The sequence below is a fragment of the Cyclopterus lumpus genome, chromosome 1 (assembly GCF_009769545.1).
Source record: "Cyclopterus lumpus isolate fCycLum1 chromosome 1, fCycLum1.pri, whole genome shotgun sequence".
Classification (NCBI taxonomy): domain Eukaryota; kingdom Metazoa; phylum Chordata; class Actinopteri; order Perciformes; family Cyclopteridae; genus Cyclopterus; species Cyclopterus lumpus.
This window is the reverse complement of record NC_046966.1, coordinates 22,645,004-22,785,003: the sequence shown is the minus strand read 5'-3', so window position 1 is coordinate 22,785,003 and position 140,000 is coordinate 22,645,004. Positions and strand designations below refer to the sequence as shown.

The 140,000-nt window shown below is 42.8% G+C and overlaps 6 protein-coding genes and 1 long non-coding RNA gene across 8 annotated transcripts in view; 5 read left to right on the top strand and 2 right to left on the bottom strand.

Moving 5' to 3' along the window:
* rrp36 (ribosomal RNA processing 36) overlaps window positions 1-1,377 on the top strand; it is a 4,867-nt gene extending 3,490 nt beyond the window's left edge. Inside the window, exons 7-8 of the mRNA XM_034525709.1 lie at window positions 1-88; window positions 774-1,377. The exon at window positions 1-88 is cut by the window's left edge and continues 30 nt beyond it. Coding sequence (XP_034381600.1) covers window positions 1-88; window positions 774-925 — 240 coding nt within the window. The 3' untranslated portion in view covers window positions 926-1,377. The remainder of the gene's footprint in view (window positions 89-773) is intronic.
* A 23,877-nt stretch (window positions 1,378-25,254) lies between these two features.
* On the top strand, window positions 25,255-49,674 carry LOC117748410 (protein jagged-1a-like). Its single transcript, XM_034558164.1, has 26 exons — window positions 25,255-25,582; window positions 27,353-27,637; window positions 33,302-33,359; window positions 36,768-37,025; window positions 37,620-37,680; window positions 38,258-38,388; window positions 38,472-38,591; window positions 38,870-38,983; window positions 39,073-39,186; window positions 39,885-39,998; window positions 40,375-40,421; window positions 41,965-42,138; window positions 42,533-42,683; window positions 42,868-43,032; window positions 43,205-43,318; window positions 44,001-44,114; window positions 44,217-44,330; window positions 44,445-44,561; window positions 45,648-45,675; window positions 46,528-46,613; window positions 46,704-46,817; window positions 47,040-47,149; window positions 47,581-47,688; window positions 47,786-47,935; window positions 48,249-48,399; window positions 48,765-49,674. Exons 1-26 carry the CDS (start codon window positions 25,508-25,510, stop codon window positions 49,307-49,309), a joined length of 3,618 nt encoding a protein of 1,205 aa, XP_034414055.1. The 5' UTR covers window positions 25,255-25,507; the 3' UTR covers window positions 49,310-49,674.
* A 9,572-nt stretch (window positions 49,675-59,246) lies between these two features.
* On the bottom strand, window positions 59,247-64,148 carry LOC117726042. The gene is made up of 3 exons (XR_004608961.1): window positions 63,973-64,148; window positions 61,307-61,605; window positions 59,247-59,772 (listed from the first exon to the last, which is right to left on the bottom strand). It is a non-coding gene; the product is annotated as an uncharacterized LOC117726042 (long non-coding RNA).
* A 700-nt stretch (window positions 64,149-64,848) lies between these two features.
* Window positions 64,849-83,745, bottom strand: LOC117732962. Its single transcript, XM_034536224.1, has 22 exons — window positions 83,609-83,745; window positions 82,355-82,452; window positions 82,112-82,225; window positions 81,875-81,964; window positions 81,300-81,366; window positions 80,973-81,210; window positions 79,095-80,895; window positions 78,531-78,704; window positions 78,036-78,209; window positions 77,485-77,531; window positions 76,697-77,269; window positions 72,997-73,007; window positions 72,148-72,430; window positions 71,796-71,864; window positions 69,000-70,866; window positions 68,586-68,759; window positions 67,460-67,633; window positions 67,154-67,327; window positions 66,627-66,800; window positions 66,103-66,276; window positions 65,724-65,770; window positions 64,849-65,601 (listed from the first exon to the last, which is right to left on the bottom strand). Exons 2-22 carry the CDS (start codon window positions 82,441-82,443, stop codon window positions 65,018-65,020), a joined length of 7,098 nt encoding a protein of 2,365 aa, XP_034392115.1. The 5' UTR covers window positions 82,444-82,452; window positions 83,609-83,745; the 3' UTR covers window positions 64,849-65,017.
* Window positions 83,746-94,398: 10,653 nt separating this feature from the next.
* LOC117751239 (heterogeneous nuclear ribonucleoprotein L-like) lies at window positions 94,399-109,615 on the top strand. Of its 2 annotated transcripts, none has more exons than XM_034562981.1 (13): window positions 94,399-94,641; window positions 100,830-100,948; window positions 102,092-102,329; window positions 102,967-103,052; window positions 103,628-103,724; window positions 103,861-103,933; window positions 104,986-105,045; window positions 105,122-105,366; window positions 105,487-105,608; window positions 105,985-106,183; window positions 106,526-106,583; window positions 106,718-106,816; window positions 107,895-109,615. In XM_034562981.1, exons 1-13 carry the CDS (start codon window positions 94,465-94,467, stop codon window positions 107,948-107,950), a joined length of 1,629 nt encoding a protein of 542 aa, XP_034418872.1. In that variant the 5' UTR covers window positions 94,399-94,464; the 3' UTR covers window positions 107,951-109,615. The 2 variants fall into 2 exon arrangements, with proteins under 2 accessions (XP_034418872.1, XP_034418958.1); XM_034563067.1 differs by lacking the exon at window positions 94,399-94,641 and adding an exon at window positions 98,047-98,076 and having other exon boundaries at window positions 106,715-106,816.
* A 3,219-nt stretch (window positions 109,616-112,834) lies between these two features.
* Window positions 112,835-126,313, top strand: LOC117750237 (atlastin-2-like). The gene is made up of 13 exons (XM_034561393.1): window positions 112,835-112,939; window positions 116,145-116,419; window positions 118,653-118,784; window positions 118,873-118,977; window positions 119,073-119,123; window positions 119,840-119,896; window positions 120,326-120,418; window positions 120,518-120,656; window positions 120,756-120,883; window positions 121,267-121,323; window positions 121,593-121,664; window positions 121,751-122,182; window positions 123,217-126,313. The coding sequence occupies exons 1-13, from the start codon at window positions 112,879-112,881 to the stop codon at window positions 123,325-123,327; spliced, it is 1,713 nt and encodes a 570-aa protein (XP_034417284.1). The 5' UTR covers window positions 112,835-112,878; the 3' UTR covers window positions 123,328-126,313.
* A 1,913-nt stretch (window positions 126,314-128,226) lies between these two features.
* The window catches only part of mark1 (MAP/microtubule affinity-regulating kinase 1), a 16,579-nt gene continuing 4,805 nt past the window's right edge, over window positions 128,227-140,000 (top strand). Inside the window, exons 1-12 of the mRNA XM_034559321.1 lie at window positions 128,227-128,752; window positions 134,036-134,239; window positions 135,712-135,765; window positions 136,000-136,048; window positions 136,372-136,437; window positions 136,711-136,781; window positions 137,652-137,708; window positions 137,959-138,093; window positions 138,656-138,757; window positions 139,083-139,202; window positions 139,448-139,547; window positions 139,921-140,000. The exon at window positions 139,921-140,000 is cut by the window's right edge and continues 33 nt beyond it. Coding sequence (XP_034415212.1) covers window positions 128,702-128,752; window positions 134,036-134,239; window positions 135,712-135,765; window positions 136,000-136,048; window positions 136,372-136,437; window positions 136,711-136,781; window positions 137,652-137,708; window positions 137,959-138,093; window positions 138,656-138,757; window positions 139,083-139,202; window positions 139,448-139,547; window positions 139,921-140,000 — 1,089 coding nt within the window. The 5' untranslated portion in view covers window positions 128,227-128,701. The remainder of the gene's footprint in view (window positions 128,753-134,035; window positions 134,240-135,711; window positions 135,766-135,999; window positions 136,049-136,371; window positions 136,438-136,710; window positions 136,782-137,651; window positions 137,709-137,958; window positions 138,094-138,655; window positions 138,758-139,082; window positions 139,203-139,447; window positions 139,548-139,920) is intronic.

The window sequence follows — 140,000 nt, the reverse complement described above, 5'->3', positions numbered from 1 at the left end:
GAGGAGCAGCGAGAGAGAGAGCTGCAGTTCAAGAGGGCGCGGAGAGAGCGAGCCAATCAGGGCGCACGGCCGTTCTTCCTCAAGGACTGTAAGTTCACACGAGATGTTTCCACAAGCAGAGATTTATTTTAGGTTTTCAGTCATCAATTGGTTGAAGTTTATTTATTTTTAATCGATGGTTTGAGTCATTTTATAACGGAAAAACACAAAGATAATTGTCCGTGTCGTTATAAACTGAACATATTTGGATTTTTGACTGTTAATATCTCCTTGAGCTCTCATAAATCTACATTTTATACACTAAAAGATTACTAAAATGTTTTTATAAGTTTGAGTAATGAGATTAAACAAAAGTGTCTACATTTTAATGTACAAATAATATTGTAATTAAAGGAATAAGAGGTTAAACATCTGTTTATAACGCCCTTTTAAAGAAATACAATTTAATATTTTTAACATCACGTTTATTTGAATATGAAAAAAAAAAGCAGTCAAACGACACGATGGTTCAAGACGTAAGAATATTGAAAAGAAAATGTGAAATTTCAAAAGGCTAAAAGTAAACGGGATAGAAATAACAATAACAAATTGATAGTTGGCAATAAATCTAAAATATCTTTGCCTCCTGAAAATGTTATTAAACCCCAAAGACTCGGAATATGGTCAAAAGAGAAAACTTCAAAATGATTATTTGAACAAAATAAAATGTCTTTGAGCATAAAAGTGTCAGATTTGGAGTTGAACTCTTTTGTTGTTGTTTGTCTTTTCTCCAGCTGACAAGAAGAAGCTCGAGCTGGCCGAGAAATACCAGGATCTCAAGAAGAGCGGAAAACTGGAGAACTTCCTGAGCAAGAAGAGGAAGAGGAACGCAGGAAAGGACCGCAGGAAGCTGCCCCGAGAGCTGCAGAACAAGCGCTTTCAGTAGAAGAAGAAGAAGAAGCTGGACGGAAATATGAAAGACTGTAATGACGCGTCTCCGCCTGCTGGGGGAGCTGTGGTCTGTGTTTCACGATGTTGGATGAAGGACTGATGGCTATTTCACTGTCAAATGATCTTTTATCGTAAAAAAATATATCTGGTGCGTTCAACGACGCTCGGACATCGGAGCATTCACATGTTCAAAACGTGGAGCCGGGTGTTGTGTGCTCAGTTGTTATTGCGCAACAGTAACGCGCCGCGGTTGTTTTTGCAAAACGAATCCTGGAATCGGTCGTTTGGAGGGTCCATGAACGCACCATCAATGGGAGGTTTTTTTGGGGGGTCTCTGCTGTGAACACGTAGACGTTATGTCGAGTTGTTCAGCTCAGAAACTCTGATTCACGTTTAACTCTCACCTTTATTTTAATTTTTAAATAAAACTATATTTGTTTGTTTCAATTTTTGTGTTTTTATTTATTTTATTTTATTAATTTAAAAAGAAATTGATAATATTGAGTGTCACATTTGACCGAAGTATAACTGAGGTATAAAACTATATTTATATGTTCCAATTTTTGTGTTTTTTAAAAAATTTAATTAATTAGAAAATAAATTGATGCTATTGAGTGTCACATTTGAAAGAATACATTTAAAATAACTAATTGAAACGAGCTCAGCTACGATGCACGTTAAAATAAAAAAAACGGACAAAACTGATACAGCTCAGCATACTGAAGTAAAATATAATTTTGTAATGGTTTTTAATAAAGGTTATTAAAGGACTGTAGAAACACATGGTGCAGTGTGGCTCACGGACCAGCAGGGGGCGATCCAGCGCAGTAGACCGCTCAACACGGACCTCAGCCAGCTGTGTCTTTGTCACGTGACTTCACAGCTGCAGCTAATTGAACTGATTAAGGTGAGCTAATGAGTGAACCGTCTGTTTGTTACCTTGTTATCTAATAATTCACTTTATCTGTGACTCCACGACTTTATAAAGTATTCGGTTTGAAGTTGAAGTACTTATACCAAACTGAAAATACAAGTAAAAGTACTCAGTGCAGTAAAATGTTATATATTATATATGATGTTTGTGGATGAATATCACTGCTGTATTAATGTGTGCTGCATGTTACTGCTGTGGATGTGTGTGTTTTAATCTCCTTTAATGTTTAATCTTCATCAATTCATCTTTTAGATCTTCATGTGTTTGTCTCTAAAAACTAAACTTCCTGTTTTCAGCTTTGTGACTTTAAAAAAAGAGCTAACCGCTCCACACAGATAGGGGGCAGCATTTCACATATTCTACTGGGTCCAAACTCTACATTTATAGTACAGAAAAAAAGGACATTGTGTCATGATGTGATTTTTAAGACTTAACTACTTTAGCTTTAGGAGGAAAATCCTGGTTGGGATCAAAATAAGACCATAAACTTTCCAGTTGTGGAAAACACCTGAAAATGAGAGATAAAGTCCTTTAAAATCGCTTAAAACGTTCTATTTCCAACGAACGTCATTGGTAGCACATGCAGGTTTGATGACGTCACAACTCAAGTAGCCATAATTCTGAATTAGGTTAAATTATCCTACAAATGCAAATATGAGTCACTGCTGACTGATAACCGTTGTAGATTCTATTATTATTATGATCCATTTGTCATAATTTCTAAGAACGTAAGAGATTATTTAAAGTACGGGCAAAAGCTGCGCAAAAAAAAAAAATATAGTAAAAAATAAATCAACAAGACTTTTTGGTTTCGCACACAAGGACCATAACAAAGGTCTGCTGGGTGAAAGTCCCGTATCCGTTTGACCCGCCCACCACCAGCAGTCTCTCTCTCTCTCTTTATACACTATGTCTCTCGCTCTGAGCGTTCCAGAAACGCATGCGCCATTTGGCATCCTGTCAGTACTTTCAACGCGTATCGTGTACAAATGTAATCGGTAGGCCGGCTGTTAGAATCCCCGCGAGCTGGTCGCCTCGGCTCCGCCGTGTGTTTGTCGGTTGCAAATGGAGAGTGTGCGCCATTTGGGTTCCCTTTCTCGCCCCCGGTGTCTTTAAAAGTCAATTAGCGGTGTATAACGAGAGCACGGAGCTGAATCCCCCTTTTCTCTGCTCTCTGACAGGTGGCATTCATCCCATCAGCTCGCCTCACAATCCCCTCTGTCTAACAATACGGGACAAGGTGGAGGCCCCCATGGGGGGTGGAGGACGGGGGGGGGGGGGGGGGTTATAATGCAGGGCCCTATATTCATGAGCTAATACAAACCATTCAACTTCCAAAACACCCCCTAACCCGTCCATCAACCTCCAACTTCTTCTTTTGTGTCGCCGTGGCAATAAAAGTTATAGAAGACTCTTCAGTGTTGCCGATTGTGGAGGTTTGTGTGTGTGTGTGTGTGTGTGTGTGTGTGTGTTCAAGAGAAGCCTCTTATATAATTTGAATGATTTAAGGTGATGATTTTCACACAATGATAATTTTAAAATAAAATCATTAAAGCAAACTATTACATTTTCCATACATACAGTTAAAAATACTATAAAATAACATACGTATTTAACAAATACTCAACAGGTTTTTTCATCCCACATTCTTAAACCTCTATAAAAAATACATTTAATATTTATCATGCCATGCAGACTGCAATTTTTTATTTTAACTGAAAGAAACAGATCTAAAAATTTTTTATATATATATAGAAAATAAATATATAATCACACAAAAGACATTAAGTGTACCCCAAAACACAACATGATCACATCTGCGTTGAATATTGACTATTTTATTTTCAAAAATGGCAAATAACAAAATTGAAAATGAGATTTCAACTGACTGGAAATATAAAACATAATAATTCTGTTATCGTTTCACATTGTTTGCAGAAAACACCCACATTTAAACTTGCTTTGCTTAAGTCTCTCACCAAAAAACTACAATTTACGAGATCGGATTTGAACACATCACGAGAGAGTTATAATTTACCTATTTTTTTACGTCTTTAAAAAAGGTGAAACAGCTTCCGGAGACGAAGGAGTTCAGAACATCTCGCTAACAGCGAAGCGAGGCGGTTCACACACGGAAACCTGAATCCTTACAGGAGGAAGCCGATATCGTAACGATGCTGCAGGAGTGCATTATGGGAAGTGTGGTTCGGTGCTAACCTTTTTTAAAAAAAAAAAAATTTTTATCATGGAAATGTTTTTCCCAGACTCACGACGAGTTCCCCGAAACGTGAAAAAACGCCGTTGAGAACTCACATCGGGGACGAAAGCCGTTGTTCCTGACTTGAAGTGGCCTTTCGACAGACGGTGAGCGTTGACTCCTCCCCCCTCCTCCCCCAGGTGAACACGCCTCCCTTTCTCTTCAGTGTCAAGCGGAACGGATTGCCTTCGCCAGGGAAAACAATGGGCGACTGGAGCGGCCGCAAAATCGGAAGAGAGGGAGCTTAGGGTTTTTTTTTTTGGAGTCCGGACCCCGGCGAGGCAATGAATAGCCAATAAAGGTGGAGGCTTTCGGAGGAGACCGCCATACAGCTCCCCGGCCGTGGAAACCATCTGTTCGCTCGGCCCCCTGAAAGGGATAATTGAGTGTCACAGAGAGCTGATTTGTATTCTTTAGAAAAGAGCCAGGGGTTTCACACCACACATCTGCCCCCTCCGCTCCATTCGGCCTCATTCACCGTCCCATCAATTAGCACACTCAATTAAGCCCTCATAATCCTTTTTAGCGGCACACAGCGAACCGCCACGCCCCGCCGCGGAGAAGAGGCAACAAATGAGAGTTTAGTGACTGTTTTCTTTTGGGGAAGAAGGGTGGGGAAACAATGCGGCCCGATGGGAGTCCTTCAGCACTTCATAAGGAGAGCCGGCGGCATAGAAAAGCCGGCGGCGGCGGCGCGAACGGGCTCCCGGCTCTTATTTGTGTCGGCCATTGTTCGCCAGATTACGAGCTGCCTTTTCACTTGCAGTGGTACAATTAATTCGAGGAGGGTTTTTGAATAGAGAGGCACATGCGAGGCCCGGAGGAGGTCTGCGTGCAGAGGAACTGTGGAGAGAAAAAAAAAGGACTAAATGCCGACGGTGTCCACCCTGTCGCCGACGATGAAAAGCTGCTGTTTTAATCCCCATTAGTGCCGCGTGAGCCGCGATTGATGCGAATCTAACAGGTTTAATCTGAGACTCAGTGCTGATGCCACTGTGAAACATATTCATAGTGTTTTATTTAAATTAATATATACAGTAAGTAGACTTAGAAAGCGGACTATAGCTGGTGGACATAGAGCAGCGTTTAGCCGCTATAGGGACAGATATTTCCCGGGGTGTTGTTGGAGAGTAAAAAAAAGAGTTAAAAGAGAAGAAATACTGGATTTATATATATATATATAACACAAACACGACCCTGTAACGGCTGGATGTGGAAATAAGCAACTGTCCGCTAACACGTGTTCACAACTTTCCGCTGAAAACAGTTCACGCAGGATTAAAGTTTCTAGTTTTAATCTTCCGACGACTTCAGAAGTTATTAAATATGAGCTCCTTTACGACTGTCGTCGGCAAAAATATTCGTGAAACCATCGGCGGAGCGTCTCGTCTCGAAGCCGGTGCTTTAACATTAGTTTTTAAAGTTGAGTTCATCCACCACCACGAGGTCCATTAAGCAGCACAACAACAACTAAATAAAACAAACTGTAAACGCGCAAATAAAAGAAACAAAGTGTTTTGCATAAAACTGAATCCAAAATTTTACTCGGGGGGGGGGGGGGGGGGACTCCCGGGGAGGGGAGGGAGGGGGCGGGGCCTATGGGGATTCTGAGGGGGCCCCCCATAATAACCACTACTGGTTTAATGCCACTCCCTGGAGGTTTTTATCTCTTGTCAGGTTAAATTTATATATAATGATGCACGTGTGGAATATTTTGTATTTGATGAAACGAGGAAGAAGATAAAGAAAGAAAGATTTACTCGATGTGCCGGCGCCACGAGTCACGATGATGAGGCCATCTTCTTGTCCCAAATGACAGTGTCTAAATTAAACCCAAAAGCCCCAACACACACACACACACACACACACACAGACTCACACACACACCCACACAATGAGCCTTGAGAAAACCCTTTAACCAGACGTATTAAAGCACTATAATTGTTTTTATGGATTGCTTCTTGTAACCATAATTGTTCACGACTCCATAAACGAGAGAGCGGCGGTCCAGATGGTTTCATTAGAGAAAACCTTGTTCCAGTTCGCTCGTTTTTTTAAGTTAAAATGCAGCTGAGAGAGAAGGCGTCGATATTGTGACGTCAGAGAGTCACGTCAAATTAAAAATACACCTGATTAATCTAAAAGGACTCATTCGGGATCTGAACCCATGGGATCTCTCACCCCCCCCACGAGCCAGAATCAGACCCTTAAACCAAAAACCACCACTTCTCAAAGAAAGACTCAAAGAGTCGCATGAGAAACCGCTGCAAACGAAAAAGCAATCGCTGCTTTTTCCACCTCTCGCTTCGACGGAACTATGCTAACGGTTTGCACCCACTTCCAGTCTTTGTGCTAAGCTAGGCTAAACAGCTCCTGCACAGGCCCCCGTTCATGAAACAGAATGAAGAGTCTGCAGATGCAGATGCATCCAGACCAGCGGGGACAAAGGAGGACAAATTACTTCCCAGCTCCACACTGGCCCAAACATCGGCCATTTTATATGGAGGCTTTCCTCCAAAGTGTCTTCCAGCACCTGCGGGTGCAGGTTCAGCCTGGAGGGGTCTCAATGGGAATGAACCCCCCCTGGAGGCCTTCGGGGCTCTAACCACCGAGAGAGACCGTAGAAAAAGAACAACCAGTTCATCTCTCTCGCCCTTCATATCGGAGCCAACACTGTTCTTTCCTCCTCCCCCTTTCCAGAAGCGCACACACACACACACACACACACACACACACACACACACGGTTCCTCCGCCGGCTGGGTGTGTCAGTATGTTACGCGCGTAAGCGAATGTTCTGCAGCTTGGCAGCGACGGGGCGTAAAAAAGACGTTACTGGACATTTACAGAGTCACGGGAAACCCCTCGTCTCCATCCAGACGTCGTAAACGTCTGTTCTTTATGTGGGTCTGGAGCCAGAAAAAAAAAACGCAGAGTGAAACTCCGCTGCCGATAAAGTCTCCCAGACGCCGAGGTCTCCCATTTCATCTCCACAACAAAAACACCAAAACAAAGCCCTCCAAATAGAAGTCGCTGTCCAGGAGGGTGCACTGGTGCGACTGTTCAGGACTTCAAAGTCGTGACGTGCTCCTCGACGAGCGAAGCCATCCACCAAATATCTGACTTCCTGTTTTTAGCAGTGCAGCACGTGTACACACATCTTCCTGACTCAAGCTCACAGTTAGCATGTTAGCGGTTAGCATGTTCGATAGACTAAAAAGGAAGTTTTGGAGTCCGGTAACACCTCAAACACCAACTGAACTTTTTGTAAATGAACCGTGGCGCCAAAAACCCAGAGTTCATGTGTCAAAAATCTCCCGTTAGCATGTTAGCGGTGAACATGTTAGCGGTTAACATGTTAGCGGTTAACATGTTAGCGGTTAACATGTTAGCGGTTAGCATGTTCGATGGACAAAAAAATAAGTTTTGGAGTCCGGTTTCGCCTCAAACACCAACTGAACTTTTTGTAAATGAACCGTGGCGCCAAAATCCCAGACTTCACGCGTCAAAAATCTCCCGTTAGCATGTTAGCGGTTAACATGTTAGCGGTTAGCATGTTCGATAGACAAAAAAGGAAGTTTTGGAGTCCGGTTACGCCTCAAACACCAACTGAACTTTTTGTAAATGAACCGTGGCGCCAAAAACCCAGAGTTCACGTGTCAAAAATCTCCCGTTAGCGGTTAACATGTTAGCGGTTAGCATGTTCGATAGACAAAATAGGACGTTTTGGAGTCCGGTTACGCCTCAAACAACAACTGAACTTTTTGTAAATGAACCGTGGCACCAAAATACCCCCGGTGGAAACTAAACTGTGACAAAAAGAGTTTCAGTCTTTTTAAAAAAAACTAAATTCTCTGGATATTCTTTGGAATTTCTCTAATCCCAAAGTATTTTCCTACTCCGTCCCCGGTTGACATTTACAGTGCGAGTCTCAGATGTGAGTGATGAGCTGTGATGCAGCAGCCGGTCTGTCTGGAAAGGTCGCTCACTCCCAGCCTATATCTGCGTATCCCTCCTCACAGAGTCTGAAGTGAGTGAGCAGGCGCTGTGTGTGTTTTTTTTGTGAAGGGATGTAAAAGAAGGTCAAACGGCAGCAAAAGGAGATGTGCGCGCTCCGTACCTGCACACCAACACGTGTGTGTCTTTACACTCCCGTGTCTCCATGGGAACGGCGCGGATACAAACGACGCAGGGCTGCAGGAATGAGTCCTAAACCCCCCCCCCCCCCCCCCCCCCCCCCAAAAAAAGGGGTTAAACCTCCTCGCACCGCCTATTATCTCGTCTCAAAGTCGAAGGCTTTAGAAATGTTTACATTAACCTCTTTTAAACCGGAACAAAACCCAATTCATTCAAGATTCAGGGAAATATAAAAGCACGAATCACTTAAATCCTCCAAAGGAAAAGAAATAAGAAGAGTAGAAACACATTTACAGCATTACATGAACTGAACGGGACAGAATCTGATGTCACACCCATTCCAAATGATGATTCTCCTTCTTCTTCTTCTTCTTCTTCTCCTTCTTTTTCTTCTCCTTCTTCTTCTTCTTCTCCTTCTTCTTCTTCTTCTTTTTCTCCCCCTTCTTCTTCTTCTCCTTCACCTCCTGCTCCTCCTTCTTCTCCTCCTTCTTCTTCTCCTCCTCCTTCTTCTTCTCCTTCTCCTTCTTCTCCTTCTCCTCCTTCTTCTCCTTTTCCTCCTCCTCCTTCTTCTTCTCCTCCTCCTTCTTCTTCTTCTCCTCCTCCTCCTTCATCTCCTTCTTCTTCTTCTCCTCCTCCTCCTTCTCCTTCTCCTCCTCCTCCTTCTTCTTCTTCTTCTTCTCCTCCTCCTCCTCCTCCTTCATCTCCTCCTTCTTCTTCTCCTCCTCCTCCTTCTCCTTCTCCTTCTCCTCCTCCTTCTTCTTCTTCTCCTCCTCCTCCTCCTTCTCCTTCTCCTCCTCCTTCTTCTTCTTCTCCTTCTCCTCCTCCTCCTTCTTCTTCTTCTTCTTCTTCTTCTTCTTCTTCTTCTTCTTCTTCTTCTTCTTCTCCTCCTCCTCCTCCTCCTCCTTCTTCTTCTTCTTCTTCTTCAGTGTGCAGGTTTACTCTCAGGACGCCGCGTCTCTGTTTATAATTTAAGGATATATATCTTACAAGTACAATAACATGTAACCATTTATTTAGCATCTTTACATCTGGTTCTAATCCTCTATTTGTCTGATTGACGTATATTTAAAAGGTTAAATCTGGTTGCCCACTCACACATAAAATGATCGTAACATCTCTGAAGGTTTCTTATATCAATTAAATAATAATGACTTCACCAGGTGCTGATAATCTTTTTCCATCTGTGCATTTTTAAAGTTAATTGATCGTGTTTCCTTTTTAAAATAAATAATAAATTACCTCAATTAAAATGTAGCAAATCTATGAATTGGTGGGAAGCAACACGCAACACTGAGCACCACATGACCACAAATTACTTATTATTATAAGTAACCAATATTTCACTATAACTCTGTATTACCGTACAGTTGTCTCTGTTTTTCCTTCTTTTTTCTTTCTCCCCGCCGCCTTCTGACCTTTGACCCATCACCACAGGCGTCACTGACTGACACCTACAACAACCAATCAAACAAGAGCGCGGAAACTAACTTTTTAAATGACCAAATGCATATTAATCTCTTCTTTCTCAATTTAAAACTCAAATAACTTTCCGTTTTAATTGCCTCACCGTGTCATTTTCATTCAACTTAAATCCTTTACTTTTCCACAGGTCCAGGTCAGATCTCCTGATGTGACGTTTGGGAACCACGGTCGTCAAAAGCACCTGTTGCAGACTCTCGGTGGTCTTAATATCTGGGCTTGTTTTGTCGTGGGGTTGTAATTACCGCTTTGGTGAACGAGAGGTCGAGGGTTCAAATCCCGGAGGAGCCCTTGATTACAGTTTGCGAGTCTCAAAGCGGTTCCTTTTTAAAGTTTGACGAAACAAAGTGGGAGTCTGAGAACCCTCAAGGAACACGAACAAGCCTTTCATTTAACGAGGCCCTCGTTAAAACCACCTACTAATACGGTCTGGCAGAGCTTCACATCCAGGGAAATATCAAAGAAGCTGATTCAGTAGAATGAAGCATGTGACCTTTTTAATACACTTTGCATTAATCTGTTTGGGCTTGTGCACACACACACACACACACACACACACGAGGTTGAATGCACTAAAAGCATCAGTTAAGTAAACGTAATGTAAAGGCAGGATTTAGCCTTCTTTCTCCACACCCTCTATAAATGATATGCCACGCGTAACAATGACACACAATGCAACGGAGACAGAGGAGTCATCGGCTCGCGTTAATAATTGACGGCGTCCCCACGATGGACGTTTATCGCATCACAGCTGTCCTTTTTAACATCGAGAGATCAATAACCAGCTCTGTGGGCGGCGGCGTGGCTCTTCATTAGGATCAAGTGATGCCGAGCTGCCTGCGTAAAATCAATTGACCTTTTACGTCTCCTCCGGTCATCTATTTTAGTTGTATTCCTTCTTTTTTTTCTGTTTTAGTGGGTGAGATAATGATTATTTTTTAATACACATTTTATTTTTTGGACTTTTTGTATTTTTTTATGTCCTGTCTGCTGACAACCCAATGCGAGGATTTAAAAAAAACAATGTTAAACTGGTACCAGCTGACTCGGTAACGGCTTGAGTTAGCATTAACAGCTAAAATGAGCATGCTAACAACCGATGTTTCATTACATATGGAAATTCTTCCTTCAAATCATGAATTACCAATTTGCCCTGAGAGGGCTTTACAGTCTGTACACATACGACATAAAAACATAAATAGGTATTTTAGAGTGAACTGTCCCTTTAAGTCCTAAAGAAAGGGTGTTGCCATATACGACTCTGGTCGTGGCAGGGACCTGTCAATCACAGTAAGCCCGCCCTAAATCATACCCTGCTTTATGGTCTGTTTGACTCTAAATAGACCATAATTTACTAAATGAACATCACGCTGTATTGAAGAAGACTTGAAACTAGAGATTGAGACCAAAAACTAATGTTTACAATGTTTACTGAGGGAATAAATCAAGAGAAGTAGAGTCATTTATATAGACTTCTATACAACCAGAGGAGTCGCCCCCTGGTGGTCAGGAGAGAGAATGCAGCTTTAACACATGAAGCATAGACTTCTATACAACCAGAGGAGTCGCCCCCTGGTGGTCAGGAGAGGGAATGCAGCTTTAACACATGAAGCATAGACTTCTATACAACCAGAGGAGTCGCCCCCTGGTGGTCAGGAGAGAGAATGCAGCTTTAACAGATGAAGCATAGACTTCTATACAACCAGAGGAGTCGCCCCCTGGTGGTCAGTAGAGAGAATGCAGGTTTAAGACATGAAGCATAGACTTCTATACAACCAGAGGAGTCGCCCCCTGGTGGTCAGTAGAGAGAATGCAGCTTTAACACATGAAGCATAGACTTCTATACAACCAGAGGAGTCGCCCCCTGGTGGTCAGGAGAGAGAATGCAGCTTTTTCGCATCGTCTTCCCTCCGTGTTCCTTACATCCCCATGAACACACACACACTGTAGTTTATTTTGAATAAATCACACACATCCTCATCCTTTACGTTACATCCCCTGCCCCCACAAGCTTTTTTTGGGGGGGGGGGCTCAAACCTGTGACTCCGTGGGCACCGAGCAGACTGAGAGTCTCACATCCTGAACAACTTTTTTAAAAATAATCAAAAGCTTCTAATTTCCTCTTTGGCAAAGAAAAAGAAAGAAAAAAAAGGTCTCGCTTCCAGCTCTGACATCATCACCTCTCCAGCTCTTGTTTAAGCGGTTGCCACGGAAACACCAGACACTCCCCGCATATTCTCACTTATTTAACGCGCGTGTACGCAGTGGCATGCGATGCCCTCCAGCCTCGCCCTCATAAACTCCCCCGTCTTCACCGAGTGAACTCTGGTGAACGCCAACGCTCTCGGTCTCAAGGCGAGCTTTTAGGTTCGGGCTCGTAACGGGTCACACATTTGTTGAGGTTCCTCTGGACAAAGAGGGGAAATCTTTTTGCAGGTTCTCCCCCTGCGGCAGCGTTGGTTCCCTCTGGGTTCTCCGGGTTCCTCGCACAGTCCAAAGACACATTGGATAAAGTTAATTGGACTCTACATTCCCCGTAGGTGTGAGAGATAAACTGGCGACCTCTCCGGGGTGAACCCTGCCTTCCTTTCCCACCCCCACCCCCCTAAATAGGATAAACGGTTTGGATAATGTAATTACAATTTTTTTTTATTTCTTTAAATCAAAATAAGCTTTTTAATTTCCAATAAAAGCTACAAAAAAGTAATCACACACTTAGATATGATAGTTTTAAATGGTCCAGACATCGGTCTCCGTAGAGGCCAGAACAAAATGCTAAGTGGACGTTAGCATTTAGCTCAAGTTTCTTGTTGCATCATGGAGGAGGAGGAGCAGGAGGACTTTCCGTGCGAGGTACCTGTGGCCATCAAACAGCTCTTAAAAGCTAGCGCAGCTTTGTAATTACTACGTGTGCTCGCAGCTCTTTGAAGGCCTCGGTCCGTCCCCGCCGCTCATTGTCCTCCCCGGGGCGTCGCGGGGAGGACTGGAAACCTCAGCTGCACAGTTTTACGGCCATTTGCTCAGAAATGACACGAGACGAGTTCGAGGCAGACGGTATGAGTTACAGGTGAGGGGTAAAAAAAAACAACTGTTACATTATTTATTATTAGAAGGTTTGGTCTTTTTTTTTTTTAAGGTCGAGCATTTTTACGATGTTGGCAGATATTTCAGCTTTCGGGTCAGATGAAGAACGGTCGTGTCTCGTTCGTTTTCGGCTTTCAAAAGGCTTTCTCCGGGATGCGAACCCACGACCTCTCACACCTGACGCGAGACTCCAACCTCTTCTAGACTCTGTGAGTCACTGCGAAACAAAGATTTATTGATTTACCAAGAGTCGTTTTCTTGAACCGCACAAACAACACACATCAAGGACTCCAAACCCGACTTAAGCCCGAACCTCAGTAGCAATTTTGCGCCTGAGCCTGTTAAAAAAACTAAAGGTCCCCAACAAATATCAATATATTGTCTGTATTAGAAAATTATATTAAAAGCTAAAGCCAATTTAAGTCTTTCCAAACAGACATTTGTGACACGATCTTATTGCTAAACTAAATTTAAAGAGCCACACAAGAAGAACACACTCGTCCGGGACGTGAACCCCGAAGCTCTCGCTCACAAAGGGAGAATCTCACCGGGGAGCCAACGCGACGGAGGGGTCCGCCCCCTCTGTTGTCGTCTGATTTCATCCCCGTTGAGCCACAATAGAAACGGTTGCAGATAATAAGCGATCAGTAACGCCCTTTTTCCGTCACCCTTGATGTAACAACGCTAACGGTTCCCCCCCGCTTCCAGTCTTTGTGCTAAGCTAGGCTAAACAGCTCCTGGGCATTCGTCTATAGAGCAAGCTTTCCTATGTTTTGAACCAAGAGACTACTGGCTAGTGTAGTGGGTTTCATGGAGGGGGTGTGGGGGGGAGGTTCTGGGTAAACGCTCCGCTAAACGGGTCAAAGTGAGTCATCTTCCTGTCTGTAGACGCGACGTCCCCTGAGGATCTTCGACCTTTTCAGAATGCGACTTCAATGCCGCCGCAAAAGACTCTTAAATGTGAACGTTTGAATGGAAATGCTCCTTATGAATGCTGAGAAGACATAACGAGAACTGCAGAAATGTCAAGTTTTCACACCTTTCACAAGATATGTGGACGTGAGAGTTTAATTAAAAAGTCTGTATTTGTCTTTAGGTAACAACGTTTCGTCGACCGGCACCTGGTTAAAACACGTCATATCTCATTTCTCAATCCATTTTCCCGTTAAACATTCATCCTCTGGGAACCCTGAATACTTCACATGGCCAGTGACGTACATTGAGCCAATGAAATGCGTCCGACCCGGCATCCAAAGCACAACTCCAAAAAAAAAAAAAAAAAGGAACAAACTGCTAGACGTGGAGGAATGGGGGGGCGGCGGCGGTCTTTTTTCGGGCCTCGTACATCAGTCATGATGAATAATCTAAAGTCTCTTCAGACAATAACGTCTCTATCTTCCTCCTCCTCTCCGGGGACCCGGTGTTATGATGCCCGGGCCAAACCCGCTGTCATTACACTGTTTGCTGTTGTCGTGGAAAAAAAAAAAAAAAAAAAGTGCAATCTTGCGGTTTCCCTTTTTTTTTTTTTTTTTTTTCCCCTCCCTCTCTTGGAAACGTGAGTCGCACGGCACTTATCGGGCCCTCAGAACGTCTTGAGATCCCGTCACTGGATGATAAAACAAAAAAAAATGCATGAAAGTCAATGAGAGAATAAGTGTTACGTCCTTCGTTCTTTGCAGTTTTTTTTTTTTTTTTAATAAAGTTATGTGAGGCCATCGACTCTGGGCTCAGTTTGAGGAGATTGAACACGTTTAAAAATGAACAATAATGTTATATTTGGCTCTATTCCCTGGCCTGGTCCCCAGCCCTATACATCTATATACTGCAGCCCACTCCAGCAATCTCCTCCAATTAGAGTTACCGATTGGTGCGAGCCGGGGGGGGGGGCATGAAACACATGGTGTCGTAGTGCTTCTAAACTCCTGGAATGTTTTGAAGGTTTTTGTGGTGGACGCGATATCGATTCGCGGAGATCGTCCCAGAAACCCGAGTCCACTCCATTGTTCCAGTCTTTGCCGGATGGAGAAGAACATTCTCACAAATATCTACTGAATCATGGAAACGTCTACTTTTTCCCCCGGAGTACTTTTATTTATTTTAAATGATACCCACAAAATACTTTGGTCCCTAATGTGGCCGCGATGTGAATCCGAATTTCTACAATTCGTGTGCCGTTGGAGTAATTGAGACCGAAACCGGCCCAGCCAGGAAACAGCTGTGTAGAGTGTTGGGGGTGGGGGGGGGGGCATTAATTGAGGCTCTTCACCTGCATGGGGGGGTGGGGGGCTCTCGTGAAATATTGGATGTTTTCACTTCTTCAGACCAAATCCTGCAAATGAGTCGATCTGAGACGGGAAAATCAATCTGAGCCCCGTGACCTTTTGGGGGGGTCACGAATAGAGCGAATCCCGAATGGTCACAGCGGTGTGTGAACTTTGAACCCAGGCGGCTCCGAGTCATCGACCCAAATAAAAATGGCCGTCGGCCCTCTTGGAAGGCTGACCTTCACAAACCGGATGTATTTGTGTGTGTGTGTGTGTGTGTGTGTGTCTGTGTGTGTGTGTGCGCTAAACATCTGGTGGTAATTAACTGAACTCGCTGCAGATGATCTCCCGTTCAGTCTCGTTTTGGAAAACGGGGAAAATCAGAGTAATTACTTAATAAGATAACTCATGAAAACCTCCACAAATCTAATATGGACTTTGGCACAAAACCTTATTTGATGTTGACATTTAAAAAAGGCTCAATTAATAAATGTGACTTTCAACAGAGACCTGAGAACAATAAACACCGGACGTCCGACGACCAGCAAACAGCAGATATTAAAGCTTAAAATTGATATGTTGGGTAAATAATTATTGTGTAGTTACAAGGTTTTAAATGACAGAAGAGATCTGAGGTTTTAGATTTATAGATAAATATTTCTGACGTTATTTCTTCTTTTCAGTAATAAATATGCCGTTCGTCGTCGGTGATAAAGTGTCGTTCGCTGTGACACATCCCATAATCGAGTGCAGACGATAAAGTTCAGAGAACCAGTTGATGGAGGAAAAAGAAAGACGGCCTTTAATAATAAGCGGAAAGACTCGTTTGATTCATTTTAATCTGTACGTGAAATGTCGACATTTCTCTCCTCGACTGACCTTCTGCCGACAAATTAAATTCCTCCAGTATTTGTTTGAAGTTATATGAGCACAATAATCAAGTTGCCATGGCGACACAGTCAGACACACTGGCGGACGTCTCTCTATGTCGGAGTGATCGTAAAGCATCAAAGTCACATTTATTCATTTTAATGAACCAAATGAGGGCTAAATCAACCCCCCCCCCCCCTCAAAAGTAAACAACCACATCCCAAATAATCGGTTTCTACGTCGACTAAAACTGAGAAAGTGTACAGAAGAAAAGAAAAGAGAGAAGAAAGAAACAATAAAACTGAAAAACAAATAGAAAGCCACCTCAGATCTCCAGATGACCGAAGCATCGTGGGGCATAATTACAGCACATTCCTGCATAAGCTCTCTCTCTCTGCCTCTCTCTCTCTCTCTCTCTCTCTCTGTCTCTCTCTCTCTCTCTCTCTCTGCCTCTCTCTCTCTCTGCCTCTCTCTCTCTCTGCCTCTCTCTCTCTGCCTCTCTCTCTCTCTCTCTCTGCCTCTCTCTCTCTGGCTCTCTCTCTCTCTCTCTCTGCCTCTCTCTCTCTGCCTCTCTCTCTCTCTGCCTCTCTCTCTCTCTCCCTCTCTCTCTCTGCCTCTCTCTCTCTCTCTCTCTCTCCCTCTCTCTCTCTGCCTCTCTCTCTCTCTCTCTCTGCCTCTCTCTCTCTTTGTCTCTCTCTCTCTCTCTCAGGAAACATGTAAACTGGAGCCTCGTGTTTCTAAACTCCCGTATGAGGTCATCGTTGTGTTACAGCATTACATTTTTATTCCCTCTGTAACTTCAGTCCTGCATGTTCCGTCTCTGGTTCTCCAAGTTGTTCCGTCTCTGGTTCTCCAAGTTGTTCCGTCTCTGGTTCTCCAAGTTGTTCCGTCTCTGGTTCCCCAAGTTGTTCCGTCTCTGGTTCCGTCTCTGGTTCTCCAAGTTGTTCCGTCTCTGGTTCCCCAAGTTGTTCCGTCTCTGGTTCCCCAAGTTGTTCCGTCTCTGGTTCCATCTCTGGTTCCCCAAGTTGTTCTGTCTCTGGTTCCCCAAGTTGTTCCGTCTCTGGTTCTGTCTCTGGTTCCCCAAGTTGTTCAGTCTCTGGTTCCCAAAGTTGTTGCGTCTCCGGTTCCCCAAGTTGTTCCGTCTCTGGTTCTCCAAGTTTTTCAGTCTCTGGTTCTCCAAGTTGTTCCGTCTCTGGTTCCCCAAGTTGTTCCGTCTCTGGTTCCCCAAGTTGTTCCGTCTCTGGTTCCATCTCTGGTTCCCCAAGTTGTTCTGTCTCTGGTTCCCCAAGTTGTTCCGTCTCTGGTTCTGTCTCTGGTTCCCCAAGTTGTTCAGTCTCTGGTTCCCAAAGTTGTTGCGTCTCCGGTTCCCCAAGTTGTTCCGTCTCTGGTTCTCCAAGTTTTTCAGTCTCTGGTTCTCCAAGTTGTTCCGTCTCTGGTTCCCCAAGTTGTTCCGTCTCTGGTTCTCCAAGTTGTTCAGTCTCTGGTTCTCCAAGTTGTTCCGTCTCTGGTTCCCCAAGTTCTTCCGTCTCTGGTTCTCCAAGTTGTTCCGTCTCTGGTTCTCCAAGTTGTTCAGTCTCTGGTTCTCCAAGTTGTTCAGTCTCTGGTTCTCCAAGTTGTTCAGTCTCTGGTTCTCCAAGTTGTTCAGTCTCTGGTTCTCCAAGTTGATCCGTCTCTGGTTCTCCAAGTTGTTCAGTCTCTGGTTCTCCAAGTTGTTCCGTCTCTGGTTCTCCAAGTTGTTCTGTCTCTTGTTCTCCAAGTTATTCCGTCTCTGGTTCTCCAAGTTGTTCAGTCTCTGGTTCTCCAAGTTGATCCGTCTCTGGTTCTCCAAGTTGTTCAGTCTCTGGTTCTCCAAGTTGTTCCGTCTCTGGTTCTCCAAGTTGTTCAGTCTCTGGTTCTCCAAGTTGTTCCGTCTCTGGTTCTCCAAGTTGTTCCGTCTCTTGTTCTCCAAGTTATTCCGTCTCTGGTTCTCCAAGTTGATCCGTCTCTGGTTCTCCAAGTTGTTCAGTCTCTGGTTCTCCAAGTTGTTCCGTCTCTGGTTCTCCAAGTTGTTCCGTCTCTTGCTCTTTTACTTGTTTTCTTTGTGGTTTTCTTGTTTGTTCTCACTGGGGCTGGATATTTATATATATAAAAATAAAAAAATAAATATTTATATATATATATATATATGGATTTTTTTAACTACTGTTAAATGAAAATGAAAAAAAGAATGTCCTCAAAGGACATGCAGGGATTTAAGAATGAGTTACGTAACGGAATGAAAACATTTTTTAACTTAAAATAAAGTGCTTAATTATAGAAACAGCGTCTCACTTTCAGGATGAATCGTGTGCTGATGAGCCGGAGAGACTTCACTGAGGTCCACTGCATCATCTCGGGGGTTTAGCACAATGCATTCTGGGAACTGTAGGAAATCGCTAAGTGCGATAGAAGAAGATAAGACAAGTTGGTTTATTTGTCCTCCTAACCTCGTAAAAAAAAGGAAACACGTGAATGTGTTCGTGAATGTGTTTTCTTCCCTCCAGGTCGTCGTAGTGAAGTTAGGTGCCTTGCCGAAGGGCACCTCGGCAGCGGCCGCGGTCTTTAAACACTGGGCCCGTCTGTGCCGTGTCCAGGTTGTTCCCGTGTCAGCGTGTCTGCAGCTCGCAGGTCGCACGGAGTCATGCGTCATGTGATTCCTGACGGTGGGAACGCCGACACAGAGGGAGGGTTTGTGTCTGCGGCCAGAGAGCATTCTGGGAAGGATTCGCATCCTCAGGGAGGACAGAAGGTCGATTCTCCCACTTTATTAAGTCAACATTCTTTATCCCTCAAACGCATCTTGAACACACCAGAGGAGCCGTGAAGGTGTGTGTGTGTGTGTATTTGTGTGTGTGTGTATTTGTGTGTTTGTGTATTTGTGCGTATGTGTGTGTGTATTTGGTGTATGTGTGTGTATTTGTGTCCGTGTATTTGTGTGTGTGTATTTGTATGTATGCGTGTGTATTTGTGTGCGTGTGTATATTTATGTGTGTGTTTGTGTGTATTTGTGTGTATGTGTGTATTTGTATGTGTGTGTATTTGTGTGTATGTGTGTGTGTGTTTGTGTGCGTGTGTATATTTATATGTGTGTTTGTGTGTGTATTTTTGTATGTGTGTGTATTTGTGTGTATGTGTGTGTGTGTGTGTGCGTGTGTGTGTGTATTTGTGTGTATGTGTGTGTATTTGTGTGTGTGTATTTGTGTGTATGTGCGTGTGTGTGTTGCCTCAAAGACAGTTTTGGTTCTCATTCAGTGTGTGTGTGTGTATAACACAGTTATAAGCGTCTCTTCTCCAGCCGGGTTCATCTGACTCCGCCTCTCATTCTGCCGGTCATTGAACTCCAGTCCGTCGTTTGAGAAGACTCCATCTTTCAACATGGCCGCCAGCTGAATGGACAGAAAGAGGCAACGACTCCTCTGAGCAAGTCTTTTTGTTGTTGTTGTTGTTGTTGTTGTTGTTGTTGTTTGTTTTGAGATCAAGTGAACCAGCGAGACAGTCCGCAAAGGGGCGGACGGAAGGAACCCTGAATGCGTCAAACAAACTCAGGACTTTCACCCAGGAGGCCGCCGTGTGGGTCTTGATCCACTGGGACACGAAGCTGAACTGGAGCGCAGGTCTGAAACGTATTCCACGGTTTCCAGAAAAGTATCGGTGTCCAAAAAAAGAATGAAAGACGAGGCGTAAGACCAGCTGGACCTCCTTTAAACCTCTTCAATCCCAAAACCACCGAGGGGCCCAGAAGCAAAGCGGACTAACTCGATATTCAGATCCCCCCCCCCCCCCCCCCCCCCCCCGTTGCAACATTGTGGTTCAATAATGATCGAGGGTCACTTTCGCTTTTCTGGACTGGATTTACACACACTGTATATTTATTTTAAGCCAACGGCGCCAACAAAAAGGTTAGAGGTCCAAAAGAATCACCACATTGACCTTTGATAAAACACTTTAGGGGGATGAAGGTCTAATCTGGCACCAGTGGAAGGAAGCAGAAAAGCATCAATATATATGTATATATATGTATATATATATACATATATATACATATATTTGTTTAGGTTTGCCCATTAAGAACTCAAAGGCATCGGACCGACGGACCCTGAACCGGTTCCAGCGCTCGGCGGTCTGCTCTTCCTCCAGCTGTGACATTCATTCGTCTTTCAGCGAAGTTGCGCAACGACGACGACGATCTTCGTCGTTGCCGAGGCAACCAGAACGATGCGGGGGGGAGGGGGAGGGGGAGGGGGCGACCGGAGAGAGCGTCGCGAGAGACAATTTGATGATGTCGGTTCGAACGGGTTTAAAACGACGGTCGGTTGTCGCGATTAGAAACGAGCGGCTGCATCCCACAATGCGTTGCCACGGAAACCAAGCGGTGGGAGGAAAAAAGGATGCGACCCCCTCAACGGAAACTAAAGATCAAGAGAGAGAGAGAGGGCGATACACTTAACTTGGTGAGTGAAATATAGACACATACATTTATATATATACACATATACATATATATGTGTATATATGTATATATATATATATATATCACAAATGATCAAAAACAATGGCAAAAATGTTCCTGAAAGGAGGAGGAAGAGTTGCTCCCGCTGTGTGCTGACACAGATACGCTCGTGTGTGACTTCAGCCGAGTGTTTTTCTTTTTTGACGCCGCCGATGGCCTCGAAAAGGAGCGCTGCCAAGTTTTTGCACACCGCACGCTGAGAAGAATTCCTGACGCGACTGCATCGAACCGCAAAAGTCAACATCAGCTGGTGTGGAACGGCACGGCGGGCTGTGAGGAGGGAAATGGCTTTTCACACGCACACTGTGTGTGTGTGTCTGTGTGTGTGTGTGTGTGTGTGTGTCTGTGTGTCTGTGTGTGTGTCTGTGTGTCTGTGTGTCTGTGTGTGTGTCTGTGTGTCTGTGTGTGTGCCTGTGTGTCTGTGTGTGTGTGTGTCTGTGTGTGTGTGTGTGTGTGTGTGTGCTGCGAATGTCGTTTCACATGAGGAGGTCTCTGCGCCTCGTTGACATCCAGATTTATATTTTATTGCCTCATAACTTATCACATTATGTACAAACTTTATATAAAAGAGAGAAAAGTGAAAAATTAAAACTGTTCCAGTGTGTGAATAAATAAAAACGAGTTTAAAAAAAAAGGTTTTAAAAAATTAAAAAACACGATTATATGCTGAGTTGTCGAAAACTGAATAGGTCAACTGTTCCCTGCAGGCCACCGTAGGACGATCAATGAAAACTGACCCTCTGTCCTCAGACCTACTTTTCTACTCTAAGTTTGACTTTGACACATTTTTTACACTGTAAGAATTACACGTTTTTTTTAATCATCATCTAAAAACAAGGATTAAAACCCCTTAAAACCTGTAAATCTAGAAAAGGGCCGTCAGTAGAGTGCAGAACGACCACTGTTGTATTTTATTGGTTTAATTAATACAACTTTGTAATATATAAATATAATTTTTTTTTTTACAGTCTTTTATCGTGTTTTCTAATAAAGGTATAAGCCATTAAAAAGTATTGTTTCAAGTGTTATTAACACGATTCTGGTCTCTTTTTGATGCTTAAGAACAATCGAAAGCATTTGATTGTCTTGTTTTCTGTTCAAATGTCTCCAGCGTCGTCATACGTCATACATCGGTGTTTTATGCACCACGCTGGGGCAATAAAGAGCTCCTTATCCAAAACGTGTATTCTCAGGAATCTTCTCTCCTGCTGTAAATCCGGTCTGTCGCTCCGAGGCCGGCAGATTAACTCCTTTTATTTGGAGGCTCAGACAGTTTGTAGGAGCTCTCGTCACACGCCCTGTTGACAGAGCTGCTTCCTTTCACAAAGCAAAGAGCGGCTTCATCTAATTACTTTTCAACCTCAAACAAAACCGAGGACGGCACGGCGTCGGGCCGGTAAACGAAGAAGCGCCCCGAAGGAAGAGGAAGCTTCCGTTTCACCAAAGGGACTCGTGGTGGGCGGAAACACTACCACGTGTGTCCACAGGGGGAAAGCTCATCGTCGTAGCTTTTACTAAGCGGACTTTTCCCTCAAATAAAATGTCTCCCAAAGAGTTTCAGGAGATACTCGACGCACTAAAAGAAAAGGCCTCGATCAGCATCCGTGTTGGTTTCTGCTCCGGAGAAATTAAGTTGTTTTTTCCGGGTTGTTTTCTTGTTTGTTTGTCAGTTTGCCTCATCGTTCAGACCCAAAACCATCAACACTCGTCAGTCCGTCTCTCAATACCGTCTCACTTCCTGACTGCGAATCCCAAAGAAGACAACACAAATATAGTTTTTTTTAAAGGCTCACAAACAGGAAGAAATAGTGTGTATTAATCCACATTTAGTGCTCACGGGGGAGGGATGGTGAAAGTGGGATCGAGTCAAAATAAACTGCAGTGTGTGTGAGTTCATTGTAATTGAGTCACATGCCACCCAGTGCAACAATGGAGCTCTACGAGGGGAAATAAATCAAATAAATCAGGCTTTGATACACTATGATTTTTTTTTTTTTGGGACAATAACTCAAATGCAGCACAGCACCAGACGTGTCCTCTGAGACCAAAAGAAGAACTCTTTCCTCTCGCTGTGGTTAAGAAACCGCCGAGTCATTCAGTGCCGAGCCGCCGATGAACCTCTGTGGTTTTGTTTCGAAACACTCGGTCCCTCCCAACGCCGCCGCCGCCGCCGCCACCGCCACCGCCGCCGGCCTCGAGGTCAGAGACAGTTGGGAGGACGGAGAGTGTGGGAAGCTTTTCTTTCTGCACGGAAAGGAGCCGCTGAACCAGCTGGTTGTTCATTCACGGGGGGGGACGCACGCCGCTCGTCCTTTCGTAATGCGGGTTTTTACTTTCATCCTGCAGCTACTGTCCCGACCGAGGACCAACATCAAGCTAGCACTTAGCTAGCACTTAGCTAGCATGTAGCTAGCACGTAGCTAGCACGTAGCTAGCACGTAGCTAGCACGTAGCTAGCACGTAGCTAGCACGTAGCTAGCACGTAGCTATGTTCCACCGGATCCATGAATGCAGAATTATTTACTCGTGGACTTCTGTACGGTCCAGAACTAGAGCAGTCGCCCCCTCTGGCCATTAGACAGAATGCACTATTTAAAGTGTCGTCTTCGGGTGGCTGGTTGTATTAGCGACCTTCAACTGCTGCTTTTCTTGGGGTGGAAAATCACTCCTCAATCCCTCACTCATTTGCATTTAAGTATTCAACCTTTCATGCAATCCCACAATGCTTGCGGGGTCTTCGGGGTGACGACACGTGAACGTTTCATTCGTGTCATCGACAGTCGTCCCCGCTGTCCGTTTTATTCCGTTGCGGGTTGATTTTTCCCGGTTCAAATGTCCATGCGCGTGTGTGTGTGTGTAGTTTTTGGGCTCCGTTATTGTTTTTGCTGACCTGCTTTGCGTCGCAAGGGGAAAACATTTTTTAACGTTCGCCCCCCTTTTTGAGGTCCGTCGTAAACAGTCAAGTCAGAGAGGAGATGTGGAGATTATTTTATGAAAAAAAAAACATTTCTAATTTTACCAAATGTAAGTATTGCGCAACCATCTGCAGCCGCAAGCTTCAGCCTGAAAATTGATAATTTGACAGATAGGAAAAAATACCAGAAGACCAAAGACCGTGTTTTAGAATGAAGGCCTCAAACCTGGTCCAGATCAGGTCCTTGTTATTTACGTGGATTGTGTGTGTGTGTGTGTGTGTGTGTGGGGGGGGGGGGGGGGGTCAGGAGGCCATCTGATTGTGGCTGCAGCAGAGAGCAGAGGGGGGTTGGAGGCTGGTGGTGATGGGGGGGGGGGGGGGGGGGGGGTTTGTCTCTCTTTCAGTGACGGCGGTCCAATAATCTATTCATGGGGCTCCTCGAGGGAAAAAGAGCCCAGCTGCCCTAATTTGAGAATAAAGAGGAGGCCACCTTTGTTCTGTCGCTCAGGCTCTATTTCATGAAGAAACATCAACCCCCCCCCCCCCCCCCCCCCCCCCCCCCCCCCCCCCCCCCCCCCCCCCTCCTCCCATCGGCCCCTCCCCCTTCCTCCCGTCACCCCCCACAACTGCCTCCTTTCATTCCTACACTCCCCACGTTTGGCACATTTCGATATTTCGCTCGAGGTTTTACACAATCTTTTGTTAGAAGCTCGTGTTTTATTTAGTCCGTGATGAAGATATTTTCTATATTTGTATGCGTTTCATATTTTTTGGTTTCATCATCCAAACATTTAGTGATCGCCCCTTTCTGCTGTCTTTTCGCCTCCTCAATTAAATGTAATTTAAAATAAAATATTTGAAAAATATCAAGGATCTGTGTCTCTCTTTGTCTCTTGCTTTAAATGTTTGCGCACATTTTATTTTTTATTTCGAATTCCTGAATCTTATTCTGCTTAATAAAAATTATTATAATAATAAAGGATGATATGTTAAAATGAACTGCTGTAGAAGTAAAGAAAAAGAAGAAAGAAAAGCCTAAAAAGTGCAAAAGTGTGTTCAAGTGACGTCGACCCTCGATGATGATGGTGGTTGTGATGAAGATGGTATCGGTGACATCATCAGGTGCTCATTTTGACAGTAACTGCAGGAATCTGTGGATGACTTGTTACTGAGGGCTTTTATTTTGAAACCTGTTCACTTTACTGAAACAAGGTGCTGCGTCATTCATTTGTTTCCTTGTGAAAAGTCCCAAAAAATATTCTAGAATGTGTTTATCTTTTGCACACAAGAGATGTTTTTTTTGCACACACATTATTATTATAAACTGTAGGTTAAGTCATTATTAAGAAGTCTGAAATGTGTTTTTACGTAAACTATTTTCAACCCCAAAAAAATACCCAAAATTAATAATCTTGCAGGACTTTAAAGCTTTTTTTTTGGTTGTGATTTTGTGCATATAAATAAAATAAAATGTTTGCGCTTTCAGTGAAATGTTATTGTTTGACACTTCCGGGCCACCGTACCAGTAGCAGCACGATAACACAAGTGACATGTGAGGAATAAGCGCAGTATTTGAATACTACCTTAAAAACCTTACTTTCTTCTTCTGGACCTATTAATTATCATTCAGACGTTAAAACCCCTCTCGAGTCAGTTTTTTTGGGGGGTCTTTTTTCTTTTGGCGTCCGTGTGTGAAGCCACTTCTGCACCTCCATGTGAAACTGACTGTAAACAAACCGCGTCGCCCCTTTTAATATGCACGAGTGGGCGTGGCCTGTCATGGAGCCCCCGCCCCCCCCGCTGGTGGGATATTACCCAGCCTGCTCTGGTTCTCTAGCACAGTGCTGTCCGCGCTTCAAGCTGCTCTCGAGTCGGTCAGTGCGCGAGCTGTGATTAAATTAAACAACACAAAAAAAGAAAAAGAACCAGGACAATAGCAGACAAAAGGTTCCCGTGCAGGAAGGAGCTAGAAAGGGACCTTTTTTTCTTCTGTTCGGACTTTGTGGAGGTTTTTCTGGGAAGAGAAGCTGTGCATGTCCCACCCGGAGCGGAGGGGTCGCACCGACTACCCCTGAGCCCCGACAGCCGCTCCGCAGCAGCTAACCGCCGGCATGACCCTCACACGGAGCTCCGTGCTCCTCCTCCCCGTCAGCCTGCAGCTCCTGCTGCTCTCCGCCCGCATGCAGGTACACCGGACTCCCGCTGATGTGTATCCGTGTTGTTTAATAGTTTTTGGGGCAAAGAGTCCGAAAACATGTAGCAAATATTTGTCTTTATGTTCTGGGGGAAGCATTTAGAAAAAAAAAAAAAAATTTTAAATGATTGTGACGTCTTGATAATCAGCTACTTTACATACAGTTTGACAAAAGTTTTGTGTCACGTAGAAGTTTAAACTTTTTATTTTTGAATGTTTTTAATAGGCCTAGTTTTTATAAGATGACATGTGCCTGGGTAAAAAAACCCATTATTTACTAAATATTTTACATGTTTTGAGTGATTTAATTTTGCGCAAAACAAACATAATCCTTTTTTAAAATTTGATTGTTTTAATTCACCTAAATAATATTTAAAAATATATATTTTTAAATCCCTTAATTGTAATTTGACTCTTGAATAAGTGACTTTTTAGTGATTTGTAAATAAATAAATAAATGTATGTTTTTCAAACCAAATGATGTCTTGCCATCAGGGGTTTTAACTTCAAATTAGACTTTTTTTTGTTGTTGTTGTTCTTTTATGGAATAAAAAGGACCGTTTGTTTCATATTTACAGTCGTGTGCATTAATAAGTGTTTTTAAAAAAAAAAAAAAATGTTAATGTGACTTTTGCTCCATAAGGATATACATTCCATTGGGCTTCGGTCAGCTTTGGATCACATGGACGGTGTTTTCGGTGGAAATCTTTTGGATGTCTTTTGCATTGACAATGTTTGTCTGCGTTTCGTGAGAATCATTCTTTAGCTCATCTGTCGGCCGTCTGCGATGAGATCCTGCAGCACTGAGGTGGTGAAGTAAAAGTACCCAGAGCTCAGTGGCCTGCAGGAGGCTGAACTCCTTCACACTGGTTTTCTAGAGTTAGTTTCAACTTTCACTTTTTAAGAAGCTGGAGTCGGAAAACATTTGAGGCTTTTGCTTCATAACAGATTGTTCCCGTCAGTCACCTTGTTAATTCAATTAATAGTTTCAGCTTCATGCCTTCTTTCTTCAGATTCATGGTTTGTTCAAACGTGCACATTTCGTGAAGTTTCCAACTACCAAATAGTTTTTTTTGGTATCCAAAAAAGAGGTCATATAGCTTAAATGAACAACTGAGAGATGCATATATAGATGGATATGTAGATATATATACTTTTAAAGGGCCAATCCACCGACTCGGCCTGCGTTAACAGTCTTATGTCGCTGGGGGAGTTTTATCGAGTATGAGAATAATATCTCCCCCCCCCCTGATGCCGTCATAGTGATGTCACTTCACTTTGGGGCTTTAAGGCAACAAATGTACGACCGAGAGGCCGCGTCACAAACCGTTTAATAAGCATGGGGGGGGGGGGGGGGGGGGGGGAGTCTAACGATCGATGCTGTTGAGTTGCATTGTGGGAAAATCGAGGATCTAGCATTTTGACCTGAACTTAGGGCTTTAAAAGTGTGTTTATCCTGACGCTTCAATTGTGACGCTGGCTCCATCATCAAATGTTGCTTTTGAACTCTCGTTCATATAATTCTGTGGGAAAGTTTGAAAAGTTTTTATTTCAAGGTACAAAAAAATGTGTCCTGAAGTTGAACACATCTGTCTTCAACCCGACGTGTACATGAACACAAACGGGGCCCAGAGGACAGTCCGACCCGGTTCTGAGGATAATTGGACCTGATTTGGCCCAACTTGTACCCGGTTCAGGCTCCTGGTCTAGGAACCAAGAGGAGTCTTCTTAATGGTGAACGTCTTCTCCTTCCCTTCCGCAGGTTTCTTCCGCCTCGGGACACTTCGAGCTCCAGATCCTGTCGATGCAGAACGTGAACGGGCAGCTGCAGACCGGCGCCTGCTGCGACGCCGGCGGCCCGGCGGACGAATGCGACACCTACTTCCGGGCGTGCCTGAAGGAGTACCAGCTGAAGGTGTCCTCGGCCGGGCCCTGCAGCTTCGGCAGCGCCTCCACGCCCGTGCTCGGCGGGAACACCTTTTCTTTGCGCGGAGCCGCCGAGAGCGACAAGGCCGGGATGGCGCTGCCGTTCAGCTTCGCGTGGCCGGTGAGTTCAAAAGCGGGTTTTTGTCCCGAGAGGTTTTTTGGCCAGATGTTCAGAACTGAATCAACATCAGGATGTGAAAATCACCGGCGGTGGTCCGAGGTTCTCAGACTGGTGTAGTTGTCCCCTTTTTATTAGTAAAACTGAACTGTAGTTTACCTTCAGCTGAAGGGGGGGGGGGGGGGAAATATTTTTTAAAAGTTGACCGTCTTGTTCCATGGATTCAGGATGAATTGGTCTCCAATCTGACCCCAAATATTTTGAGTTGATTTCTCCCCACAAAAGTTATCTAAGACAGACTTTTAACTTCCTTACCAATCAGGCGTTATTGATAAGTGAGTAATGTAGCCACACAATATATATATATATATATATATATATATATATATATATATATATATATATATATATATGTCCCCCCCCGGTCTGGGTTTTGAGTCCAGATCCCTGTGACGCCGGCTGAAGGTTTTTCCCGTCCCCGGGAACTACAAATGAGGACAAACTGGGTGGAAAAAGACACCGGCGTGGCCGGCGAGTGTTTTCTTCTTCTTTCTTTTCTCTCTCTCTCTCTCTCTCTCTCTCTTTTTCTTTCATGCGTTGTTGTGGTAGTTATCTCCCCTGACCTCTCGGGATAAAGGGCCGTTGTTTGGTCGGCTCTGCTCGGCTGGCTGCGGGGACATTCCTGCTGTTGACCCTGGCAACTGGCATGTTAAGTGAAGTGGTTGTCGGGCAGGACGAGGCTTTTTTTTTTTCCTGTTGTTGCCTCCTTGCTTTTTTAAAAAAAAAAAAAAAAAAAAGGTATTTATTGTCTACACAATCTAAAGTGGCAGCACCGACCCCCAAACAGCTTCTCTGTGTGCGTCAGTCGTGTTTATTGGAGCTGGGATGGCGGCTCGGGATGTGTCAAGTCGTGCCAAACCTGCGGCATTTCACCCGAGACCCCACCGTTGGTTCATCCACCCTCCTCCTCTTCCTCCTCCTCCTCCTCTTCTTTCTTTTCTCGGTAGTTTAAATGGTTCACAATGCTGCCGTTTGGTATTTTTCCACCTTTTTTTTTTGTTGTTTGTTTCGGTGTCTCATCCTCTCTGATGCGGTTTCCCCAGCTTTTTCTTTCTCTCTGTGCTTCTTTCTTGGGTTTCTATGAGTACTATGGGAACAATGGGGCTGCAGCCGGGGCTTATGGGACAACAATGCTGAGCGGTGGGGTTGGACGATTGGGGAGGGGGGGGGGGGCGGTAGTAGTGGAGGCGGTTCTGGAGGCGGTTCAGCAACTCACCGGCATCACCTCTGGACCCCAAAATTAAATTCTTAATTTCACTCCACCCGCTTTACAATTCATGCAGGATTCAATCCTAACACTGAAGTTTGTCCTGAGGGTGGCGCTAGAGGGAAGGTCGGGGGGCGGGGCTTAATGCTGTGGGGGCGGGGGGGGGGGGAAATGAATATTCACAGCCCGTCTCAGGATAATCTGACCAGAAGGTGTTGAGATATTTTTGCTCTGACACAGTTCGGTAGTTAATCCTGCTGTGTTGGAACAAATGATGTTGTCTTCACCAGACCACACACACACACACACACACACACACACACACACACACACACACACACGCACACACAACCAGTCATCCATGCAAGCTCGATCTGGATGGATGACTGGTTGCCCAACAGCCCGAATGTTTTCTTCTGGTAGACTGAAAACAGACGTTCTGCTTAGAATAATAAGAATAATACTTATTAGATTGAGTCATGAAACCTAATTAAATAATAGATTTACATTGTTTTACAGATCTCTTTCAGATTTCTTCATTTTGACACTTTGTATCAACATGTAGAGGTTTTCATCTTAAAGGGCCGACCTAAAATACGTGTCTGTCCTGTTGTTGTTGTTGTTGTTGTTGTTGTTGTTGTAACGGACACAAAGAAAGGAAAAGAGTGAAGGAAGCATGGAGAGGGAGAAGGTTAAGCTTTGGCTTAACTGTCCCAGTGAAATATTGAGCCTGGCTCAGAGGAGTCCACCAAACATGGACATGTCCAGTCACTCCTCGATCCCTTCCTTCCTTCCTTCCTTCCTTCCTTCCTTCCTTCCCTCCCTTCCACCCTCACTTCCTTTTCCTCTGTCGTGCCCATATGACCATATAGATCTGTGCTAGTTTGATCTTTGTCAGTTAATATGTGCTTTAAAAAGTAAAGCTGATGACCAACGTACATGAGTATTTAGTCGGGTTTTCTAAGCATTCAGGTCCAGATATTGACATTTTACACATCACCAGCTCTACTGACCACCAGGGGGCGACTCCTCTGGTTGTATAGAAGTCTATGCTTCATGTGTTAAAGCTGCATTCTCTCTCCTGACCAGCAGGGGGCGACTTGTCTGGTTGTATAGAAGTCTATGCTTCATGTGTTAAAGCTGCATTCTGTCTCCTGACCAGCAGGGGGCGACTTGTCTGGTTGTATAGAAGTCTATGCTTCATGTGTTAAAGCTGCATTCTCTCTACTGACCACCAGGGGGCGACTCCTCTGGTTGTATAGAAGTCTATGCTTCATGTGTTAAAGCTGCATTCTCTCTCCTGACCAGCAGGGGGCGACCCCTCTGGTTGTATAGAAGTCTATACAACTCTACTTCTCGATTTATTCCCTCAGTAAACATGAGTTTATGGTCTCAATCTCTAGTTTCAAGTCTTTATTTAATACAGCGTGATGTTCATTTACAAAATGAGGGTCGTATTTTGAGTCAAACAGACCATAAAGAGGAGCATGCTTACTGTGATTGACGTATACGTCTCTACATCACTCCTACATATTCCAAATATCCAATGGGTGGCGTCACGATAGCGATTTAAAAAAACAACAAAAAAAACAAGTTTTTATTGTTGTTTGGTTGGACAGAAACTTGGAAGATGTCACGTTGGGTTCTGGGAAAGCGTTGAATCACGGATAATATGTGTGATCAGGTTTCATGACGATAATCGTTAGTTGCGTCAGCGTCTAAAAACCTGTTGGCAGGTTGAATCATCCTCCAAATCTAATTGGCTGCTTTCGGGTGCCACCCACTGCGTTCGGTGGGCAAACACTTTTTTTTCATTTTTTTTTTTTTTTTCCCCGCAGGGTTCGGGAGGCGTCCTTTTTCTTTCAGGTCACGGCTCCGGCCCGTTAGCTCGGTGCTGCATTAGAGACGGTTATGTGGCGTCGGGGGGGGGTTGACAGCTGTGCGGTTCACTGGAGAACTCCACTCTGTGTGGAACCGCTGACGAGCAATCGGGAATTTTTTTATTTTTTTTATTGCAGTTTTGTGTTTTTCTTTTGTTGAAGCAATTCTTGTTAATTTTCCAGCTGCCACAATTGGCAACTCGTCGGGAAAAAAAATAAAAAACGATGAGGTATTTAGTTGAAAATTACGTATTCTCGACACGCTCAAACTGAACCGCCGAGTTTGACTTAATTGCATATTTTTAATTCCGGTCTTTGCTTGGAGGAATCCAATTTGCATTCTCATACCTGCTGCAGAACATGCCGAGTCATCGTCTTGGGTGAAAAGCTCAGACACATTTTTAGTAGACGGAAGCCTAGCGGGTCCAAACTACAACAACATTTAAATTCATTACATTTTATAGTTGCAAGTCACGAGGTGTGTGTGTGTGTGTGTGTGTGTGTGTGTGTGTGTGTGTGTGTGTGTGTGTGTGTGTGTGTGTGTGTGTGTGTGTGTGTGTGTGTGTGTGTGTGTGTGTGTGTGTGTGTGTGTGTGTGTGTGTGTGTGTGTGTGTGTGTGTGTGTGTGTGTGTGTGTGTGTGTGTGTGTGTGTGTGTGTGTGTGTGTGTGTGTGTGTGTGTGTGTGTGTGTGTGGTGTGTGTGTGTGTGTGTGGTGTGTGTGTGTGTGTGTGTGTGTGTGTGTGTGTGTGAGAATCCGTCTGCAGGAACATCTGGTTGAGTCCAGCTGCACGCGGCTGTAAACAGAGATTGAAGCCAAATGTCATGCTTTTCTTTCTTTCTCTCTTATCCGTCTTGAGGGTAATTTCCATCTTCAGAGGCGCTGGAGAACACGGGGGGGGGGGGGGGGGGGAACAAATCCCCACGTGTCTGGTTTTGTTACGGCTCATTATGGTCCAATAATCCCGTCGGCTGCTCCGAGCGCTCGGTAACCTCCGACATCACAGACCGCTAATCTGTAAACGACGTGGACGCACGGTGGGCGAGAGTTTGTCTAGCTGCTGTGGATCCACGCCAACGTCAGCAGGGTTTGACAAATGTGGACGGGAGGCGACGCGGGACCACCGAGGTTTATTTAAAGCCAGTTTAAAAAAAAACAATATATATATGTACACACACACAGTATATATCAAAGACTTCGATATGACGCAACAGACCGGGGGCCATCGAGTCACCGGGTTTGTGGTGTTTCAAGTGTTTGTGGCTCGTCACGCTAAACCGACGTCGGTCGGTCGGGAGTCACTGGTTTGTAGTGACTGGGAATTTGGTTCCAGCTCCTCTCAGGGGAAAAAAAAAAAGAAGAGAAAATGGCCTGGAAGAAACCGGCATACTGGAGTTTGTGGAATTCGGGTTGTTACGAGAGACGCTGAAATCCGTTGTTATTGCAGCTTTTAACATGAGATTAAATTTTTTTTTTTTTTTTTTTTTTTTTTTTTTTAATATAAACGGTGAAAGCTAAACACTGTTCTGTTCAGTTAAATTCATTTTTATAGCCCAAAATCTAAAATGTTCTACCCTTTTTGGAGAACAGTAGTAGGACCAATAAGGGAAGAATAATAAAGGAAAGATTATGACTGCTAATAATAAAAGCCGCAGTCGATATAATGGAATGAAAATGGTAATAAAAGCAGTAATAGTAATAAAATGTGACTAATAATAATATATACATTTTCCTAAAACTCGAGTCTTGAAATGAGGACCAGACACGAATGTTGTCCAGATATTTAAAACTCCACAAAGTCTCATCAAAGAGCCCACAAACGCACACTCGGCAGTCTTTGTGGTTCCTCCGCTCTTATTTTGGAGTCTTGTTGACGTCGAGCTCCAAATTTGGATGGTGTGAATGTTGGAGAGGCCTCAAAGCGCGCACACACACACACACACGTACACACACACGTACATACACGCACACACACACTCTCTCTCTCTCTGGCAGGCTCTGGTCCGTCTGTCATTCGATAGCAGTGAGAGCGACGGTGTCCTTAAGAGAGACAAAGGGTTTCAAAGTAAATTCCAAATAATGGGACACTCACACACACACACACACACACACACACTCTACTCTATTTAGAGGCTTCAGTGAATTCTTTTTTCCAGTGTTTCTCATCAAAGACCTAATTTGCTTTATAAAGTTGAGTCGCCCAACGTGTTTGTGTGTGTGTGTGCTGCAGTGAGATGTTCACAATTAATAGATGCATATACAAATGAATTGAAGGGCACCATAAAGTGTTCTATATTTGTTTAATATTGGGATTTATGATGTATTCAGTTTTCAAGAATCGTATCAAATTCTCTATTTTTTTTTATTCAAGCCATTTAGAGATAATATCCAGCTTCACTGTTTTCTGCTGGTGTTGGACATATTACATCATTTTATGACATTACACTGTTTTAGTCTTATACAATAAGTACATTTTAGAAGCTGATTTGATTTTTGTTTTTTCTCTCCGTCTTTGTGTGCAGAGGTCGTACACGTTGATCGTGGAAGCCTTGGACTTCAACAACGACTCGACCTCCGGCAGTGAGTATCCTCTTCATCATTATTCTTCATTGTGCATCACTCCTCTCGGTTTCTTCCCTGACATGAACACGACCTTTGACCTTTTTAGAGCTATGCGCTGCTCAGGTCTTCGAATCCAAAATGTGTGAAAACTAACCGACTGCACATCTGCTTCAGTTCGTTTGTTCAAACGCTGAAAGAAACACTTCATTTCTTTAGAAAAGTCAAAATCTGTAAAAAAAAAAAAAAAAGGAATTAAATGTATTTGCATTTCCAAATGTTTCATCATCCACTCTGAATTATGAAAATAAATAATATATTTAATTTTATATATTTAAATATATATTATAAATTCATAAATTATATAATTTATTATTCAATATATTATTATTTATTATATATATATATATATATATATATATATATATATATATATATATTATTATTATTATTATAATAAAAATAATTATAATATAATATACAAATAATGCAGAGCTAACCCCCCCCCCCCCCCCCCCCCCCCCCCCCCCCCCCCCCCCCCCCCCCCCCCCCCCCCCCCCCCCCCCCCCCCCCCCCCCCCACCTCTCTAACTACAGCCTGTGGAGGTGTTTACATGCCCTGGATAAGTCCCATTCAGGAAACTGGTTGTAACGAGTGTGTGAGGAGAGAGCGAAGCTGGCAACGTTGGTTCGAGCGTCTGTTTATCACTCAGCGGTCGGAGCGAGAGTGTTGGCTCGGTGCTGTATTTGGCGTCCCTCAGGGAGCCATTATAGGCCCGGTGTGAAGTCGGCTGACCTCGGCCCAGGTGGGCTTCACTGCAGACAGTTTTTACTCCGAAAGTGGAACCACAAATGAGCAGTCTGTTCGTTGGGTCGAACACAACCGATGGATACTATTCGGGCTGGGAAATGTATTCATATTCATCAACATCTTGACAAGAGACTTTATCGTTTTGGATTTCGTAATATTTTCCTGGTTTACAAAGGCCACTTTACAGTCGACTGATGTAATCCTCTGAACAGACTGTTCTATTAGTTGGTTTTACCCGCTTAGTCTTTATATCCTCATTACTCATTATTTATTAACAATCTCATTGTTCAAAATGTTTTTTTTTGCAGTCAACCCGACAATATTGTCTCAAAGTATTTGCACAAAGAAAATACTGGGTTTTTTTGTTGTGTTTTTCACGAGGATACTCGGATGTTGTTGTGTGTTTTTTTTTTTGTGTTTTTTTTGGTTCAGAAACCTTCATCGTGCAAACGAAACCAAATGAGGACGGAACAAATATTGACCCTCTGAGTTTAGCATCAACGCGCTAAGTGCCTCCGACTCGTGGCCCTTAATGACCACCGGCATCGCTCGGTCACCGTGCAGCAGGAACCCTCTAAACACGACCTGCTTCCGACACACAGCTAGTGAAAATAGTGACGCATTTAGCAGCTTAAAGAAACGCAGATTTTTCCCGGAGGAGACCAAAAACGGAGCTAAAAAGAGAGATTATCGTTCTCCTAAGGAATTATGCAATTTAAACAGAAAGAAAGCAGCTTTAAAAGGTCTCTGTTGTGATTACATGGCGTTCTGCCGCCACCGAGTCGCTGAGAAATTATTAAATGCAGCTTCAATGTTCAAAGTGTTTAACTAGTTTAATGGATGACCGCCTTTTTTTTCTTTTGCAATGCGCTCTACGAATTTACAGTTAATACGTCTCTCAGCGGCTGGAATTAAGGTTTTTATTTCATTTATTAATTTAACAATTTTTTTTACTAAGGGGTCCTGGTCAAGATGGCGGCGTAAAAGTTTCACACAAGCAGCAAATAAAAACAATAAAATAACGACAGACTTTAAAAAAAAGAAGACTGAAAACAAACCAGCAAATCGCATCAATCAAATAATAAATTTTTCATAAAATATTAGGACAACCACACTGCTAAAGTTTCGCTTAAGTAGTCTTTGTACACACAAACTTATCCACAGGTTGCAGCTGCAGCTCTCGGCCGGTATTCATCAATAAAGTGCAAGTTTTGAATATTTGCTCAAATATTCTGGAGGGAGCGAACCCTATTTTTATTTTTTTTTAAAGGGTAACTATTTCTCAAATCTGCTACCTCCGTGCCATTTTCGGCCCCCCCTTTTTTACATTTTTTTTTTTTATTCCCCCATCGTGATGTGAAGTGTCACAGTTTGCTTCCAGGCCCACGGTGTCACCCGCTCCGAAGGTTTCTGGAGTCTCTCCTCGGCTCTTTCAGAAAGTCCAGTTGTCCGTCGTTGTTTGAGCGGACGCCGTCACCTCGGCCCGACCACGCTTTCCACCCCGCTGGTGAAATACCACAGAGCAGCTCAGCATTCACAAACCCTCTGGAATATCACAGCCGCCCGCCTCCCCCTGCAGCTACAACCACCACCGTCCTCCCAGAAGCAGCAGCGTGCCGTTACCGTGTTTGTCCAGCTGCTCAAACACTTATCATCTGTCGTTATTAATCGTTTTTTTATTAATCGAGTGTCAGTATTCGCTGGTTTTCTTCATCTTATATGATAATAAACAGGCCGTTTTGAAAATGTCGCTTTATGAGAAGAGTATGTCCTTCACTGCCTTATCTTTGCAGAATGTTGTTATTGCAATTATAGCTGTCGACATTCTCTTGTCAAGCTGCATGCGGACGTGTAAAGCTGCACCAATCAGAGCAGTCCGTATGTAGCAATAAGTTAGCATTTTAAGCAAACTCAAACGCTTGTTGTGTGCCTGCAGTTCTTTCACAACAAAAGCCCCTCAGTGATGCGTTTTTGCAGGTGGAAGTTTACTTCTTTTTTATTTTTTTAAACCAGTCAGCAACCTCTGGTTCTGAAAAGTGAAGTCTACACAGAAGTGCCTCATTCTCTCTCCTGACCACCAGGGGGCGACTCCTCTGGTTGTATAGAAGTCTATGCTTCATGTGTTAAAGCTGCATTCTCTCTCCTGACCACCAAGGGGTGACTCCTCTGGTTGTATAGAAGTCTATGCTTCATGTGTTAAAGATGCATTCTCTCTCCTGACCACCAGGGGGCGACTCCTCTGGTTGTATAGAAGTCTATGCTTCATGTGTTAAAACTGCATTCTCTCTCTTGACCACCAGGGGGTGACTCCTCTGGTTGTATAGAAGTCTATGCTTCATGTGTTAAAGCTGCATTCTCTCTCCTGACCACCAGGGGGCGACTCCTCTGGTTGTATAGAAGTCTATATAAATGACTACTCTTGATTTATTCCCTCAGTAAACATTGTAAACATGAGTTTTTGGTCTCAATCTCTAGTTTCAAGTCTTCTTCAATACAGCGTGATGTTCATCTAGTGAATGACGCTCCATACAGACCATAAAGCAGGGTCACAGTGACCACGTCCACTTCCTATATACAGTCTCTCCGTCTGACGGATCGCGAACCGTTTTGTGTGTGCAGGCGTCGGCGGGGCGCTGATCGAGAAGGCCGTCCACTCGGGGATGATCAACCCCAGCCGTCAGTGGCAGAACCTGAAGCACAACGGCCCCGTGGCCCAGTTCCACTTCCAGGTCCGCCTCAGCTGCGACGAGCACTACTACGGCTTCGGCTGCAACAAGTTCTGCCGCCCGCGAGACGACTTCTTCGGCCACTACGAGTGCGACCACAACGGCAACAAGACGTGCCTGGAGGGCTGGGCCGGGCCGGACTGCAACACCGGTGAGTTCTCTTGAGGGTTTTAATGACTCATGTGGACTGTTTTAGTCCTTTTTTTTCCTTTTTAAATATGATGTTATAAATCATGTCGGAGCAGTTTTCTATTCTCCTTCCTTCAAGGCAGGGATTTGTTTTCCTGCATTTATGTTAAATACTGTTACATTTATGTTAAATACTGTTACATTTATGTTAAATACTGTTACATTTATGTTAAATACTGTCACTTTATACTTTAGAGACACTGTATACACTTTATTATTTTATTTTTTTACATTTTCATTTCCTTTTATTATTTAAACTCTTAAATGTAATATGTCCTTTCTATTTCATTTGATATTTATTTATTTTTTTAATAAAAAAATTGCCCCCTGGGGATGAATAAAGTAAAATCTAAATACACACATCTGGCTTTCCAAATGTTATCAGAGCGTATTGATCTCATATGACCGTCGATAAAAATAGAATTTGAAACTGTCTGGGAGAGTTGATGCAGCTTAGAGGCTCGGGGAAGCCTTCCCGCTGGTGCGTTCAAGTGCTCGTGGAAAAAAAACGGAGACTTTCCATGAAACGCATTTGCCCATGTTCTTTTCTTTGCAGCGATCTGCAGGCAGGGCTGCAGCACAGAACACGGATCCTGTAAAGGTCCCGGAGAGTGCAAGTGAGACACCGGTGCACACACACACACACACACACACACACACACACGCACATACACAGCACCTGTCGTCTGTGTTTGATAGTGACCATAAAAGATGATCTTCGCGAGTTGATTTTATTTATTTCATTCATGATAAATGTATATTTTATTTTAAGGTGTTTCCAAAAATACACATTTAGGTGTTTATTTTACCATTTTATCTATCCGTGGAAAAAGTTAGAATTTAGATAATGAAAATAATTAGTCTTGATGCAAGTAATCAACTGGGGAAGTTTCATGGTGATTCGTAATTAGTCTTTTACCCAATTTACCTGTAATGTCTTCCAATTGTATGCACTTTTACAATATGTGTATATCTAAAGGCAGTTTTATCAAAAATTAGGTCAGAATTGATAAGATGTAAACTTACAGAAAACATAGTAAAAAAATCTGGACGTAAATAATAATTTAAAAAAATTCAATTAATACTAACACCATATTATAATGCACATACGTGAACATGAGGGCTGCAGACAATGTACTCTGACTTATTATTAAAAAAACAACTTATAATTGTGTGTGTGTGTGTGTGTCTCAGGTGTCTGTACGGCTGGCAGGGGGAGTACTGTGACCAGTGTATCCCTCATCCCGGCTGTGTTCACGGCAGCTGTGTGGAGCCCTGGCAGTGTCTCTGCGACACCAACTATGGAGGGCAGTTGTGTGACAAAGGTACACACACACACACACACACACACACACACACACGTGTATGTTGTGTATTGAGCATTGAATATGAACGTTCCGCGCTGCAGATCTGAACACGTGCGCGACGCTGCAGCCGTGTCTGAACAGAGGAACCTGCAGCAACACGGGACCAGACAAGTACCACTGCTCCTGCCCCGACGGCTTCTCGGGGGTCAACTGTCATCGAGGTGAGAGAGAGTCCGGCGGTTCAATTCCCCCCCCTTGTGCCGAAAAGCAAGGCACTATGGCGAGGCGTTATCAGAACCTCGTGTTTACGATTTTTTTTTAAATGACGTGAATGTGACAAAATAAAGAGTTTTTATTAGGATTAACAACGCTTCTCTTTTTCACGCGGTACATCTCGAATTTATTTAAATTAATTTAATGTTAAAGCCCTGAAGAATGACTTAATATTTATGTTATTCGCCACCGATCTGACTGGATTCATGTCTCCGTCCGTCTCCAGCGGACCACGCCTGTCTGTCCAGCCCCTGTCTGGGCGGAGGAAGCTGTGTGGAGACCAGTCAGGGTTTCGAGTGTCGCTGCGCCCCCGGGTGGACCGGACCCTCCTGCTCCGACGGTAAGACCCCTCACCGCTCATCAGACCCCCCCCACCCCCTTTGAACCTCCGCTGAAGCCTCACGAACGGGACTTTCTCTCCCTTCTCAGATGTGGACGAGTGTCTGGGGAACCCCTGCAGGCACGGCGGGAGCTGCCAGAACATGGAGAACGGGTTCCAGTGCACTTGCCCGCCTGAGTGGACCGGAAAGACCTGCCTCCTCGGTCGGTCCCCCTTTTAACTCAGAACCAGAGCTCTTTTTTTGTTGTATTTTTACATTTGAGGTGTGAGACTGTTCGATCCGGTTCCTCGGGGGCGTTTTTTCCGTCCAGCGGGTTTGGGAGCTCCATTCTTTTTCTGAGACTCCTGATGGTTTTTTAAAAAAAAAAAACCTTCTCACCAGGAGGATCTTGAGGAGGAGTGGTCGTGGTTTGGAGGATTAGCGCCCCGGACCGCCGCCGCAGCGCTAATCCTCCCGCCGACCAGCAGCCGCGTGCTCCTCAACCTTTCAACTGTGGCGTGTTTGGAAGTCCACCGCGCTCAGTCCTTCTTCCTGCTGAAGGCCAGACTCCAAATGAGTGACTCACCCTCCTGCCGACCTTTGACCTCCGCTGCCTCGGTTGTTCATTGACTTGTTAAGCAATGAAAGCTAATGGCGCTAAAATAACTTTTAACCGAAAAGAAGCCGCTGTGGCATTTAAAGGATAGGCCAAATAATAAAAGCAATTTGCTTTTATTTATATGGCACTTTTCCCAAAAACGAAGGTTACAAAGTGCTTTACGAGATATAGAAATGGCAGACAAACTATTTAAAAAATTGTTTGAAAGTTATATAACGTTGAACAAAGAAGCTAATAATCTAAAATCATCTGTAAACTCCTGCTTTCTGCCTCCTAATCGGTTTACTCCGTTTCGGTTCCAGACGCCAACGAGTGTGACGACAGCCCGTGCGCCAACGCCAACTCCTGCCGAAATCTGATCGGAGGATACTTCTGCGAGTGCGTCCCGGGCTGGACGAGCCCGAACTGCGACACCAGTGAGTGGGACGCTCCCGTCGGCACGGCAACAGTAACCGTCACGGGTGTAGGGCGAGGAGGAGGAGGAGATGAGACCACCGGCAGCGATAACGATAATCTTTATTTGGGGAAGAAACTTTTAGTTTTGATCAAGTGATCGGTGAAATTATGTAATAATAGTTTCTTCAACGAGACCAAGAGATTAAATAAATAAAACACCAAACATTTTGTTCGAGACGGACGAGGTTTAATAAATCTGTGCTTTGTTGACGATTAAAATCTAGAAAAATAAGACGGGAAGAGAGAGAAGTAGAAGTCGGATGAATCAAAACCGATTTATCTGCAGGAAAACTGTCTGCGGCATTTTAAAAAACTAGAATTTTTTTTTTTCTGCAGATATCAACGACTGTCGAGGTCAGTGTCAAAACGGAGCGACGTGCAAGGTGAGCTTTCACACTCCTTCCTTTTCTCGCTGCAACACACACACACACACACACACACACACACACACACACACACACACACACACACACACACACACACACACACACCACGAATGCTGAGCCATGCATGTAGGACAGAGACAGTGCCCTGTGTGTATTTGTACTTGTGTGCTTGTGTCCATGACAACAGCGGATCGGATTTCCCCAAACTTTCTCGCTTCCCAACAGAAGATAAACAGTCTTTCCTCGTTCTTTTCAAAACGCTGATTGCTCTTCTTTTTGCCATTCTTCATCTCACACAATGGTTTATTGTTTACTGCCCGCAGCCCGATTGCATTACATCAGCAGTCGCGGGCGACATACACAGCCCAGTTTGATTGACGGATCAGGGTCACGCAATCAGATTTTTAACTGAAAATAGCCGAGTTATTATTATTATTTTTTTCCAGATGGTGGAACTAAATCTGAAATATATGTGTGCAGGTTTTTAAAAAGTAAAATATTAATTTGATAAATAAAAGTAGAAGTGTTCTTCTGAATTCCCTGAACATGCTGTCGAGCTAGAAGCTAACGGTGAGAATTGTGCCATGTGGTTTGTAAACTAGCGTTAGCTAGCGAGTTAGCGCTCGTGGAAACTTTGAAAGCTTTAGCTGCTGATGTGGGCTGTGCGTCAAGTTAAAGTGAACTAATTCATAAAAGAAGTGTTGTACAATTGCGAATTAATAAATATGTTCATTAAATCTCTTTAATAGTGTATTCCGTTAAGCGACACCCCTCATGGTAGATGGTCACAGCTAACTTGCAAAAACTAGCACACGGTGTTAACAAGTTATAAACTTTGCTTTAAGCTACTATCTGCTGGTTAACTGACATATAAGAAATACAAAACACATTCTCTTAAAAACTGGTGCGCGATTTGTAAACGTAAAATATATAATTTTATAAATATAGTGAAGAGTTTGGAGCGAGAAGCTAACGGTGAGAATTGTGCCATGTGGTTTGTAAACTAGCGTTAGCTAGCGAGTTAGCGCTCGTGGAAACTTTGAAAGCTTTAGCTGCTGATGTGGGCTGTGCGTCAAGTTAAAGTGAACTAATTCATAAAAGAAGTGTTGTACAATTGCGAATTAATAAATATGCTCATTAAATCTCTTTAATAGTGTATTCCGTTAAGCGACACCCCTCATGGTAGATGGTCACAGCTAGCTTGCAAAAACTAGCACACGGTGTTAACAAGTTATAAACTTTGCTTTAAGCTACTATCTGCTGGTTAACTGACATATAAGAAATACAAAACACATTCTCTTAAAAACTGGTGCGCGATTTGTAAACGTAAAATATATAATTTTATAAATATAGTGAAGAGTTTGGAGTGAGAAGCTAACGGTGAGAATTGTGCCATGTGGTCTGTAAACTAGCGTTAGCTAGCGAGTTAATGCTTGTGGAAAGGTACTTTTCAAAACTTTAGCTGCTGATGTGGGCTGTACGTAAACGTAAAATATATAATTTTATAAATATAGTGAACGGAACATTTTTTCTCTTTCAGGACCTGGTGAACGGTTACCGATGCGCGTGCGCTCCGGGTTTCGCCGGCGAACACTGCGAGAAAGACGTGGACGAGTGCGCCGGCGGGCCGTGCCTCAACGGCGGCCGTTGCCACGACGCGGTCAACGGCTTCCACTGCCTGTGTCCCCCCGGTTTCTCTGGAAGTCGCTGTCAGGTGGGCCGTTGCTAAGATACGGTTAACGGAAACAGGAAGTGTAGTTTTACTTCTACAAACGGACCCGTTTTTGTTCACAAGATACAACTTTTCTTTCAATTCTTTAATTGATCAATGTCTGAAATTTGAAAATGAACAAATCGATATATATTGTTTATAAAGACTTGGTAGCTAACGTCAGCACAAACAAAGCTATATCAAGTAATACAAAAAGTATGAAAAGTCAAATATGAATCAGAATTCGGGCCGTTTCAAGAAAACCCAACAAACAAGTTTGTTTTGGCGAGGGGTTCTTCCTCCCAAATGCCTGACTTGACTATCTAAAACATTATTAAAATGTATTCTAGGAAGTTTATCTCCCCGTTGGATGCTGAATTGTCGCCTCTGTCCACAGCTGGATATCGATTACTGCCTCCACAGTCCGTGTCAAAACGGCGGCCAGTGTTTCAACCTGGCGGCGGAATACGTCTGCAAATGTCCCGACGACTTCGAGGGCAGGAACTGCTCGCGCCTGAGGGACCACTGCCGCACGACGCCCTGCAAAGGTACACTCGTTTATTATATTTTTATCCAATTAATTAATAATATAGAGAATCTTTTAGTCCATACAGTCGGTTGAACATGTGCAAGTGTCCATTAATAAATGTATTTGATGGATCCGACCTGCAACCAGCGATACATTTTTACTAAGCTACGCTAACTAATATTTAACATACAACCCCCTCCCAGTGATTGACAGCTGCACGGTGGCGGTGGCGTCCAACAGCACGCCGGGCGGGGTGCGTTTGATTTCGTCCAGCGTGTGTGGACCCCACGGGCGGTGTCTGAGTCAGGCCGGCGGACAGTTCAGCTGCGAGTGCGATGAAGGTTTCACCGGGACGTACTGCCACGAGAGTGAGTACAGGAATACAGATTAGCCAGTTTCTGCTTCTTTAATGTCAGTTTTATTCCCTCTCGCAATAACAATTTTTCCCAATTTAGCTGTTTTTTATTTTTTATTTTTTTTTAACTTCAGGGTTTTATACAAACTAAATATATGATTGCCTATTATTTCTCTTCCCGTCAGACATCAACGACTGCGAGAGCGCCCCCTGTCTGAATGGAGGAACCTGCATCGATAAAGTCAGTCGGTATCAGTGCATCTGCACCGTCGGCTGGGACGGACCGACCTGCCAGAACAGTGAGTCCTCTTCCTCCTCCTCATCCTTTTCCTCCTCTTCCTCTTCCTCCTGTTCCTCCCTCCTCCTTCTGTTCCTCTTCCTCGTCGTCCTCCTCTTCCTTCCTCTTCCTCCCCCGTCCTCCTCTGCCTCCCTCTTCCTCCCTCATCATCCTCTTCCTCCCTCCTACTCCTCTTCCTACCCCGTCATCCTCTGCCTCACTCGTCCTCCTCTTCCTTCCTCATCCTCCTCTTCCTTCCTCCCTCATCTGCCTCACTCGTCCTCCTCTTCCTCCCTCATCTGCCTCCCTTGTCCTCCCTCCTCCTCCTCTTCCTCCCCGTCATCCTCTGCCTCACTCGTCCTCCTCTTCCTTCCTCATCCTCCTCTTCCTTCCTCCCTCATCTGCCTCACTCGTCCTCATCTTCCTCCCTCATCCTCCTCTTCCTCCCTCATCTGCCTCCCTTGTCCTCCCTCCTCTTCCTCCCCCGTCATCCTCTGCCTCACTCGTCCTCCTCTTCCTTCCTTCCTCATCCTCCTCTTCATCCCTCATCCTCCTCTGCCTCACTCGTCCTCCTCTTCCTCCCTCATCATCCTCTTCCTGCCTCTTCCTTCCTCATCCTCCTCTTCCTCCCTCGCGATCCTCGCAGCTGTAGCGGACGTGCTGGATGTCTCACGGATGTTTTTTTTGTTTTGTTTGTCGCGTAGACATCGACGACTGTAGCTCCGCCCCTTGTCGTAACCGCGGCGTCTGTCGAGACCTCATCAACGATTTCCGCTGCGAGTGCAACAACGGCTGGAAGGGCAAGACCTGCCACTCGAGTGAGAAACACATTTTTAATAAACTGCGTTGTGCGAAGCCCGTTGTTCCAGATGTTGGTCAAATCTTCTGATTCATGTATTTTATTTATTTTTTATTCCCAGGAGAGAGCCAGTGCGACGAGGCGACCTGCAACAGCGGAGGAACCTGCTACGACGAAGGAGACGCCTTCAAGTGTCTGTGTGCCGCTGGCTGGGAGGGCGCCACCTGCAACATCGGTCAGCGCGGCGCCATTTTTATCTTTTTATTTTATTTTTCAAAGTGTCGGCGAAAAAGAAAGAAAAAAACGTCTGAACAGCCGAATTTTTATTTAATTTATTTTGTGTCCGCAGCGAAGAGCAGCAGCTGTGTGCCGAGTCCCTGTGAGAACGGAGGAACCTGCTTGGTGGCCGGAGGCTCGTTCAGCTGCCTCTGCAAGGAGGGCTGGGAGGGCGCCACCTGCAGCCACAGTGAGTCACTGCACACCGACCGGGCCGCTTGACGTAGGACGGGAGGTCACATTTTAATAATTCAAACGGACACGGGAGAATGGCGTTAATGTGCTAACAAAAGTTGTCGAGAAGTTGTTAAGTTGAGAGAGAAGTTGTAGAGAGAGAGAAGTTGTCGTGGAGAGAGAGAGAGAAGTTGTCGTGGAGAGAGAGAAGTTGTTAAGTTGAGAGAGAAGTTGTTAAGTTGAGAGAGAAGTTGTCGTAGAGAGAAGTTGTTGTGGAGAGAGAGAGAAGTTGTCGTGGAGAGAGAGAAGTTGTTGTGGAGAGAGAGAGAGAAGTTGTCGTAGAGAGAGAGAGAGAGAGAAGTTGTCGTAGAGAGAGAGAGAGAGAGAAGTTGTCGTAGAGAGAGAGAAGTTGTCGTAGAGAGAGAGAGAGACGTTGTCGTAGAGAGAGAGAGAGAGAGAGAGAGAGAGAGAAGTTGTCGTAGAGAGAGAGAGACGTTGTCGTAGAGAGAGAGAGAGAGAGAAGTTGTCGTAGAGAGAGAGAGAAGTTGTCGTAGAGAGAGAGAGAGAGAGAGAGAGAAGTTGTCGTAGAGAGAGAAAAGTTGTCGTAGAGAGAAGTTGTCAAGAAGTTAAGTTGAGAGAGAAGTTGTCGTAGAGAGAGAGAGAGAGAGAGAGAGAGAGAGAAGTTGTCGTAGAGAGAGAGAGAAGTTGTCGTAGAGAGAGAGAAGTTGTCGTAGAGAGAGAGAGAGAGACGTTGTCGTAGAGAGAGAGAGAGAGAGAGAGAGAGAGAGAAGTTGTCGTAGAGAGAGAGAGACATTGTCGTAGAGAGAGAGAGAGAAGTTGTTGTAGAGAGAGAGAAGTTGTCGTAGAGAGAGAGAGAGACGTTGTCGTAGAGAGAGAGAGAGAGAGAGAGAGAGAGAAGTTGTCGTAGAGAGAGAGAGAGAAGTTGTTGTAGAGAGAGAGAAGTTGTCGTAGAGAGAAGTTGCCGTAGAGAGAGAGAAGTTGCCGTAGAGAGAAGTTGTCGTGGAGAGAGAGAAGTTGCCGCCCCGTCAGCTTCACTGCTCGTGTGTTCAGATATTTAATATTTTCTTTCTTTCTTGTCCAGATGCCAACGACTGCCGTCCTCATCCCTGGTGAGTTCATGTTACTTTGTATTTATTTATTCATTTTCATTCATACCAGTGACTTCTTTCATGACTTCTTTCATGACTTCTTTCATGACTTTTTTTATGACATACTATACTTTTAGGATTTTATTTTTTACGGCATACTTTCCTGTGAGCTCGTTACGCAACATACATGTTTTATGATCTTTATTTTTTTTACAACTCGTGACATTTTTATGGTTTTATGTCATTCTGTGTTATGGCACTTATATGGGGTACTATACGATTACATAATTATTTTTTTTTCATGACATACTTTTACTTTGGCGTTTCCTTTTTTTGATATTTTATGCCATATATTATGACATTATATCATTATTTAATTACTTTTTTAACATACTGTGACTTTAAGACATACTGACTTAAAAAAAAAAGATACGTACTAAACTACTACTTTTTACTTTTTATGACGAACAATACGATGACATTCTTACGTCATTCTTTATGACCGACTATATCTACCTTCCTTTTTTTAATTATCACTTTTTTTCAGTTTTATGGCATCCTAGACTATGACAGCTTATATTTATTCTTATATAATACTGTTATATTACTTTTTATGGCATATTTTAAAAGTATACTCTTCTATGGCTTTAATTTTTTTTTTTTTATATATGTTTGCAAACAATACTATACTAAGGTTTTTTTGACTTTATGGCATAACACTGCTGTAAGATCTTTAAAAAAAAAAAACACAAAAAGATTATATACATTTTTTTTTTTTTTTTTTTGTTCCGATCCAAAGTTTTAAAATCTCAAAATAATTGTAATTTCCCCTAAAAACCCCCAAAAACCCAAAACATCCTCTCTGTCCTGCAGTTACAACAGCGGCACCTGTGTGGACGGAGACAACTGGTATCGGTGTGAATGCGCTGCGGGGTTCGCCGGCCCGGACTGCAGGATCAGTGAGTGTTGACCTTTTTGACCTTTTTGACCTTTTTGACCTTCTCTCCATCCCTCCATATCAATAACGGTCGCTCTCGTCTCGTTTCTAGACATCGACGATTGCCAGTCGTTGCCCTGCTCCTTCGGCTCCACCTGCGAGGACGAAATCAACGCTTTCCGCTGCGCCTGCCCGCCGGGGAGAACCGGCGCCCGCTGCCAGGAAGGTAACGCCCACAAACACTGTGTGTACCGAGCGTCGGGACAACGGTTAACCGTTAACGGAACCGCGACTACTTATTCTAATAAATTGGTAATTGGCACCAGCACGTCGTGTTACAAAGCGGAGACGTTCGCATTATTCCGCACGTTTATTATTTATAGATATACCTGACGTATGAATCAAATCGAGGACGAGGGGGGGGTAATAATGAGTCTTTGTGCTGCAGCGTCGGGGCGGCCCTGTGTGGTCGGGGGGCTCGTGGCTCTGGACGGAAGCCGGTGGGACGAAGGCTGCAACGCGTGCCGCTGTCACAACGGGAGGATCGTCTGCACCAAGGTACAACCGGGGCTTTATGAGTTATGACATATGTTTACTTCTTCTTCTTCTTCTTCTTCTTCTTCTTCTTCTTCCTGCAAGCTCCATTTGTTCCTCATTTGATTTATATAAGACAATCTGCATGTATCATTTAGATTTTTTTATACACTAAATCTGAAGATTTTATTGCAGTGCGTTAATTCTTAGTAGTTTTTGATTCTTGATGTAATATTGTTGCCGTCCACGCTGGACCCAGTTTTATTTAGTTGGGCAAAAGCGTGCTGGATTAAGTTTGAACCTTAGCTGAAGGTGGCGGCGATGCGATTGGCTTAATGGATGCAGGCATATTTTAAATACTCATAAAGTACAACAAGTAGTCAAAGTGTCCTCCATTATTGCAGGATTGGTGGAGGCGGATCCATTTTTAAAACAATGTGCTTTTTCTCTTAAAGGCGCAGTGCATTAGCCCCGCCCACCGGGCCCCGCCCACATCCAGGTGTCACTCGGAGAGCAGCTGCGCCAACGTCACCTTCACCTTCAACAAGGACATCATGGCGATGGTGAGTTGGGAGGGGGGGGTTTCCTCCGTCCTCCTCCTCCACATTTAGTTTTTGATCCACGAGTAGAACACGTTTTCATATCGATGTGGCGTTGCAGGGCGTGACGGTGGAGCAGGTGTGCCGCGAGCTCAGGGGCCTCTACGTCGGCAAGAACCTCTCCTCCTCCTCCTCCTCCTCCTCCTCCTCCTCCTCCTCCGTGACCTGCGAGCCGTCGCTCAGCGCCAGCAAGGAGATCCACGTCGCCATCGTGAGTCCAAAAAATCAAATCTTCCTCCACTGACGTTTTAACACAAAAAAAAAAAGAAAAGTTTGTGATTTTATTAAAATGGAAAAAGGAGATAAAGTCGCCGGTTAAAATGAGTTTGACTGGTTCAAACCGCTGGAGCCAGATAATAAAAAATGTTTTCCTCCTTCTTGGGAATGGAAAAGCTTTCATGACTTCATTGCGTTGCATTAGAGGGAGCCAGCGTCAGCTTTTATTTAGACCGGAACGTCACAGATAAAAAACCGTAACGGAGTCCCCCCCCCCCCCCCCCCCCCCCCTGTTGATTTCACGCCAGTCGACGGAGGACCGGCGGAGAGGTCTGACCTTCGTGAAGGAGGTCACGGACCGGATCATGGAGCTGGTCGCCAAGCGGAGCGCCAACAGCACCGTCATCGGCGCCATCGCAGAGGTCCGGATCCAGAGGAGGCCGAGCCGCGGCCCCGACGGTGAGCCACCAAAAACGGAGAGAGAAGAGCGCCAAATCTGATTCTTGAGAAAAATGATTATAAAATCTCGCTCCATCTACCGCGGTTCCTCACTTAGCCCGAGCGATGCCGAATCGACTCGCCGAATGTGATGCGGTGGGACAAAAAACTCCAGGAATCCGACCTCCGTTTAATTGGTCAAACTGCATCCGCATGTTTTTGGGTCGGAATGGATGACTTAAAAAAAAATTTAAAAAAGGGAGGCTAGGCTAGCAGCTTCCAGTCTTTGTGCTAAGCTAGGCGTAATTAATCTTGAAGATGAAGCCATCTTACTTTACTCCTAAAAGTGACTCAAAGGCGTTGACGTTGTTGTCTCTTCCGTCCAGCTGACCACCTCGTGCCCCTCCTGGTTTCCGCGGTGCTCGTCGTCTGGGCGTTGGCGATCGCCTCGATGCTGCTGTGGTTCGCGAGGAGGCGGAGGAGGAAGCGGAGCGCCCGCGCGGGGGTCAGCGCGCAGGCGGCGGCGGCGGCGGAGGATTCGGCGTCTTTTGCGCCGGTTGCCGAGGACAACAACGCCCTCCACAACAGCGTCAGCACCGCCCGCGAGCAGCTCAACCACATCAAGAACCCCATCGTGAAAAACACGCCCAACCACCACCACCCACACAACCACCACCACCTCCTCCTCCACCACCACCTCCTCTGCGACGACAAGAACGCCGTCAACGCCAAGATCAGGAAGTCGGACGCCGGGAGCCAATCGGAGGACGACGAGATGGACAAGCGGCTGCAGAAGGCGCGGTTCCCCCGGGCGGCGCCGGCGTACTCGCTGGTGGACTGGGAGGACCGCCCCCCCCCACACCGGACTAGCAAACGGGACAACCGGCAGCTGCAGTCGCAGAGTGTCAACAGGATGGAGTACATCGTATAACCACCGGGGCTCCGAGTGAGACGACTGTTGGTTATTTGTCTTTATTATTTTTTTTTGGGGGATGTTTTTATTTATGACGCCAGTCCGAACGATCCACCCCGCGGTTGGCTGGTTCTCCGATTTTCGTGGACATCTTTCGTGAAGGACGGAACGTGCGCGAAGCACGTGCACGAGCAATAAAGACTCGACGCGCTACGGGGAAAAAAAAAAGTATCTTTTGTTTTCCAGAATAAGTTTTTGTGTTCGAACGTCTGCCGTCGCCAATTTGGGAGAAAAAAATATTTATTTTGTTGTTGTTGTTTTTTTGTGGTTGGAGGGAGGGAGGGGGGCGGGGCTTGAGTCAATATGAAGAATTGTCCACGTAGAATGTTTCTGTATAGATATGTAAATATTTTTTAATTAATCATTGTGTGTGTGTGTGTGTGTGTGTGTATATTTGATTTATTAACTTAATCGTCAAGAGCCTCAAGATATTTCCTTTTTTTGTTTTAATTTATGAGTTCCAAGTCAAAGGTTTGTAAACCTTTTGATGGATTTATTTTTATAGATTTTTAACGCCAAAAGTGCTCTTGAAGAATAGTTTTATGTCATTTTGTTTGGGGGGTGAAGGGGGGGGGAGGTGGTGGGGGGGTAGAGACAAACCAACATGGTGGCAGACGTTTTGCTTTTGCTACTGAAAATGAATTCTTCAAGGGATGCAGCTTTTTAGTTTTTCTTTAAATAAGAATGAAGAACTTTGATCTTCGAGGTGCCCGTGGAGGACGTTCCTGAACGAGAAACACCGTGACACGTTGTTGAAGACCAAGTCGGGCTGTGAAACCACGTTTTGATTTTAGACCCTTTTTTTTTCTTTTTTTTTTTTGAAGGGAGAATAAATAAAATGTTTTTGTTTTTTTCTCGTACATTTTCACTTTTTTTTTTTTTTTATGGGACCTTAAGAAATAAAAGTCTGTTTTGTTACGGCAACAATGAATTGTTCTCTTTTTTTGGGGGGGGGGGGGGTTATATATTTTTAAATATGCGGTATTGTGAATTATCTCAAAGAACCAAATAACGATGCTCAACTATTGTAACATTTTATTACTTTATTGACATTTATTTTATGGACTTACTATGAGTTTTATAGGACCAATAATGTAGTTTTTTATGAGTAATGGCAAACAATACTTTTGGGAACTTTTTAGGACTTTAATGACAAACTAAACTTATTCAAGACATTTCTGGAAACACTGACTTTAGAAAAGTTACTTTTGACATATTATATTGTGGCTTTTTCATGATATACTACTTTGTGACCTATTATATAATGTTTTATTGTGACAACTTTTTAAGACACTCTGTTAGCATTTTTTTAGGATATATTTTACTATGACCTTTTGTTGAGAAAATAGTGTTTTTGTGATATTTTATAATATAGTATACAACAGCTTTTTAATTTTTTTCCAGGACATGCATTGACCTTTTTTGACACGCAACCTTTTCATGACATTTTAGGAGATACTATCTTCAGACTTTTGTCTCATACTTTATGATTACCTTTTAATTATATGTTCTGATATACTATGACTTTTTAAAAAAAGTTTTGATAAAATGCTATCTTCCCAAAACTGGATATTTATAACACACAAAAGTATTTCCCTGTCTTGGGACACACACTCACACACACACACACACACACACACACACACACACACACAGGAATTTCTCCCCCCGATCCCCAAACTTTTCATCATAACAAACGAAGCCGAGGGGAACCACAAGCCGGCTCCTCCGAACTGTTCCCGTGTGTGTGTGTGTGTTCCTGTGTTCTTGAAGTTCTTCTGAAGTTCTGCAAACTTTGTGACTTTCAAACAGAGGATGGTGATGATGGGAATCCAAAATGTCGACGCTGATAAGCATTTAATTAGTACCGGCAGACTGAAACCCAAATAAAATTGGGTAAACAAGACAAAAAACAGTTCATAAAAACACAGCGAGCTCCTTTTGTTTGTTTCGAGCCACCAAACGCCTTCATATTATATATAATTCTTTTTTTTGGGGGTGGGAGGGGGGGTGTTTTTAATGGTCCGAGTCATGAAATCTGACCCTCCGCTCTCTCGCTGCTTCAAAGCCGCTGGCGAAGCAGAGCTAACGTGATCGTTAGCCTCCCCAACGCCGCGCGGGCCTCCGAGCCGTCTGAGAAACCCGAGTCGGCCTTCATGTCCGCCTTCATGTCCGCCTTCATGTCCGCCTTCATGTCCGCCTTCATGTCGGCTCAAAGGAGCTGCCTTTTCCCGCGCGGAGCAAGGCACCAACACTTGCCAGAAGGGGGTCGTGGGTTCGATGCCCGCTGTGACCAACCGCTCTAACGACGTGAGCAGATGTTGAAGCCGTGAGGGTTTTCAACCTCCCCGGGAGGAATCGATAAAAAAATAAAAAATAAAAAAAAGTTCAACTCCCGAGTCTCCGGGTTGTTATGGAGGTTGTAATTTAAGAACTCTGTGTTTTCACAAATTGCCTCGTAAGGGGTGTGGTTAGTGTGCGTGCGTGTGTGTGTGTGTGTGTGTGTGTGTGTGTGTGTGTCAGCGAGGGGAAAGGGACTGACGTCAACTCCCTCAGGCCGATCACAGTAAATTAAACAATGACTCCTGACATGTTTTATTGCGCCGCTCTTGTTCTCTTTTCTGTCCACTGTGTTTAAAAATCTATATATTTTTTGAAAAAAAAAGGGCCAACATCTTGACTCGATTTCTCACAATCGAAATCTGCAAACGGAGACAAAGAAGTGGTATTTGTAACTTAATTTGCGTCATGTGCATTGAATGTGTTGTTGACATCTATTGTTCAGTCCATCCCGAGAGAGGAGGGATGCTCCTCTGTGGCTCTCCGGAAGGTTTCTTCCCCCTTTATTCCTGAACCGGTGCGAGAGGGTGAAAGGTCAGAGGGTGTTGTGTGTGTGTGTGCAGGTTGTTAAAGATTTCTGGAGGAAAAAAAATTGTGATTTTGTGATTTTCAGCTGTACAAAAATTAATTGAATTGAATTTAAAAAATTTTTAAAAAAATGTAATATATTTTGGATATTACCGGTTTCAGAATTTTGTTTTCTGAGACTTTTGCCAGTTTAAGACTTAATGTTCTATTGAAAGTTCAGACGACGTTCAACACTTGAGAATATTATAAAAGGCAGAGTGGACAAAATTCATCAAAACGTAAAAATCTACAATAGAAGCGTAAAAAACACGTTGATTCTAACCGTCCTGCACATTTAAACCCGTTTAGTTCGCCTGTTCTTGTGTCGGCTTGTAAACACGTATAAAGTTTTAAAATATCGTATAAAAAAAAAAAAAGGAAAGCGTTGCGTCCGATTCAATGCTACAAAAAATGGTTTAAAGTTTGTTTTTTTACTTTGTTGTGCGAGCCTCCCAGGGTGTGTAGTTAGTTTGCAAGGACACACACACACACACACACACACACACACACACACACACACACACACACACACGCGCCCCCCACCCAAACCATCTGGCTTCATAAATTGTGACTCAGTGTTTCCCATGAAGTCCGTCAGCAGCGACAGAGGGATGCTGGGTTCATGTGCACCTTTTTTTTCCGACTATTCAAACTTCCTCGAGGCAGGAAACACTTATTTTAATTTTTTTTTTTACTTCACTTAATTACAATATTCTTGTATTCTTCCTCATTTGTTCTGCAGTGAAGTGAGAGACGAGAGGGGCGGAGCTGAATATGACCGAATAAGATATTTGTAGAGGAGCAAAACATCACGATTAACTTTCATGGACTGAAAACACACCGAGGTTAAAGTCGTAAGACATAAACCCAAAGAACTAACAGACCATAAATCATCCCCTGCTTTATGGTCTGTTGGACTCTAAATGGACCATAATGTACTAAATGAACATCACGCTGTATTGAAGACTTGAAACTAGAGATTGAGACCAAAAACTCATGTTTACAATGTTTACTGAGGGAATGAATCCAGAGAAGTAGAGTCATTTATATAGACTTCTATACAACCAGAGGAGTCGCCCCCTGGTGGTCAGGAGAGAGAATGCAGCTTTAACACATGAAGCATAGACTTCTATACAACCAGAGGAGGCGCCCCCTGCTGGTCAGGACAGAGAATGCAGCTTTAACACATGAAGCATAGACTTCTATACAACCAGAGGAGTCGCCCCCTGGTGGTCAGGAGAGAGAATGCAGCTTTAACACATGAAGCATAGACTTCTATACAACCAGAGGAGTCGCCCCCTGGTGGTCAGGAGAGAGAATGCAGCTTTAACACATGAAGCATAGACTTCTATACAACCAGAGGAGTCGCCGACTGGTGGTCAGGAGAGAGAATGCAGCTTTAACACATGAAGCATAGACTTCTATACAACCAGAGGAGTCGCCCCCTGGTGGTCAGGAGAGAGAATGCAGCTTTAACACATGAAGCATAGACTTCTATACAACCAGAGGAGTCGCCCCCTGGTGGTCAGGAGAGAGAATGCAGCTTTAACACATGAAGCATAGACTTCTATACAACCAGAGGAGGCGCCCCCTGCTGGTCAGGACAGAGAATGCAGCTTTAACACATGAAGCATAGACTTCTATACAACCAGAGGAGTCGCCCCCTGGTGGTCACAAGAGAGAATGCAGCTTTAACACATGAAGCACAGACTTCTATACAACCAGAGGAGTCGAGATTTATTAATATTCCTAATAATCTGAATTTAAGTGTCGAGGCATTTTGTTGTTGTTTTTTCCCTCCAGCTGACCTGAAGTCAGACCATCAAACTCTAAATGTAAACCCGCAGCAGAGACCGCCGTACATACCAAGCAGTGTGTGTGAGTGTGTGTGTGTGTGTGTGTGTGTGTGTGTGTGTGTAATGACTTCCACATGTGCCGTCCTCAGTGTTTGTTTCCATGACTCGTGAGATAACGCTCACGGAGGCCGCGACGCGCTCGACACGCCGACATCTTTTCACCGGAGAACGTGAGTCAGTTTGACTCCGACCGCTTCGTCCTTTATGAATGAGTTTGTTTAAAGGGGGAAGAAGTTCAATAGTAAGTCACAAAATACAAATAATTAGCATTGAAAGCTCAACGCGAGGTCCCGGTAAGCCGGGTGCAATCTGTCCGTCATCGACAGGTCCAGTCAAGTTATGACACGAATAGAGAATTAGCTCTGACACCTGTCAATCATACAACATGTCAATCAGATCGGCTGAAAGATAATTGAATATGCCATTTGATGGACTGTCAATGGAATCATAACGTAATGAAATCATACAGTTAAGATATTGGGATACACATCGTTTTTTTAAAGCACTCAAATTTCTCAGAAAACATGAATTCACTTCCGGGAGTCAAATTTAATTATTGTCCCAATCTGATTATTGAGATTATTTGTTTTTTTTTTGTTTGCATGCATGTAATACATTAATTTTTTCTCTCATAATTAAATCTGTTATGTTGAATTTGCAATTGCGTTCTTAATTAGATGAGAAAAGTACAAAGTTCATTTGTAAAGTATTGGATTCACGCAGGAATATAGACTATTAATTTATGGATATACATTGTTATTGAGACTTTTCTTTGTCGAGTGTGCGATGCTAACAGTTTCCCCCCGCTTCTAGTCTTTGTGCTAAGCTAGGCTAAACACGTCTGTGACCATCTGGACACGCTGAGTTAAAGTTAAAGTTCTCTGGAGAAGAAGAACAGACTTTAAGTTGTTTTAAGCGTCAATAAAATATATGGTTGAACCGCTAAAGAGACGGTAAATTACAGAATTAAACATATTTCATGCCAACGCAGGTCAAACTGCTCTTCCATGGAGCTTTTTTACTATTATTACTATTATAATAATAGTAATAATAATCAGAAGGAAACCCTCCATCAGAAAACTAAATAATAGAAAACACATAATAAGTTAAAGGCCTCATGTAACCACAAGGGAGGGAGAAAGCTGCAGGAATGTGGGAAGGAAAGAAAAACTATGGACCGAAAAATGATTTAAAGCCGCTATTGAATTACACCATAATAACTGCTCATTATTCAGCCATGTGTGTGTGTGTGTGTGTGTGTGCGCGTGTGTGTGTGTCCCTCCTCGTCGCTCTGAGAGACCAAACCAAGCAATCAATATCAAATTGATATTTACTCTGGTGAGAATAATAATTACTGGTGCTGATGTCACGTGACCGAGTTCGCTCCGAGAGGAACATTTGGTTCTCAGTCAATAATCAATACCAATAATCAGCATCATTGAGTATATTAAATTAATATTTGAATAGTGAGCTGAAAATTGATCATAAAGATGATCCCCTCTCTATCGAGGGCTGCAACTAACAGTTGTTTCTTTATCGATTAATCTGATGATTATCGTCTCATTATTAATTTGGTCTATAGAATAATAATTGAAAAAAAGCTTCTCAGAGCCTAAAATAAGATCTTTAAATGAAATAAAAATGTTTTGTGAGAGGTCCAAAATACAAATAAGTTTCATTCATCGTCATAAAAGCAGCAAAGGAAGCTGGAACCAGGTCATTAATTTTAAATATTTATGCTTGAAAAGAAAAGCTCAAGCACACAATCATTGATTAACGAGATCATTTTGAAAGAAACGGGGAGTTTCACACTTTAAAGAGGAAAACCCTCAGAGGCTCCTGCTGGTCTCTGTGATCCACTTTAAAGCTGAACCATCAACACGAGGCTCAGTTACTCTGTTGGGACGTCCGAGCGTAGAGGACAACAACATCTATAAAAAAGAGAAACCATTCAAACTAAGCCCATAAAAAGTCATAAAAGTCCAAACAGCCCAATAAAAGAAGGAATAATTCAAACAACGCCGAGAAGAAGCAAAAGCCAAAGATGACAAAGGAAACACGGAGAAACACAAGCTTCCAGAAGCTTTTGAGCAGAGGAAGGTCTGCAGCTTCCTCTTTGTCTTCCTCTTCGTCTTCCTCTTTGTCTTCCTCTTTGCTTCCTCTTTGTCTTCCTCTTTGCTTCTTCGTCTTCCTCTTTGTCTTCCTCTTTGCTTCCTCTTGTCTTCCTCTTTGTCTTCCTCTTTGCTTCCTCTTGTCTTCCTCTTTGTCTTCCTCTTTGCTTCCTCTTTGTCTTCCTCTTCGTCTTCCTCTTCGTCTTCCTCTTTGCTTCCTCTTCGTCTTCCTCTTTGTCTTCCTCTTTGCTTCCTCTTCGTCTTCCTCTTTGCTTCCTCTTCGTCTTCCTCTTTGCTTCCTCTTCGTCTTTCTCTTTGCTTCCTTTGTCTTCCTCTTTGTCTTACTCTTTGCTTCCTCTTTGTCTTCCTCTTTGCTTCCTCTTCGTCTTCCTCTTTGTCTTCCTCTTTGCTTCCTCTTTGTATTCCTCTTTGTCTTCCTCTTTGCTTCCTCTTCGTCTTCCTCTTTGTCTTCCTCTTTGCTTCCTCTTTGTCTTCCTCTTTGTCTTACTCTTTGCTTCCTCTTTGTCTTCCTCTTTGCTTCCTCTTCGTCTTCCTCTTTGTCTTCCTCTTTGCTTCCTCTTCGTCTTCCTCTTTGCTTCCTCTTCGTCTTCCTCTTTGCTTCCTCTTCGTCTTTCTCTTTGCTTCCTTTGTCTTCCTCTTTGTCTTACTCTTTGCTTCCTCTTTGTCTTCCTCTTTGCTTCCTCTTCGTCTTCCTCTTTGTCTTCCTCTTTGCTTCCTCTTTGTCTTCCTCTTTGTCTTACTCTTTGCTTCCTCTTCGTCTTACTCTTCGTCTTCCTCTTTGCTTCCTCTTCGTCTTTCTCTTTGCTTCCTTTGTCTTCCTCTTTGTCTTACTCTTTGCTTCCTCTTTGTCTTCCTCTTTGCTTCCTCTTCGTCTTCCTCTTTGTCTTCCTCTTTGCTTCCTCTTTGTCTTCCTCTTTGCCTTACTCTTTGCTTCCTCTTCGTCTTACTCTTCGTCTTACTCTTCGTCTTCCTCTTTGCTTCCTCTTCGTCTTCCTCTTTGCTTCCTCTTTGCTTCCTTTGTCTTCCTCTTTGTCTTACTCTTTGCTTCCTCTTTGTCTTCCTCTTTGTCTTACTCTTTGCTTCCTCTTTGTCTTCCTCTTTGCTTCCTTTGTCTTCCTCTTTGTCTTACTCTTTGCTTCCTCTTCGTCTTCCTCTTTGTCTTCCTCTTTGCTTCCTCTTTGTATGTCGAAAGGAGGGGATCCCCTAAAGGTTCCAATATTATTATTATTAACCTTTTATTTTCACCAGTAGTACATATGTCTTTTTTTGTAATTGCGTTTCTTTTGTTTTAAGACATACAAGAAGAAAAGAAATGTCGTACTTCCCTTTTTAATCTTTCAGACTCAATGAGATGATAATTGTAAATAAACAATATCTCCACCGCTCAGACAACCCGGGGCCCTTTTCTTTCAAAAGGTGTTTAATTATATTCACCTGCGGTGTACCGAGGTCACGTGTTCTCAGACGTGTACAGATGATCTTTAAATGAAAGGATACAAAGTATCAGTATCAATATCTTAGATTATTTATATGTATTTTACCATGAGAACTGCATGAAACTATACAGGCTGAACCTTTAAAGGGCAGTCGGTAAAACCAGTCAAACAGAAACATGAATCCACGTCTGGTTCTGAGTCCCGAGTTCAAGGAACCTGAAGTATCTTAACGTCCTTGACCTCCGACCTCCAGCCGACAGCGGCATCGGGGGCGGGGAGTGACGGATGTTTGTGTGAACCTGCACGTGTTCCTTATCTCAATCAAACAGAGGAGGAGGAGGAGGAGGAGGAGGAGGAAGAGAAAAGGAGGAAGATAAAGAGGAGAAAAGGAGGAAGAGGAGGAGAAGGAAGAGAAAGAGGAGGATCGGGAGGAAGAGGAGGAGGAGCAGGAAGAGGAGGAAAGGAGGAGGAGGAGGCAGAGAAAAAGGAGGATCAGGAGGAAGAGGAGGAGGAGCAGGAAGAGGAGGAAGAGAAAGAGGAGGAAAGGAGGAAGAGGAGGAAGAGAAAGAGGACGATCAGGAGGAAGAGGAGGAGGAGCAGGAAGAGGAGGAAGAGGCGGAAGAGGAGAAGGAAGAGAAAGAGGAGGAAAAGGAGGAGCAGGAAGAAGAGGAGAAAGAGGAGAAGGAAGAGAAAGAGGAGCAGGAGGAAGAGGAGTAGGAAGAGGAAGAAGAGGAGGAGGAGGAGCAGGAAGAGGAGGAGCAGGAAGTGTGTGTCTCTCACACAACGTCACAAATTACTCTCTAGACTGGACATACTGGGACCAAGTCATTCAGACTCTGGAGGAGATCTTAATAAGATCCCCAGGGATCCACGGATCCTTTATCTGGGACTAATACCTGGTGATCTAATTCATAAGAAAGACAATTATCTATATAACATCTTGATACTAGCAGCTAAAAAGGCCATCACAAGGAGCTGGATTAAAAGTGACCCCCCCAAGCCAGAGACAGTGGTTGGACATCGTGGAGGAAATACATCAAATGGAAAAGATTTAAGGTTAAAATCAGGGACCCATGAGCAGCGCTGGGGGAAGTGGATAATATTCAAGGGATTAAGTGACCAGAAATGAATGATCCCAAATAGTGTAAAGAGCGATTGTTGACCCCCTATTGTTTTTCCTTTTTCTTCTTTTTTCTATTTATTTATTTTAATCTTATTTTTTGTCATTTACAATGTTTTGTCGCGTTCTTTGTTACTCGAAAAAAAATCTATAAATAAAAAGTTTAAAAAAGAAAATAGTTTAATTACAGTGAGCAGCTGTTTTTAGGACATAACTTCAACCTTTTATTTATTTACATTACATTATTTGCGCTTGGAGCCGAGAGCCACAGACAGGAAGTCAGACTGGAAGTGTAGTTGAGTGTGTAAATAAAATGTATGGAAGAAGATTCATCGAACTAAATACACATTTATTTATAAATTTATCGGAGCGGGAATAAAAACAAGAGATAAAGTTGGACCCTTTAAAAAAAAAATTTAAAAAAAAATGTTCACGGTTTCTGTATTTGATTGACACTTTTGATAATTTTATTGGTTTCTTGAATAATTTACGGTAAATCACAACGCACTCATCAAGCAACGATGAAATCAAACGGTGAAGAAAACACACACAAATAAACTGTCCAACAAAGCAGCTTTTTTCAAAACAATTTTAAATTCTGTTTCATGATCTGAGAGTTCATTGTTGGGCGTGTCCTCCTCTGTGTGTCACACACACACACACACACACACACACACACACACACACACACACACACACACACACACACACACACACACACACACACACACACACACACACACACACACACACACACACACACACACACACACACACACACACACACACAGTGACCGAGCGTCAGTCCGGTCTGTCCTCCGCCGTCCTCTGCCTGGCGGCCTCGGAGCGCACGGCGCCCCTCACGGCGCTCTGCATCAGCCACGTGGCGGCGTGGACGCTCAGGAACGCGCCGCCGGCCGCCCACAGCCAGTTCCTCCTGAGCCAGCTGCGGGGCTTCATACCGACGCCTCTGTGGGGGGGAGGGGGGACACACATACACACACACACACACACACACAACTTGATTTATATATGCGGGGTTCATGCAGACCTTTACGGGCCTTGGAGGCACATTTCCATAACCACACATTCGCCTGAAACGTCCCGTTTACGCATGAAATATGAGAATTTTAAAAAAAGGAGGCCGACGTTACCCCACGCAGAGCTATTGTTTCACCAGCAAAGACTGTTCACTGAACCTTATTATGGAGGTATTACGTTCGAGGCTTATGTATTTTTACAAAACTTCTCCAGGCTCCAGGTTCCTAAACCCAAACTATCAGCATGGAGACACACTACGGCATCTAATTACTCATCTTTAAATCAGGTCTCTGTGAACACACTTGTAATTTTGGACTAAAAACGGATGATAAATGAAAAATGGGTTTTCAGGTTCGGTCACTTTTTTTCGTGGCGTTTTGTTTTGCTGACCAGCAGGTGATGATGATGATGATGATGATGAAGAGTTCATCACTGCCTGCTTGTCTCTCTCACACTCGCATGAGGAAGATCTCACGGATCGAAACGTTGCCTCAGAAAAGAGAAATAAACTTTTAATAAATAAAACTATTTATTTTGAGTATCTTAAGAAGTTATACAGAAGACTTTCATTAATTCCCTTTTCTTTCCTCTTATTGTTAATAGAGATTACACTATGATAACCTTTTTTTTTTTCATTTCATTTTTCAATGGTTTAATTTGATTATTTATTCTTATTTTTTATTAAAATATATCCAGTGTGTCTTGCTCTGTGGTATTTTAATATTTATTTTTTAATGACATTTGCATGAAAACTTTTTTTTTTCTTCCATTTGATAATTTTTTTTACTCACTTTCTTTCGTTAAGTTTTTTATTATTTATTAAAATATGGTAAATACTCTGTGGTATGTTAATATTTTGTTTTTAATGACATTTGCACCTGATGAGGCGGTTGAGCACTAAACTAGTAAAGTGTGTGTTTGTTTTTAAGCCTCTGGTCAACATTTATATTTATATTTATTTATGCAGGTTGAGTCTACATTCTCTGCTGCAAATGCACTAAAAATATCTTGCTCCGGAAACCTAAATTGCGACTAATGCTCCGAGTCACGCGTCTGATCTACGCGTCGGTCCACCTGAGCTGCTTCATGAGTGGTGGTTTCACGGTTTGGGGGTCAACGGGGATCAGCGGGGGTCAGCGAGTCGATCTGGACCCCCGAGCGGATTTTTTGTGCCTTCGACGGGGTGGAAGTGTCCACCTTCACCTACAAAGTGTGGAAGTTATTCGTCCCTTAAAATAACACCTTTCTGAAATTGTTCATGATACAACAAATTTGTAAATCGGGGAAGTCTTGAATTGTTGTTTTTTTTGTAATTTAAGTGAACTCTGTTTCAACACAATATTTAACTTGTTGTGTAAAACCTGAGAGAATTTAGTTTTTTTTTTTCTTCCCCATTTGCCTCAATATAGTTTCCTTGGAGCAGCATCTAGTGGACAGACGCGGAACTGCAGCTGCACACACACCTCGTGGTGGTGGTTGATTAACGGCGGGCAGGAAGCCGGCTGCAGGTGCTGCAGGGCGGAACACGGCTCAGTACCTCCAAGTGGGTTACTTGCTCTCGGCGGCGGCGGGCCGGGCGGCGCGGGGGGGAACGTAAGCGGCGATGCCGGGCTCGGGAGTGTACTCCGCTTTGGTTTTGTACAGCTGTGGGTTTTCCTTCAGGTGGTACCAGCCCCAGTGGATCAGCCCCAGACTCGGTACCATCACAAGCAACACTTTGTTGCCCTGCCAGAACCCCCGCAGACCCATGACGGGCACCGAGCTGGGGAACATAAACAAGGACCAACGTCAGCTGTCTATTGGTGTCAGTTTAGCCAATAAAATGTATTTTAATTTATTTAGTTTTCTAATCATCACACAGACGATGTTTGGTGATTCGCTTTCTTGTCACTCTACGGTCTTCATTCCATTTTATTCTGAGCACACACTCGTTGGGTTTTTAGAGCTGAAACGATTAATTAATTCATTAAAACAAACAAATTAGGATCAGTTTTCATTCAACTCGGCAGTCATTTTTTTTCTGCATATAAAACAACGCTTCTCTGGTCCCAACGTCTCAAATTTACTGCTCTCTTCAATACAAATATATATATATATATATATATATATATATATATATATATATTGTGATGGACATGTTTCACTATCTTCTGGCATTTTATAATAATAATAATAATCAGATCAACCGGTTGTGAGAATAAAAACTGATTTTGTTTTAGTTCAGACAATAAACAAAACAAACACATATTTAAGCACGGGAAATTATATCTAATGAATAATAAATTGACTATTTTCTGATGTTTTCTTAGCTATTTATTCCTCAATCAATTTGACTAATTGGTTGAACTGTGTTGCGTTATGCTGACAGGTGTTTCTATTATTTCGCCCACCTCATTTCTATAAACGAGGCCAGGCCTTTCATAACAGAAAAACAGCACAAACTGAACGTTATGAATTCTGTTGCATCTGTGGTGGGATGAAATTAAGTACTTAAGACATGTTTTGGGGTACTTTGCTTGAGTATTTCCATTACATATATATTGTAATCTTTAGTTCACTACATTTACCTGACAGTTGGAGGTACTACTCTATTAGTTAAAAATGACCAACTTCACATGTAAAACCCTGCTTTTACATGAATGTATAAGTAATAATAATAATAATAATATCATGTACAACAGTACAGTTACAAAATGTACATTTATATACTTTGTGGACATTTTCAAGCACCTTTTTGACGCAGAACCTTTTACTAGTGACAGAGAACCTTAACAGAAAACCTTTACTAGTGACAGAGAACTTTTACTAGTGACCGAGTACTTTTACTAGTAACAGAGAACCTTAACAGATAACCTTTACTAGTGACAGAGAACCGTTACTAGTAACAGAGAACCTTAACAGAGAATCTTTACTAGTAACAGAGAACCTTAACAGAGAACCTTTACTAGTGACAGAGAACCTTTACTAGTAACAGAACCTTAACAGAGAACCTTTACTAGTGACAGAGAACCGTTACTAGTAACAGAGAACCTTTACTAGTGACAGAGAACCGTTACTAGTAACAGAGAACCTTTACTAGTGACAGAGAATCGTTACTAGTAACAGAGAACCTTTACTAGTAACAGAGAACATTTACTAGTAACAGAGAACCTTGACAGAGAACCGTTACTAGTAACAGAGAACCTTAACAGAGAACCTTTACTAGTGACAGAGAATCTTAACAGAGAACCTTTACTAGTGACAGAGAATCTTAACAGAGAACCTTTACTAGTGACAGAGAACCGTTACTAGTAACAGAGAACCTTAACAGAGAACCGTTACTAGTAACAGAGAATATTTACTAGTAACAGAGAACCTTAACAGAGAATCTTTACTAGTGACAGAGAACCGTTACTAGTAACAGAACCTTAACAGAGAACCTTTACTAGTAACAGAGAATCTTTACTAGTGACAGAGAACCGTTACTAGTAACATAATCTTAACAGAGAACCTTTACTAGTGACAGAGAACCGTTACTAGTGACAGAGAACCGTTACTAGCAACAGAACCTTAACAGAGAACCTTTACTAGTGACAGAGAACCGTTACTAGTAACATAATCTTAACAGATAATCTTTACTAGTGACAGAGAACCGTTACTAGTGACAGAGAACCGTTACTAGTAACAGAACCTTAACAGAGAACCTTTACTAGTGACAGAGAACCGTTACTAGTAACAGAATCTTAACAGAGAACCTTTACTAGTGACAGAGAACCGTTACTAGTGACAGAGAACCGTTACTAGCAACAGAACCTTAACAGAGAACCTTTACTAGTGACAGAGTACTTTTACAGTGTGGTATTTGTACTTTTACTTCAGTAAAACGATGTCAACACTTCCTCCACCACTAGCATAAGAATGCATTAGCTAGGTGGAGCTAACACAGAGTGTAACGTTACATTATAAACGCGTGTTATAATGTAACATTACACTATATAAGGACTTTTTTTAACCTGTTGGTACCTTGTTTACCTGTTGGTATTAAGACTGTTGGTATTAAGACTGTTGGTAAACAAGTCCTGGCTAGCTAGCGTTAGCTTCATCCTGTCCTTTAATAAAACATAAAAACAATGACTCTCTGTTCTCTAACCTGCTCACAGCCGACTGCCGGTTAGACTCCTCCGTTGACTGTACGCTCAGCTACACTTAAACCAGACATTTAAAGTCACAAGCGAACCTGTGACGATGTAACTGTCGCTCTCACCTTCAGAGATCAGCGGCTTCACCCGGTTCGGAGCGTGGCGTCCCGGGGATAAAGGTGGCCGACGAGCCGCCTGAACAATATGATTAGAGCCGTTGGTTTAACTGTACTCGAGTCGTGTCATAAAATACGAAGCATATGTATTATTACATATTATTTATTATACACCAGGCAGTTGATGAAATATCAACTCAAACAAAGCCTGAAACGCGTTGGTGATTTGGTGACGTTTTACAGTCAGGCATCAGCGAAGGCGTCTATAGTGGTCACGTGACTTTAAAGGATTTTGGCGGATTTTTCCGATTTATCATTATATTTTATTTATGTGATTGCCCAAAGATTCAGTCGTGGTTTTAGTGTTGAACGTACATTTACTAAATGTTTTATTAAGTAATTGGACTTTAATATTATTTACACATTATGTAACTTTATACTTATATATAATATTGTACTTTTTTACTTTTTACTTTTTACTATGGCACTCCATGCCATATAGTATTTGGTAGAAACATATTACATATTGACACGGTTCTTTTATAACTAACACCGACACTCACCTTTCCCCATTTATATAAATATATTTATTATGTAAAAATTAAACCGGATTCTGTCTTTTCAAATATATCACAGGGATATTTTCTAATACCAATTTACATTAAAACATTTAAAAAAAAGATGATTGTCACGTTCGTTTGAAAAATAAAATCATATTTTGAAAATATACACTTTACTTTTTTGTTTGAAAGAACATTGTTACACCACAAATCAGGTTCAAGTTAATTTTTTTATTTTTTTTCACAGACATTCTCCATTAGCTGGAGAGCAAAAAGAGACAAAGATATTTTCTTGTAATTTTTTAGCACAACGTGAGAAAAAAAAAAAAAGTGTGTGTGTGTGTGTGTGTGTTTTATCTGTAAGAGTAGACTCCCCACTCTTACAGAGAGCACAGCGATGCTGAGGGACTATATGAGAATGACCCAAGCCCAAACCCAAACCCGGGATAAAGAGGCTCAGTGAATGTGGTGCTGAAGGTGTGGAGGTGGACCAGTGTGTCGGAGGAGACTCTGAAGAAGGACAGCGTGCCAGCAGGCCAGTCCACATACACCCCTACTCTGTTGGAGGAGGAGGAGGAGGAGGAGGAGGAGGAGGAGGAGGAGGAAGAGGTGGAGGAGAGGAGACGTGTGCTTTTCGAGTTGTGCCAGAAAGAATAAGCTTCGACGTCAGAACACAACAGACTCCAGGAGCGATCGTTCTTTCCGAACCTGCAGCAAGACCTGCTTCCTGTCCTCTTGATTCCTATGTAAGTCACTGATATATAAACCCTTCCTCTCCACTCGACCTCCCAGTAACAGCGGCCAGTCAGACCCTTTCTACACATCAGCTGAGGCCAGAAGTCGAACCTATGTGGGTGATCGGGGTACGGCTGCTCCTCCGTCAATGCAGTCACCTTCCGGTTGTCGTCAGACAGTTTGAGGTTTACGTTGGCTGTGCTTGTGTCCAGTGTGAGTTCACAGGCGTCTGGTGGAGAGAACGAGACACAGTACAGTTTATTGAGAAACGATTGCAGATACACAACCTTTTACAAACTACTTTAACATGCGCTGCCTTGTTTTCATGAATCAAAGCGAACACACACTCACACTTCCTCAGACCAGGTCTCAGCCTCGGCTCTCCGCCGTGTTCCACTCTGGAGGAAGAAACAAAGCTCTCTTTTAAAATGATTCAGAATGCTGCTGAAGAAAAGTCCTGAGAGAGGCTGTATAACCCATGAGAAGAGAATATGACTAATGTAACATTTTAAAATGACTTGACATAAAACACACAGTCCCGACATGATTGTTGCAGTTGTTGTAACTGAATGCTGATCTGGTATTACACCAGATAGGAGCTCAGTCTCAGTGGGGACAGGAACTCTCAGTCACCGTCTTCACTGCTATCAGCGGTGCTGCTGGTAAAGACTGTGAACCAACCGCCCTGAGCTCGTCAGTGTTACGGGGAGCTCTTGTTGTCGGTTCATACCTGAGCGTTTCCAGCCTCCAGACTGGATCCTCCAGTCCAGCAGACAGCAGCTTGACTCCTGAGTCTCCTGGATGGTTGTAGCTCAGGTCCAGCTCTCCCAGGTGGGAGGGGTTGGATTTCAGAGCGGAGGCCAGAGAGGTGAAGCCTTCCTCTGTGATCAGACAGCCCGACAGCCTGGACACAGACACACACACAGAATTTTGTTATTTTTGTGTTTGAATAGGGGTCCTTTTCCTTGTTAGTGTGAATTTACTGATTAGAATTAGCTCAGTGTTAGACGTCCTCACCATTCATGTGTGAATGTCATCAACAGAACCAGTTAACATTATAATTTGTTGACTGAATTTGCTGCAGAATTAAAGAATATATGACTGTATGTATTCTGAAATTGCAAAGACTTGTTTCCTGGTATACTCTCCAGTACATATTAAAATCCTGCACTTGTTGGACATCATCGTTGACATCAACCTGTATACCCATTAGCATTTAAATGGTCATCTGTTCAACATAAGACGAGTACTAACCTGAGAGTCTCCAGTGTGCAGCGTGGACTTTCCAGTCCAGCAGAGAGCAGCTTCACTCCTGAATCCTCCAGGTCGTTGTTACTCAGGTCCAACTCTCTCAGACTAGAGGACTGGGAGCTGAGGACTTGTGAGGACTCCCGACAACAGGTCTTTGTAAGCCTGGTTTGACTCAACCTAAAGACATAGATCATATTTCCTAAGTTTCAATATAGTTTCTCAGTATTTTATGTAGCACCCACCCTCCGGTTCCCTCTCAGGTAAACACATTTTTCTCTGTCATCAGTATGGCTGTAGTTCTGGAGGACCGTTGGCTGAAAACCGCCGACTCAGCAGTTGCCATGACGAGAATGTATTTAAGATTCAAAATGCAAAGATATAATGATTTGAACGTGGTCAAGATTAAGAACACTGTTGAACTATAGAAATAGTAATGTCTAATATTGAGATTTTAATGAAAAACAAACAGGCATGCAATAAAACTACACTAAAGTACGTTGTTACACAAAAGCATCATAGTGACGTCTGACCTGAGAGTCTCCAGTTTGCATTGAGGACTCTGCAGTCCAGCAGAGAGCAGCTTCACTCCTGAATCCTCCAGGTCGTTGTTACTCAGGTCCAGCTCTCTCAGACTGGAGGACTCTGAGCTGAGAGCTGAGGACAGAACCTCACCGCTTAGCTCTGTCAGATTACAGCCACTCAGCCTGAAGGAGAATTAGTGATGAAGACAAACACTGCCACTGTTTTTAATGTCTACAATGTAAAACATTTTTAGAAATTTCCCACTACAATTGCTGACTTTATCAGCTATAAGTTGCGAGCGTATTACATCTGACCTGAGAGTCTCCAGTGTGCAGTGACGACTCTCCAGTCCAGCAGAGAGCAGCTTCACTCCTGAATCCTGCAGGTAGTTGTTACTCAGGTCCAACTCTCTCAGACTAGAGGACTGGGAGCTGAGGACTGAGGAGAGCTCTTGACAGCAATTATTTGTGAGCTTGGATAGACTCAATCTGAAAATATTTAAATAGTTGCATTTATGTTTTGCTTTAACATTTAAGGTATGTTCAATTGTGTAAATTTTTTATTGTTGTTATGATGTAAAGTGCTGTGGTGGCGTGGCATGGTTAGGCTCAGCTGCAGAAGGGAGTGGGGGAGTGTGCTCAGGGAACGGTACCAGGTGGAGGCCTAATTGGCCTGAGCTGTGACACTCAGACAGGGCAGGAGAACACCCAGTTGCTGGTGCAGAAAAGCCGCCGGGAAATAATTTTCCAGGGGTCTCACTATAACCCGATGGCTGGTCACATGAGCTATGAGAAAACGCTAGACTGGATAATGGCTCGATTTTATTGGCCGGGAATCCGGGCGGTAGTGCGCCGTTGGTGCGCGTCCTGGCCAAAGTGCCAGTTGGTAAACCATCCGGCCATCCCGAGGGGGCCTACGCCGCCATCCTCCAGGCAGACTAGCGGGCGCGGCAGGGGCGCTCAGGGGGGAGGCAGGGAGCGCACTGCAAAGACCGTATTGAACCAGATAATAAAGCTTGGTGAACTAGATCCTGTCTACAGCGTCTTTGTGCTAGAGGGGAACCACCCACGGTAACACTAACTTGGTACAAGTGCACACACTAAAAAAACAAACCAATATTTGACTGTTACAGTTACAAACAAACAATTGTTTCACCAATGGGGAAAGAGTACCATGATCAGAACCTATGGCAAAACTTCTCTGGTGAGGATTTTCTGTCTGAATGGGTTTTCCACATGGTTTTCCACATTGTTTCCCTCAATCAAAGATTTAGAGTCCATGGATATATGGAAATATGTTGGACACGAAGTGTACAGAAATTCAATTATCAATGTGTGTGCACTAGAGCCTGCACGTTTCCATATTAATATTGTTTGTTCACCAGGAATTTCTGCAGTTTACCATGCAACGTTAGCCAAAAGCATCACAACGTGACCTGACTTGAGAGTCTCCAGTGTGCAGTGAGGACTCTCCAGTCCAGCAGAGAGCAGCTTCACTCCTGAATCCTTCAGGTTGTTGTTACTCAGGTCCAACTCTCTCAGACTGGAGGGCTGGGAGCTGAGAAGTGACGACAGAGCTTCGCAGCTTCTCTCTGTCAGATTACAGCCACTCAGCCTGATGAAGAGTAAGAAATGAAAACAAACACTGAGACTGTCTCTATTATCGTATATGTGAGAAATGTACATTTTAGGCTCAAATGAACTAGACTGTAATTTTCAAAACAATTTGAGAGACTTCAATTGATCAACTAATAAAATTGTTGACTAGACATTACAGTTTATTAAGACTTCATTTTGTGGAGAACAACCCTACAGATGTGACGCAGGTAGTTTCTGCACTTTTTTGTGCTCTTACAGAGCTTTGTTGGAGGCTTTGACCACAGGCAGCAGCCCCAGAAGAGCCTCCTCTGAAGCAGAATATTTTTTCAGGTCAAACAAAGTCAAATCATTTCCTGATGACAGTGAGATGAAGACCAGAGCCGACCACTGAGCAGGAGACAGTATATCTGTGGAGAGACCTTCTGAACTCAGGTACTGTTGGATCTCCTCCACTAGAGAACGGTCATTCATTTCATTCAGACAGTGGAACAGATTGATGCTTCTCTCTGGAGACGGATTCTCACTGATCTTTCTCTTGATGTACTCGACTGTTTCCTGATCGTCCGCTGAGCTTTTTTTGTTTTTCAGTAGGACTCGTAGACCAGTCTGATTGGTCTGCAGTGAAAGACCCAGGAGGAATCGGAGGAACAGGTCCAGGTGTCCATTCGGACTCTTCAAGGCCATGTGAATAGCAAATTTGTGGACCTCAGTCATAGAGGTTTTGCTGAAAACCATTCGTATTTGTTCACCACTTTTCTTCCCTGGCTCACACATCACATTCTTGTGTTTGTTAATGACTGCCTTCACGACATAGAAAGCTGCCAAAAACTCCTGAACACTCAGATGGACAAAGCTAAACATCTTGTCTTCATCACTCTTCCTCCCACGTTCCTCTTTGAAGATCTCTGTGAACACTCCTGAGCATACCGAGGCTCCACTGACATCAATGCCACTCTCTTTGAGATCTTTCTCGTAGAAGATCAGGTTACCCTCTTCCAGTTGGCGGAAAGCCAGTTTTGCTAATGACTTAATGCACTGAATGCATTTATTTTGGTCATACTTCTTGTTTGTCTGATGAATCTGAAAGACCAGGAATTCTGCATACATCTCAGTCAGAGTCTTGGGCAGCTCTCCTCCCTTTCTGGTCTTCATCACATCCTCCAGAACTGTACCAGTGATCCAGCAGAAGACTGGGATGTGGCACATTATGTGGAGGCTTGGTGAGGTCTTGATGTGGGAGATAATTCTGCTGGTCTGCTCCTCGTCTCTGAATCTCTTCCTGAAGTACTCCTCCTTCTGTGGGTCAGTGAACCCTCTGACTTCTGTCACCATGTCCACAAAATCAGAAGGGATCTGATTGGCTGCGGCAGGTCGTGTGGTTATCCAGAGGCGAGCAGAGGGCAGCAGTTTCTTCTTGATGAGGTTCGTCATCATCACATCCACTGAGGTGGACGCTGTCACGTCAATGTTGACGGCCTGATTTTCACAGGTAGAGCAGTCCAGATTAAGCCGGCTCTCATCCAGTCCATCCAAAACAAACATAAGTTTGAATTCACTCTTGTCATAGTTGGTGTTTCCTGATGACTGCAGAGTTGTAAAGATGTGATTAAGAGCTTCTTCCTTGATGTCTCTGGTCTCCGTGATACATTTATGAATGAGTTCTGACAAACAAAACCTTTCTCCCTTCCATAAATTCAGCTGGCGGAAGGTCAAGGGGAAAATGAATTGCACATCTTGATTGGCTTTTCCCTCAGCCCAGTCCAACACAAACTTGCGCACAAGAAATGTTTTGCCAATTCCTGCAATTCCATTGGTCAGCACTGTCCTCATGGGTTTATATCTTCCAGAGGGGTGTTGGAACATGTCACACGGTTTGATTGGTTTCTCTGTTCCTGCTGGCTTCACCACCGCCGCCTCAATCCGCCTGACCTCATGCTGCATGTTGATGTGTACGTCACCCCCCACCGTGATGTACAGCTCTGTGTAGATATCATCGAGGCGCTGCTCATCCTTCTTCTGGGCCCAGCCCTCTTGTGCACACATGAACTCATCCTGGAGGTGTGATTGAAGCAAGTGTTGGTAATATGAGATGTGCCGTGGCTCTGGTACTGGAACAATCACATCTGTAGGACATAAATAGAACAAAAACATCAGCCTGCATCTTTACAGATGCCCCTTTCAGTAAATGCAGGCTTTTTGTTTTGTTAAAGGTTTGTTTCTGAAGAGAATCTAAAGAGGTGGAGCAAGTTGTCTCTGGACAGTATTCTAGTATTTAGTGACGGTAATTGTGAAACACCAAGTTGTCTTAATGCTTTCGTTTCTATTCAAAAAATAGGATGGGAGCCAGAGCCTTCAGTTATTAAGCTCCTCTTTTATGGAACCAGCTTCCACTTTCAGTCCGGGAGGCAGACACAGTCACCTCATTTAAGAATAGACTTAAGACTTTCCTCTTTAATAGTGCTTGTCGTTAGGGCTGAATCAGGTTTGCCCTGGTCCAGCCCCTTGATATGCTGCTATAGGCTTATAGGCTGCTGGGGGTTGTTTTAGGATACACTGAGCACCTATCTCCTCTTCTCTCTCTCTCTCTCTCTCTCCCCTTAGGGCCGAATCCACGTCTCTTCATTGCACATTACTAACTCTACTTCTTCATGGCTTTCTTCCTCATTGGCCCTGCCTCCTTCTTTGTGCCTCCTGCCTCAAGGGCCTGGCCTCATGCCTCATTGGCCCCGCCTCCTTCTTTGTGCCTCCTGCCTCAAGGGCCTGGCCTCATGCCTCATTGGCCCCGCCTCCTTCGCGATGTCTCCTGCCTAATGGGTCCACTGAGCAGCTGCTGGTGTTGCTGCCATCTACTGGATAAAATGTCAAATACGAAAGTCCTTCCTCTCAGGGTTCAAGGTTACTTCTTTTTTTTTTTGCCACGCTTGGTGGCGATTGGTCTGTCTTGGTGGATGGAAGATGTTGTGAGCTGTAATTGTCTCAAGATCCGTTGCACATCAACGTCTATACACTTTGTCTTTCAGGACTTAGATACCAAAAAATACAGAAGCTTTACCTTCAATCTGAGAGCAGGAAGTTCCTTTGTTCTCTGAAGTCTCTCCAACATCAATAACATTCTCTGAAGCTGTGTGGGACAGGTTATGTATTATGTTATCAATTTGACGTATTTCTTATTATGTATCATCAAGTTAATCAGTGCTCCTTAATTGGATTTAAAAAATTGACTGAAGTTAATGTGATGCTGTATTGGATAGCTGATTGGTGGGAGTGTGATTTGTACGAGCTCAGGCTTCCAATTACTGTATCTTTGATAAATACAATGAGCTTCAGAATCCCTGTTACAGTACAAGTATGTTGTTGCACACTCTTTTTGCTAAAGAAAAAACAATGAATAAAGTGTGACTGACCTTCTGGTCCTGAGCTGGCGTCTGTTAGAATCTGGACCAGATCATTCCTGTTTAACTTCTCCAAAACCTTCTTGGTCACCTTCAGAGCTCCGTGACGTTTAAAGGTGTTCAGCATCAGATCCACAGTGTCCCGCCTTTCTGCCTTCTCCAGCTTACACACTCTGACGGGTTGGTAGCCTTCCAGGATGTCGTGCTGCTGCAGATGCCAGTGGAAGTCCTTAAATTCATCGTCTCTCAAATCCTCCAGAGTGTTCAAAAGGTCCTCTGACGTCATCGTGGCTTCCTGATGAAAATCAAGCATCAAATGCAAGTGGGCCACAGGCTAAATCCCCATTATGTTATACCTTTCGGTGAGAGATAGGGACTTGACAGACACTTAGTTAAATGACAATATGAGAGATTATTACTTTAAGCTTGACGCATCTCAATATGAATATTATAGTTTCTTTTATAGCATTTTAACCTATAAACGCGTCCAAGTTTTGCCAGAGGACAACTTCATGATAGCAATATAGGAGTCAGACAATAACCAGTCATTAAGATTCACCCTGAAGGGAACATGAATGTCTGTATGAGAATCCATCCACTAGTTGTAATTCAGTTTGGACCAGAGCGATGGATCGACAGACCAACTGCTCAAAATATGTGTCCTTCTATACTGGAGCAGCTGCAGCAATACTGTTACTCTCCGACACTGAATAAACGACAAGTATCTTGACGGCTTCAGTGTCAAGAAACAGAGACCAGTTCACAGTCAGGTGAAAGGAGCTAAAAGATCCCGTGAGCTTCACATCACATTATAAATGTATCCACAAAGTTATCGACATAATGAGCTAAAGCAGAACAAACACATCTCTCACCTGAAGGTGTGGAGAATGTTAGAACATGTCGACAACGTCAAAGTCACTCTGCAGTCTGGATGCTTGATTAGGTTACGAAAGTTTAAAGGAAATGAAGTATGAGGAAATAGTCAGGCTGAGGTTTTAACTTCAGTTTATTCAGGTTCCTCTTTTTTCATGGGAATTCCTGTTAATACCCAACACAACATTGTTTGTTACTATATCAACACAACAGCATGGTATGTTGTTTTTAACTTTCCTAGATTGCAAAAAAATGTTGACCCAAGAGTGGCTCATAAAGATCAGAGACTCTTGAGATTAGAGATAATTTGTAGATTATTGCTGTCATTCATTTTACACACAAGGCTCGGGGACAGTTAGGGAACGCTGTGAACTTGTTGTGTATCTTTAAAGTTCAATTCTCTTGACTGTTCTGCATTTATAGGAAACTACCGGTACAACCTTACATCCAGTTACTAAGCTCAACAACTTGTAACCAATGTTGTATCAGCTTCTGTGTTAAACTAGTCCATTACACAACAAGTTGGAAGGGCACAAAGGCGAAAGGCGTTGCTGTGGTTATTTTTGCAACAGTCAAATGTAAGCAATGCATGTGCCATGTGTAATCAGTTTTACAGCAACATCACCACTCCAAAAAGAGACAGCAGACGAAGCAGAAACCTGCTGCCTTTAAGTGACTGCAGAGTCATGAAAGTAAAGGTATTCAGTAAATGCCTTCAGTAAAGGCCTTAAATAAAGGCCTTCAGTAAAGGCCTTCAGTAAAGCCCTTAAATAAAGGCCTTCAGTAAAGTCCTTCAGTAAAGGCCTTCAGTAAAGATCTTTAGTAAAGACCTTAAATAAAGGCCTTCAGTAAAGTCCTTCAGTAAAGGCCTTCAGTAAAGGCCTTCAGTAAATGCCTTCAGTAAAGGCCTTAAATAAAGGCCTTCAGTAAAGGCCTTCAGTAAAGCCCTTAAATAAAGGCCTTCAGTAAAGTCCGTCAGTAAAGTCCTTCAGTAAAGGTCTTTAGTAAAGACCTTCAGTAAAGGCCTTCAGTAAAGGTCTTCAGTAAAGGCATTCAGTAAAGGTCTTCAGTAAAGGTCTTCAGTAAAGACCTTCAGTAAAGGTCTTTAGTAAAGGTCTTAAGAAAAGGTCTTCATTAAAGGTCTTCATTAAAGGTCTTCAGTAAAGACCTTCAGTAAGGGTCTTTAGTAAAGGTCTTAAGAAAAGGTCTTCAGTAAAGGTCTTCAGTAAAGACCTTCAGTAAAGGTCTTTAGTAAAGGTCTTAAGAAAAGGTCTTCAGTAAAGGTCTTTAGTAAAGGTCTTAAGAAAAGGTCTTCAGTAAAGGTCTTCAGTAAAGACCTTCAGTAAAGGTCTTTAGTAAAGGTCTTAAGAAAATGTCTTCAGTAAAGGTCTTCAGTAAAGGCCTTCAGTAAGGCCTTTAGTAAATACCTTCAGTAAGGCCTTCAGTAAAGACCTTCAGTAAGGCCTTCTTCAGAAAAGGTCTTCAGAAAAGGTCTTCAGTAAAGGTCTTCAGTAAAGGCCTTCAGTAAGGCCTTTAGTAAAGACCTTCAGTAAGGCCTTCTTCAGTAAAGGCCTTCAGTAAGGCCTTCTTCAGTAAAGGTCTTCAGAAAATGTCTTCAGTAAAGGTCTTCAGTAAAGGCCTTCAGTAAGGCCTTTAGTAAATACCTTCAGTAAGGCCTTCAGTAAAGACCTTCAGTAAGGCCTTCTTCAGAAAAGGTCTTCAGAAAAGGTCTTCAGTAAAGGTCTTCAGTAAAGGCCTTCAGTAAGGCCTTTAGTAAAGACCTTCAATAAGGCCTTTAGTAAAGACCTTCAGTAAGGCCTTCTTCAGTAAAGGCCTTCAGTAAGGCCTTCTTCAGTAAAGGTCTTCAGAAAAGGTCTTCAGTAAAGGTCTTTACTAAAGGCCTTCAGTAAGGCCTTTAGTAAAGACCTTCAGTAAGGCCTTTAGTAAAGGTTCTTCCGTAAAGGCACGCTGTTGAATCACTAATTCAATGGTCAAAATCTGTGATTCCATTGCAACTTGAGTTATCTCATTTTAAAGATGTTTAGATATTCAATCAGATAAAGAAGAAATCAATCAATCAGGCCACAATGTCAATCGAATATAAAAAGAGTTTTATTGAAATACGTTGGTCAGACAGTCTTCTAAAAAAAAAGCAGGCTTAAAAAAAATACACACATCACAGGGTCAAATAAAAAAAATGGTGAAATACAAAAATACATATATGCAAAACAAATGTAAAAATAAGAATCAGTACCAAAGTAAATTTACAACAAAATCCCTCATTTCTCATCATCTGTATAATGATTTGAATTTGATGACTCACAAAAAAAGACAGAGACTTTTTCAAGGATTTGTTTTAAATTCCTCTTGTAACTATAAACCACTCACATATTCTGACCTAAGTCACAGTAAAGAAGCTAAAGACTTTAAGTAATAACACTTGCTGGTTCTTACAGACATATATAGATTATAACTTATCATAACTTATGTAACTTCTCATCCTCACAAGGAATTTCTAGCCGACCTTCCTCCAGCAAACCACTGGAACTTGGTGGACCTCTTTACATTCAGTCGAAACTTACTTAGTTGAAGCTTCTTTAAGGCTAATTTATTGCTTTGTAAATGCAAGACATGTATTCTAAGTCACATCCGTTGAAAAATTGCAGTCGGAAAGTAATTAAGACCACAACTAAAACTACAAAAATCTAGAGACATTGAGGAATTAAACCACAACCCAAATCCAGGATGAAGAGGCTCAGTGAATATGTTGTCGGTGGAAATCTGACTCACCCTAATTACGTATTTTCACATAGTATTATGATTCAATACGACACATTACAGCGACAATTACTACAAAATGTGACTTTTCTCGACGTGCAAAAATGCCCTTTTAGAACTTAACAAACATCGTATATATATATATATATATATATATATATATATATATATATATGCGTGACATGACACGTTTGAAACGGCATCAAAATCTAAATTTGTCCCTCGACCTCGACTACCGTGATTATATTTTCTGAAATAGGGTCCCGTGGCGGTCCCCCGGACCCTTTAATATATTATAGATTGAGACTATATGGTACCAGGAAAGCGCTTTGAGTATCAACAGTACAGGTAAATATACAAACACCACGTTAATCCTTTCATTTAGATATATTATTGTTCTGTTAGAGGTCTAATATAGAAGATGCATAGCCCGAGAACTGACATGATAACACATCCTTTCAAGAAACAATAGACTATCTTTGCCAAACTGCATTTGGTGCTTTACACAGATGGCCTGCAGTCCAAAAAAAATTATTCTAAGCACCTTTTCTTCACGGAAAACATCTCGAGGTCAAGGCACGATGTGAAGGAGAATTCACGAGACGCCTCCTTTATTTATGACCCATAGGAAGTGAGTACAGTGACAAGCAGTACAACTGAAGTACGGGTTCCTCCGGTCCACCGGTGCAGTGTTCCCTACAGGAAATAGGAAAGGAAGCATCGCAGCGTACAGGTAACCCGCCCTCAATATCCTCCGGTGAGGCACAAGGATGAGAAATCATTATCCGTTCAGGCTAATGTGACCAAAGAAAAATAACTACTAAAAGTCTTGACGGGGGTTCAGAATGATTTAGCTATAAAAAAAAAAGAAGAACTTGGCCGTAGTACAGTCAGCTGTGTGAGTGCTAACTGAGCACAGCAGGAGAATCTCCCTCCTCCAGTGAACACAGAGACACCGAGGTTTCAGACAACCAGAACCCAAACCCGGGGTAAAGAGGCTCGGTGAATGTGGTGCTGAAGGTGTGGAGGTGGACCAGTGTGTCGGAGGAGACTCTGTAGAAGGACAGCGTGCCGGCAGGCCAGTCCACATACACCCCTACTCTGTTGGAGGAGGAGGGGGCGGAGGAGGAGGAGTGATGGAGGTCTGTACTACCGTCATTGTGACTGACGGAGTAGCCGTCAACATCGGAGCAAAACAGACACCAGGACTGACTGTTCCCACCGAACCTGCAGTCGTTGGTTTTTCCTTTCCTCTCGATTCTTCTGTAGGTCACTGCGATGTCAATCCTTCTGCTCCACTCGACCTCCCAGTAACAGCGACCAGTCAGACCCTTTGTGCACATCACCTGATACCAGTAGTCGAACCTCTCCGACTGATCGGGATACGGCTGCTTCTCTCTCCCGTGTGTCACCTTCCGGTTGTTGTCCGACAGCTGGAGGTGTCTGTTTGCTGTGTGTGCGTCCAGTGTGAGGTCACGGGCGTCTGACGGAGGAGAACGAGACACAGTACAGTTCATCATCTCACACCCCTGATGGGTTTGTCTGTTGCTTCATTAACAGATGACACGCATAGATCAAATCGCAATGACTCGTCTTTTTGGATCTTCTTTCACACCGAGAATTGAATGCAGACACGCGAGCGTTTGATTTGAAGTGACATGCGTTGCCTTGTTTTCATGAATCAAAGTGAACACTCACACTTCCTCAGACCAGGTCTCAGCCACTGCTCTCCTCCCTGTTCCACTCTGGAGGAAGAAACAAAGTCAGAAGCTCCCTCATCCATGAACTTCAGACTTCGAGACTCAATTGAACTTCACATCAAAAATAATAACAACGATAAAACAACAACAAAAGGTACAAACAAAAAAGGTATAAATATAACTTGAAGAAAAGATTCACGTCAAGTGGTCCGACAGATACGTTTTATCTTGGATTGAAAACTATTAAGTCAAGTCAATTATATTGATGCAGCCCAATATCACAAATGTGCATGGAAGGGTTTTATAATCTGTAAAGCACCTGAGACCCTCCACCATTGGACCCTTGATTCAGAACAGGTAATGGTTTGGAAAAACACTTGAGAATTTGTCAAAAATAGAATGTGTCAATGAATGATCCTGGGTCTGCTATTAGTAAGGGCCCCCCCTTACTAATAGCAGACCCAGGATCATTCAGTCAGTCTCATTGACTGTGAACCAACCACCCCGAGCTCGTCAGTGTTACGGGGAGCTCTTGTTGTCGGTTTATACCTGAGCGTTTCCAGCCTCCAGACTGGATCCTCCAGTCCAGCAGACAGCAGCTTGACTCCTGAGTCTCCTGGATGGTTGTAGCTCAGGTCCAGCTCTCCCAGGTGGGAGGGGTTGGATTTCAGAGCGGAGGCCAGAGAGGTGAAGCCTTCCTCTGTGATCAGACAGCCCGACAGCCTGGAGAGACCGACACAGAATTATATTTCATTAATTTGGTCCGTCCGCCGTCTGCTGATGCCTTGTAATGGACAGTGGGTTCATCAGAGTGACATTTATATTGCGCGTGGTCCTTTTATCCCCTGGTGGGTGTACAAAATAACAATAAAAGCAGCTTTAATGATTGTGGAATGTAGTCTCTTTGCAGAAACATCCTGAAAGGTCAACAATTTAAGGAGAATTGATACGGCAGCTTTTAATAAATCCTGCTGGTGTTGAGTGTCTGTTCCATGCAAATTAACGTCTACGTCAAACAATATTTAAATGATTTAAAAAACTGACCTGAGAGTCTCCAGTGTGCAGTGAGGACTCTCCAGTCCAGCAGAGAGCAGCTTCACTCCTGAATCCTCCAGGTCGTTGTTACTCAGGTCCAACTCTCTCAGACTGGAGGACTGGGAGCTGAGAAGTGAGGCCAGAACTTCACAGCTTCTCGCTGACAGATTACAGCCACTCAGCCTGAAGGACAGAGCATCTTATATGAAAAACACATCACATTTCTATAGTTGCCTTTACAAATAAGGAGTGAAGAGACCATCTTTTGAACAATTAGTGTATTTTATTTTATTGTGCATATTACTGGGATTTAACAGCTATCAATACAAAATAAATAAAAATAGGCTCATTCCTCTGTTATCCCAAATTCCTCAAAACCTTAAATGAACTAGCTGTAATGTGACAGATGTTTTTTATTTTTATTCCATGGCTCCATTAGTGGACAAAATCTAAAATAGTTTTCAACTGATCAATCAATTGGCTAAATGTTGTGCCTATCTGTTGACAAAGACACCCATTAGTTGAGAACGATCCGGCACATGCGACACATTTAGCCGTCATATTTCCACTTACAGAGCTTTGTTGGAGGATTTGACCAAAGGCAGCAGCCTCAGGAGAACGTCCTCTGAAGCAGAGTATTTCTTCAGGTCAAACACGTCCAGATCGTTCTCTGATGACAGCAGGATGAAGCCCAGAGCCGACCACTGAGCAGGAGACAGTTTATCTGTGGAGAGGCTTCCTGAACTCAGGTACTGTTGGATCTCCTCCACTAGAGAACGGTCATTCATTTCATTCAGACAGTGGAACAGATTGATGCTTCTCTCTGGAGACGGATTCTCACTGATCTTCTTCTTGATGTACTCGACTGTTTCCTGATCGGTCGCTGAGCTTCCCCCCATCGGCGTCATCAGACCTTGTAGGAGGTTCTGATTGGTCCGCAGAGAAAGACCCAGGAGGAAGCGGAGGAACAAGTCCAGGTGTCCATTTGGACTCTTCAAGGCCATGTCCACAGCACTCTGGTAGAGATGTGTTGGTTCAGGTTTGTTTCTGAATAGAAACCTCCACCACGAGGAGATGGTTTCTTCTTCTGACAGCAGATTGACAGCAGAGTTGATGAAGGTCAGATGGACATGAAGAGCCGCCAGAAACTCCTGAACACTCAGATGGACGAAGCAGAACACCGAGTCCTGGTACAGTCCACTCTCCTCTTTAAAGATCTGCGTGAACACCCCTGAGTACACTGAGGCCGCTCTGATATCGATGCCACACTCCATCAGGTCGGATTCGTAGAAGATCAGGTTCCCTTTCTGCAGCTGCTCAAAAGCCAGTTTTCCCAGAGAGACAATCATCTCCCTGTTTTCCGGAGTCCAGTGTGGATCCCTCTCAGCTCTTCCATCAAACTTGATGTTCTTCAGTTTGGTCTGAACCACCAGGAAGTGGGTGTACATCTCAGTCAGGGTCTTGGGCAGCTCTCCTCCCTCTCTGGTCTTCAACACGTCCTCCAGAACTGTAGCAGTGATCCAGCAGAAGACTGGGATGTGGCACATGATGTGGATGCTTCGCGATTTCTTGATGTGGGAGACGATTCTGCCGGACGGCTCCGGTACTCCGAATCGCTTCCCGAAGTAGTCCTCCTTCTGTGGGTCAGTGAACCCTCTGACCTCGGTGACCATGTCCACCCACTGGGGGGGGATCAGATCGGCGGCCGCAGGTCGTGTGGTTATCCAGAGACGAGCATGGGGAAGCAGTTGCCCGCTGATGAGGTTCGTCAGCAGCACATCCACCGAGGTGGACTGATTAACATCGGTCAGGACCTCGTTGTTCTGGAAGTCCAGAGGATGGCGACACTCGTCCAGACCGTCAAAGATGAAGACGACCGGGAACTTGTCCAACTGGCCCATCTCTGCTTCTTTGGTTTCGCGAAAGAAGTGGTGGACCAGTTCAACCAAGCTGTACTTTTTCTCCTTCAGCACATTCAGCTCCCTGAACGTGAACGGCAACGTGAGGTGGATGTCCTGGTTGGCTTTGCCTTCGGCCCAGTCCAGAGAGAACTTCTGCGTCGAGACCGTTTTCCCGATTCCGGCCACTCCCTTCGTCATCACTGTTCTGACTGGTCTCCCAGGTAAGGGTTTAAAGATGTCTTCGCACCTGATGGTTCTCTCCGGTGCGTCCGTCTTCCTGGATGCCGTTTCGATCTGTCTGACCTCGTGTTCGTCATTGACCCCGGTGGCCCCTCCCTCTGTGATGTAGAGCTCCGTGTACATCTGATTCAGGAGCGTTGGATTTCCTGCTTTCGCGATCCCCTCAAACACGCACTGAAAGCGGTTCTGCAGGTTGGATTTGAGTCGACGTTGACAAACCGCAGCAACGGTCCCTGGATGAACGCACAATAAAAGGAGATCGATCAGTGGATGTTCATGTTAATATGAGAAAAGTAAGAAATCCCCTTACGCCTCTCCAGAGATTGAGCCAGCTCGTCCTGCTTCATTCCCCTCAGGAAGTGCAGTGTGATCTTCAGACACGCCTCTCGGCTGCTCCTCCTCCTCTTCTCTTCCTCCTCCTCCTCCTCCTCACCATTCGACACCTCCTCGTCCTCACTCTTTAGGCATTCTGGGTAACCACGGCTCAGGATTGTTTGGAACGTTTTCAGCACGCTCCTCACGTAGGCGGCAATGCTTTCCTCGAGCGTCTGGAAAAGAAGAAAAACCCTAATAATTAAAAATGGTGTTTATTGTATTTGGAGTTGAGGTCAAAGGTTGTTGTTGGACATTTACGCACCCTAAATATGGAGTCCAAATCCTGTGGCTGAAGCTTGACGGACTGCCCACTGGGAACGTCCTGGAAACTGTAGAGAAAAATATTTGACTTTTTTTTGGGGGGGGAGGTAAAATAGGTGAAACCAATGACACCTTTAGATTGATCTAAGATGCTGCTCAATTTCATTGGTGCGATAGCATCTCATTTATTACATAATTCTTTAAGTTTCAACCATGTTGCACATCTTGGAAAACTGGTCTGTGTCTTTGTACTAAACATGGGGCTGATAGAAAGTTTAAAAGTTATTAATACAACATGAAGAAGAGTAAAAGCTATAAAAAGCAGGTCAAATGAATAAAAAGACGACATCACAGAAAGGCAAGTGTATAAAAATGTTTTTTTAGAAGAGGTTAGACTCTGCAGACCGTATCTCCTCAGTTCCGAAGCTTAAGCGGTCCTGATGGCAAAAGCCACCTTTAGGTTTGACTTTGGGACCGCCAGAGAGGGTCCGAGGCTAGTGGACCGGCTCACTGGGGCCTTGATTGGGTCTAGAGGGGAGCTGCAGCTTAACGAACTCATCCGGTTTAACTTCTTACCCGTCTTCAGCAGAGTGGTGATCATCTCCGAAGGCAATGGGATCAATCATGGACCTTTTGGTGGACTCAAAGTCTGGGCCCTGAGGGACACTGAAACAGAACAGAAACACCAACACGCCTCTCAAACCTTCAGCGATACGTATCCTTGGCTGAATGGAGCGTCACGGCCAGTTGGGAACATTAAAATAAGGTTCATAATAGTCGCTCGACTATGACACGATCGTATTTCTGACTCACCGTTTCTCTGAAGGAAGTTGTTTAAACATCAGAGGCGGTTCCATGGACTTGAAGGACACACAGCTGGATTCAGGTCCGGGAGAGTCTGGTCTGCGCCGACGCTGCTGCTCCGGACTTCAACACAACACAACACAACACACACTTTGAGAGCTCTGACTGTGAATAATGTCGGCGGAGGGGATTCGTGTGCCGAGCACCCCGACATGGAGAAGAGTCGCGGACGTTTGGAGATCCTCGTCTCACCTCGGAGCTTTGGAGGGGGCGTGGCGTTCCTCAGGCGGAGTGGTTTTAGAGGGAGGGGCTTCCTCCTCTGTCTGCACACACACACTCATAGCGAAGGCCTGCAGCGACACAAAAAAGATGCCGTCAGGCGCTCACACATTTATTCATCAGCACCATCATCAAATTAACTGATAACACAACATATCAACATATGTTAAGTATAAAATAAAACTCAAACTGCAAACAATTTTTGTTTCGTTACAGAATTTGTTTTATTATTTGATGTCACGTTTTCATTATCAAGCTTGGTATCTTAATTATTCAAGATAAAAACATTATTAGTTTCGACGACCATTTTTTTAAAGTTTAAGCCGAGCTCAGCTAAACAGTTATTTGTTCCCACATAAAACGAGTTGACCGCGTCGACTGTGAGATTACATCCAACAAAATAATTTAGCCCGACCTGAAAAATCTACACTAAAACTAATTAAATTTTTTTATTATTAATATTCCAAAAAATATTATTGCAATTATTATTATTAAAATGTGTGTTTCTACCACCTTTTTGAGGACAATAAAAAAACAACTCATAATGACGTCATGAAAAGACACCCATTCACCAATCCGTGTGGTTGGCACACGTTTGGTCTGAGGCAGAGGTGTAGTTCCGCTCTTGTTCCGCTAGAGGGAGCCCTTTACCCAACGCCACCGCCATCATCACAAGAGCTGAAGGACAGAGAAGGTCACCGCGCTCCGCTGTCACCTGCACCGTAACAACCTCACGCCGTTTGTGACGTAACTCTGGTAATTGTCTCACAAACAAACAACACACACGCGTCATACACTTTGAAATGATGGTGTCAAAAGGCAGAAACAGTCACATTACACGAGCCATCATAAGACGGATTAAAAGAGAGAAATACGACATTCAACACCATCCATCCATTTCCAATACCGCTTATCCTCACGTTTATTTAATTTTTCTTTTTTTTTTGGGTTTGGAGGGATCTGCGTCACGACGAGAGAGCGAAAGTGAAAGTTAAGAGGAACGAAAGCACGAATCCGTCAATATTGATAATAAATACAGATTTAACGAATGTTAAACATCTTTAAAACTAACTGTATGCAGCGAGTCTAGTGTCAATCATCCCACCGGCATTAATAAACTACAACATTAACCACAATTAAAGTTACTGTTTAAGGTCACGTCATCAAGTAGTTAAGTTAAAAATCTTTTAAAAATATATTAACTAGTAAATATATCTTGTAAAATACCTCTTCAGCTGGGTTTCCTGAGGTTTTTAAGATGCATAAACCTTGTACATTACCGTGGATGTTTCACTAGTTACGGATTTCCCTATCTTGGCTCTGCTTTAATACCAGGGTCCTTTCAAAATAAAACACCCCCGACCAAAACGGGAAATACCAGAATAAAAGCCGTTGAGGAAAAACAACACTGGAAATACAAAACTCAAAAGATGAGTAGAAAAATATGCTTTCTGAATTTATTTTATATTTTTGTAGGTCAGCGCTGTGTTGGAACCGAATATTACAAATCAATTCATTTTTTAAGTTAATTTTGTTGTAAAAGTGTTCCTTCACTGTTCATCTGATGTGTATCTTAATTAAACCTGAGATGTATCACTCGTTTTAACTTTAACTATATGAAGAAAACAATGTAGCAACATTTAATTATCAACATAAACAACAACATCAACGATTTGATTCTGGTGAATATGTCACTGGCATATAAACAGCAAGTATGTTGACGGCTTTAGTTTGTAAACCAGTTCACAGTCATTACAAAAGGAGTTAAAAGAGTCCGTCACATTACACATGCATCCACAAAGTGATCTAAATAATGAGCTGAAGCATTAAAAAAAGACGAATCACAACCTTCTCTTACCTTAAAGTTTAATACCAGAGCGGGTTGACAACGTAAGGAGTCAAGAAAGTTTACGAGAAACGAAGAAGGAGGAAATAAAGTTTGTCGTTGTTCAGGTTTCCTCTTTTTTTTTCACGAGTTCCAGTAAATATTCAGGATGTGAGTCAGTCACAGCCGGCTGGGATTAAAAAAAAAAAAAAATGATATTTGGGGATTCAGAAGAAGTTGCTTAACTAACGTGAACCCTCCGCCGACTTTAAATTGCACAGTTGGAGATCCCACATTTTCCAAATATAGCAAATATTTCAGCCTGAATGTTGGAGAAATATTGTCTATAGCACATTAGTTACATTGATTGAATCTTTCACTTAGTGTATTAGCGTCATAGAGTTGGAACAAGATGATACGCAACGGGCCACAAGCACGAACACAAGACTTTAGAGAATTTGAGAGATACATAGATACATAGATACATAGATACATAGATACATAGATACATAGATATATAGATACATAGATACATAGATACATAGATACATAGATACATAGATACATAGATACATAGATACATAGATATATAGATACATAGATACATAGATACATAGATACATAGATACATAGATATATAGATACATAGATACATAGATACATAGATACATAGATACATAGATATATAGATACATAGATACATAGATACATAGATACATAGATAGATAGATACATAGATACATAGATACATAGATACATAGATACATAGATATATAGATACATAGATACATAGATACATAGATACATAGATACATAGATATATAGATACATAGATACATAGATACATAGATACATAGATAGATAGATACATAGATACATAGATACATAGATACATAGATATATAGATACATAGATACATAGATATATAGATACATAGATACATGGATACATGGATACATAGATACATAGATACATAGATACATAGATACATAGATACATAGATACATAGATACATAGATATATAGATACATAGATACATAGATACATAGATACATAGATACATAGATACATAGATATATAGATACATAGATACATAGATACATAGATACAAATATACATAGATCCAAATAGATACCTGGACCTGTTCCTCCGGTTCCTCCTGAGTCTTTCACCGCAGACCAATCAGACGGAAACTGATGTTTACAATGTTTACTGAGGGAATAAATCAAGAGAGAAGTAGAGTCATTTATATAGACTTCTATACAACCAGAGGAGTCGCCCCCTGGTGGTCAGGAGAGAGAATGCAGTTTTAACACATGAAGCATAGACTTCTATATAACCAGAGGAGTCGCCCCCTGGTGGTCAGGAGAGAGAATGCAGCTTTAACACATGAAGCGTAGACTTCTATACAACCAGAGGAGTCGCCCCCTGGTGGTCAGGAGAGAGAATGCAGCTTTAACACATGAAGCATAGACTTCTATACAACCAGAGGAGTCGCCCCCTGGTGGTCAGGAGAGAGAATGCAGCTTTAACACATGAAGCGTAGACTTCTATACAACCAGAGGAGTCGCCCCCTGGTGGTCAGGAGAGAGAATGCAGCTTTAACACATGAAGCGTAGACTTCTATACAACCAGAGGAGTCGCCCCCTGGTGGTCAGGAGAGAGAATGCAGCTTTAACACATGAAGCATAGACTTCTATACAACCAGAGGAGTCGCCCCCTGGTGGTCAGGAGAGAGAATGCAGCTTTAACACATGAAGCGTAGACTTCTATACAACCAGAGGAGTCGCCCCCTGGTGGTCAGGAGAGAGAATGCAGCTTTAACACATGAAGCATAGACTTCTATACAACCAGAGGAGTCGCCCCCTGGTGGTCAGGAGAGAGAATGCAGCTTTAACACATGAAGCATAGACTTCTATACAACCAGAGGAGTCGCCCCCTGGTGGTCAGGAGAGAGAATGCAGCTTTAACACATGAAGCATAGACTTCTATACAACCAGAGGAGTCGCCCCGAGAATGCAGCTTTAACACATGTGACACGTGTTGTTTTTCGTCGATGGGAAGACGTCAGGTGCTGCCCGTGAGAGAAGGTGTGAAGGCCGACGGCTGCCCGATAAGACAAACACACGACATCAAGGCTGCGCTCACACGCAGAAGCCTTTTCAAAAGAAAGCAGTTAATCAATGACCAAAGCGGTCAACGAGTCGGAACGCGCGTTCGAAACCAAAGAACATTCCTGATATTATTGTTTCATAGCAAAAGATGAAATTACAAGAGCTGAAACCTGCCGACGATGAGGTCATTTGGTTTTGTGACATGAAGTGTATGTCACGTTCTACAATGGCATTTATTGTACGCATCTTCCAGGGGTTTAAGGGTGATTCTGGTATTTCTTTTTGAAATTTAAATTAAATCAATAAACATTTTATTTGTATTTATTTTATTTAAACACCTGGCTTGAACACAATTTGTTGACCACAATGTGAGGATTTAAAATGACACGGGAATGTAATTTGTATCTGTATTCGGAAGGTTTTTACAGAGAGGTTCGTTCATATATCACTCATAATTAATTTATATAACTTTTTATTTCTAGAGAAATTTAGAAAAATATGGCTTTTTTTTCTGATTTATTCACTGATAAAAGAAGAGATACCCCAAAAATCCAGAAGACTGTAATATATAAATATATATATACATATAAATATATTATTTATATTATTATAAATCTAAATATATATCTGTATATATATATTTATATATAATACATTGTAAACCTGGCTTTAACCAATTTTCAAATCTAAACGTATAATAATCAGAAAATGTGTAATACAAATAATAATTCTTTCATGGTGATATATTTTAGTAAAATGTTTTACCGTATTCCCCTCTAGTGTCTCCTCTCAAATAAATCACATTAGCGCGCAAACAAATATAAAATAATTTGTAAATTTGAAGAATTAACTGCATTTCTGCGTTAAAATCCAACTTCATTCATGACGCTGAATCCTGATAAAAGAGTGAAATGTTCACAGGAAGTAAACATCTTAAAACTTCAACCCTGATCCAAGTGAGTCCAGACTGCAGGGTGAGGTGTTTTTTTGGGGGGGGGGGGAGGGTGTGTGTGTGTGTGTGTGTGTGTGTGTGTGTGTGTGTGTATGTGTGTGTGTGTGTGTGTGTCGGGGTCAGCGTGGCGCTACAGTGCAGACTCTCACAGCTCGCCTCACGCTGGCAGCCCGCATGTGTTTATCACCGAAGGTAAGACAAACTTTTATTTTGAAACATCATCTTATTAATATTACAGCTCCATCCAAAACTCTTTGGACTTTTGGTGTTTTTTTTGTTGTTTTTTTGTGTCCTCTGAGCCGACGCTTTTACTTCACTTTAGTGTGTTTGAGTTGAAAAGCGTCGCCCACGTGTCCACCGGGTTCAGAAATGTTTTAAAGCTGTTAAAAAACTTGAACATTTCATGTCTCTATAAACTAGATGTTCACAACCGAAGGGAAGTATCTTCACGTCATCGAGGTGGGACAACATGTGCTTATCAATATTTATGAAAAAGAAAGTAATTTTACGTATTTCTGGTGTACGAATGGAGACAACAGGGAATAATCTCTTTCCTCTCCTCTCTATATATATATATATATATATATATATAATAATAGTACTTTTGGTCCAATGTGCTTCAGTCAAAACATCCCAACTTCTCATGTGATTTGCATAATGCTTTACTTAAAAATATCTCCTCGAGAGGTGTATGAGACTTAGTGAGCCAAATAAAAGGACACTTTACATTTTAAAAAGCAGATTTATTTTAACGTATTCCCTATTTTTGGAGGGTTTCTTATTCAATTTTTCTAATTTTTCTTAAATTTAATTTAATTTAAGTCTCATAATATTGTCACCAAACCAAATTCCTTGTGTGTGCAAAACATACTCGGCCATAAACCGAGTCTGATTCTTATTCCGAGTAGATCATCTTTCATATATTATGATGTTATATTATTGTATTGTTAACACGTCGCTCACGCTTCAAACGTTACGACTTATGTTACATGATGTTTATGCTGTTTGACCAGAAACAGCCCGATGAAGAGTGTCGGGGGGGTTGGGGGGAGGGGGGGGGGGGGGGGGGGGGAGGGGGGGGGGGGGGGGGGGGGGGGGGGGGGGGGGGGTCGCCATGCAGAGACACATCTGCCGACAACGAGCGCTTTTAAAGAAGAAGAAGAAGAAAACGTGGGCTTTTGGAGTTCACCTCAGCAGAATCAAATCACATTGTCTTTGTTTTTCCTTTTTTTTCCCCGTGGGACGGGGGGACAATGGAGCGTCCGAGGGGGGGGGGGAGGGGGGGGGGGAGGGGTCTGTGTTCAGTGTCCGCTGTCCGCTGCTCAGACGCCCCGCGGGCCCTAATTGATGCTTTGTCCGTCCACGTCGCGCCTCGTTAGAGGCCCCTCGGCGCCCGCAGGCCCGGAACAAATGCGACGTGTCATCTGCGGTCAGGTCACGCAGCCGCGCTAATGCGGATCAGTTGACCTCTCTGGAAAAAGTCACGAAAATAGGCAAAGAAATACAAATTTTAAAAAGTATTAGAATTGTTTTTTTGAGACCCCCGGACGATGTGTCGAAAAAAGCTTAAGATAAAACGTTTCTTCTTAAAAGGACGGTGATGGAGTAGTGGGGAAGTGCAGAACTATGACAACGTCCTCGACCCAACAATAAAAGTCAGACGGCGACCCGGCTGGACGTCTTTACGTTACCTTCAGGCTCCTTCCAGTGTTCGGTTTTGTCCGCTCCGGGCTACCGTAGAAAAAACATGGCCGCGCAACACGCCTCTGTAGGTATGGAGGCCCTCGCCCTAAATAAAACACAACCATTCTTAGTTTCAGGTGATTATAATGAAAACATAATGAGCATAAAAAATTTATTTTCTGCAAATAGATCCACTGATATGTTTCACGCTGTTCCGCCTTCTAAGTTCATACGCTGCACTTGTTAGCTAACGGCTAAAGGAGTCGGTGGAGACCAAAAACGGAGCAAAAAGAGAGAGAATGAACACACACACACACACACACACACCATGAAAGCATTGAACGTTGTCTTCTGTTTGTATTCAGGACACAGAGCAGTGTGATGATACCGATGTAGCGTTGTGTGTGTGTGTGTGTGTGTGTGTGTGTGTGTGTGTAGTGTGTGACGGGACCCTTGTCTCTTCACCTCCCCACCAGACTTCCTCCCCCCTTCCTCCCTTCGTTCTGTTCATCGGAGTGCGACCCCCCGTCTGCAGGATCCAACCCAATGTGTGTGTGTGTGTGTGTGTGTGTGTGTGTGTGTGTGTGTGTGAGCGTGTGACTTTATAATCTCAGCAGGCAACTGCGACGGCTCACGTTTATACTCGCAGTCGCCTGCAGAGACGATCCAGTCGCTCCGCTTCCGATCAGTTAGCTGCGCCGCGAGGCGATTATGAGACTTCTATACAACCAGACGTGTGAATACGTTTAAATCGATATTGAAAGCGTCTGCAGAGGAATCAATAACGGCTGCAATCCAGTTTAATCTCAGCTGGCAACTGTGAGCTTTTGAGCGTCTCACAGAGCTGACTAAGATTCACCTGAACGCAGCAGCGCCTCGTCCTACCGGAGCATCAATATGAGACATTTATTGTGTTCTCAATTTGAAAGTGTGTAAGTAAAATGTCAGTAAACAGCCTTTTTGATTTGATGTCATATTTTTTTTGCTGTTGCTTGATATTTTATAGTCTTTATTTATGCTCAAATTAATAAAAGAGGTACAAAATATGGAATGTCGGAAAGGTGAAGTAAAAAAAAAAATATTAGAAATGGAAATAAATAATAGCTGTTGTTTTTTATTCTAGTAAATGTCATTCAACATACAAAAGTATCTTTCTTTTTTTCACATTTTTAATAAAAAATAAATATATATTTTCACATCTCTTTTATTTGCCTTTGCGAAGCGTTTATTATTATTTTATTCAAGGGTTTCTTCTGTGAAGCATCTTTTTTTTTAAATTTATTTTTATCCAGTAGCTCTTTTGTGTAAACGTGTGTCAGGTTGAACTTAATCTGTGAGTTATTATATGAGTTCCCGTACAGGTACAGGTGTGACTGCGCGTCCAGCTGTGGAGTGACGGACAGCTTCCCCTGATGTTGATGATACTGCATCAGGAACTGAATGGAGAGCGATGACAGGCCAGCGGTTCCTGATGCACTGCCTTCAGCATCGAAAGACGCTCCACACATCAACCAATTCATAATATCTATATAATAACTCCATATATAACGTCTCCACTGATGGACTTTGCATACACGTTTGCGGTTTGGCTCATATGGAATAACTTTGGTGACCCTCGGCCTTTTCTAACCACACCCACCGGAGAAGGCGTCATTGGAAAGTGTTTGGAAAAAGGGGCGGGCACATGGCAGGTGTTTTGGATGAGCCGTCTGTCAATCAACTCTAGCCAGCCTTCCGTGTCGTTCTTTGCTCCTCTTTTAAATGGATAAATATGCTTTTTTAGGAGGTTAATGAGACTGCCGGGTCAGATGTTTACACAGAAAACATTTTATTTTGAAAGTCTTAATTCGTGATGAAGTGATAATCGATGACCTGTTAATCTTCACTGACACCCTGCAAAAAATCGCCTTTTTTCCCACCATTTCATGTACTCAATGCAAATTTCAGTGCAATGTTCTATAACAGATTTATATTTGATTATTATTTTTGAAGAGTTCGTCAGCCGATGACAAAAGATGCAGAGCAGCGTGTGAAGTGTGTCATTATCTTCAATACAATGAGTTATTATAAACTACTACAATGACGGTTCTCTCTCCACAGAATAAATATTAAATGTATTAAATAAGTAAGTAGGAAAGTAACTATTAGCTAGTACATTGTGTCACGTTCTGTACACTCTCGAGGTACTTGTACTTTAATTGAGTATTTTATTACATGATGTTATTTTTTGTGTGTTTGTTGTTTAAGTCATAATGAAACATGGTAATGTCGCCACCTGGAGGTTTTGCACTGCCACTGCACACAATCCCTCCATCCTTACACCACCACCACCTCACTTCATCAGCATTATTATTTACTAAACCATAAAAGCTTCCCAGTATAGCGTGTGATGTAATTATGAGAAAAATAAAGAGAAGAGGAAAAAACTATATATATATATATATATATATATATATATATATATATATATATATATATATGTATATATATAAACTGAAATGCATAACGGTAGTGAACATATTCACTTCAATTAAATCTCCCAAACATTTAAAAATAAAATATATAACATAACATACATCATATATAACATAACATACATATAACATACATCATATAGCATAACATACATATAACATATATATATAATACATCATGTATAACATAACATATAAAATACATCATATATAGCATAATATACATCATATATAACATAACATATATATAATACATCATATATAACATAACATATATATAATACATCATATATAACATAACATATATAAAATACATCATATAGAATATAACATATATATAATACATCATATATAACATAACATATATAATACATCATATATAACACAATATACATCATATATAAAATAACATATATATAATACATCATATATAACATAACATATATATAATACATATTATATAACATAACATATATAAAATACATCATATAGAATATAACATATATATAATACATCATATATAACACAATATACATCATATATAAAATAACATATATATAATACATCATATATAACATAACATATATAAAATACATCATATAGAATATAACATATATATAATACATAATATATAACATAACATATCAAATATACATCATATATAACATAACATATATAAAATACATCATATATAACATAACGTATATAAAATACATCATATATAACATAACATATATAATACATCATATAGAACATAACATATCAAATATACATCATATATAACATAACATATATAAAATACATCATATAGAACATAACATATATATAATACATCATATATAACATAACATACAGTACATCATATATAAAATAAAATACATCATGCGTAAAGAAAAAAATAATCCCTGAACAAACTTTAAAGCCAGAAGTGTAAATCTGATTTAACTGGTCGTTCCATTAAAACCTCATGATGTTGATAACTTTTCATATACGTATTTTAATGATGTGGTGAAACACACTGCAGGGGGTTAATCAATAGAGAGCGCTATTGATCCATTTGACACGATGACCATATCAGATGTCAATTTTCTTCTCATGACCTCCAGGTGCAAATTAACCTTCAATTAGTTCGTAAGTCGTTTTGCAGCTTGAGACGTTCACATTGATACCGCACAGTGTTGGAAAAAAGTTTGGAAATTATATTATAGTTAAAATTGCAGCCAAACAGGAAAATGTTAACATAAAAAGTGTAAAATGTCGGATTTTTTAAAATTCAAAATTGATTCACAGTAATAAAATATACTATCCATTGGTGGAAAAGTACATTTTGGACAACGGAAGATTGTTCGCACGTGACTCTGGAGCAAATATCAAAATAAAACAAGTACAGCCACATCCGTCCTCTTCAACAACCCAGCTTGGAAATCTCCAGATGTCAAAAGTGTCCTTGAACTCACCACCATGGAAGTCTTTCTGACACACTCTCTGCTTTTTAAATCCCCCAATTTCTTCTTTTTCGCTGCACCGCTTCAGATCCTGACGTGCAGCAAGTCAACAGGTGTGCTGTTGCCGTGGCAACCTGCCCTCCACCTGGAGGAAGCAGCTGCATAGAGACGGCTGACTGTCCTCATTTGAGTCTCCCGTCGAGCAGAAAGTGATCTCATCTTCTCTCCTCCTTCACTTCAGACTTCAGCGTGAACGATTTGACACTATTTGTGTTTCCAGCTCTTCATCGGTGTAAGTGACTGAGTACATGTACTCAAGTAGTGTACTTAAGCTCATACTGGAACTTTACTTTATTCATGCATATTATAAATACAACTTATATCAAGAAATACATCACAATATATTATTTTAGATTAAGCTTACCAGCTGTATTTTAACCTCCACCAGCTGCATGCATTAATGTGACGAACACATTATCGCGTCAATAATCATAATCCAACAATCTAGCTTTTTATTCTGAAATGGGCCGTTTTGCATCACGAGAATATACTTCTACTCTCGGTACTTGAAAGTAGTGGAGTGATGTCATCGCTCTCACTCTCTGAGTGTGTTATAATCAAAAACTTTGTTTACAAAGCTGCACGGGCACATGCACACGCACATGCACACGCACGCCGCTACAGACGGGAGGAGAGCAGGCCGCCGATGTGTGTGCATTGCTAATGGCAAGATGGCGCCCGCTCTCCTCCCGGAGGCGGAATAGTCTCGCGGCGGTCGGGGAGTGAGGTCGAAGGAGTGAGGCGAAAGGAGTGAGGCGAAGGAGTGATGCGAAGGAGTGAGGCGAAGGAGTGAGGCAAAGGTGTGAGGCAAAGGAGTGAGGCGAAGATGTGAGGCAAAGGAGTGAGACGAAAGGAGTGAGGCGATGGAGTGAGGCGAAAGGAGTGAGGCGAAGGAGTGAGACGAAAGGAGTGAGACGAAAGGAGTGAGGCGAAAGGAGTGAGGCGAAAGGAGTGAGGCGAAAGGAGTGAGACGAAAGGAGTGAGGCGAAAGGAGTGAGGCGCTAGGAGAGAGGCGAAAGGAGTGATGCGAAGGAGCCTCGAGGCTTTCCTCATACAGGAAGTAGACGTGGATGCAAAAAAAACATGCAGAAACCCAAAAGGAAAAGTTACACTTTATTAAAAAATAAATCTAACATTGAAGTCCAGCAAGCAGACACTAGAGGCTGCTGCAGTGATGCAGTTAAAAACCAGTGAGCAGAACAGATGATGTTATAAAATCAGACAGAACCAGCTTCGATCTGTTTAGGTAATAAAAGTTTGAAAAAAATAATAAAAAATAAACATCAATCTCTGCACGTGGTCCAAGCTAATTGTACTTGTATGGAAACGATGACACTGAATGTGAGCGTCTGCGCTTTTGATCTTGACATTGTGTCGGAGTGAGACGTCTGTTTCCTATCTGTCGAGAGAGAGAGAGAGAGAGAGAGAGAGAGAGAGAGAGAGAGAGAGAGGGAGAGGGGTTAACGTGCCAACGTCTCTTCCTCCGTTAAACCGATCATCTTCCTCCGTGAATATACCGACTCGTCCGTGATGGAGGAGAGAGAAGACAGAGGAGGAGGAGGAGGAGGAGGAGGAGGAGGAGGATACCACCGGGCAGCCAAGCGGCTCCGGACCGAAGAGGAGGCCGGCGGAGAGGAGCCGGAGGACTCCGCGGGAGAGGAGGCAGCGGGGAGCGGCGGCACCGAGGGCAGGAGCCGAGGGACCAAGGTATACTTCAATATAAATAATTTAGTAGTTTGTAATAAGTTTCCCCTAATTTACATTTTAATAAACATCTCGGTAAGAACACACAAACAAAAAAAACACAATTATTTCCTCTGCACTATTCACAAGAATAAAGCCCTGACAGTAAAGAGTCAGGAGAAACATGTCCCTAAACTTCATATATATATATATATATAATTATTATTATGGTCTGTTTGACTCTAAATAGATAACAATTTACTAGATGAACATCACGCTGTATTGAAGAAGACTTGAAACTAGAGATTGAGACCAAAAACTCATGTTTACAATGTTTACTGAGGGAATACATCAAGAGAAGTAGAGTCATTTATATAGACTTCTATACAACCAGAGGAGTCTCCCCCTGGTGGTCAGGGGAGAGAATGCAGCTTTAACACATGAAGCATAGACTTCTATACAACCAGAGGAGTCGCCCCCTGGTGGTCAGGGGAGAGAATGCAGCTTTAACACATGAAGCATAGACTTCTAAACAACCAGAGGAGTCGCCCCCTGGTGGTCAGTAGAGAGAATGCAGTTTTAACACATGAAGCTTAGACTTCTATACAACCAGAGGAGTCGCCCCCTGGTGGTCAGGAGAGAGAATGTGAGTTTAAGACACTTCCTCATTGGCTTCACTTTTCAGACTATTATACGTCTCCTTTCATACAGCCTGTGTGTTCTGTATTGTTGTGTAATCAACTCAAATGATCTGACATCAACACAGTGTTTGTTTACCAACAGCTCCTCAGCACAGTCGTCCTGTAGCTCATGTTTTTTTTTTGGTTTTCTATCGTTCACGTCCACGTAATCTGCGTCCTCTGGCGCTCTGATCCTCTGCTCGGTGGGGACATCACGAGTAAATACGGTAAATACACGACGAGGTAAACGCCGAGAGAACTATAATAACATCCACGTCTAATTAAAGATAGAATTAAAAGGAACTAACCACTGCTCTCCTGGGCGAAGAGGTTTTTCCTGGTCCTGTTGGAGTCCCGAGAAACTTTAACAGGCTTTTAAACGTCCCACGTGGAACGGAGGGTGCTTGGTTCTTTCGGAGAAGGTGATTTGTTTAGGTCTGATACATATATTTAGTTTGTGGTCCTTCGGCGGCTTTCTAAGAGGTTTGATCTATCCAACGATCTCCTGCAGGAGGTTTCTGTAAGGATGTAGGCGTTTCTAGAGGTACCTTTGGAGGCTCTGAGGCCGTTCAGAGGGTTTAAAGTATAGACGAGTAAATGTCCTCCAGGGAGTCCCAATGGAAGGTTTAAGAAGTCCTCTCGAAGTTCTGTTTTTTCGGGACGCCGAGTGATGGATACACGTGCAAACGCATTGTTGGGTAAATGTGAATCTGTCTGCATGTGTGTGTGTGTGTGTGTGTGTGTGTGTGTGTGTGTGTGTGTTTTTAATCTCGACACGCTGGCGGATGTGAGAGAGTTTATTGAAGTCGGATCAAACAGCCCCGCTGCCTCCTCAACACATGAGTCAACAACGCTCAGCAGACAGAGAGCATCATGGGAGAAACGGACTGACAGACAGACTGACAAGACGACCAGTTTTTAACAGTTTGAATTATTCAAATCTTGCGGCTCCCGTTTTTTTTTTTAAATTAGCTCTCAAAAAGGGACAGAACGAGATTAAACATGTGAGGTTAAATGAAGTCAAAGTACGCTCCCCGTCTTCCTCGAACCGCACGGTTTCATTTCACCTTCCTGGTGTTTTTTTTTGTGCACTTCCTGTAAGCAGCGACCGAATCACCTGCCGGGTGGATTAATATTCAGCCGACATCAAAAGCACCTTTTGACCTCGTGTTCTTTGTGGTTTTGATGCGAGAGCGTGAAGAGGTGTCAAACTGACCCGAGAACCGAGTCCTTCGGGAAACATTAACGTGGAAATGAAAACCGAATGGGTTTCTCTTCTTTATTCGGGCGGCTGGAATCCATCCATCCATCCATTGGTTTGTTACTTCAGGATGAACAAACAATAAACAATTGCAGGTAATGCCAATTGACGCGACACCGCCTGTACCGATACCCGTCTACGTTCTTTAAAAGCCTTCATTGGACAGAATCCCTCAGTTTCCTAACAAGGCTTTTTAACGTGAAACCATTTGAAGGAACCTGGCCGTCGCCATCCTGTAAATGGAAGTGACCATCGAGTCGAATGTTCTCTTAATGGACCACAATTTACTAAATGAACACCACGCTGTAAGAAGACTGACAATGACTACGCTTACACGCAGCAAACATTCAGGTTTTTTTGCCCTCATTCCCGATTAATGGAAAGGAATATTCCACTAATATCCCTGTTTGCATGCAGCCGTGCATATTCAGATTAACGTAAAGCGACCCCGTCCTCATCACCGGGGCCAGCGAATCACACGTCGCCGCCATTCTCCTCCGTGTTTTAACAGTTTTAACAGCCTCCATCTTTCTTTCCACTCTTCTTGTAAACTTTTCCTGTTGCTGCAGTCTGATTGGACCGAGTTGTCTTCAAAGAACGTCTTTTCAACGTCTTTTTAACATCTTTTCAACATCTTTTCAATGTCTTGAGCGTCCTTTGAGCGTCTTTTCAACATCTTTTGAGCGTCTTTTCAACATCTTTTCAACATCTTTTGAGCGTCTTTTGAACATCACAGAGTCGAGTTTGTTTACAGGAGCTGCACAAACCGTCAGATCTCCTCCTGTCCACTCTCTCTCTCTCTCTCTCTCTCTCTCTAGGGTTTATAAATGATGCATCAGGCGGCCTCCACAGCCTCATTAAGGGCTCGTTACCTCGAGGAGGAGGTCATGGTGAAGGTGGAGTGGGAGGAGGAGGAGATGGTGAAGGGGGGGGAGGAGGTGATGATGGTGAAGGAGGAGGAGGTGGTGATGGTGGTGAACGAATAGGAGGAGGAGGTGATGGTGATGGTGAAGAGGGAGGAAGAGGAGGAGGAGGAGGTCATGGTGAAGGTGGAGAGGGAGGAGGAGGAGGTGATGATGGTGAAGGAGGAGGAGGAGGAGATGGTGATGATGGTGAAGGAGGAGGAGGAGGTGATGATGGTGAAGGAATAGGAAGAGGAGGAGGAGGTGATGATGGTGAAGGAATAGGACGAGGAGGAGGAGGACGTCATGGTGAAGGTGGAGAGGGAGGAGGAGGAGATGGTGATGATGGTGAAGAAGGAGGACGAGGAAGAGGAGGAGGAGGAGGAGGAGGAGGTCATGGTGAAGGTGGAGAGGGAGGAGGAGGAGATGGTGATGATGGTGAAGGAGGAGGAGGAGGAGTTGATGGTGAAGGAGGAGGAGGAGGTGATGATGGTGAAGGAGGAGGAGGAGGAGGAGGGGAAAGTACGAGGTGACCGCCACGAACACACCACCACCACCACCATCAACAACAACAACAACAACAACAACAACACTTCGGTCTCTGTCTCGTTGACTCGTGAGTGTACGTCTGCAGCACCTTTTCTTCCCCCGTCGACCAACTTGCCTCCCCGCTTGGCGTTGCCGTGGCGACCGGGCCCGGCGTGGGTGCAGCGGAGCGCGGCGCCCCGTCTGAACAGACCTCAGTTCTCAGAAGGGTCCGAGGTTGACGCTCCGCCGCGTGGTCGACTCCCCAGAGGAGCTGTTGTTCTTATAGCACGTGTTTAAAGACGCTCCTTTTACAGTATATAATATAATATGTGAGGTGCATAAACATTTATATCTGTGCATTCAAAAATACATTTAGAAGAAAGGAAAAGGAAAAAGACATGCGTGTACAAAAAAAGGTTAATTATAAACATAATATTGATACATTAACTAAAGAACATATTGAATAAATGAATTGAATTGTACAAAATAATGGAAAAAACTAATATTTTTATAAGAAATATTTTATTTAATTTGATAGAAATGTAATGATTTAGAATCTAGAATTTAAAGAATATAAGGTACATGCACACGTGTATTAATATGCATATTAGGAGTGAACAAATTAGAAATAAACAGGCGTGGGAGCAGTTGAATTGCATTCAATGACCTCGTTGGCCCGACCATAAGACGACCCCGATGGTACGAGCTAAACCCAGTTGTCATGGTTGAAAAACACACAAATTATTCATCATCTGGTAAAAAAAAACAAAAAGAACTTCCATTTGAAAGTGAGAAATTTAATTTATTTCTGGAGATTCCTTTCACCCAAAGTTTACCGTGAGGACATCTACAACCAGGGAGGTCACCGACCCCAAACGGCGCCCGACCGCAGCGCGTTTCCGGCAGCGCGTTGGGGTCGGGCTGCAAGAGCTGCAGCGCTTCCTGCCAGCGTGTTTTCTTATCACATCTCTGTCGGCGTGAGAAGAGTTTCTCACTGCGAACCGATTTTATTTCTCACAAATATTCTCACCTTCATGTAGTAAAAGTGTCCGTAGTAAAAGTATACAAATATTCTCACCTTCATGTAGTAAAAGTGTCAGTAGTAAAAGTACACACGTATTCTCAGCCTCATGCAGTAAAAGTATACACGTATTCTCAGCCTCATGTAGTAAAGGTATCAGTAGTAAAAGTACACAAGCATTCTCAGCCTCATGTAGTAAAAGTACACACGTATTCTCAGCCTCATGCAGTAAAAGTACACACGTATTCTCAGCCTCATGTAGTAAAGGTATCAGTAGTAAAAGTACACACGTATTCTCAGCCTCATGCAGTAAAAGTACACAAGCATTCTCAGCCTCATGCAGTAAAAGTACACACGTATTCTCAGCCTCATGTAGTAAAAGTACACACGTATTCTCAGCCTCATGTAGTAAAAGTACACACGTATTCTCAGCCTCATGCAGTAAAAGTACACACGTATTCTCAGCCTCATGTAGTAAAAGTACACACGTATTCTCAGCCTCATGTAGTAAAGGTATCAGTAGTAAAAGTACACACGTATTCTCAGCCTCATGTAGTAAAGGTATCAGTAGTAAAAGTACACACGTATTCTCAGCCTCATGTAGTAAAGGTATCAGTAGTAAAAGTACACACGTATTCTCAGCCTCATGTAGTAAAGGTATCAGTAGTAAAAGTACACACGTATTCTCAGCCTCATGTAGTAAAGGTATCAGTAGTAAAAGTACACACGTATTCTCAGCCTCATGCAGTAAAAGTACACAAGCATTCTCAGCCTCATGCAGTAAAAGTACACACGTATTCTCAGCCTCATGTAGTAAAAGTACACACGTATTCTCAGCCTCATGTAGTAAAAGTACACACGTATTCTCAGCCTCATGTAGTAAAAGTACACACGTATTCTCAGCCTCATGCAGTAAAAGTACACACGTATTCTCAGCCTCATGTAGTAAAAGTACACACGTATTCTCAGCCTCATGTAGTAAAGGTATCAGTAGTAAAAGTACACACGTATTCTCAGCCTCATGTAGTAAAGGTATCAGTAGTAAAAGTACACACGTATTCTCAGCCTCATGTAGTAAAGGTATCAGTAGTAAAAGTACACACGTATTCTCAGCCTCATGTAGTAAAGGTATCAGTAGTAAAAGTACACACGTATTCTCAGCCTCATGCAGTAAAAGTACACAAGCATTCTCAGCCTCATGCAGTAAAAGTACACACGTATTCTCAGCCTCATGTAGTAAAAGTACACACGTATTCTCAGCCTCATGTAGTAAAAGTACACACGTATTCTCAGCCTCATGTAGTAAAAGTACACACGTATTCTCAGCCTCATGCAGTAAAAGTACACACGTATTCTCAGCCTCATGTAGTAAAAGTACACACGTATTCTCAGCCTCATGTAGTAAAGGTATCAGTAGTAAAAGTACACACGTATTCTCAGCCTCATGTAGTAAAAGTACACACGTATTCTCAGCCTCATGCAGTAAAAGTACACACGTATTCTCAGCCTCATGTAGTAAAAGTACACACGTATTCTCAGCCTCATGTAGTAAAGGTATCAGTAGTAAAAGTACACACGTATTCTCAGCCTCATGTAGTAAAGGTATCAGTAGTAAAAGTACACACGTATTCTCAGCCTCATGTAGTAAAGGTATCAGTAGTAAAAGTACACACGTATTCTCAGCCTCATGTAGTAAAGGTATCAGAAGTAAAAGTACACACGTATTCTCAGCCTCATGTAGTAAAGGTATCAGCAGTAAAAGTACGTGAACAGTTCTGACCGGACCTCTTCTAGTTCATTGTCCCGTCCTCCCTCTGCAGGTTGCCGTGGACGACGCTCACCGCATCTCGCCGTCCCCGGTCGTCCACGTCCGAGGGCTGTGTGACGCCGTGGTGGAGGCCGATCTGGTGGAGGCGCTCGACAAGTTCGGCAACATCTGGTAACGAAATACTTACTCCATAAACGTCCATCTGCACGAAATACTTACTCCATAAACGTCCATCTGCACGAAATACTTAGTCCACAAACGTCCATCTGCAAGAAATACTTACTCCATAAACGTCCATCTGCAAGAAATACTTACTCCATAAACGTCCATCTGCACGAAATACTTAGTCCACAAACGTCCATCTGCAAGAAATACTTACTCCATAAACGTCCATCTGCACGAAATACTTAGTCCACAAACGTCCATCTGCAAGAAATACTTACTCCATAAACGTCCATCTGCACGAAATACTTAGTCCACAAACGTCCATCTGCAAGAAATACTTACTCCATAAACGTCCATCTGCACGAAATACTTAGTCCACAAACGTCCATCTGCACAAAATACTTACTCCATAAACGTCCATCTGCAAGAAATACTTAGTCCACAAACGTCCATCTGCACGAAATACTTACTCCATAAACGTCCATCTGCAAGAAATACTTAGTCCACAAACGTCCATCTGCAAGAAATACTTACTCCATAAACGTCCATCTGCACGAAATACTTAGTCCACAAACGTCCATCTGCAAGAAATACTTACTCCATAAACGTCCATCTGCAAGAAATACTTAGTCCACAAACGTCCATCTGCACGAAATACTTACTCCATAAACGTCCATCTGCAAGAAATACTTAGTCCACAAACGTCCATCTGCAAGAAATACTTAGTCCATAAACGTCCATCTCAAACTAACCTCAAACTAACCTCAAATTAACCTCAAATTAACCTCAATTGAACTTTAATTGAACCTCAAATTAACCTCAAATGAAACTCAAACTAACCTCAATTTAACCTCTTCATGACCTACACTGCAGCCATCCACCAGGGGGCGATCAACCAACCATTGCACTGGAATCGTACCAGCACCAGTTTGTCACATAGTTTGCAGTAATTTGATAAAAACATAACTTAATTTAGAAATTTCGGTCGAGATTGAAATTAATTTAAGCTTGTACTTTAATTTTAGTAAATCAGTAAGTCTGATTGTTGTTTTTTAACATCAAACCCCTCAAATGCAAAAACGTAATTATTATTTTTTTAACGTATTAATGGGAGTCTTGAAGACTGTCTCACCTTCTCGCCGTCGGCAGCTACGTGATGATGATGCCGTTCAAGCGCCAGGCCCTGGTGGAGTTCGACGGCGTGGAGAGCGCCGGGCGCTGCGTGTCGCGCGGGACCCGCGAGGCCGTGTGCGTTGCCGAGCAACGGGCCTTCTTCAACTTCTCCACCAGCCAGAGGATCACCAGGCCCACCAACGCCGACGACCCCGCCGGTGGGAACAAGGTGCTGCTGCTGTCCATCCAGAACCCGCTGTACCCCATCACCACCGTGAGTCCAGCAGAACCCCCCCAGCTGGGGGGTGTTTTTACGTCAGTTGGAATAAAAAAACCAGTAGGTCATTTAACTGGATGAACTGGAAAACTTCCTAATGTTCCACAAGCTCCAGCAGAACTTCACCATCCGACACAAACCTTTTATATTTATGCCAAAACATTTGATGTTTGAAAAGTAGAATCTGGTTATTCTCTGTGTGATTTCTGCCAGTCATCACTGTGCTCTCTCTCTCTCTCTCCCTCGCTCTCTCCCTCTTTCTCTCTCTCCCTCTCTCCTACCCCGCCCTCCCTACCCCCATCTCTCTCTCTTTCCCTCCCCTCTCTCCCTCCCTCCCCCACTCCCTCTCTCTCTTTCTCTCCCTCTCTCCCTCCCCCTCTCTCCCTCCTTCCCTCACTCTCTCCCTCTCTCCCCCACTCTCCCCCTCTCTCTCCTTCCCCCCTCCCCTCCCCCCTCTCCCTCCTTCCCCCACTCCGTCTCTCCCCCCTCTCTCTCTTTCTGTCCCTCCCCCTCTCGTTCTCCCCCACTCTACCCCTCTCTCCCTCCCTCCCCCACTCCCTCTCCCTCTTTCCCCTCCCCCCTCTCCCCTTCCCCCCCCCCCCCCCCCCCCCCCCCCCCCCTCCCTCTCTCTCAGGATGTTCTCTACACCGTCTGTAACCCCGTCGTTAACGTCCAGCGCATCGTCATCTTCAAGCGCAATGGCATCCAGGCCATGGTGGAATATCCTGACCGTGTGTGTGTGTGTGTGTGTGTGTGTGTGTGTGTGTTTAAAAGTGCTTAAAGTATTTTCCACAGTCCTCAGATATCCACAGTGTATACATACAAAATCAGTTTTAGAATACACTTAAAGTACCAAAAAGTAAAAGTCCTCATTATGAAGAATGGACAATTTCAGGATCACAACATATTCTATATTATTGTATTATAATAATTATTTAATTATGTTGCTGCTGGTAAAGGTGGACCTCATTTTTAATTACTTTATAATCTGCTTGGTAGTTTCATCTATAATATTACACAATCACTTATTAGTTGATATTGTTATTATTATTATTGTTATTATTATTATATGTTGTGTTATTAATCAGTATCTGCAAAGGAACTCAGAACTAATCTTGTCAAATAAATGTAGTGGAGTAGAAGTAGAAGTAAGTAAAGTACACGTAGCTCGTTTCCTCTCCTCTGATTGGCTGGTTGCCGCATGGTCTTGTTTCCTCTCCTCTGATTGGCTGGTTGCCGCTTGGCCTTGTCTCCTCTCCTCTGATTGGCTGCTCCTCCTTAACGAGCTCGTTAACGTTCAAGTCCGTGGAGGACGCTCAGAGGGCCAAGCTGGCTCTGAACGGAGCCGACATCTACGCCGGCTGCTGCACGCTCAAGATCGAGTACGCTCGGGTAAAACGCACACACGTACGCACACGCACGCGCACAGCGCTCTCGACAAACACACCCTCAACTCTCGAGCCCACGCGCACACACACACGCACACACACACCCACCCAGAGGTGCTGTGCTCTGTCGCCCCCTGCAGCCCAACAGACTGAACGTCGTCCGCAATGACAACAGCAGCTGGGATTACACCAAGCCCTTCCTCCTGCAGCGAGGTAGGACAACACGCACGCGCACGTGCATACACACACACACACACACACATATATATATATATATATATATATATATATATATATATATATATAAATAATTTATGTGGAATGTGGAATGTCAACGTCTCATCAGTGAAGGTGTCCCTCAGGGCTCCATACTGGGCCCCATTCTCTTTGGCCGTTTCCACCTCTTCAGAAAGCTCTCTGTCAAATGTGTTAATTGTGATTTTTGGCTATGCAAAATAAATCTAATTAAATGAGTAGAACCCGCTCTGCATGAAGATATGAACGGCTCGTTCTAGTTTTCAGGTTATTATTCAATTAAAAAAATATTATATTCCAATTATAGTCTTGTTTGAATGTAAATAACAAATAAAGGTCTTTTCGTGTTACAGTTTTGCACAATGTGTAAAATACAGTGTTTTTTTTGTCTTCTTGCATTTAGTTGAAAAAGAGTAATATTAAAATTGTAAATCTGCCCCTTTTAAAAGAAGGAAGTAATAATAATGATTACACACAACGAGTTCTGGCCCGCTCTAACCTCTAAACCGTTACCAGAGCCCGCCGCAACGTGATTGGTCGATACCACTTAGAAACTACAAACTGCAACAAAAAAATGTGAATGCAAAATCTTTCTGCATTCACGTTCAAGAGCCCGAGCATTCAATCTGATTGAACCACCACGAAGGTGAGACTAACCTTCCCATCAGTCATTCAGGAAGTGCTCACGCTTCATATTCTTCTCTAAATAACCGCACGGTGAGGGAGGGGGGGGGGTTCACTGAGCTCTGCCCGGAGACTCGAAGGTCGACCTGCAGCCTGAAGGTGGTTTTGGTGAAGCTGCTGATGCTGCAGAGGAAATGGATTCTCATCAAGAGAGGAAGCGCTCGCTAACCTACGTGGGTCAGACTCTGCTCACCCCGACCGTGACACTTCAGTGTGTGTGTGTGTGTGTGTGTGTGTGTGTGTGTGTGTGAGACACTGTACTACTAGCAACAACCTTTTTGTGAGCTCTTATCTGGCTAAGATGTCTGTGTTTGTGTGCGTTGCAGAGAGGGGAACGGGGAGGCAACGGCAGGCCATACTGGGAGAACATCCATCCAACGGTTATGGTACTGTCTCTCTCTCTCTCTCTCTCTCTCTCTCATCCCTGTGCTGCTAATCCCAGAGCATCGTGTGTCTCCGCAGGCTCGCACTGCCCCCTGCTGCCTCTGCCCGCAAACAGCAGGTACAGGAGACGCAGCAAGGAGGCGCAGGACATGATCTCCTACCCGCCGCTCCACCCTAAGACCTCCCACTCTTCCTCCTCCTACTCGTCCTTCCTTGGCCACTCCCCCTCCAGCTCCGTCGCCATGGCGAGCGGCCTCCATCCAGCCAAGATGAACTGCAGCTGCATCTTCAACCTCTTCTGTCTCTACGGCAACGTGGAGAAGGTGAGCGCTCGGTCCTTCTCGTGACCCTCAGACCTCGAGGTGTCGCGGTTCTGCCACCCGTCAGTCGTCCGGATTGAGCGATCCCTCTAAAGACCCCCGATTGGTTGTGTTTTTTCGCAGGTGAAATTCATGAAGAGCGTTGCCGGCACGGCGTTGGTGGAGATGGGGGACGAGTACGCCGTGGACCGAGCTGTGACTCACCTCCACGGCGTCAAGGTGTTTGGCAAAAAACTCAACGTGTGGTGAGCCATCTCGATATACCTGCAGACCAAAATGACATGACACGGCTGTGGGTAGAACATTAATATCACATACCAGAGAACCGACATCATCTGCATTTATTTCCACACAAGGTTGGAAATAAATTCGGAAAAGAAAAATACACAAGAACTCATCAGGGAATATTGTAATTTGGTTAAAATGCACAAGACTTCTTTGGGAACACAAGGGTCAGTTTGCTTCCATCTTGTTTTTAAAGCATAAAAACCTGAATTTGATTCCTTTAGTCTGAACATTTACTTGACGTCTAAGCACGAACATCCAGACTCCTTCCTCCCATCCTTCTGTGTTTACGTGGCTTTGTGTATCATCCCTTCCTCCACCTATCCCCCCTCCCAGTGTGTCCAAGCAGCAGGCGGTGATTCCCAGTCAGGTGTTTGAGCTGGCCGACGGCAGCAGCAGCTACCAGGACTTCAGCCTGACCAGGAACAATCGCTTCAGCGGCGCGCAGAGCAGCAGGAACATCATCCAGCCGCCCGCCGCCGTGCTGCACTTCTACAACGCCCCGCCCACCCTGAGCCAGCACCAGCTGCACGAGGTGAGGAGGTCACGCCTCAAACGTCGGAGAGCTTTCTGAAGAGGTGGTAACGGCCAAAGAGAATGGGGCCCAGTATGGAGCCCTGAGGGACACCTTCACTGATAAGACGTTGAATACATTCCACATAAATTATTTATATATATATATATATATATATATATATCAGTGAAGGTGTCCCTCAGGGCTCCATACTGGGCCCCATTCTCTTTGGCCGTTTCCACCTCTTCAAAAAAAGCTCTCTATATGTAAAAAATGCTGGGCTATTTGTGACAGTTTTGCATATTATGTAGCTCTCTCTGTGTGATCAAACCATTTAGTTTCACCTGTTTCTCGTCTCTGCAGCTCTGTACCGAACGCGACGTCCTCCCCTTCACCAAGTTCAAGCTCTTCGATGCCAAATGTGAGTTCTAACCAATCGCGAAGAGCTGAAGGAGAAATATGACTTAATACTTAATTGGATAGATTATGAAATAGATATTTCAACAGACACACACGTGTCTCACTTTTTCTTCTTCCTCACCCTCTTCCCAGCAGCCGGCTCCAAGACTCTGTCCGGTCTGCTGGAGTTTGACAGTAAAACTGAAGCTGTGGACGCTCTGACCGTCCTGAACCACCACCAGATCAGAATACCCAGTAGGTACCCGGCTGACACTCACTTGTGATGCAGGAGTGTACAGATGAAACATTGATGACCTTTTTTTTCTTCATATCTAATTAATTATCTGATTTAATTGATAATAATGTAGGATAGGAATATATAAGCATTTAATGCTTCGGCCATTTCTTTTTTTGTATATATTAGATTGTGGCTTTACTTATTGTATGTAATGATTTACTTAAATAAAACACACAATACAATACAAATACTTTAGTATGTTGAAAATCAGTATTAATAGCATGTTCACACCACCATTTAAGTTCAAAGGATAATGTAAAAACAGTTTTTTTAGAAAGTTCCTATTCAGCAGCCATCCCTCAAATTTCAGAAAATCCCAGTGTCCTTGAATGCACCAACAGGGAGAGTTTATAAGTGGCTGGTTGAGGTCTCTAGAGGCTGAGGAAAGGTGCTTCAATGATTCCTTTCTTATCTCCTTTAGCAATGGGCCATCCTATGTGAAAGGAAAGGAAATAATGACCCACAATTCCTTGCGGCAGGAACCTTTCAAAGCGACGCGTGCGCCATCCGGACGTTAATGACATTGATTTTACATTATGGATGAATTGAAAACGTCCTTCTTAGGAGGTTTGATTCTGTTCTCCTCAGGAATCCTTCCGTGAATTGTACAACAATTTCTATTTTAACTATTTAAAAAAACCATAAAACTCTCCTTTCTCTTTCACATCGGACGGTCTCATGGATTCTCTTTCTCATCTGTCCTTGACCTCACAATGTTTTCCATCGAGGTCAACGAGTGATGGCTGCAGTACTGCTGCCGGCCACAGGCGGTGACGTCATCGAACACCAACAGCTGATAAACACCACTAGATGTCATGCTTCACACTGATCTGATTAAAAACAACAACAACGAATAGAGACAACCTCTGTGCTGGGATGAAGGCTCATCACCACATGATGTTTGCCTGTAAAATAGATTTATTATGTTTTATTATATCTGACTAAAAAAAACCTTCACATCCACAGTGAACAGTGTTCATTTATAGATTGCATCCATATGTTTATATATACCTGCTGTCCCTCTCTGACCTGCAGACACCTCCAACCCCTTCACCCTGAAACTCTGCTTCTCCACCTCCTCCCACCTGTGAGCCAGAAACAAGATGGCCGCCGCGGTCGCCAGGGTCCTCCGGGACGACCGGGGGAAGTTTTATTCTTTTCAGAAGGAGAAAATTATGGCAGAAAACATTTTTAATGGATGGATTTTATTTGTGTGGTTCTCGTTTATTTGAGCATTGAGATGGAGACGAGGCCTTTTTAGTGGAGAAAAAGCACCTTAATGACAGCGAACTAAACGAGTTCACGGTCCTTGGAGGATGCCAGCGATGCACAGACTTCTCTTCCACCCAATCACACGTGAGAAATCAAATCAATAACTGGCTTCATCCTCCACAAAAGGCCCTCGCATTGAAGATATCAGCAGTCAACATAGTCCCATGTGAAACAGCTTTTTAGAGGAGTGGTGTGGTTGTTGGCCGAACTGAGGGAGGAATCACTAAGAAGTGTAAACCAATCAGATATCATGTGACAATCCTAAAATATCTTTTATTTTTATTTTTAACAAGTCATTTTTAATATGGTTTGAGCGGTTTAGGATTTAGATTTATTTAACTTCATTGAGTTAAAAGTTATTTTATTAACATTAATGGTAAATCAGGGTTTGTAATGAGTTTTATTTCTGTGATTTTAATTGTTTTGAGCCACATTTTTTTATTTTAATTGTTTTAAATGTACTTTCTGTGTTTCCTGCACAGCTGCACTCCTGAGTGACTTATTAAGAAGAGGGGGTTGGTTATTGTTTGACTGAGCAGCTGGTCAATAGTGTTTAAATATATGTATATTGTTTATTAATTGAACGTTTACAGAATAATCACATTTTAAGGCGAAAGTCCTTTTTTTTTAAAAATTGTGTTTGTGTACTTACTGAATGAATTATATTTTCACGTGATTCAGCTGTCTGATGACCAGACAGTCACAAGTTATTAATACGGTCGTATTTCCTTCTGCTGCACGCAAGTTTGCAAAATAACAACAATTAAAACACGTCTTTGCCACGAAAGCATTTCGTGTGAATGTCTCACGCGACACAACAGACTTAGTGTCGCCATTTAGAATAACAATAACTTCATCAGACTTTGAGCTCGACGCATAATAATAATAATAATATTGACTAAAGTGTTAACATGCTACCGCTTGTGTTAGGATGCTAATATTAGCATGTTAGCTAGATCAACCACATAACTCGTTTTCTTCTGCAATGAATGCCGATCACATTCATTTATGTCATTTTTCAACACTTTGAGCAGCACAAACTAAAAATGTATTTACCTCCATTTTATTTGGGCGGAGGCTTTGTTTGTTTGTGAGTGTGTGAGTGTGTGTGTAATTGTTGGTCAACTGCCATCTTTAAAAACATATCTTAAAGGAATACTTCGCCCACAAATGTACCATTCGTACATCATTACATCAATTACTCAGTTACTTTAGAGTTCTTGAAGACCACTTAAATAAAAAAACGTTGTGATGAATCAAGCTAATGAGAATCCGCGTTTAACGAAAGTAAAACTCTGTGCAAAACAATTAAAGTTACCGCGTAGTGAGTAATTGATATACAAATGGACATTTTGTGGTTGAAGTGTCCCTTTAATGCACTTGATGGTGGTTCATGAATGTATTGTTATTTTGATTGACACGTCACCTGTGAAGCTAACGGACCGACTGACTCCGTTTATGACTGTGAACTTTGTTTGTCGCTCTCTGTTCATTAAATGTGCGTTAGAGTTTTGCTGTTTATGTTATCTGTGAATGTCTCACCTCCAGTTGTCTCACCTCCAGTTGTCTCACCTCCACCTGTCTCCCCTCCAGCTGTCTCACCTCCAGCTGTCCCACTTGTGTTTCCAGATGTTCAATAGTTACCGTATTTTTTGATAATTCAACCCCGTTATAGTAATTCTCAAAACTCCAAGATGTTTGATAATGTCAAGAAGTTATATATATAAAAGAAAAAGAAAGAAAAAAAAAATATATATATATATACAGTATATATTTATATATATACTGTATGTATATATATATATATTATTTTTTGTATTTATATATATATATATATATATATATATACACATATATATAGAAAAGCATATATATATATATATATACATGATAGTTCAATAGTATGTGATGAGGACCTGCTCCCTAAGCACAATGATTCTTAGTTTCACTAATTTACACTAATGAAAACATAGCTATGAATATCATTTTTTATTTCTGCCAATAGATGCCCCTAAATTAACACACTGGCCCTTTAAATTTCAAACCTTTTATTTTGGCTTTATGGCGACGAAGAAATCCAAAAATATATGCAACTGTCCACATGGCGCTTTGAACTAAATGCTCACATCATCGTTAGCTGGTTGAAGTTCAGCAGGTGTAACGTTCCCCGTGCTGCATGCAGTAAACACAACTCGTTGGTCATGAATAAAAAAGTATTGCTGCACATTAAAATGTTGACCAGATGATGGCGCCGATCATCAAAGGTTAATATAATTCATCCTCTGGGGAACATGACCGCGCGAACCCACATTTCACCCCAGTCCAACCTAAAAGTGAATATAGTGAGACATCTGAATCCAAAACGTGAACCTCAAGGTGGCGCTAGATGAAAAGCCAGAGGATCACTATAGGAGTAATCCTCTGGGCACCATGAATATATAAGTACCACATTAAGTACCAACATCGCCAATCAAAAGAGCTACAGCGCTAGCGTCGCTATATTCATATGTGTTGCGAACTTCTGCTGGATTTGAATGTACAACGTTTTTGGCTAGAAATTAAATACCATAATTAATCTTTGTATGATTATTTAGTTTTTTAGCAGCAGGCTGTTGTGCTGTAGGTCTTTTTAGGAAGCTCCAGACTCTCGACTCAAGTTTCAGGTTCAGACACTGAAGATGCAAATTGGCAGGAACATAACCTGCTACACCTGATTCTCATTTAGTGTTTTCATCAATAATGATTTCTGGTCTGAATCCTCGATCAGCTAACTTTACATTTTAACTGTTTCACCCTGAAACTGCAGCCTCGTCGGTTTCATTTGAATATTACAGATAAGTATGTATTTTTTTATGTGTCGGTTGGTCATTTTAAATCAATTTTCCATGAAGAATAAAGGCATCTTAAATGTTCTACAAACCCTACACATTATGCCTTTTGGATACATTTTTCAAGCATATACTTGTATTTCATGCTTTTTTGACCTGCATCCTTTCAAGAGATAATCATCCTGAAAGTGATTATTTTTTCTAGGCGAACCTGAAAATTCAACTTTTGCTGTCTTTCATCTTTATTTACTCTTAACTAGTAACACATATACTAATATTTACACATCTGAACAAAAGCACACATGGGTTGCCTTTTATTATAACACAAACATTATTCAAATAGCCTTTGTGGTTGCAGAGATACACTCTTTTTTAGTTTGGGTGTATGTTATTTCGAGCAGAAACCTAAAAAATAGGTTGGTTTTCTAAATTATGCTAAGAAAATAAAGGTGGACGTAAATGACGGTTAAAGGCCAAAATAACACTCGACCACACTAACATGAAGCTGTGGAGACATCCAGGTGGTGGAGAGCGTAATCGGACCCAACCAGCTGCAGAGGACCAGTGACACACGACACCGAGGAAACCACGGCAACGTTGCGGCCTGTGGCTTCAGGGTGTCTTGAGACAACTGTTTTCTTCGTGGTGAGAATATGTGCAGAAGTCCCAGCATGCAGTGGGTGAGGACGGAGTCACAGAAACAGGCAGTATTTAGCGTGCCAAGAGGGAATCAGTTGACTGCTCTCACTCAAATCTGTTTCCTACACAAGAGTCACAAGGTTTCAACAACAAGTTCTGCCATTCAGGCTGATTTCGGTCTGGTTTGGTTTCAGCACGACATGCATCGTTAAAATCCCTGAAAATATTTAAACTATACGGGATGAGGGTTGGGTGGTAAACTAATGTGAATTTTGAACACACACCTTTAAAAATCTGGGGACGTTTTTTAAATTATTAGATTGTAGCTACAGTATCTGACAATAAAATTATTTTTTCGAATACCGACAAAATGTATCTTACAATCAATATCTACATTTAAAGGCTCACAAATCAATGTATTTTGTATATTAATAAATTACTTGTTTAATGTGAAAGGTCCAGAGACAATGATCAACTGACCCTGCAGTCCCCTTAGCTCTATACGCTTCTAAACCTTTTCTAGCTCCTAGTTTTTCGCTGCACATTTACCGTCTGGCCTATTTCAGCAACTTTTTTTATGGTTCTACAATCTGCAGCTTTACTATTTTGGTTATCAGTGTTGTTTCGAGTGGCAGCAGTTTTCTGATAAACCCAGAGAACAGCAGACAGACACAGTTAGAGACTTTAAAAACAGAGCTAAAAAGAGAGAGACCTCTGTACTGGACAGAAAGCTTTACACAGATGTTGATTTTTTAACTCCTTTATGCACACAAAGCTAGTTTAATCTACAGCGATGCATCATATTCTATAAGATCATATGTGTGCACTGCGAGAACCATATATTTTTAAATATGAATCAACTTTTCGCGAGCTTAGAAACTTTGTAACGATGCATGTTCCAGCTGATCCAAGAGGCTTTTCAAACAGTTTAAAAGCTTAAAAAGTTAAGCCATCATACATTTAATTCTTCAGTTTATCACACATTAAGATCAACACATCTGGAGACGTGTGGTTTACACTGGAAAGGAAGGTGGTGAAATGTACAATATTTCCCACTGAGATGCAGTGGAGGTGAAGTATTAAGTCGCATAAAATGGAAATACTCAAGTAAAGTACAAGTACCTCGAATGTGTACTTTTTTTGCAGTACTTCTCTTGGGCCGAAGCATTAACGGAGGAGGGGGGCGAGGCTAACGGGACGTACTTTAGGACCGCGCGGACACCGCCGCAGCTCAGAGATCTGTGACGTCAAGGACAGCGCTTTAGCCGCTATCGAGAAAGATGGCGGCGGAGGAGAACAGGTTGAAGCGGCGGAATCACAAAAACAGCATCTTCAAAGAAGGTAAAATTAAACGTACACCGAAAAACGGATGGAAGCGATGCAACCGACGACGACAGACGACGGCGGGTGGAGAGTTTCTGAATACGTGCGCGCCCTCCCCCCCCCCCCCACCGCCGTGTGGATGGAGGGGCGGCGGGGCGTGAGGCGACACGGCGCCGTGTCGAATAATCGCGTCCCGTGCTGCGGAACCACCGCGTCGCGAGCGGTAAAAAAAAATTAAATATAAAAAAAAAAAAAAAAAAACGTCGTTGTGACGGCGGCCTGGTCGCAGGTAACGGCGCGAGGCAAGCTAACTTACATTGGGGGGGGGGGGGTGTAATCTCATTTAGGTTAGCACACAACACAGGTGTGTGTGTGTGTGTGTGTGTGCGTGCGCGTGCGTGTGGGTGTGGATAACAGTGTTATACAAAAACATGCTTGTAAAAATAAGCTGTGCTATAAGCCAAGCAGACTCTCTCACGCCAAACTCCATTTAAAAAAAAAAACACAAAAAACCCAGTTAAGCTAACGTCCCTCTCCTGTTGGCAAGGGTTAACACCGCCACCCTTAAACCGACTCCATTTCTTGATTTATTAGTCACTATGTTTTAATTCGGCGTGGCTTTTTAAAAAAAAATACAAAATTTAAGCAATATTAAATTTAAGGCTGGTTTAAAAAAAAAAAAAGAACTTTGGCGTCAGGTGATACGGAGCCTTGTGACCAGCTGTCAGGCAGCGACTGTGTGTCTTACACGTAGACTCTGTTAACTCTCTCTACCCCCATTCTCTTATTGTTGCATTTATACTTACTGTTCAGTGTCTCGAGGCTAATCTGTATCAATAACTAATCTGTATCAATAACTAATCTGTATCAATACCTGGGGAGATCTCCCAGTGCTCTGGGTTACCCACCAGCTGGCTGAGGAGGGAGCCTCTGGCTGGCTTGGTTGGTTTATCATCGCTGCCTTTTGTCAACATGGTGACCGTTTTTAGTTGTTCCACCCGTGTTATGAATGTTTGACCGGGGTCTCAGTCAGTGCTGCTGATCCACTTTTAAAGCAGATACACACAGGTGTGTTGGGTTTACCTGTGTGTGTGTGTGTGTGTGTGTGTGTGTGAACAGTGTTTTGATCCACACAAAAGAAGGTGCTAGCTGCTTGTGTTGCTGCAGCTTGCAGAGAGCTCCACTGAGCTGTGTGTGTGTGTGTGGAGATCTGCACACTATGTGCTAAGACCAAAGTGGGGCAAAAACCCGAGTCATGTGGTGTGCACATAACTGTGCTCGTGTGGTTATCCTCTTGTTCCAGATTCACATTTTGAGCTCCCATTTTTATAGAAGTCTCCAACTCCTCAGAGGAGGATCCGCCTCTTTCGATGCCGATGTACACCGTATTGTATGCCAAAATCAACACGGATAGTCTCGAGGCTTAAGTTGTTGTCGTAGATCTCTTGACGAGGCCTGAGCTTTTTTCCGAAGGGAAACATCGACCTTAAACTAGCAATATTTGTGAATGGAGGTTGTTGTGTAAAGTCTCCTCTCTTACGCAAGAATGAGTAGAAATAGCACAGAGGCTGTCGGATGCAATGTTTTTGAGACATGGTGGCTTTTCCCTGAAGTAGGGTTTCATTAATGTATCTGAAACTAGTTATTTAGTTTTTGGTCCAGATCCATATTTAAATGTTACCCTATTTTGTGAGTGTGTCTCGTCTCCCAAGGCCAGGAGCTCAATGCTGGGAGAGGATGCCGATCTCTTGTGAATGCAGTCAGACCGTCAGCAGCATGCACGGTCTGGTCTGAGCCCTGTTCAGCGTGCACACACACTTTAACAGCCATTTGAGGTCTAATGCTATGACTGATGGAAGGGGATGACGTGATCTCTGCTCTATGGAAGTTAACCAGTGTGAAGTGACGAGACAAGAATCCACTGATCAACTGTTTGATGAGCAGTAAACGAAACAAAAGAAGCTTATTCACTGAAGTATGCGGCGTTGCCAGTTGGTGAATGTTGAAACTATCTTACCAGAGGCTTAAAATGATGGTATTTTGATAAATTAAACCGTTTAACTTGAGGCGTGACTATGAGATAAAATGTGCATAAATCGACACCACGAGCAGGCGTGGCTATGATTTATTAAGGTCGGTACGTGTCTTTAAGTCTGACACTTGCTCGAGTCACTTTCATCGACATCATCGTAGCCTACACATCACCAAAGAAAAAGAAAGAAGTTTAGGCCGGGTTTCCTCGTTGCACTGCATCTCCTGTTCTACGCGTATTCATCCTCAGGCGGCTCATGTGCTCCAACAGAGAGAACATCGGGACATTGAATTTACCGGATCAGTGGTCTTCTTAAAAGCCTCCGTTACAGTACGACTCATCCAAAAGGCGTCCCTAAACGGCGTGTACATTATTTATGATGTTTATTTGAACCAGCGGGGGCGCGCGCTTGCAGATCGCCGTCGCCGTGTTGCCTCTCACGGCCTCCCGACCCCCGCTCGACACTGACCTGAATGAAGACTCTTCTTCCCACGAGGCTGCTCGCGCCGGGAGGGGGTGGGGGGGGGTGGTCTTGCCATCACAAGACGCGGCGTCTTGAGTAAGTGTTGTCATGTAAACCTCGAGCTCTCCGGGGGGGGGTCCCGATCCCGATCCCCACGGAAACTGAAACGCCGGTGACTTTTTACGCTCGTTTCAGATCGCCGAGCGAGAGATGACGACACTTTTTTTTAAAATTTCACTCGGACGTCCAAAAATAATGACATGATAATCTTCCTGAGATCTCCGGATTCGTGAAGTGTAACCGCGGCCATACAAGGAGAGGCTGAATGGGATGAAACGCTGACTGATGGCTATTTACTGTAAACCTCCGGCCAGCTCTGCCATCCCATAACGGCAGCGATTCGTCCCACCTCCTCCCGTCCAAACAACCGCTGTCGCTTCTGAACATCAGAGTTTATTGATCCCTGAAGCGGAAACTCGGCCCGATGCACACCGCTTAGAGAGTAGATTAGATTAGATGTGTACTTTATTCATCCCCCGGGGGGACATTTATTTTGAAGGAGTGTTTTTTTTCCGTAGAGATGATCACAAAATCCTGGCGTCAATGAGATATCTTTTTGTCCCCGTCGTGATCATTTATTTATATTTTGCGTGAGGTTAAAAGACAGCCGTCGGCCTCCCGAAACCCAGAAGTGACCAGCGATAAATGTGCCGTTTGTCCCCCCTCAGGTGGCCACAGGTTTGAATCCGACGCGTCCCCGATGAGGCGAGAGGAGGAAGACGACCTGCTGGACCAGGAGGGGGTCTGCGGGCCCCGGCCGGTGCAGATCGTGGTGGCGGACGAGGAGGAGCACTCGTTCTCGCTGCACGAGGAGGCGCTGGAGCGGCTGCTGCTGCAGGAGGAGGTGCAGGACCTCCACGTGGTCGTCGTCTCCGTGGCCGGAGCGTTCCGCAAGGGCAAGTCCTTCCTGCTGGACTTCATGCTGCGCTTCATGTACAAACAGGTAACCGCGGCGACGTGAAAGGCTTGTGAAACGTGTCTTCTGAGACGGTTTAGAAATGTCTCTCATAGAAATCCAGTTCTGCCTTTTTTTTTATGAGAGTTACTTGATTTTATAGGAATATTCAAAATTGGGCAAAGTGTCACGAGTGAGTTTCTTTATATGCCTGACTGTTACTGATGCGCACACACACACACACACACACACACACACATTCTGCGCTCCAACTTCTTTAGTTGGTTGCTAAACTGCATGTTGTTGTCGTCTCAGGCTACTTGAACTCAATCGCAATGGCAATAAACTTGAATCTCACCTATAATGTCACGAGTGACCACTGAGTTATGACTGAAAAAAGTGGTTTGACATAACAATCCCAACTCAAGGTCCACTTACTCTAGTTTTTTATTATTTGTTTTTACTGTAGCTTATAACTTTATCTCTACATTCTTCATCGGTGGGTGGAGTCAGCTCATTCAGTAGTTATTATAAATCATCGAGGACCTCTCAACTGTCACCTCTTTAAAGGATATATATATATATATATTTTATTTTTTTTAAATATATTTATATATACTGTATGTGTATATATATATATATATATATATTTTATTTTTATACATTTATTCTTTATATATTTATTTATTTTTTATATATTTATATTATTATTTTTTAAGTATCTTAATCTAACACTAAGAGGTGGCTGTGGCTGAAATCCGGGACCACACTGTGAGAATTGAGGACATAATCTACAGTCCTCACGCTTCAGTTCAGCTGAAACTGAACGACCTCTGACCTGTTTCAACATAATACGCGTGAGCAACGCGTGGGACATCGTGCAGCTCAAGTCGGGGTTGTTTTCTTGGACATTTTCAGTCGCGTTGCTTCCGATCAGCAGAGAGATCTTCAAGTTCTAGAGGCCTCACCCGTCTGATAATTAGATTAGATGCTGATATCAGACCGTGTTGTTGTTGTTGTTGTTGTTGTTTGTCTCCAGTGTTTCAGGAACTATAAAAAGACTGTCCTGCTTTAATCTCGACAGTCGTGTATTTTTAGGGTTAATGTTGGTTATTTGTCCGGTGAGGTTTTAATCAGATTTCATAACATCAGTAGAAGTTTGTCAATGCAAAATGAAATCGATGACGACAATTTCATTGTAAATCCTTTTTTTTTTTTTTGGCTGAGAAACAACAAATATATTTGCCGTGATATTCCAGTTCATGGCATTAAAAAAAACAAAAACCTGTTTCCGTTTTTGTGACGGTGACCCGGTTCAGAGTCTGTCTGTGACCCGACCTTTTGACCCTGTTAATCTACGGTAAGCACTGAGGAACATTCTGGAGGTTCTCATGAGGCCGTAAAGAGGATTTTAAGGCCGACACAATGGCGGCTCTGTGTGGCTGGGCCTCCGCAGAGGGTCGCCGCTGCTTATTCCACACATGAAAGCCATTTTTAGCTATTGATTAAGCCCCGCCCCCAATGGTCAGGTGCTGATAGGGCTGCTTTTTATTTATTTTTACACTGGTATCAGGGAGTGAGACTTGGATTAGACCGTACAGAAGCCTTAAGATGATGAATACACGTGTAGTAATAATCATAAAGGGCGGATGAGAAGATCAACATTCTTTTATTACCACAGAAGTTATACCTTTTTCCATTTGTTTGCTTGTATTTTTTTTTTATTTACTGAATTACTTTATTTAATTTTTTTTACCTTTTTCTGTTTGTGACCTTTTTTTTTTAATAAACTGTTTACTAGAAGATGATCTGTATCCCGATGTGTATTGATGACGTGATCAACTATCTTGTCATAGGCTATGATGTAATTCATATTACGCTCTTTTTAACAACATTTCAGCGACAATTTAACAACTTAAGTTCCTCTTTTAAAGATGCTGTGGGTTAAAGAATGGGTTCCTTCTTAAAAGTCACATGTCAGATGTAAACGGGTAAGATTATATATTTTTCTAAGAAAGCTCGTAGAACCTGAATAATATCAGACCGTAGCTCTTTCTAAATAAATATGGAAATGTGAATCTGAACCCATCAGTTTCAACTCAACTCTTGTGGAAGGAATAAATTAAATCACTAACCTTTAAACGAACAAGATATCAAGGGAAGAGAATCTTGTGATTTTCAACCCAACAACTTCCTGTTCGACAGTAAATAACAAACTAGAATCTGAGTGTCGTATTATCGGCCGTGACCTTTCTCCCCCTGCTCTCTTGTCTCCGTCCAGTCGGACTCGTGGGTCGGCGGCGAGGAGGAGCCTCTGACCGGCTTCACCTGGCGAGGCGGCTGCGAGAGGGAGACCACGGGCATCCTGGCCTGGAGCGAGGTGTTCGTGGTGGAGAAACCAGACGGCTGCAAGGTCGGCGTCTTCTGGAACGCCCCCCCCCCCAATTATATAATTTGTAGATTTTTGAGACTCTGGAATGAATGTCGTCGCTCTCTTGCAGGTCGCAGTTCTACTAATCGACACACAGGGGGCGTTTGACAGCCAGTCGACCATCAAAGACTGCGCCACCCTGTTCGCCCTGAGCACCATGACCAGCTCTGTTCAGGTCAGCGGCGATCCAGAGGTACGGATCTGAGTGACGATGACGTGAACCAGGTGAATAACGGAGGGGGGGGGGGGGGGTTTGTTGTGTGTTTTCAGGTGTACAACCTGTCCCAGAACGTCCAGGAAGACGACCTCCAGCACCTCCAGGTCAGTAATCAGCCTGCAGACGTTTGTCCAGTTTAGGTCAGTTGTTGTTGTTGATATTTAATTCCTTCCACTCCCGATGACGAGGCCCGAGGCTGCTCTCTCGCTGTCCGGCCTTATAGAGCCGCTTCCTGTGATTTCTAGCCCCCGGCAGATTAACCGTGTTGTGGCTGAAGAGCTCCATATCGGGTGCGCTGCGATGCGTTCGGGTCGGGGATTAACCCGCTGAACTTGAACCCAGCAGCAGGCGGCCTCGTGGGGGCAGAACGTCTCTCGCAGTGGAAAGTTTCTCTTCCATCTTTGGTCCCATTTGCTCACCTCCCCAGTGATTGACAGGTCATCACACAGTGGGGGCGGGTCTTTTGGATTTCATAATATTTCCAGTATTTTATGGAGAAGAAAAAAAAAAAAGTCTCCTCACCAGATTTGAATGAGGCACATTTTGGATTATTGTTGATTTTTATTCATTTTAAAACGGGTGCTGACAAAGAAGAATCTGAATCATTTATTGTCCCAAGTACGTTGCACATACAAGGAATTAGACTCGGGTTAAAGGTGTATAACAATAAACATGGAATAAAATAATAAAAACATGTATTACTTCAACTTTTATAATACAATTAAATGTTAAAGCCTTCATGGACCTTGATGAGTCAGGAAGACGTCCCGTTCGTGAAGCTTGACTAGAGTTTAAGTGTCCGGTGGTTTTCTGTCCTCAGCTCTTCACGGAGTACGGACGACTGGCCATGGAGGAGGTCTACGAGAAACCCTTTCAGGTGGGATCTGCTCACAATGCTCCCCCCGTCCTCGTAACATTCAGTTTGATTTTCAGAAACGTGGTTTTACCTTCAGACGCGTGATTTAAACACAAGATTTGAACTTCAGTCCTTCGAAATTACTAAATTTTAGGTTGGAATCTTTTTTTCCGTTTTGAGAAACCGACCCATCGGCATTAGAGCTCGGCCCTCTTCTTAGGCTGAGCTGTTTTTAGATGCTCCATTCTTAAAGGGATGCTTCAGATTATCTGAAGTGGGGTTGTATGAGGTCTTTCTCCATAGCCTGTGCACTACCAGTAGATGGCGCTCGGCGCTCCCCCAGTTTGGAGAAACCAGCACGGAAGCAAAATCTGGAAATTGGAATAAATGCTCCCGTCCATCCCCCCCGTGGATCCCTGATCAATAATCTGAATGTGTCCCTCTGTTCAGAGTCTGATGTTCCTGATCAGAGACTGGAGTTACCCCTACGAGCACCCGTACGGTCTGGAGGGAGGACTCAGCTTCCTGGAGAAGCGGCTGCAGGTGAGTTGCCGCGTACCGAATTAGGTTCCCGGTCGTAACATCATCTCCAGACTGATGGCTTGTCTCCTCCCCCCCCCCCCCCCCCCCGTCTGTGATCAGGTGAAGCAGAACCAACACGAGGAGCTGCAGAACGTCAGGAAGCACATCCACTCGTGCTTCTCGAACATCGGTTGCTTCCTGCTGCCTCACCCCGGCCTCAAGGTGGCCACCAACCCTCACTTTGACGGGCGGCTCAGAGGTGACACCCCTCCCCCCCCCCCCCCTAAAAGCAGACGCAACACGGCCAGTCGAAACCAGTCCGGCTTTGTGACCCGTGTGTGTGTGTGTGCGCCTCCAGATATCGATGAGGAGTTTACGAAGGAGCTGGTGAACCTCGTTCCCACGCTGCTCTCGCCAGAGAACCTGGTGGAGAAGGAGATCGGAGGAGTCAAGATCACCTGCAGAGAGCTGCTGCACTACTTCAAAGTGAGTTGAGTCTGCAGCGCGTCAGCCGGTGACATCACTCTGTTCACTGTGAGAGGAGAAGCAGCAAAAGATAAAATAAAACAAACATTAAATGTCTTCAACAGATAAAAATGTAGTACTTTTTTTTTAGGAACATGCCAGCAGCTTTTCAGGCTGCAGTGAGATGCCCGAACAAAAAGAGGGAAGAAGGTTACAGTTTATTAGACGAGATAATAATAATAATAATAATAATTCATCTTTATGTTCACTAATGAGAATACGTTTCAACTGTTCTTTGAGAAAGGGAGAAATAACATCACAATGTTTTTCTTTTTCTAATTTTTAATTCCTCCGGAAATAAGAATTTAGACTCCTGACTTGTTTCTCTCCGTTGTGTTTTTCAGGCTTACATGAAGATCTACCAGGGAGAGGAGCTTCCTCACCCCAAGTCAATGCTGCAGGTCAGCTCACACACACACACACACACACACACGCACACACACACAATATGATGGGAGATAATGTCGCTGGGGAACAGCGCCACCTGCTGGACAGTTTACATCATGATATTTAATCAAAACATATCCCGGACATCTTTTCTTTTTAACGGAATAATTCTTCTCACCTTCTGAGTGCGAGTGTGTGTGAATATTACTACCAACCGTATATCCATCAGAGGACACCGGCTTCACTCGATGTTGAATCTTATTTTTTGTCATCTGTTGCCTAGGCAACAGCTGAAGCCAATAATCTTGCAGCTGTGGCGGGCGCCAAAGACTTGTACAACAAAAGCATGGAGCAGGTAAAGCGCCGCAGACTGAGGAGCTCCAGGAGTCGGTCGATGGAACACTTTCAGGTCCGCTGACGTTGCCCTCGTTCCGTCTGCAGGTCTGCGGCGGAGACAAACCCTACACCTCCCCGGCGGAGCTGGAGCGCCGTCACGCGGAGCTGCGGCAGGCGGCGGTGCGACAGTTCCGCTCCGTGAAGAAGATGGGCGGCGAGGATTTCTGCCGTCGCTACCAGGAGCAGCTGGAGGCGGAGCTGGACGCGGCCTACGCCAACTTCGGCAAGCACAACGACGGCAAGAACATCTTCTTCGCCGCGCGGACGCCCGCCACGCTGTTCGCCGTCATGTTCGTCATGTACGTGGTGTCCATGGTCACGGGCTTCCTGGGCGTCAACTCTGTGGCCACGCTGTGTAACCTGGTGATGGGCGTGGCGCTGACGGCGCTCTGCGTCTGGGCCTACGCCAAGTACTCGGGAGAGTTCCGCGAAGTCGGAGGAATCATCGACCGGGTGGCTGAAACCCTCTGGGAACAGGTGGGAGGAGTCTGTCTGCTTGTCTGTCTATTTGAACAGGTGGGAGGAGTCTGTCTGTCTGAAGGGACTGCGTTTTCATGAGGCTTATTATCATAAACTAAAATAAGCAGTGAAAACTTAATGAAAACAATACCCTTAAAGATATTTGAAGAAAAAAATGTATTGACTACTATTGTCTGTTTTTCTAAAAACACATCATGTATCATCGGAAAATAATAAATGAAAAATAAATTGTTTGTAAGGAGTAGAATCCTTTTGTTGACCTAATGAAGCTCTTATAATGGACTAATGTCCCGATAACACAGAATCAGACCCTGGTTCAGTTTATACTTTTTAGTTTTTGTAATGAAAGCGAAGTTCTGTAACATTCCTCAGACTAATAACGTCATAAAAATATAATTTAGTTGTCGGGGACAAAACACTTTTTCCTCAAAGCATTTTGTGATTTTAATTCTGCGCTTTCTGTTCTGGACGTTTTTACTCTTAAAAGTAACGAAAGGAAACTTTAAACTGATAGTTAAGACTCGGTGCTGATTCACTTAAAACACATTTCCGTCATCCTTCACCTTCTCATTTTCATCCTCCTCTTCCTCTAATCCTTCCTCCTTTTTATTTCCTCTCTCTCTCAATGCCTCCAGAGGACTCCACGAAAGGTACGTTTTTAAAAAACCTGTTCAAGTCCCTCAGTTTGTTTCCAGTTGTGGGAAAAAGATCCATCAAATTATTAGGACCTAATAAGACAAACGATTTGTAATTCTCCACGTGACATCAGCTGTAGCTTTAACAAACACAACCAGACTGGCCGGGCTGGTGGATTGCTCAATAGTCGTGGTGCGTCCCAGGTCAAGGGAAGCTACGCTAGATTTATATATGAGATGTATAACGGTGTGTCATCTGCATATGGGCGGTTTTTACAAAACTGTGAAAACACGAAAATTGTTCATTTTAAAGTTCTGTTTATTTTCCAAACTCATAATAGTACGTCACTAATCCACCTGACCTCCTTCTTCTTTTTCTTCTTCTTCTTCCTCCAGGTTTTCTCCAAACTCTTCGAAGTGGCCCGGAGTCGAGTTCCGTTGGGAAGCCTGATCCCGGCGCCGCGGCCTCGGCTCGCCTCCAACAACAACGTCAAGAAGAAAAACTAGCGTCGCGCCATCTCGTTTATCCCCCCCCCCCCCACCCAACCCCCCACCCTCACTCACTCTCCACTCGGTTTTTGAAACAACGTTTTTTTTATTCTTTAGGACGCCGTGAGCCGTGTAAAAAGAGTTCTTTGTTCTCGGACCGCAGATGAAGGTTCTTCACCGTGCTGGCTGTAGGTTTCAGGGCGAAGCAGTGTGATGTATTTTTATTATTTTGTCAGTGGGCGGGGTTAAGGTATTTATTGGCGGTAGGAGCCATTGTTCAATCACAAGAGTGTCATCCCAAGTGTGTGTGTGTGTGTGTGTGTGTGAGATGTAAACGATTCCCATTTTATGTGAACGTATGAATGAAGAGCATGACCACAGACCCTCCCTCACGGTTCCCCCTCCTGTCGTTTCTGTCGCTGGGCGGCGTCACGAGGAGGCGTCACGACCAAAGTTTACAGCTTTACTCGTAGGAGGCTCTCGGACTGACGAACGGGCAGCAAGCTGACGCAGCGATTTTAAGACTTTTTAAAAAATAAATGTAAAAAAAAAAAAAACGGTTCGGTTTCGGGGGAAATTTTACAGTTTTTTTGTTTTTTTCTAACTTACCCAGAATAACAAACTGGTGGATGTTCATCTCCATTATTGTGCAGGCTGAGAGAGTGTTGAACAGTTAGACTGGTCTAGTGTCTCCACTCTAAAGTAGACACGCCTCCAGGTGTGAGGACGCCTTCAACTCTTTAAAACGACCAACGGGAAGTCATCGAGCAAGATTAATGTTCTCTAAGCAGTAACGAGTGATGCTAAGCTAACGTTAGCCCCGTGAGCTTTCCACCGTACCCCAGTCTTTTATCAGCCAATGGGGCTCGTGACCTCAGTGGAGGACATCGGATCACGTGGGACACAGTGGAAACCTCACAGGGCTAACGTTTAGCTTAGCATCACTCGTTACCGTCGTCTGGTTTAAAGCGGAGAACTGAGATTTTTAAATACGAAACGACAGAAATGACATGCGTGAATTTGCTCAAATATAACTTTTAAACGTTTTTTTTCTTTTTCTCTCTACATCTTATACAAACAATATTTATAAAAATAAAAATTAGAAAACAAAACTGGTCGTAACCGGTCGTCCGTGAGTTTGTCTTGATTCTGTGAAAGTAGGACTGTAAGTAAAATAAGCTAAACTTCCCCCCAAAACCAGCGGAACCTTCGAAGTAGCTAAATGTTGACGTGATTATCTCATCTCGATTTAATCGTTATTTTCAGTGATGACATGAATCAAAAGTTTCAGTATTAAAAAGCTCTTTTTATTTTCTTTTTTTTTCTTTCTAGTTTACCTTTTTTTAAAGTTCCATGTTTCAGGGAGTCGGGACGATTAGGAACTATTTCTTGACGATTAGGAACTATTTCTTGGCGGTTTTATCTTTCCTCCCAACTTTGTACTTTAATTTATATTGATCTCTGATCGCCATAAAACAGGAAGTAGATACTATGAACTTCTTTAATGATCTCTGGATATCATGCTAACCTGGTAGTTCACTACGACTATGACTACTATGATGATGATGATGATGATGATGATGGTCTGACTGCCAGCGTTTCAGAGAGTAAAGCTTTTTAAATGTCCAGTCCGAAGACCTTTTTCTTTTTCTTTTTTTTTTTTTTTCTAGATATTTAATTGTGTTATTTAAATTGAGTGTCATTCCTCTGAAGGACCGAACCACCTCATCTTGTTTTTAAAGCACCATGAAGCCATTTAGTAAAACACTAATAAATTCATTGCCCCACATTTTAATATGAACACACTTTTTAAAGCTGAAATCCGTGACTCGGATGAATGAAAAGGGTCGTTCCAAACAACTGCATTGTCCTATTTTCTTTAATTTTAAACGCCATTCCATCCACTACACAACGTCGCCACCGTGTGCTTTTTTTTTTCTTTTTTTTGTTGTACAGTTCAGTTTTTTACAGCCTCATCCACACATAGGGCATGTGTATGAAATGTATACATATATAAATATAAATTTTCTAGACCTTTTTGTAGCTGGAAAGAACAACGGTTTGGGTGGTAGACCAGATTCAGCTCACTGGATGTAAAGGAATGCTTTCGTGATTTGTGGATATGTCTAATAAATTCCTTTTTTTTTAATATATATATATTTGTAAATTAATCTTACATGAGCACTGCGATTCCACCCCCTGCTGGCAAAAGAATGTTTATAATCGGGATTTTTTTTTTTTTTGTCTTCTGTTGCTTTTCAAAGTTATTTTCGTTAATTTATTTTTCAATACAATATTAAACCAAACTCCTACAACACAAAGAGCGGTGTCGTCCCATTTTTAAAAAAAAAAATGTTTTGGGTGTAGTTTAGTTTTCTGGAAGGATATTTTTAGACCCTACAGAGGGCGCTGTTCACTGTTTACAGGATGATAAGCTTAATAAACTAACGTGTCATTGTTTGGGTTAGCGCTCGTGTTTTATCACTTGTTTGTGTTTAAGTAAAACATTTTTTGGTTTATAGTCAAACAATGACTCGATGCATTTTAGAATTAAAGTTGTTTTTAAGAGGAAGTGCTCGATTCAGCAATAAAGCTCTTTTAACGTCGCTCCACAACATGGAACTAAGACGCGTGACTATATGTTTGTATTCATTTTGTTTTCAGATACAATTTATTGTCAACAGGTTAGATAAATTTGGAATTGGAACAAAATGTCTTGAGTCACTCGTCCACCGGCTGGTGAACAAAAACAAGTATTATAAATAAGTGATAAACAGAAAATGAGTAGAAAAGGTAAAAAAAAGAAAAATACACAATAACTGAATATACATATACATATATGTACAGAGTTATGTTCTGTAACTGCTGGATGTACAAATGTAGTTAAACATATCAACTTGAAAGGTGACAATGCTGAAAACAAGCGCCCACAAGGCCTCAGTCCGTCTGCTTTCAGACGCATCTCGCGACTTCTTGTTTCCATGACGACTGAGCAGAGAACGATGTGAATGTGTACAAAATAAAAATTAACTTTAATTGAAAACGTTTTTGAGCTTCTTTCCGTCATGAAATCTTTGAAACGTACCTCTACTTAAAGATCAATATAACGTATTTAAACATGAAGCATTGTGTTATGATTGGGCCTAAATTATTTATATTTTGATTAGATCTTTTTTTTAAATTTTATTTTATATTTTCGGGAAGTATACACCTTTTTAAAAACATTTCCTTTTTTGTGTGTATTCAAATGTTGTTTACAGATCTTTGGGTTTCAAGTTTAATTTTTGCAGCATTAATTAAGAAAACGTTTTACTTTTTGTTTAATATCGGTCATATTAATTTTTATGATGTTGGACATCTCTTAGGTTGTTTTCGATGTACCTTTTTAGATTACTATAATTTAATATTTTATGATAATTCTATTATCTCTGAGACATTTTTAGAATTAAAAAAATTAATCGCACAGTATTTCAGTTTAAATCTGGTTTTGGGGGCACATGTTTTATTTATTTATATTTTTCTGTGATTCTTAGCTGTTTTTAATCTTTAGTTTAATCTGGTTTATTTTAAATGTATCGTACTGTGGATAGTTTAAAATATCCAATTACTGATTTTATTATTTTTATTTATTCATAGAAATAGTCCATACCTAGGGATCATAGGTTTGGTTTGTATATTAATAATCATCTTATTGAGCAGCTGATTATAACATTTTAAACTCTTTTATGGTTAAGTTAAGAGAGATTTTAAGGGACTCCTTACATTCCTCCTTAATCAACATATATTCTGCGATTTACGTAATCAAAAATTATGCATCAGTCTGCTGTTTTTTTACTTTTTTCATTAATCTGCCTTGTTTATATTGTTATTGTTTTTGTTTTTTTTACAATCTAAAGTGCCTTTGAGTACCCTTTTAAAGCTCTATATAAATATATATATATATATATATATATATATATATATATATATATATATATATCATTATTATTAAAGTTTCACTAAAAGCCTGAATGCAACAGAGCGGATACTCCACCAGATGGCAGTAGAGTACACGTTTGACTGACTGAAGAAGCCATCAGAATAACAATACTGTTTTATAATCATTTGTAATAACGATAATGTAAATTAGTGATTATCTCTAGACATGTATTAATATATAGAAATATCATAGGACCATAAGTAAAGTAGTAAGGAAAAGCACACTATCACAGATAAGGAACAATATATTATATATACATAGTGATCATAATAGATCATAGAATAGGCTGCTGTTATTTAAAAAAAATATTTAAAAAATGAAAGCGGAGAAATTATATTTAAGGGAGCTCCTTAAACTCCACGTGCACATCAACAGGTACATTAAAGAAGCATGAAGGTTTTTATAAAAGTTCCATCTTATGAAAAGTGAGATTTTCATGTTTTCTCAATGTTTTATTATGAAGCAGGTTTAAGTGTCACAGAGCATTTCAGATAGAAGGGGGAATACAGGTATATCAAGACAGACAGTAAATATATATATATAAAAAATATATTAATATATATATATTTTCTTGTAATATTTATATATATTTCTTTAATATATATATATTTATAAATATTTGTATATATATATATATATTAAACTTTAAAGCAGACAAACAGTCTGTATTAACCTGAAAATATGAAAATAAATCATATGATTTTATTCAGTTTAAATCGAGCAATAACGTTCTCAGGTAATACATTTAAATATAATTACGGACTTAAAAGTTTTAACAGCTCAATAAGGAAGTCTCTCCCCACAACAAAAAAAAACTAATAACAAATATTTCAAAATAAAAGAGACTTCCGCCGGAAAGACGACAGAATCCCCCAAAGAAGGGAGGTGCGTTTCACAGTGTTTTTTTGTTTTTTTTGTACTTGCAGGAAGCAGCCGAGAGGATGCTGGGATATATTTAGGATGACGAGGAGGCGGAGCTCTGACGTCATAGTTTTATGTGGGTTTTTTTCCTCGTAGCTCCGCAGTGCCGCTGAGTGAGCTGACAAACCGCTGGAAGTGGCAGGAAGGACTTCTACTTTTACACTTCTCGATCCTTCTTCTTCCTCTTCTTCTTCTTCCTCTCCTTCCTCCTCCTCTTCCTCTGTCTCTCTTTCTCTCTTGTCTTTGTCTCCCATGCAAAGTCCTCCCCGCGGCACCGACGCAGACAGCGGGCCTTCCTGTAGCCGACGCCCCGGCCTCCCTCTACCTCCGGCCGGCGGAGCCTCCCAGCTGAGCCCCGCCGAGGTGGCCTGGTTCCCCCCCGGAGGGGGGAGGGGAGGGAGCGGGCGATGCTGTAGGAGCGGCCCCGGCGGAGGAGATGCTTCTTCCGGACTGAAGAGGAGCCGAAAAGAAGCGGAGGGGTGACGCGGAAAGATGTCCGGCAGGATGCCCCTGGCCCCGGTGAGCGAGAGAGAGTCCGAACAGGTACAAGTCTTGATTATTGATTATTGATGGGTGTGTGTGTGTCTTTTCGTTATCGATTATAGTTTCGTCATTGGATTATAAGTGGGTTTGTTTGCGCATTTTGTTTTGTTATTGTGAATAACGTGTTAATGCTTGTTGTTATTGAGGAAGTGTGACAGTTTGAACAGGGAGGAGCTACTGGGTGATCATCTTGATTGATCCACAGTGGCTCAGCCGATCAGGGTGGTGTTGCAGGTGGGGTGAACACCTCCATACTGTCCATAAGTGTTAAATAATGTAACTTCAGTGTCTCAGGAGCAACCGGAGGGAGGTGGTGAAGACAACAACAACAACACACTCTGTGGCCCCTCCAAAAAACTACATTTAAACTCTGGAGTCACAAGGCCCCTGAAATTCTGATCAGATTTGCAGATTTATTCTTGTTTTAATTGATTTAAAATAGTTTTTTTATAGACTGATTTTTATCATCACACTCCTGTAAGATATTCAATTAAAAAAAATAAAATAAAAAAAGGATCCAAATTGATCGCAGCAGAACCAGAAGTGTTCTGGTTCTTCTCGTCGACCACATTACCCACAATGCAATTCTCTTCTGCCACAGATCCAGGTGTGCTGTGCCAGTAGCGGGCTAATGTGGCCCCTTGTCAGGTGTCCGGTACCTTCAAAAATGTACTTTTTAACTTGTTACAGGTTATTTACACATTTTATTACTACTTTTACTGAAGTAAAACCAAATCAGAGTACTTCCTCCACCTCCGCTGGAGGGGAAGATGAACTGTGGAGTCATGTAGCAGGAAGCTAAAGGCAGCTGTGTTTCACAGCAGGGAAATAGAAGAAGTATTTCCTTTCAATTATGGATTATTTATTACAGCCGGCGTCCTTTTTGTACTTTTTAATATTTGTATTAATCCGTTATCGGATATCGGGCCAACTCCAAATAGCTGGATTGGTTACACTTTATACATTGTGCACTGGAATTTAAAATTCCTCTTCTTCAAGATTTACCAATTTATCACAGCATTAAAAAAAATTTAAAAAAGGTTTGTAATTAAATTGTAAATTCCTGTAAAAATCGTGAGATTTATTTTTGTAAATTTGCTGGTGTCCGTTTAAAAAAAAAAAAAAAAAAAATCCACGTATTTATAGTTTCACTTAGTTTTTTACAAAGTTAAGAAAACAATGATTGGCGTCTGGCCCGACTCGTGAAAGAACGATAAAGTCACTCCCACACAGATTATTGATCACGAGCATCGGATCGATACTAGAAGCCCGGGAATCAATACGGGCACCGAAAAAAAAGGCGCATTGTTGCATCGCTAAGACGAACGCTCGTGTAGCAGGAAGCTAAAAGCTGCTGTGTTTCACATCTGAGAAACAGAAGATATATTGGCTTTTGATTATTGATTATCTACTACAGCCAGCGGTACGTTTTCCTAAAGAGTATTTTTGTACTTAAGCAAGTTCAAAAACTCCGTTGGCCGTGATCTCAGACGTTTTTTTTCTCTCTCGTGTCGTCCGTCACACACACGCGGAGAGAGAGCGGTGTGATGTTTTTATGCCTCGTGTGAACAGAGTGTGTCTGGGTCCGTGGAGGCTGACGGACCCAGAAGGAATTCTGGGTAAAAAGCAGCCTCCTTATTGTCATGCTAATGCCGGAATGCTAGCAGAGAGCTGTTCTCAGGCTCCTCGTGCACGTCCTCAAGTCTCCATGTGTCTCCTTCTTAGAATATATATATATATATATATATATATATATATATATATATATATATATATTAATCTGCTCTTTATTAATTAATATTATTAATACATCACAATATTTCACAATTGCAGTTCCCTAAAACCAAAGCTGACATCTATAAGTGTCTTTTTTATTTTATTCAAACAATAAAAAAAGACAGACTAAATTAATAAAGATATATAAAAAAAAAAAATGCAAATCCTCACTTTTTAGAAGCTGGATCAATATGTTTGTATATTTGTTGTGTGTGTGCGCTTGAAAATAATAACCTAAACAATAAATACATTATCAGATTGCAGCTGCAGGTATATTTTTAGATTTTCTGTCGATCAACTCTAAATTTAAGCGTCGAACCGTTTCAGCTCTTCAAACCCTGAAAGAATAATATTAATATACAGTTAGTTTGAGCTATAATTGCCAGTGCAGCTGAATGACGCCCTGCTGCCCGGGCTTTGTTTCCTTTAATCTGTGACCCGTCAGCTGGCTCCGGCTGTCTGTTTACTATTGATCGTTCCCAGAATACACTGCAGGATGTGATATCGTCTTGTGCTCTTCTAGAAGTCACTTTTTTTCTTCTTTTTTTTAAAAACTCTGGAGCCGTGACACGACGGCTTTACAGTCACCGAGACAATAAACCCTCACCCCCCCCCCCCCCCCCCCCCCCCTCCCCTCCCCCCTTCCCTTTTGGCGGCGTGACCTTTGACCCCCTCGGCCGCCGCGTCCATCACACCGAGAATACGGAGCTCCTCTCCCTGCACACAGAGGATCTCCTTCAGTGATGAATCACTGTGAAATCGGCTGCCGGAGGCTTTCTCTGTCGCCATGGCAACAGATAGGCTTACTATGGGATGCCCCCCACCCCCGAGTTGGAGTGGAACCCACCCGCCACCGGTGATGAGACGTGGAGCCACACAGGGACCGAAGTCCACCTCCACCCGGCTGAATCGTCCCAACCACACCCTGAACTCTGACCTCTGACCTCTCCGTGTGTGAGTGTGTGTGTGTGTGTGTGGGGGGGGGTGATGATGATGTGGTCGGTTCCAAGACATACTGGGTGCTTTTCATTACCCTAACTTGTGCTTCCTGGCTTGCCCCCCCCCCCCCTCTCTCCGCCGTCATGGAGGATCTTCTAATCCCCTTGAAGAGGAGAGGAAACACCGGCGGGCGCACTTCCCTTTTTGGAAAGGATTATGAAAAAATTAAATATAAAATAAGGTCGTATGTAGGCTACGTCCAATTCAACCGCTGTACTCGTTAAGTACAAACAGCTGCTTATTGTATCAAAAAGAACATGCTCTCTAATTTACTCTATTACATGTTGTCATATCGACAGACAGGAGTTTGTTTATGTGTATAATATATATATATATATATATATATATATATATATATATATATATAAATAATGCAGTGGTATAACAACATGATGGTGCAGTTGGGACACGCGCCATATTTAATGGACTAAAGAGGCAACAATAACCTCAAAGTCAAGACGATCCATGCGTTTTTGTTTTTTTGTGTCAAATAGAATCTGTGGGTCTGAAATGGACTGCCCCAAAAGTTCCTTTTTATTAGAGTTTATGAAATAACAGGAAAGACCAAAGTTCATTGTCACGTTTAATCTTTTATTTAAGTAAACAAAAAGTCCATTTCTCATTGTTTGATCAGAGCGGAGCCAGACGGGCTCCATCTGCTCTGCAAGGGTTTCATTCCTTTGACGTGAATCATAATGAGATCTGTTAACGTACGTTTTATACCATTTTATTGTTTGAGAAAGTAAATGACCGATGGTGGGAGGGCACGTCCGATCATCTGTTTGTTTGGGAAGTTGCAGAAGCTGTAAAGAGTTTTTAGTCGATTGTAGTGATTGTGGAAGTTCTGGTTTCACTTCAGCTTTTCTGAGGTCGAGCGTCTTTTCCTTCTCCACTCCTCCTTCTAAAAATCAGTTTGGCAAAGAAAGGGAACGATTCTGTTTGTTGTTGTTGTTGTTGTTGTTGTAGTATTTCCTTTGAACCAATAACGAGCGTTCTGCCTCCGGTCGATGACAACGGAGCGACGAATGAGACGCCGAGGCGTGAACACAAAGCTCTTCGCCGGGAGGAACTCGGCCCCGTCGGTTGGTTAAGAAGACGATATGTTGTTCACTTCACTCGATGTCGCTGTGATCGGTACATTTACTTTGTATTCGGATCTTTTTCTTAAGTAAAAGTACTAATACCACACCGGGGAAAAATACTCCACGACAAGAAAACAATAATTCTCAGCTAAATGTACTTTTAATGTGCAGTGAACATTGTGTGTGTTTTCTATTATATGTGATGTTTCTGGATTAATATCGCAGCTGCATTAATGTGTACGTTGCATGTTTTTAAAAAAAAAAATCCTTTATTTACTGTTATCTAATTTAATCTGAATTAATGCATCACCTTCTATAAGATCATCATAAAATAATAATAATAATGCATTTGATTCGTATTGCGCTTTAAAAGGTACTCAAAGCACTTTACATGGATTGTTTCTCTGAGAACCTCAGATCTCTAAAAATGAAAATATATATATATATATATATTTTTTTAGGTTTGATCCAAGAGGCTTTTATAAAGAGTATATTTAGCTGAAGAAGTTGGAGAATTTACCAAATGTAGTGGAGTAAAAAGTACAATATTGACCTACATGTACAGTAATTGAGTACATGTACTCGCTACAGTAGTTCTCCAACTAACCCTGTGAGAACCAAAACACTCCCCCCCGACACTCTCGGTGGGATCGGCCCTTTCGACACCGGATCTGTCGGGTTGACGTATTCTCAACGAAACCAAATCAGTTGAGTGAGTATGACATCATGTCCTTCAGCGGGTGTCGCGTGTCCGTAACCGTAGAGCTGGTTCAGGTCACCGTCGGACTGGTTTCCTTCAGCTCCGGTTCACTCTGTTGATTATCTCAGATCGAATTGGAGAAGTTTGTTCTGTCGATACCGGCCGTTTTTTTCACAAAGGTCTGTCGGTCTCTGCGTTGTGCTTTTAGTGATGGTCTGTAATACGACGTGAAGCTCTGTGGGTCACTCTGACTGCGTTGCGGATGCGTTCCACATATAAGTTGTTCACGGCCATTGGGGACTTTATTATTGCACCTAAAACCTAATTTCACGATGAGTCCAGCCCCGCTAGTAGATATAAACACCGTCATTAAATGTCAGGGAGTTTCCAGTGCTTCTTAAGAGCATAGATTGTGTTCTTTTCATGTTTTAGGGACAGTTAATTAACAGCTTCCACGCCCTTCGTCGAGGCTTGCTGACATTGAGTTCTTTGCAGAGTACTAAAGAGCTGGTTTCTGTACTACGTCGAGCTGTGTCGGAAACATTAAGGGCCCGAATACGCTTCCCTGTGGCACACCGTGGGGGGGGGGGGTGGGGGCACCGTGCATGGGGCAACCTCCTGGGAGGGACCTGCGGTGCTGCAGTGAGACGTTTAGGTCAATGCGACTCTGTTCAGGACGATCTTAATGGTTTTTAAGTACGAATCCCCTTTTTGTGTCTCTTCCAGCTGAAGACTTCAGAAAGCCTCCCCGAGCCGCCGGCCCCACCCACCAAATCAGCGAGCCGCCACAGCCTGCCGCCATGTCGCAGCGCCGTGACGTCGGTCGCGGACGAACAGCCGCACGTTGGCAACTACCGCCTGCTGAAGACCATCGGCAAGGGCAACTTCGCCAAAGTCAAACTGGCCAAACACACTCTGACGGGCCGAGAGGTGAGGCAGCAGAGCAGAGCTTAGACACTTAGCAGCAGCGGTTGACACACAGATGGTGAAGGTACTTCAGATGCATGATCGCAAACTTAAAATGAATGCACGGACATGTATCGCATGTTTTTCCACTTAAAAAAAGCATACAACAAAAAGTTTAATGGAGACAATCTGCCAATTTGGGGGCCAAAGTTAAGCCCTCAGAGACTTTGAAAGGCCCCGTCAGTGGATAAACACAGAACTGTATCTCCACAGAGGTTTAGGTGCCTTCAGTATTTGTCAAGTATGAGAATATAAACCAAAAGTAATATATGTCCCATCATGAGTTTTGTTTTCTCCTGACTCGTATTGTTTTTATTACCGCATACAGCTCATTGTGGGAAAACCCAAGAACCATCACATGTTTTCAGTTCCTGGCATTGTGATGTATAGTCATGGTGCATCATATGTATCCAGGACTATCTTTTAAACTTAAATGTTTACCTCCTGCTTTTATTCTCACACATTTTGGGTAAATGACCTTTCCGATACAGTTTTTAGACTCTTTGGTGCGCTCAGTCGGAGAGTCGGTGGGGTTAAAAATCCGCCGGGAGACGAAACGCTTGAGGATTAATTATTAATGCAGCGGACGTCAGCAGCTCGGGAGCCGATTGGTCAGAAGAGTGTGTGTGCGAGACGTTTTCCCACTTTATTTTAAGATCCGATTCGGAGCCGTCCAATCAGCTGCTCCGTTCTCCCCCCTCCCCCCCGGAGACGTCGGGCCGCGGACGCTCTGAGAGAAGATGCTTCGGTTGATCTCCTCCAGGCGGGGGTCCATTTTTAATCATATTGATCATCTTTTAAAGCATTTTTTTTGGACTCGAGCCTGAATGAGACTCTGACTCAGGGTTTTTTCCTGTAAAACACTTTCCGTTCCTTTTTGTTTCGTCCGTGCATTAATCTCAATAGTTAACATTTTATAATTATTGCTCATCAAATACATCGCGTGGCGGTGTTTGCATGAGATCGCACAAAAAAAAAGCTTCATGTGAAAAATCTACAGGCGAAATATACAGTAGATATTAAATGATGTATAAATTAAATTAGGGTGGCAGAGGGTATCTTAACAGCACTTTAATCTTTCAAGGAAGGTGCGGTATCCAGTTTAATTTAATTTACTTATGGCTCCAGGAAGTCTCAATGGAACCAACTTAAAACGTAAACATGAAAATAATAACCTACAAAACGAGATGAAGGAAACCGTCTTGTTACAGCATCTAATAACTTTTAAGTTTTTTTGGGGGGGGTTTTTTCAGCATTTTTAACATTTATCTGCAAAGAAAACTCTCAGTTCCTTTTTAAAATGAAGCCTTGCCTTCAGTCACATGACGACAGGTGGTCAATCGCCACATGTTTGAATAATTAAATCGTATTAAAACACAAACCTGATGAGGAGTTGAATGTATTGACGTATTAATAACTTGGATGTTTCTCTGCAGGTCGCCATCAAGATCATCGACAAAACTCAGCTGAACCCCACCAGTCTGCAGAAGGTACGCTCTGACCTTTGACCTTTGACCTGTCGGTCCGTCTACTACCTACTTTAGATGTAGTAGTATAAAATACTCCTGTCAAGTGAAAATACCTCAAAAGGTCTGAAATACAGTATTTGAGTAAATGTACCTCTGCACATATATATATATATATATATATATATATATATATATATATATATATATATACTACTCATAAAATAACCCATAAACTGGCTCTGATCTTCTCTTCAGCTCTTCAGGGAGGTCAGTGTGATGAAGATCCTCAACCACCCCAACATCGGTGAGTGCAGCTCCTTCTTCCTCCTGATCCTCCTCCTGTCGCTCTTCATCCTCCTCCTCATCCTCTACTTCCTCCTCCCGCCTACCGCCGCATCTCTCCTTCTCCTCTTCCTCCTCCTCCTCTTCCTCTTTCTCCTCCCCCTCCCGCCCCCCATCTCTCTTCCCCCTCCCTCTCCTGCTGCTCCATAAACAACCTCCTCTTCCCCTTCCTTCTCATCCTTCTCTTCCTGACCCCCCACCCCTCCATCTTTTCTCCCCCCTCCTCCTCCTTTACCAGTGCTCCGCATTGGGCAGCAGTTATATCTTAATGCTGTTGTTTTTCAGTGAAGCTGTTTGAGGTGATTGAGACGGAGAAAACTCTGTACCTGGTGATGGAGTACGCCAGCGGAGGTAAGACCAGCTTACCTGTCTGTCCACCTGTGTGTCCACCTGTCTGTCCACCTGTCTGTCCACCTGTCTGTCCACCTGTGTGTCCACCTGTGTGTCAGCAGGTAACATGGATACTTCCACCTCTGACTGTAAACATGAGCAGTAATGAAGAAATAAAAGATGGTGTCCAAATAATCTTCATAGTTTTTCAGCTGGAGGTGTGACGTGTCTGTCCACCTGTCTGTCCACCTGTCTGTCTGACTGTCCATCTGCTTACCTGTCTGTCTGTAACAGGGGAAGTCTTTGACTACCTGGTTGCTCACGGACGAATGAAGGAGAAGGAGGCCCGAGCCAAGTTTCGCCAGGTGATATTATTTTATCTGGTCCTCCGTATCCCATAATGCACTGTGTCCCGGTCAGTTGTTCAACGGTGCGTTCAGGGGCATCTCTGTTAACTTGCAAAAGTGTGCTTATATTATATCCTGTGTGTGTGTGAGACATTGTGTCCCTGTTATCCACAATTTAAAAAAGGCCATAATTTAATATTTTAGAGCAGCACAAGCTCTCCTGCACAGTCTTGAACTAAATACTCTGGTTAAGTGGTGCATTAGTGTAACCGCTAAATAAACACATCGGTTTCATTATGGTCTGTTGGAGCTGCGGTCAACAAACGCGGCTGTTTTTCTCCTGATTCCTGTCTTAACTTCTGTTTGCCGTGCCTCATAATGTCTGTGGACTGTAGCTCTCAGTTTTTAATCCATTCTTTTAGATGAACATTAAACTGTACGGACATTCATGGCCTCCAGAGGATGAATCCTAATTTACAGTCATCTACATGAATGTGTTTGTCTTCAGGTCAACATATAATATCAATATTTTTGGTTAAAGTGAGGTTAAAAAATGAAACTTATATATATATATATATATATATATATATATATATATATATATATATATATATATATATATATATATATATATATATATATTTAATTATTTTTTTTATTTTTAAACATATGTATATATATATATATATACACACATATATACATGTATGTATGTATATATGTATATGTGTGTATATATATATATGTATATGTGTGTGTGTGTGTGTGTATATATATATATATATATATATATATATATATTTTTTTTTTTTTTAACCTCACAAAGTTGTCCGTGTGTGTTGTTAAATTTGATTTCTAATGATTCTTCTTCTTCCATCACTGAGTCAGATTGTGTCTGCAGTGGAGTACTGTCACCAGAAGAGGATTGTACATCGGGACCTCAAGGTACACACACACACACACACACACACACACACACACACACACACACACACACACAGAGCACTAAATAAATAAAATGAGAGATTTTAAAGCTTTGATAATTAATGTTCACGTCACATTCTTATATGTACTGTGTTGACTTTGTTGCTACTTTTTAATTTTGAGTGCAATTAAAGAAAAGCCCACGATGTTAGAAATGAAATGTCTGAGTGGTGAAACGAAGTGTTTTTAAAGAACGCCTCTCCTCTCTCAGGCCGAGAACCTGCTGCTGGACGCCGACATGAACATCAAGATCGCCGACTTCGGCTTCAGCAACGAGTTCACGCTCGGCAGCAAGCTGGACACGTTCTGTGGATCTCCTCCGTACGCCGCTCCTGAGCTCTTCCAGGTGAACTTGTAGGCTCCGCCCACCACACCTGCGTAAAAACAAACGTCACACTCACTTGTTCCATTAAAGGTCGCGAGCTCATTCTAGATGTCGTTTCATTTAAATTTCACAAAAGGTTAATGTGACACAGAAGGGAAGAAATGAGGGAAGAAATGTTTTATAAGGAGGAAAGATGAGAGGAATTTAAAGAAGGGAGAAAATAAAAAGGGAAAGAAAGAAGGTCAAACTATATCATAATTAATAATGACTGTGAAAGTAACCCTTAGGATACAGCACACCCACCCTCATCAAAAGTACATTAAACTAATTTAATTATGTTTGTTTAAAGAACTAAAATAGATTAAACAGAACTTTTGTCAACATATTTAAATTAAATAAAATGAAAACAATATTTATTCAGAGGAAAATGTAACTTTGTAAACAGAATTTATTTTTAAAACAAATCTCAGTCCTTGTCGTTACACCTGAGGACAGTTGTGTGTGTGTGTGTGTGTGTGTGTGTGTGTGTGTGTGTGTGGTAAAGCAGTGGGCTTCTGGGTAATGTAGTTCTGTAACTTTGCAGGGGAAGAAGTACGACGGGCCGGAGGTGGACGTCTGGAGTCTGGGAGTGATTCTGTACACGCTGGTCAGCGGCTCGCTGCCCTTCGACGGACAGAACCTCAAGGTGTGGACAAAATAACAGGAACACTTAAACAAAAAAAATCAGAATTCACAAATATAGGATTTACAGCACAACTTGTATTCGATGTGGTCAGTTACAGTAAATACAGCTATCAATAATAATCAAACTGGTCAAGAATGAACTTTAACACAGTGTGTGTGTGTGTGTGTGTGTGTGTGTGTGTGTGTGTGTGTGTGTGTGTGTGTGTGTGTGTGTGTGTGTGTGTGTGTGTGTGTGTGTGTGTGTGTGTGTGTGTGTGTGTGTGTGTGTGTGTGTGTGTGTGTGTGTGTGTGTGTGTGTGTGTGTGTGTGTGTGTGTGTGTGTGTAGGAGCTGAGGGAGCGCGTTCTCAGAGGAAAGTACCGGATTCCCTTCTACATGTCGACGGACTGCGAGAACCTGCTGAAGAAGCTGCTGGTGCTCAACCCGGGGAAACGAGGCAGCCTGCAGGTGAGACCGGCGTCAGGGAGTGGAACCTGGAACCCTGCAGTCAACATTTAAAACGTGCATGTTCTCTGTGCAACTTCCTGCGTTGGCTGCTCTCGTCAGACTGAATCCATCTGAAAGATCCATAAAAACACCCACAGAGCACAAAATGATTCCTCTTTTAGTGCCGTGTGTGTGTGAGATGGACACTGAAAGCAATAAAAAAAGACTAAAAGTTTAAATAAAACGGCTGTTTGTTTGTTTCCCAGCAAATCATGAAGGATCGATGGATGAACGTCGGCTACGACGAGAAGGAGCTGAAGACGTACAACGAACCGGAGCAAGACTTCAACGACGTCAAGCGCATCGGTCAGAGACACACACGCACACACACACACACACACACACACTCGCACGATTCATTTGATATATCTGAATACGCAAACGCGACTCCCAACAGGACGACGATGCTTCTCGGGATGTCCCATGAGCCTCTTTGTTTCATGATGTCACTCTGCTATCCGATCGTGTAAATTTAATACATTAAAGTTTCATCTTTTAATCAATTACGTCCACGTGTCGTCATCCGCGGCAGTGTTGTCGACGTCCGTCAGTTGACGCACATCGCCTACTAATTGTGCCTCGTGTTACTATGCCAACGAAGGAAGACGGTGAGCGCGGTACGTTAACCGAAAGCTGAGTGTGTGTGTGTGTGTGTGTGTGTGTTTTTCTGACCAATCAGAGCTGATGGGGACGATGGGCTTCCCTCAGGAGGAAGTGACGAAGGCGCTGGACGGCCAGAAGTACAACGAGGTGACGGCG

What these genes read in the sequence shown, in the direction of transcription:
- LOC117750237 (XM_034561393.1), top strand. Translation starts at nt 112,879, where the DNA reads ATGGCGGCGGAGGAGAACAGGTTGAAGCGGCGGAATCACAAAAACAGC. An exon ending in AGAAACCAGACGGCTGCAAG is followed by an intron (nt 118,785 to 118,872) that starts GTCGGCGTCTTC and finishes GCTCTCTTGCAG; the next exon opens with GTCGCAGTTCTACTAATCGA. An exon ending in TCTACGAGAAACCCTTTCAG is followed by an intron (nt 119,897 to 120,325) that starts GTGGGATCTGCT and finishes CCCTCTGTTCAG; the next exon opens with AGTCTGATGTTCCTGATCAG.
- LOC117748410 (XM_034558164.1), top strand. Translation starts at nt 25,508, where the DNA reads ATGACCCTCACACGGAGCTCCGTGCTCCTCCTCCCCGTCAGCCTGCAG. An exon ending in GGGGGTCAACTGTCATCGAG is followed by an intron (nt 38,592 to 38,869) that starts GTGAGAGAGAGT and finishes GTCCGTCTCCAG; the next exon opens with CGGACCACGCCTGTCTGTCC. An exon ending in CGGGACGTACTGCCACGAGA is followed by an intron (nt 43,033 to 43,204) that starts GTGAGTACAGGA and finishes TCTTCCCGTCAG; the next exon opens with ACATCAACGACTGCGAGAGC.
- LOC117751239 (XM_034562981.1), top strand. Translation starts at nt 94,465, where the DNA reads ATGGAGGAGAGAGAAGACAGAGGAGGAGGAGGAGGAGGAGGAGGAGGA. An exon ending in ACATCCATCCAACGGTTATG is followed by an intron (nt 105,046 to 105,121) that starts GTACTGTCTCTC and finishes GTGTCTCCGCAG; the next exon opens with GCTCGCACTGCCCCCTGCTG. An exon ending in CCACCAGATCAGAATACCCA is followed by an intron (nt 106,817 to 107,894) that starts GTAGGTACCCGG and finishes TCTGACCTGCAG; the next exon opens with ACACCTCCAACCCCTTCACC.
- LOC117732962 (XM_034536224.1), bottom strand. Translation starts at nt 82,443, where the DNA reads ATGAGTGTGTGTGTGCAGACAGAGGAGGAAGCCCCTCCCTCTAAAACC. An exon ending in TTCCTGCTCTCAGATTGAAG is followed by an intron (nt 70,867 to 71,795) that starts GTAAAGCTTCTG and finishes TATGTCCTACAG; the next exon opens with ATGTGATTGTTCCAGTACCA. An exon ending in TGCACACTGGAGACTCTCAG is followed by an intron (nt 66,277 to 66,626) that starts GTTAGTACTCGT and finishes GTCTGTGTCCAG; the next exon opens with GCTGTCGGGCTGTCTGATCA.